Source organism: Dendrobium catenatum, unplaced genomic scaffold, assembly GCF_001605985.2.
Source record: "Dendrobium catenatum unplaced genomic scaffold, ASM160598v2 fragScaff_scaffold_726, whole genome shotgun sequence".
NCBI lineage: Eukaryota > Viridiplantae > Streptophyta > Magnoliopsida > Asparagales > Orchidaceae > Dendrobium > Dendrobium catenatum.
This window is the reverse complement of record NW_021319188.1, coordinates 339,153-461,532: the sequence shown is the minus strand read 5'-3', so window position 1 is coordinate 461,532 and position 122,380 is coordinate 339,153. Positions and strand designations below refer to the sequence as shown.

General features: G+C 35.4%; 7 protein-coding genes and 2 non-coding genes across 19 annotated transcripts in view; 6 read left to right on the top strand and 3 right to left on the bottom strand.

The window, feature by feature from the left end:
• Positions 1 to 19,119: 19,119 nt before the first annotated feature.
• On the bottom strand, positions 19,120 to 27,416 carry LOC110098023 (probable methyltransferase PMT28). Its single transcript, XM_020824719.2, has 9 exons — positions 26,522 to 27,416; positions 26,277 to 26,426; positions 24,412 to 24,682; positions 24,235 to 24,327; positions 22,104 to 22,278; positions 20,528 to 20,773; positions 20,202 to 20,396; positions 19,637 to 19,934; positions 19,120 to 19,325 (listed from the first exon to the last, which is right to left on the bottom strand). Exons 1-8 carry the CDS (start codon positions 27,218 to 27,220, stop codon positions 19,730 to 19,732), a joined length of 2,034 nt encoding a protein of 677 aa, XP_020680378.1. The 5' UTR covers positions 27,221 to 27,416; the 3' UTR covers positions 19,120 to 19,325; positions 19,637 to 19,729.
• A 2,854-nt stretch (positions 27,417 to 30,270) lies between these two features.
• LOC110098051 (putative S-adenosyl-L-methionine-dependent methyltransferase SAV_474/SAV474) lies at positions 30,271 to 32,438 on the top strand. Its single transcript, XM_020824758.2, has 2 exons — positions 30,271 to 30,755; positions 31,209 to 32,438. The coding sequence occupies exons 1-2, from the start codon at positions 30,404 to 30,406 to the stop codon at positions 31,829 to 31,831; spliced, it is 975 nt and encodes a 324-aa protein (XP_020680417.1). The 5' UTR covers positions 30,271 to 30,403; the 3' UTR covers positions 31,832 to 32,438.
• Positions 32,439 to 35,171: 2,733 nt separating this feature from the next.
• Positions 35,172 to 41,537, bottom strand: LOC110098046. The gene is made up of 7 exons (XM_020824752.2): positions 41,189 to 41,537; positions 40,999 to 41,106; positions 38,340 to 38,461; positions 37,972 to 38,072; positions 37,544 to 37,603; positions 36,003 to 36,061; positions 35,172 to 35,404 (listed from the first exon to the last, which is right to left on the bottom strand). Exons 1-7 carry the CDS (start codon positions 41,442 to 41,444, stop codon positions 35,379 to 35,381), a joined length of 732 nt encoding a protein of 243 aa, XP_020680411.1. The 5' UTR covers positions 41,445 to 41,537; the 3' UTR covers positions 35,172 to 35,378.
• Positions 41,538 to 48,207: 6,670 nt separating this feature from the next.
• LOC110098025 (cytosolic purine 5'-nucleotidase) lies at positions 48,208 to 81,777 on the top strand. 2 transcript variants are annotated; one of them, XM_020824721.1, is made up of 17 exons: positions 48,208 to 48,642; positions 48,751 to 49,022; positions 49,682 to 49,759; positions 50,830 to 51,050; positions 62,258 to 62,350; positions 65,509 to 65,592; positions 66,933 to 67,049; positions 67,971 to 68,076; positions 68,170 to 68,235; positions 73,770 to 73,823; positions 76,273 to 76,330; positions 76,918 to 76,994; positions 79,527 to 79,597; positions 80,278 to 80,338; positions 81,096 to 81,155; positions 81,256 to 81,318; positions 81,398 to 81,777. In XM_020824721.1, exons 1-17 carry the CDS (start codon positions 48,375 to 48,377, stop codon positions 81,518 to 81,520), a joined length of 1,872 nt encoding a protein of 623 aa, XP_020680380.1. In that variant the 5' UTR covers positions 48,208 to 48,374; the 3' UTR covers positions 81,521 to 81,777. The 2 variants fall into 2 exon arrangements, with proteins under 2 accessions (XP_020680380.1, XP_020680382.1); XM_020824723.2 differs by having other exon boundaries at positions 48,502 to 48,642; positions 48,758 to 49,022.
• A 1,444-nt stretch (positions 81,778 to 83,221) lies between these two features.
• On the bottom strand, positions 83,222 to 83,294 carry TRNAR-CCU. Its single transcript has one exon. It is a non-coding gene; the product is annotated as a tRNA-Arg (tRNA).
• LOC110098054 (pentatricopeptide repeat-containing protein At4g21300) lies at positions 83,238 to 87,139 on the top strand. 4 transcript variants are annotated; one of them, XM_028696271.1, is made up of 3 exons: positions 84,376 to 84,516; positions 84,632 to 84,679; positions 84,829 to 87,139. In XM_028696271.1, the coding sequence occupies exon 3, from the start codon at positions 84,835 to 84,837 to the stop codon at positions 86,860 to 86,862; it is 2,028 nt and encodes a 675-aa protein (XP_028552104.1). In that variant the 5' UTR covers positions 84,376 to 84,516; positions 84,632 to 84,679; positions 84,829 to 84,834; the 3' UTR covers positions 86,863 to 87,139. The 4 variants fall into 4 exon arrangements, with proteins under 4 accessions (XP_020680419.1, XP_028552104.1, XP_028552103.1 ...); XM_020824760.2 differs by adding an exon at positions 83,238 to 84,089 and having other exon boundaries at positions 84,265 to 87,139; XM_028696270.1 differs by having other exon boundaries at positions 84,632 to 87,139.
• Positions 87,140 to 87,931: 792 nt separating this feature from the next.
• TRNAQ-CUG lies at positions 87,932 to 88,003 on the top strand. The gene has a single exon. It is a non-coding gene; the product is annotated as a tRNA-Gln (tRNA).
• A 4,838-nt stretch (positions 88,004 to 92,841) lies between these two features.
• LOC110098057 lies at positions 92,842 to 105,866 on the top strand. Of its 5 annotated transcripts, none has more exons than XM_028696265.1 (8): positions 92,842 to 93,036; positions 93,739 to 93,852; positions 103,011 to 103,131; positions 103,805 to 103,867; positions 104,002 to 104,049; positions 104,161 to 104,217; positions 105,352 to 105,412; positions 105,546 to 105,866. In XM_028696265.1, exons 3-8 carry the CDS (start codon positions 103,057 to 103,059, stop codon positions 105,599 to 105,601), a joined length of 360 nt encoding a protein of 119 aa, XP_028552098.1. In that variant the 5' UTR covers positions 92,842 to 93,036; positions 93,739 to 93,852; positions 103,011 to 103,056; the 3' UTR covers positions 105,602 to 105,866. The 5 variants fall into 5 exon arrangements, with proteins under 5 accessions (XP_028552098.1, XP_028552101.1, XP_028552099.1 ...); XM_028696268.1 differs by having other exon boundaries at positions 93,634 to 93,852; XM_028696266.1 differs by lacking the exon at positions 93,739 to 93,852 and having other exon boundaries at positions 92,842 to 93,032.
• An 11,018-nt stretch (positions 105,867 to 116,884) lies between these two features.
• Positions 116,885 to 122,380, top strand: part of LOC110098026 (kinesin-like protein KIN-8B) — a 26,077-nt gene continuing 20,581 nt past the window's right edge. For 2 of the 3 annotated variants that reach the window (XR_002303292.2, XM_020824724.2), the window contains exons 1-4: positions 116,886 to 117,521; positions 117,594 to 117,671; positions 117,764 to 117,880; positions 119,430 to 119,515. Coding sequence is in view for 2 of the 3 variants with exons in the window: in XM_020824724.2 (XP_020680383.1) it covers positions 117,474 to 117,521; positions 117,594 to 117,671; positions 117,764 to 117,880; positions 119,430 to 119,515 (329 nt within the window). In the remaining variant the exon portion in view is untranslated. Of the gene's footprint in view, positions 117,522 to 117,593; positions 117,672 to 117,763; positions 117,881 to 119,429; positions 119,516 to 122,380 lie in introns of all 3 variants that reach the window. The other variant, XM_020824725.2, reaches the window with a different exon arrangement.

Sequence of the window (122,380 nt, the reverse complement as noted above, 5' to 3'; positions counted from 1 at the left end):
AGAGAGAGAGGTGGAGAATGATTTTTTATATTTATCTGCATGTATATAATGTGGATGCCTGCGTGGAGTCAAAAATTTTCATTAATGGGATGCAAATTGATGATTTTCAAAATACTCCCAATAATTTTTTAGTGATTTAATAAATATTAAATTATATGTTTAATATTCTTTTAATTGTATTACACATAAAACTATGATTATCTTATTTCACTTTAACTATTTATTTGTTAGTTTTGATATATCATCAAAAAATTATCTTGATTGGGCACGAATCTCGAGGCAAAATGGAGTTGAAAGCTTCTGAAATTTAATTTGGGATCATCCAAACTCTGATTTCAGCAAACGTATAGTTGAACTAATCTTATCGGAAAAGCAAACCCAACAATACCAAAATCAATCAAATCCAAGCTCAAATGAGCCCAAATCAAATGTCCAAAGAATATTTTGAAGGTTTCAAAGCATAATTTGGATTACAAAACAAATTACAAACATGACACTTATAGTCAAATCGAGCGGTTCGGCGAGACGAATCCAACGAGCCGAAATCATTAAATTTCGGTATAATTAAGGCATTGAAATGACCAGTAAATATTCAACGATCAAGGGGATCAATATCAGCCGTCCATTCAAACCCCTCCCAATAAGCTCTTTATCTTCTCCATATTTACAAGTCATGCTACTCTAAAAAAACTATAAATAGCCCCCATTCTTCTCATGAGAGGGAGGAGGAGAAAGGAGGAAGAGAAGGGAAAATTTTGGGAGATTGCTTGCTGCTGACCACCGCCGAACTTCGTCCGTCCACCGACCATCGCCTGAGTTCTTCCCAACCACCAATGGACTTCGCCAGTCCGTCCACCACCGACAGACTTCCGCCAGTCAGCCGACCACCGCCAAACTTCTGTCCGTCCACCGACCACCATCATACTTCCGCTAGTTTCCCGACCACCATCGGACTTCCGGTAGTTTCCCAACCACCATCGGATTTCCGCTTGTCCGCCAACCAATTCTTGAGTTCTTCTTAACCACAGACGGACTTCGCTAGTCCGCCGACCACCATTAGACTTCCGCCTATCCGCCGACCACCGAAAGACTTTGCCAGTCTGCCGACCACTGCCAAAGTTCTTCCCAATCATCGACAGACTTCTGCCAGTCCGCCGACCACCGCCAACCTTTCGTTAGTCGGCTGACCACTGCTGGACTTACATTTGTTTACCAACCATCGCCTGAGTTCTTCCCAACCACCAGCAGACTTTGCAAGTTTGCCGACCACCGCTGGACTTTCACCAGTCCGCTGACCACCACCGGGCTTCCACCAGTCTACCGACCATCAGAGGACTTTTGCCTGCCCGTCGAACACCACCTGACTTTTGCCCGTCCACCGACCACCACCGGCGAACTTCTGCCCGTCCACCGACCACAGTCGTTCACCGACTACGACCCTTCCGACCACCATTGCCTGACTATAATATTTTCGGCCTCCGCCACTTGACTACAGTCCTTCCAACCACCATCATCCGACTTTGATCCTTCTGACCTACACCGCTCTTCGACTATGGTTCTGCCGCCCAAACAAACATATCAACACTGATTCTTCCAACTCCTACCACATAATACATTTTATATAATGTATATTTACTAATTTGAGCCAAGACTTTCCTCTTAAGAAAGTGCCTCATTTGTAATCAATTGCAAGCACTAGTGGATTCATTCAAATTGGGCTTGACCCCGTGGTTTTTCTCCTTTTCAGGGGTTTCCACGTAAAAATTCTGGTGTCTCTTATGAGGGCTGCACCCCTACTCATTTATCTATTTTTGTGCTGGATCTTTGTACAAAGCTAAGACACTAAACTATATATCTATCTATCGCCGCGAATATTCTAGGACGTAACAAGTTTTATAAAAAAATTAAAACATGCAAATAATAATATATTTATATGATTTTAAGTCATGCAAACTTCAAATCATATAAAAAATTATGTTATTATGTGGAGAATTTTATATAAATTTCTACTTAATTATGCGTATGAAAATATAATGTCGTATTATAACTATATTCATGTAAGCTTTATTGTTTGTATTGTAGGTTTTATGTATTAAATTGCTAGTATGATACTTAGGCTTCATTTGGGTTGGCTTTTTTACTACTTTTTAAAGCAGCTTTTTAGTAAAAAATTAAAATATTGTATTAAAAATCTGCTTTAAAAAGTAGTAAGAAAACTGTCTCAAATGAAACTTTTATTGAATTAATCAAGTGCCTTATGTATTGAGTGAGTGTGTTAATCACCAAGAGGGTCACTGAGTTCACACTTAGTACTTTATTCTCCTTTTGATCATATTAACCAATTTGCTAGCCTGGTTAAGTTCACACTTAATACTTCATTGTCTAAGTCTCACCACCTAAGGAAGCCATCTCTGACTCTTTGGTTCAAGCTCTTTTAGGAAGTCATGATGTACATGATTTAATAATATTAAATGCAAATATAAACTTTCTATTTATTTATTTTTGTTCATTGACTTTGATGTTGGTTTTGCTTTGTGAATTACTTTATGATTTATGTTTTATTTGGGATAGTTTTTTACCATTATATTTTTGGTGTTTTCAGAAAATTTTGTACTAAAAAGATGTTATAGAAAGTAGGAAGAAAGCTGTCCCAAACAAAACCTTGATGTGTGGGATATGCGATGGATGAACTCCATCGGTAATTTTTACCCTTGCTAATAAATTTTTACTAATTTTGATTTCGCTTATTTTTACATTCATTTTGTATTTAAACTTAATCATTATGTTTAAGATCTTTATATTAATAAATGGCATCCCTAATATTCCTATAACCCTGAAAAAGAATTAGTAAATCTTTTGTATTTAAAAATTTTATCACATAAAAAACGAGTTCCACAATTTTAAGAAACCATTCCCTTGCTTATGAGGTGGGAGGTCAAATTGGAGATGAAGCATCACATGGAAGGTCATAATTTAATGTTCACTAATCAATCTTTAGATAGAAATGCTTTTAAGGATGAGAGTGACATTCAAAAAGTTAAGCCTTTGAATGGATTTGATTCAATTAAAGACTTCGTTTTAGGAGAAATTATTACATGCAGAGTCTGTACAGGAGAATCATTAAAATTTTGTGAGAGTACATAGTAAAAATACAGTAAATACAAAGTTTTATTTTTTGCTGAGTATCTGCTGTGTGTTTACTGTATACACTCACAGAATTCAGATGGTTTTCCCGTGCGGAGTAATAATTTCTCCCGTTATAGATTGCTTTATTACAGCTTTTTTAATCAGCTTTTTAGTTCAAAAATTTGTTGAGCGATAAAATTTTGTAAAAAAAATTGTTTTAGAAAATAATAAGATAGCTGCCCAAACGAAATCTAAATGAATATTTGATTGGGCGTTGGAAATTTGAGATAAAGTAAAATATTTAAAATTTGAAACAAGTTATGGTTAGATCAAATAATATAAAATTAAATTGATATTATCATAATTGTATGTAAAAATTAGGCATGGTGGAGCAATTTGAACTATTTCTAGTTGTTATCTTTATCATACTTTCCTTGTTAAGAAAGTAACGATCATCTTTTTCAAAATTGCAACCCCACGATGATTTTTCCTTAACGGCTTCTTTTGATTGTGGTATCTTAGGCCTCTTAGGTTATTTGGGACAATTTTTTTACTACTTCTTAAAGCAGCTTTTTAGTACAAAAATTAAAATTTTATGCTAGAAAGCTGTTTAAAAAAGCAGTAAGAAAGCCATCTCAAACGAAGCCTTAATCTTTATTTTATTGAATCATTATTGGACGATCCTATGCACAATGGGAAAAACTTATGACAAATGGTAGATTCAAATTGTTCTAAAGGGTAGTCGATGGAAGTCAATTGAAGAATGGATCGACGGGACCAACGGTGTGTGATGGAGTGTGACCGAGAATATGATTTATTGAGACTTGAGGATTTAAGTCCAATCCGCCCAAAGGGAGCTGCATGATGGATGAGTATTTACTTTAGTATTCTTAGGGGTTGTTTGGCAACACGATTTAACACTATTTGAGTAGGATTTATGTTAAACCCTACCAAATCGAATTTGGGCGCCCGATAAATTCTAAGTAGAATAAATCACCCGTTTTTCTTTTTTTTTTTTAATTTTTAATATTTAATAATTATAACTATTAAAATTTTAGTATATATTTTTTATAACTTTGAAATTTGAAAAAATTTTAACAGATATTTTATAACTTTAAAATTTGAAAAACTTCAAAAATAAGCTGTACTAAAATTTGCGCTTTAACTATGCATATTTCTGTCTGTTCTGCATCATCTTCCTATAGCCGCTGGTTTTGCTAGGGTTTCTTTTCGCCTTCTCCACTCTTTCGCCTTCGCCCTCGCCTACTGTGCGTGACCAGTAGAGTTTTGAACGAGTCGCTAAATAGCTTCTTCGCCTCCTTCGACGACTTTCCTTCCTGTCGGATTCAGAAATCACACCTCCTCGCCGTTCGTCTGTTCGATCGGAAGTAACGACGACGACGACGGGAGCTTTCTCGTTGCGAAGGTAGCCATCTTTCTTCCGTTCGCGAGCTTATTCGGTCAAATCCCGTAAATCCGCCGAATTCCCGCATTTTAAATCCGGGATTTACAGCAAAAAGAGCCTAACGGAGAATGTAATCGCTGTGAGATTTGACGGTTACCTATTTAGCATTCCTGCTCAAATTCTGCATAAATATTGTATCCAAACAGTCCCGTAGTTCGGCGAAGAAGCTTCTTTAGCGACTCTTTCAACAAATTACTTCAAGCGAAACTTCAAACTTCACGCGAAGCAGGCGAGGTCGAAGCACGCACGGAGAAAGGGCGACGAGGAAGCGTAACAGTAACAAAGAAATGGAAAGATGAATTATCAATATTTCTTTATACAGCTCATTTCGTTGCTTGAATTTGGAAAATATTCTTCTTCCAAAAATAACATAATCATTTTTATCATTATCATCACCATCTTCGTGATTATTTCTTTGATGCGGTGTGATATGCATTTCTTGTGACTATAATGATTGAAATAGGTCTAAAACCCGTGGCACAGGGATTTTTTAATTATTTTTTTAGGGTTTATGGTGTTTGAGGAGGATTATGTTGATAAGGAAAGCTCTCATGATAATGGTCAAAACTTTAGGGCCGCAGATTGTTAAGGTGTTGGTTGACAGCGATGAGGCCAAGAGTTGCATGTAGATAAAAGTTTCACATTGCATTAGTCTGAACTAATTATTGTGGGAATTGCAAAGAATTTTCTATGAACTCTTCTCTTTGAGCTCTTGATGATGATGGCTAAATGCTAATGATGATGCGGGTCACTCAAAAGGATTTTTGGAGTTTTGCTTATAGAAATTCTCTAGGAAAATCTAAGGGCCATCAATGTACAACATTCTCAAAAATAAATTTTGTGCTTATTTGTGTTGCTTCCTTCATAATATAAAGGTGCTATGTGTGGAAAGAGTTTTTCCTTACCATAATTAGTGAAATTGGGCTTATATGAATATGTTGAAGTGATCCATCAACCCATCTTATCTGGAACTTAATATAGAATTTTTGTCCATATGATCGAGTATTGTGGCTCTTTGAGTAGAGACGATGTTTGAAGAGGTGTAACATTGTAATATATTATTTATGAAAACTTGAAAAGGATAAAAAAAATGAAACTCCATTATAAGGGAAATTTTTTATTATTTACAGATGGAAATCCTTTTACTCGCTTTATCTTCAACATGAAATATAGTTAGGAGGGTATTGTCATATGAAAATTATCATGATTAATGCCATACACATTGCATGCAATAGTGTGCTGTTGATGTCTCTTTCTAGTAAGAATTTATGAGGGTGTTGATGATGATGGTTTATAATTTAGCCATCGGTTGCATATGGTTGATATGGAATATCTGTATTTCTATGGTAATGATGTGGCATGTTTGGATGGTTTGATCTTCTCAAGCAACCATATCTGCCATTACCATGGGGATTCATGTACAATCATTGGTAGAAAGTTGCTACACTTGTCCTATTTCATGATTTTCACTGTAGCTGACCTCACATAGTGATATAAAGGCTTGATGTTGTTGTTGTTGTTGTGGAGGAGGAATCTTGCCTTTTTTTAATGAGTTTGAGGATAATAATCACTTTATAAGCTTAAGGGTTGCTGATTTCATTCTAATTGTAATGCATTAAGGTGAAATTTGTAATATTTCTCTATGAAGGAGGGAAATGGAGTTGCTTTAATTGGAAAAATCTTGATGCGTGAGCTAAAAGATGAAAATTTTATAAGTTGCTTATCTTCGCCATGAAATGCGATTAGGTTGGCTTAATTATGTGACACAGTAAGAATAGCGACATTCACTTAACATACAGGAACATTTTTCTGCTTTTATGTTTATGAATAAAGAATCTTTGTTGGCGATGATTATGATCAAGGGTTAGCCATTGTCCAAGCATGGAAACCATTGAATATCAACTATTATGTACTCTCTCTTATTTTCTATGGTTGGTAACCCAATCTTGTCTGGTTTGGATGTTTATTATGTTGTTTGTTTGTGGAGGATACTGATCTATGTCACTATATGTCGATATAATAAATCAGTTTGCAAGATTGGATTCCATGCTAATGACTGCTATTGTGCTTGATAAGGACCAGAATTCACATTTTATCTTCTCTAATGATCACTTCAACTAAAGGTAATTTTTTTCCTTTATCATTCTGGGAATTATTTCTGTTACCAGATATCTTTGATCAGTTCTTAAATTGTTAAGAAAGTGTAGCTTTACCTTGTTTCATTTTCCTCTGCTCAAGTTAATTTCTATTCGGAGATGCAGGGGCTGTAATTTCCAACCATTGACATTGGGACTTATTTCTAGCTATGGACGATTCTTACATTGATGAGACGGCAAGGATGGATTGACCGGGAGGACCGGATATAATGATGCATCAATTTTCCTTATTTTGGGTCTTGTACCAGGAAGTCAGTAGTAGAGCTTTTTTTTTTTTCTTTTTGTGTTTGGTAAAAACAACTCGACTCTCTCTCTTTTTCTTTCTCTCTCTCTCTCTATCTATCTCTCTCTCTATATATATATACATAAAAAAGTTCCAAGATAGTCCCTAGAGGCCAATGTACCATTTAGTTCTAGAGTATCATGTTACTTGAATTTTTCCCATGATTATATAAAATTGATTCAAAATAGTCTCATATATTATAATTGTGATATAATATTAATCCCAATTTAATGCGTTGACCATACACTTGGCTGCTATGGAATATCTTTATGTTTCCTATGATAATGATGTGGCATGTTTGGATGGCCTGGAGCTCTCAGGCAACCGCAGCTGCAGTTACCATGGGAATTTATGTGTTGCTATTAGTAGGAATCTTTGGCACTTGTCGAATTTCATGAATTCCTCTATAATCTGAGCCATATTCTTTGAATTCTTCTTATTCGTCCCTTTTTTTTTTTCTTTCCTTTTTCATTGCAGTCCTGGGTTCTTGGTGGTACATAATGTGCAACATAATAGGCCGAGTTTCTCTGCTGGTCTTGTTTCATGTATTCCACTCTAAGATTAATATTCTCTTATTTCCTTGTTGTCACCTAGTTGTATTCCATATTCTTGTACAGTGGCCATTGTTCTTCTCTTCTGTAGCTGCTGCTCCTGCCTACTATCGGCAAGTACTAGAGTCTCTTACCCACGGTGGGTGGAAGTCCAATTCTTTTTTGTTTAGATGTTTATTATGTGCATGTTTACTTCTGTCAATCTTTGCAGCAGTATGAATGTGGAGGTATTAGGAGAGCTCCCTGTGCTTGCCTGTTGGTGGAAGATACTATGTTGATTTTCCTGCCCAACGAGTATGCTCTCACAGTCTCACTTTATATGCACATACATGTTTGCATACATAAATCAGATTTGCAAGACTTGGTTCCAAATTATTTAAATATTTCTTTCACCATTCTTTGGAAATTTTTATTGTGCTGGTCTGATGCAGGGATTTTTTTGGCAAAAGGGTATTCTCACACCACCATGTGTTTGGACACAAGTAATAGCTCCTGCATACCTCTTCTTAATGACTTGAATATAAGCATTATTGACCCCTTTCTTTTCTAGAACTCTCCATAGCACTTCTCTTGGAACTTTATCATATGCTTTCATTAAATCAATAAATATCATATGTAGATCATCCTTATTCTCTCTATACTTCTCCATCAAACATCTCAATAAATGTATAGCTTCCTTAGTAGACCTAACCGGCATGAATCCAATTTGATTTTGAGAAACTTTAGTATCACGCCGTAACCTATGCTCTATAACTCTCTCCCATAGTTTTTAAGTATGACACATTAACTTAATTCCTCTATAATTCTCACAATCTTGTGCATCACCTTTATTCTTAAAAATAGGAATCAACACACTCATTCTCCACTCATCTGACTTCTTTTTAGTCTTCAAAATAATATTAAAAAGTTTAGTTAGTCAAGAAATTCCTTCTTCTCCTAAGCATTTCCACACCTCTATTGGGATATCATCAGGTCCAACATTGATAGGAAATATTTGAGTTCGCAGGTAACCCTAATGGGAAATGCTTGAGTTCGCAAGCAAACCTAACAATATTCGGTGAAAACAGCGAGAATTATGTTGGTAGGGGAAGCTCTCATGATAATGGCCAAAACTTTAGGTCCTTAGATTGTTAAGGTGCTGTTGACAGCAATGAGGCCAAGAGTTGCATGTAGATAAAAGGTTCACAATGCATTAGTCTTAACTAATTATTGTGGGCATTGCGAAGAATTTTCTTTGCACTCTTCTCTTTGAGCTCATGATGATGATAACTAAATGCTAATGATGATGCTGGTCACTCAAAAGGATTTTTGGAGTATTGCTTATAGAAATTCTCTAAGCAAACCTAACGAACATCAATGCACAACATTCTTGCAAATAAATTTGGTGCGATGATGATGATTAAGGGTCTGCCATTCTCCAAGCATGGCAACCATGGAATATCAACTATTATGTATTTTCTCATATTTTCTATGGTGATGATGTGGCATTACAGAGTGGCCTGGAACTTTTCAGGCAAACACAACTGCCTTATCAGAAGGGGGATTCATGCATACTGATATGGAAAATGCTTCTCTTCTTTTATTTCATTGATCCGCTTCTTATCTTAGCCTACTAATTCCTGGTCTCTTCATCTTCTTCTTTGATATCAGCTTATTTCCTTTTTGAAATATAGTCTTTTGGGGTTTTGGGTGCTATACAATGTCGAATGTGCTAAGTATTACTATCTTTGAAGTTCTAATAAGGTTGTTGTAGATTTATATTTGTCGTGGATGGTGCTGTTACACCTACTTCTGATGTTGTGGTTGTCATCAAATATCTATAATAAGTGCTTATCTTGTTTTTGTAGCTACTGTATTCCAACTTTCAGTGGATCTTCTGTGGTTGAGTTTTCTATACCTCAATCTGATTGTGTTTTTTGATTAAAGGGCAAATTGAAAATCCTCAGAAATTTGTTGCTATCATTTTTTTTCTTATTTATAGCTTTAACTAAGCTTTGAATGAGAGACCTAAGATATCTAAAACGTGAATTCTTTTTAATGACTTCATCACTAAATCTCACAATCCCACCACTAGATATATCACTCTTAAAATTACACTTCATGTATTTGATTTTAGATCTACTCAAACGAATACCTTTAGACTCAAAGGTTTACATCTATAATTCAAGTTTTCCATCAACTTCCTTTCTAGCCTTATCAACAAGAATAATAGCATCAGCAAAAAACATACATCAAGGTACATTCTCTTGCAAATGTCTAGCAAGTATATCCATGACTAAAGCAAAAAGATATGGGCTTAAAGCTGGTCCTTGTTGTAATCCAGCTGAAATAGTAAAACACTTGGTGAAATCACCTTGTATTTGAGCAAGTAGCATATCCTGTATACATACTCTTAATAACTTGAATATAGCATTATTAACTCCTTTTCTTAAACTCTTCAAAGCACTTCTCTTAGAATTTTATGATATGCTTTCTCAAAATCAATAAATATCATATGTAGATCTTGCTTACTGTCTCTCTACTTCTCCATCAAACCTCTCAACAAATGGAGTGGAGTACTTCACAAGTTGGATAGTTGAAGTGAAGGAATGCATCGGGTCTATTGTGTGATAGAAATTGTGTAATAGAAATCTAACTTGAGGAAAATTTTTATAAGATGGTGTTGAGACCTACAATGCTCTGTGGCGCAGAATGTTGGCCATTAATAGAGAACATAAAATTAATCTTGCGTTTTGTTTTCCTTTGTTATTGATGCCTTAGATTCATCAAGGAAGATGATGATGTAGAAGGTAATTCAAACCATATTATATGATTGTATTTCATATTCTTGTACAGAATCCTTTGTACAAAAGTTCTGCCACACCTGCCTACTCTAGGGAAAAAAACATTATTCTTTTTAGTACGGTGGTTGGTAACCCAATATTATCTGATTTAAATGTTTATTATGCAAGCTTAATTTTTTCCGTTTTTGCGGCTGTAGAGGTATTAGGGAAGCCCCATGTTCTTGTCTTTTTGTGAAAGGATACTGATCTATGTCACTATATATAGACCTAGATGTTTGCAAGATCGGATTCCATGCATTTTAATGACTGTTATGGTGCTTGATAAGGTCCAGGATTCACAATTTCTTCTTCTTTAATGAGAACTTTAACTAGTGGTAGTTTTTTCCTTGATCCACTTCTGGGAATTATTTCTGTTACCAAATATCTATGATCAGTGCTTATATTGTTAAGAAAGTGTAGCATCACCTTGTTTCATTTTCCTCTGCTCAAAGTCAATTTCTACTGGAGATATGGCGGCATAAAATCCAACTATTGACATTGTGACTTATTTCTAGCTATGGACGGTTCTTCCATGGCTAACTTTTATTCTTATCGATCTTGCATTGGATTATATGTCTAGGATGGCTTGAAAGGCGTGTAAATGATGCATTATTTTTCCGTATCATGGACCTCCAATTTTGTACTTCGACCATACAAAATTTATCCCAAAAAAAATCCCATATGTTGTAATTGTGATCTAATATTGATCCCATATTAATCCTCCACTATGCACTTGGCTGCTATAGAATATCTTTATGTTTTCTATGATAATGATGTGGCATGTTTGGATGGTAGGTATGAAATATTAAAATTTTGGATGTTAGATTTGTAAATAGCATGAAATAAAGTGGTATGTATGTAAATCCCCCATCCTAAAAAATATTTGGCAAAACAAATTTAAATCCTGTGAAACCGTTTGATAATGTAATCTAAGATTTAAAATAGTTTGTTCAAATCCTGTAATTCCGCCAAACTCCTGGATTTAGTAAATGTGGGATGTACGGCACAATGAGCAAAATGGAGGATGTAACTCACTGTGAGATAACGGTTCCCTAAATATTGTTTGGCAGGATTTAGCTTAAATTCTGTATCCAAACAGTCCCGTAGTTTGGCGAAGAAATGGAGAATATGAATTACAAAGATTTCCTTATATGGCTCATTTTTTTGAATTTAGAAGATATCCTTTCTCCAAAGTTACACTGACTAAATGGTTTTTATTTCAGGCATAGAATAAATGAAAATAACATAATCATTTCTATCATCATCATCATCATTTCTATGATGCGGTGTGATAAGCATTTCTTATGACTATAATGATTGAACTTGGTTTAAAATCCGTGGTACAGGGATTTTTAAATTTTTATTGGGTTTTATGTTGTTTGAGGAGGATTATGTTGATAGGGGAAGTTCTCATGATAATGGCCAAAACTTTAGGACTGCAAATTGTTAATGTGCTGGTAGATAAAAGTTTCACAATGCATTAGTATTAACTCATTATTGTGGACATTGCAAATAATTTTCTTTGCACTCTTCTCTTTGAGCTCATGATGATGATGGCTAAATGCTAATGATAATGCTGGTCACTCAAAAGAATTTTTGGAGTATTGCTTATAGAAATTCTCTAAGCAAATCTAAGGGCCATCAAAGCAGAACATTCTTGCAAATAAATTTTGTGCTTATTTGTGTTGCTTCCTTGGTAATATAAAGTTGCTGTGTGGAAAGAGTTTTTCTTTACCATAATAGGTGAAATTGGGCTTATATGAACATGATGAAGTGAGCCATCAACCCATCTTAGATGGAACTTAATATAGAATTTTTGTCCATATGATCGAGTATTGTGGCTCTTTGCGTAGAGATGATGTTTGAAGAGGTGTAACATTGTAATATATCATTTATGAAAAGGAAAAAAAATAAAACTCCATTATAAGGAAATCCTTTTACTCGCTTTATCTTTGGCATGAAATATGGTTAGGAGGGTATTGTCATATGAAAATTGTCAAGATTAATGCCACACACTATTGAATGTTGATGTCTCTTTCTAGTAAGAATTTGTGAGGGTGTTGATGATGATGATTTATAATTTAGCCATCGGTTGCATATGATTGCTATCAAATATTTTTATTTTCTATGGTAATGATGTGGCATGTTTGGATGGTTTGATCTTTTCAAGCAACCATACCTGCCATTACCACGGGGATTCATGTACAACCATTGGTAGAAAGCTGCTACACTTGTCCTATTTCATGATTTTCACTTTTATCTCAGCCCTTGTCTTCTTATTGGTACTTCATTCTTCTTTCTTTTTACGAATGGGTTGACCCGAAACTCTTCAACCCGACCCGTTTTTACAAACGGGTTTGTTTTCCGAACCCGAAACTGGGTCAACCCGAACTTGATCCATTTCGGGTAAGTTTTACTAAAATTGGATTATTTAATTCAATTTTTTTAAATCTAAATCAAATTAAGATAATATTTACTTCAATCATTTTAAAATAAACCAAGCTTAATTTAATTTGGGCAACAATGTTTATAATTTTTTGAAATATCATTTACTTATTTCATAAAAATCTTGGGTTTAAAATGGGTCAAACCAGGTTGATTTTGGGTTTCCGGGTCAACTCGAACCCGACCTAGTTTTATAAACGGGTTGAAATTTCTAACCTGAACCCTAAATTTTTGGGTTGGGTTCCGGTTGGGTCAAATATTGACACCCCTAGCTTGAAGTGAAGGAATGCGTCGGGCCTGTTGTGTGTTAGAAAAGTGTCCTTGAAATTTAAGGGGAAATTTTATTAGATGGTGGTGAGGCTTATAATGCTCTACGGTGCAGAATGTTGACCATTAATAAAGAAGCATACAATTAATGTTGCTGTTTTTTTTTCCTCTGTTATTGATGTCTTTGCTTCGTTAAGGTGTTAATGGCGTAGAGGTAATTCAAACCATATCATTTGGCTGTATTCCATATTCCTGTACTGAGTCTACTGTTTTTAAGTTCTGCTGCTCCTGCCTACTATAGGAGAAATTATTCTGTACGCAGTCCGAACGCTGGGATAGGTTCGGATTACGTACAGAATAAGCTTATTTGTTGCGTATTTTTTTATACAAATTTTTTTTGTGCCAAAAAATAACAAATAAATAATACTCACTAAATACTCACTAAATACACAATAAATACGCAAAAAATACGTAGAAAAAATTAAATACACAAAAAATACGCAACAAATAAGCAGTAAATACGCAGCATCCGAACGTGTTCGGATTACGTACACAATAATTTCTCCTACTATAGGGAAGTACTTTATTCTTTTTTGCTACGGTCGCTGGTAACCCAATCTTGTCTGGTTTAGATGTTTATTTTGTATGCTTGAATCAGTTTGCAAGTTTGAATTCCATGCTAATGACTGCTATTGTGCTTGATAAGGACCAGGATTCACATTTTCTTCTTCTCTAATGATCACTTCAACTAAAGGTAATTTTTTTCCTTTATCAACTTCTGGGAATTATTTCTGTTACCAGATATGTTCGATGTTAAGAAGGTGAAGCATTACCTTTTTTCATTTTTCTCAGCTCAAGTTAATTTCTATTGGAGATGCAGTGGCTATAATATCCAGCCATTGACATTGTGACTTATTTCTAGCTATGGACGGTTCTTACATGGATGAGATGCCAAGGATGGCTTGATCGGTCGGACCGGAAATAAATGATGCATCATTTTTTCTTTTGCACGAAGAAGACAGGAGAATTGTTTTTTTTTTTTTTCTTTTTTGTGTTGGGTAACAACAACTCAACTCTCTCTCTCTCTCTCTCTATATATATATATATATATATATATATATATATATATATATATATCCTGGAATATTCACGGTGATAGATAAATATTATGTTTAACGTCTTGGCTTTGTAGGAAGATCCAACACACAATCAGGTAAAAGAGAGGTAGCATTCATTAGAGCACTTGAGTTTTATGTGGAAACCCCTCAATAGGGGAAAACCATGGGGCTTGGCCCAGTTTGAATGAATCTACTAGTGTTTGCAGTCAATTACAAATGAGGCCTTTCTTTGAGGGAAGGTCTTGGTTTAATGCAACAAATATGCATCATATAAGTGCATTATATGGTGGGAATTGGAAGAATCAGTATTGACATGTTGGTTTAGTCACTGGACTTTAGTCTGCAAGTGAAGGAGGTCGTAAAAACCGTACTTGGGTGATAGTGGTCGGAAGGACCGTAGTCGGCGGGAGATGGATGTCGGAAGGATCATAGTCGACGTGTGATGTAGGTCAGAAAGGCCGTAGTCTTGCGACAGAGGTCGGAAGGACTGTTGTCTGCTATGGATAGTCCCCAAAGGCCAATTTACCATTTAGTTGTAGAGTCTCATGTTACTTCAATTTTGTCCCTTGATTATATAAAATTGATCCAAAATAGTCCCATATATTATAATTCTGATAGAATATTAATCCCAATTTAATGCCTTGACCATTCACTTGGCGTCTATGGAATATCTTTATGTTTCTTACGGTAATGATGTGGCATATTTGGATGGCTTGGAGCTCTCAAGCAACCGCAGCTGCAGTTACCATGGGAATTCATGTGTAGCTATTAATAGGAAGCTTTGGCACTTGGTCTTGTTTCATGGATTCCACTATAATCTGAGCCATATTCTTTGAACTCTTCTTCTTATTCGTCCCTTATTTTTCCGTTGGTGGAAGATACAATGTTGATTTTCCTGCTCAACGAGTATCCTCTCACTTTATATGTGCATGCATAATTGCCTGCATAAATCAGATTTGCAAGGCTGGGTTTCATTTTATTTAAATATTTCTTTCATCATTCATTGGAAATTTTTATTGCACTGATCCGATGCAGGAATTTTGCTGGCAAATGTGGATTCTCTCGAGAAGACAGAACATATTTGAGCCTAAGTTGCAAAACAAGGAATGAGTTTTATTTGAAGACTTTTATGAACCTTTCCAGCTTCAGATCAAATTTTTGGGACATGGTCTGTCTTTTTTATGCAGCAGCGTGCAAGGCGATCGAGGTACTGTTTCTTAAGTATTTTTTTAGTACAAAAATTTTAATTTTTGTTTAAAAATATTGTTTTAAGAAGCAGTGAGAAAGGCGTCTAAAACGTAGCCTTAATTTAGTTTGTTGCACCTCAATAGTGAAATTCCCTAGTCGTCCATATTGTAAACTCTGAGGTCATCCATGTAGTAAATTCATCGTGCGGCGCTTGGCAACAGTAAAGCTAAAGGTTTTATTTGGGACGACTTTTTTATTGCTTCTTAAAACAACTTTTTTGTAAAAAAATAATTTTTTTTTACTAAAATTTCACTTTAAAAGCATTAAAAAAAGCCATTCCAAATGAATCCAAAGATGAACTAGAAACCACCATGTAGGCAACTTCAATGGCAATGACACTGAATTAGAAGCTGCAAAAGGTAAACTCTGTGGTCATCCATATATTAAGCTATGGTTGTCTCTTTTGCTTTCAGCAAAATTTAACTTAAATTTAACTAGGATTTAATTCAAGTATTATTTCTAGGTTTCTCCCTTGTGAATTAAAGCTTACTTTTGCGGCTTCGTTGATTCGCGTGGTTAGAGCTTTGAACGAACGAGTCGCTTGCCATGGCATGTTTAGGGTTTGCTTTTCCTCTACTGCATTTATTCGTTGTAGTTCTGCTTTGCACGTGAAGTAGAGTTCTGAAAGAGTCTTTCGAAACTTCTCCGCCTCGTCCTTCGATGTTGTCACTGTCGGATCGAAGGTCGCGTTGGGAGCTTGCCACGAAGGTAACGGTATTTCTACCTTTTGCACGCATCTTCGGTCGGATTTACGTATTCGTAAAATGTTGGATTTACGAAATTCGGGATTTAGGGGAAAATGTTATGAAATAGAAATTAGACTTACCGCGAGATTTAACTTCGTATTTTTTGTCATTTGGCAGGATTGAGCTCAAATCTTGCCTAAATTTGGCCTAAATCCTGCATCCAAACGGGCCCTTCAATTCTGCTCAGATGTTTCTACTAAACATCCCCTCGCTGAGGAATTTCGTCAGAAATCCTTGACTTAATATATTCGTCCCTTCAAAAACGTCCATGACTAAAATTCTTCATCAGTCTGGTTAGCGGTGAAATTGATTTTCTCTTTTGATATCTCTCTCTCTCTCTCTCCCCCTGTCTCCGTCTCTTTGTGCTACTCTGAAACCACCCCTCCAGTTATCTTGGTAATCACACAATGCAATTATGCCAGAATGATCAATTCTGCATAGTTTCTTATATGCTTTGCATCTGCATGTCAGATAAAGAAGTATTTACTTTACCATTCTTTAGTTCTATTGTTTCAGTGTTTGTTACCGATCATTAATTATCAGTGCTTATTCTGTAACTTTCTTATCCTCATTATATTAAAAGAGCAGTGCTTATCCTTATCTTGCATCTTTGAGCTTACCTTTTTAAATGATTGAGGTTTAAAGTAATTTTAACTAATAAAATTTGATATTGGGAGCTTGGTAGGGACGAAGAATTCTAAATCTCAATCATTCAAAAAAATGGATGAATGGTATTAAGATGTGTGAGGATCGAGCTACTATTATTGTAAAATGGATAACAATCTAACCGTTTCTCTTGGTGAGTGTTGTTATTCTTTTAAAAGATAATAGTCCATTGCTTATATAATTTGAGGGCTTCAGTTTCATTATGGGGTAGTTTGGTTGAGAGAAAAATGAAGGTACCATAAAAGGAAATAAGTGCTTTTTCACTTTTTGATATTTGGTTGGACAAAGTTTTAAGTAAATTAAATTCGTAAGGTATTAGGAGCTCTCGATGTAGTTCATTTTGCGCGTAAAGTAAAATTGCTTATTTTGAGCAAAAAAGGAAATCACTCGGGCGTGAGTAAAGCTCGCGAGAACCATCTTCGTTCCCTTCGATGACATTTGCTGCTTTGTGTGAGGACTAGTAGCTTCTTCGGCTCCCTTCATTGCTATACGACTTCACTCCTTTGACAATGTTCCCTTCTTGTTGGATCGAAAAACACAGCATCTTCGAACGAAGTTCGATTACATTATTGTTCGACTTTGCTGCCGTTCGATTAGGTTAGTGGGCGTCTAGATTTTGTTTTTCATCTTCTCTATTTCATCGTTGTTGTTCGACGTTGTTGCGTGGATGTTCGACTTCGTTGTTCCTTCGATGATATTTTAAAATTCATGTACAATGATCTGAAGAAAGCTACTCTATTTTTATTTTTTCATGGATCCCGTTGTCAATTGAGCTACTTGTTCTTGGTCTTTCTTCATCTGCTCTTCTTTTTGGAATATTATCTTTCTTATAATGAGCAGTGTGTAGTGTGGTCGGCTGCTGCAGATGTATAGTGCAGTGTATGGTTATCTTGAAATTGTTGCTATCATTTTTTTCTTATTTATAGCTTGAACTGAGCTAATGGGAGAAAGCATTTTCTCTTTGTATGTGATGGATTTTCTTTTTTTGAACAGGGAATTCACCCGTTTTCATTTTCAAAAGGGTGCTTGACAATGTGACTAATTTTCAGCTGACCTAGAAGAGGCACTCACCTTAAAAATCTTTTGGCCCGCACTTGATTGGGCCTTTCTTAAGAGGCGCTGCTGCTTGAAGGGAATAAAGCATGGGTTGGGGGTTCTAAACCGTTCTCGCTCATCAACCAAACTAAACAATGATGGATATGTGATTGATTTTAACAAAACTAGACATGAGGCAATAACCATGGTAATTCAATAAGATTCAAGTTCCTATCTCTATGTACGAAAAAAAAAAATGTTCATGGGTTTAATTTGCAAAATACATTCGAATATCAGATTTTATTTGCATCCAATTAAGAATTTATGTACTTTTGAAATATACATCAATTGAAGCATGCACTGCAAATTTTTTCAGAAGAAATTTTTTTCTAAATGAGTGGTATAGGTGTTGTATGAAAGAAGCACTGTATTCACATAATTTAGGCTTCATTTGTGATTAATATAAATTTTGTTTTGGAATAAGAAATGAGAAAGTTGTTTCAAATGAAGATTAAATTTTTTATTATTTTTAGAAAATTTGCTTACTATAAAATTTTTTAACTAAAAATTTGTTATAAAAAAATTATTTCAAAAAAAGTCAATTTATTTGCATTTGAAATTCAGCAAATCAAACATAACAAAAATATTTGAATATATTTTAGCTTGAATTTTTTTAAAAATAATCAGCTAAATAACATTTAGGTCCATTAAGACAAACTAAGAAGATTTGAATTAAAAATATTTTGATTGATAGTAAAAATTCTCAACGAATAGATCAAGATGGGTGGTGAGAACAATTATTAAGTCCTACGTCCGGTCGAAGCTAAAATCACGTCAAAAAACGAGAAATACCAAACAATAACAAGGAATACCATCATGTGAAAACCTAATACCGAGTTATACCGAGCTATACCGAGCAATACCAAGTTATACAAAAAAATATAGAGTAATTCGGTATATTTTTGTATAATTCGGTATAGCTCGGTATAACTCGGTATTTGTCTTAACAGAGGGGTATTCATCGTTATTACCAAATAATACCTATCAATACTGAGCAAATATCGAAATTTTTAGCGGGATTTTAGTGCCAACCAGACGTTTCTCTACGTCTGGTCGGAGGACCTAATAATTGTTCGGTGAGCTGTGTGAAGTGAAAGTAATAGAAACACTAAGAAATGACAACATATCAAAAGTATGAGAAAAAAAAATCTCCGGAACTCAATCCAAAGACAATGAATGGAGATTAACCATATGGGATACTATCCCATTTCCAATAACACACATTTCTTCATGCAATGAATCTGGCAAATCTTACAATCTTTTGAAAGCTCTACAAGGACAAACACTCGTTCCAGGAGCCTATAAATTACTAGAAGCTGGAAACACAGTACAAGTACCTGGATGAGTATGAAGAAGCTTGGTGTAAAAATGTTTATTCCATGCAAATTTCAAGCCAAACACATTGAATCAATATAAAAAATAAGGAAGATCATCCCAAAACAAAACTAAAAAAAAAAAAAATTCAGCTAGCATCTTCGTTTGAGACAGTTTTCTTACTGCTTTATAAAGCAACTTTTAACATAAAAATCTCTAGTTCAAAAAAATTTTATATTAAAAAGTTGATTTATAAAACCATAAGAAAGCTATCTCAAATGAAGCCTAAATACAATGAAAATTAATAAGAAATGGGTTGAAAATCAAAATGTACCTCTATTTTGTAATGAAGAAGAAGCTGAAATGGTGGCAAATGGTGATGTGCCTTTGATGAATGTCAGAAGAGTCTTTTTTTTCCATGCAAATTTCAAGTTAATGGTCTCCACATTGTTTTCTGCACGCAAATAATACCCTCCTTGTCCCGTGTAAATGTCATAGTAATATCCCAGTGCAAGGTTTTAAAGATTTTCTCTATAGGATTCAAGATCTCTGATTTGTCGCGGATAATGACCCATCCTCCAGGTCTTAGTATTCTATCCATCTCAACTAGAATGGCAATGGGTTCTTTACACCTGTTAAAAGAAAACCAGGAGAAACTATTCAGAGGCCACAACTTTCTTGTTGCTTCTTAAAGCAGCTTTCTAGCACAACTTTCTTGTTGCTTCTTAAAGCAGTTTTTTGTACTAGAAAGCTGCTTTAAGAAGCAACAAAAAAATCATCCCAAACAAAGTCTTAATTTTATACTAAAAAAATGCTTTAAGAAGCAGTAAGAAAACCGTTCCAAACGAAGTCTAAGTTGATAATTTAAGATAAACCTTCAAAAAAGTTATACAACACACCTGTTCTTGAGACGGGAAAACAAATGATCTGCATGCAAAAGATCATAAGATCTTGGATAGGTACTGAAAGGTTCACACCAGTCATGGAAGATACCAAGAAGACCGCGCTCAAAAATGATAGGAAGAGTGTTTGGAGCATGTACAGGAACTACATTCATAACCCAAACCTTCTGAGGTGCTAGAGCTGCCGCAAATCTGAGAGAATTACAAAAAAAAAAAGACAGTAATGGTACTAGAAAGCTGCTTTAAAAAGCTGCTTTAAGAAGCAGTAATAAAACTGTCCCAAACGAAGCCTAAGTTTAAAAGGAATGGTTAAGCCTACACACCCGCCATAGATGGCTTTCATGTCCATCACATTACGTATCTTTGACCAATCAATACCAAGACCAACAAGATATGATCTACTGATGATAGCCTTCCAATGCTCATTATCAGCAATTATTTTTTCCTGCAAATCACCAAGCCATTCAGGGAAAGTTTCAAGCCTGTTTGGCCACTCCTCAGGCCAGTCAGTACCTCGCTCCTCTATGGCAGCAGGAAGCTTATGCAGGCATGTTTTTATTGGAGCATACCTACATGACAAGTTAAAGGTGCTGATCAAGCTTAAACGCAAGCAACTGGAATAGAACAAATGCCTTGGGAAGGTAAATATCTGGTGGTGGCTGAGAAGTGAGCAAGGAAGTTGGAGCCTTTAGGGTTTGGTATAGAGAGGTGAGGTTTAGTTTAAGTTATAAGGCTTATGAAGGCCTAGTATGGGATGTTGGGAAGTAGTTTGGAAAGGTTCTGGGGTTTATGGTTGGGTGTGGTGGTGAAGAAATTATTTTGTGCGGATGCCAAACGTAGTTTACCGTTCGGAGACCAATCAGAATGTGTCACGTCAGCAATACCGAGTTGGGTACCGAGCAGGGGTGACATGGCGCATTCTGGTTGGTCTCCGGACAGCGTTCAGCGTCCGCACAGAATAATTTCTCATGTTGTGTAAAGATGAAGAAATGGAGAGTAGATGAGTTGGGCTGATTTGAGTGGGGCTTACATAGGATGGAATTCCTTTGCACAGAGGGTATTACACCACTATTACACTTGATAAAATGAAAACATAATATTGAAAACTAATAATGACATAATATGATATCATAATAATATAATGTAATATCACAGATGTAATAATTGTTGTAATTTTAATAAATTTGTAGAAGAGGCCAACCATCCAACCACACAATTTCATTCCATTATTCATTATCTTCCATTATTTTCACAGTTTTGCATTGCATCAATTCCCTCTACTTTAAAAACAATTTGATCAAGAGTTGAAGTCCTAAGAGGATGCACAAATGGAGGGAGAGGTTCAATATGCACAAAAACAATATCTTCTACTGTGAAGATGTTAGCTTAAAAATCTTCATAAATTTCATTTATGATTACTGAGTTAATAAAAACATAAGGATCTTTAATAGAAGACATACATTCACAAGATTTTTGTTCTGGAGTAGGAATAGCAAGAGGAGTTTCGAAAAATACTTTCACTGGTTCAAATGTAGGATTTTCTTCAGGTGAATCATAAGAGATTGTAAATAAAATATAAGATTCTTATGTAAAAGTTTCAATTGATTGTGATCTCTAGTGGAGGAGGTCAACCATCATGTTGTAAAAGATTGTAGGAGATTATTATGAATCATAAGGGATTGTAAATCATAAGAGATTGTAAAATTATAATAGATATTTAAATTTTAATAAACTCGTGGAGGAGGCCAACCATGTAGCCATACCATTTTATTTCATTCTTCATTGCCTTCGATTAATACCACAATCTTGTACTGCATCATTCCTACAATTAATAAATAGAACAGCATTGCTGATTAAACAGCATGGTCTTCCATGAAAAATAAACTCTTTCCCACTTACCAAGCAAAGTCTTGGTTTTCACCATCCTTGCAGAATGGCGGTTCATTTCTCCTTCTCAAGTCATATATCTCATTTGATGCTGGTCTCTGATATAACTTGACACCTAGTTCACTGATTTCATCAGTCTTATGAGCCAGCACGTTCCAACAAATCGATGCGGTCAATGATGACATGCCTGGAAGAATAACAAAAAAAAAAAAAAAAAAGGAAGAAAAAAAAAAAAAAAAAAAAAAAAAGATAAAGTGAACATTTTCTTTATTAGAATGAGTTTTTTTTCTCAAACTGAGAAGAAAACCAACAAAAAAGACACTCCAAATATTTCACTCTTAATTTGCGAGAATATTTCACTCTTAATTTACGAGAAGATGATCTGGTTCTAGGTTTCTCATGGTCACAAATCTATATGTTTAATTACCCCTCCTAGTGACGAGAAAGAACTTTAAATTAAGATGATCTCGCAATTCCTAGACGAGCGATAAGGACTTCTTCTTGCAATTCAAGGTAATAGCTAGAGAGAGGAGAATGATCGAAACCCCTTACTTGTGTGTGACCTAGGTGAACCAAGAAGAATGATCATAAGCTTCTTCTTGCAAAATTCTTTCATGTGACCAAGGATTAGAGATTCGGTTGGTTAGTGTTTTTCTTCTTCTTTCTATTTCTATAAGATATAATTAGTTGATTTTGTTCCTGACATCTTTAAATGAATAAATTTGTTTTACTTTTGAAGATTAACCTAGATCTAAAGCATGCTAGGGTTGTGTAATTTGATTATGCATCTTAATTAAAGCCTAGCCCTCTCTTTCCCCCCATGGATGTAGGCACAAACGTGCCGAAACATGTAAATATGTGTTCTTTGTCTTTGGTGGCTGATCTTATGGTTCTTGCATTTATCTTATATATTTTTAATTTTGCAAGATTCTTGATTAAAGATTTATAAACTTGATTACTGTTTTGGACAAATAAGCTTCCTCTCATTATTGCAAGACATTCTTGTCTAGTTAATCAAATACCTCGTTATTATTAGGCTTGATTGGTTGCAAGCATATATTAGTCATACGTTGTGCATAGTTTAGTGAAAAGGATGTCACTAATTAATTTGTAAAATTAATTAGTCTGTTGATTCACTATTACAATCAAATGTTTAATTAACAAAATCAAGACTTCACTAAGGCAAAATTTAACTTATTTTAATTGTAGGAAAGTTTATTTGGCAAATTTAAATCTATTCATTTCATCTAAGTGGTTTGCGGGTGCATAGTCAAGGAACTTGAAATAACATTTCTACAAAACCTAAACCCTTATCTAAAAAACTTAGTTTCAATCATGCGCCAGTGCTTTTCCACTCATAAGATCTCTTTTTTTTTTATGAGATGATAGGTAAAAGCTAATTTAGGTGTGAAATGATCCTGAGTTCGGACCCACCAAATTTTAAAATATCAAAACTAGATTTGGCCCAATTCTTATCTATGATTTTCAAGAATTTCATTTGACTCTGAGATTGATGTTGACAGACATTAGGCTTCACATCTAACAAGTAGTCCAATGGTTGAATCATGTACCACCTGAGGCAATCAAATGGCATGCTATGCAAAGCAACTCTCTGTTGGACCGGTCCAGCCAGTCCATACAGGACCGGCTTGCAAAACAGAGGCGGAATCTCCGCCTCTTGCAGATGCCGCACGATCTGAATGCCCAGACAGAGCTGTTTAGGAAAGATTTTTAAGGGATTTGGGAGGGAAATTTGAATGTATGGAGTGTTTAGAGATTTCCTTTTGAATTGTATGCACTAAATAGTTTGTTTTTCTAGTGTTAGAGCATCTTGAATTTGGCTGAAATTTTAGATCTCTTGGGTTTCTTTTGGGCTCTAGCAGCATCGAGAGATTTGGGAGAGATAGATCCTCCTCTCGAATCGAGGATCAATTGTATCTTGGTATTTTCCATTTCTATTTCATTAAATAATACAAATTATCTACTGTTTTCATGATTATGTGGGGATTCTTGCGGAGAATTTTTGCTATTTTCTCAAGATAGATAAGAAATTCTTGAGATCTTCAAGTGTTTCCTATCACTCTCAAACCCAATCTGAAAAAAATATATACAAACTAATATTGAAGGCAAACCATAAGCGTACCCACTTCACTTTCAGCATCTCCATGTGAAGATGACATGATAAAGTATCCTCCTGGACGTAGTATCCTATTCATCTCCAGAAGGAGCCTCCCACCTGCATGATAAAGCAAAAAAGCATCTAAATTAAAGAAAAAAAATGGTTGTTTTTATATTAACAAGTTTCTGTCTGGTTACCAACCATTAGAATGCCAATGTACATTGCACCCACTGCAATGAATGGCATCAAAAATGCCACCAGGAAAAGGAAGTCGCCGAATACCTAGATTTCCGACCACCGCAGGTATGCCACGTTCCAATAGAACTTGAGCCAAGTCTGTCTGATCATTCATCATACCTAAAGAAAGAGTTAAAACATCCTTCTCAAGAAGAGTGCCCACAAAGCTACCATCACTACATCCAATGTCCAATAAAATGCGGATGTTCTTCCCCCATTCAATGTCAGGTACCATCTAGTCAAGCAAGACAAGAACCAGAACACAAGGAGAGGTCTTTCAATATCCACGGAATAGATATAATATTCACTTCATGATCTAACTAAAACCACAAATAGCAATGAATTCTGAATCAGCTGACCCACAATGAAAGCTAAATAGATATACATAAAGTTGTATGTAGACGCATTTGCATTTTCAGCCATTAATAAATAATGATAACTGCTCAAAACTTCAAACCAACAAAAATAAAAAAATAAAGAAATGAATGTTTCGTTTGGGACGACTTTTTTGCTGCTTCTTAAAATAACTTTTTAATAAAAAAATTACTAGAAAGCTACTTTAAAAAGCAAGAAGAAAGCCGTCCCAAACGAAGCTAAAGTTGCATCACATAAGCTGATGTAGATGAAAATGCATTAACAGCAATAATAAACAATAATAACTGCTCAAATGTTCAAACCAACAAAAAAAAAAAATCAAAAGATGAAGTTGCATAAAAAAAAAACTAAATTCTCTGATAGTCTATCATTAGATTAATTTATTTAAGTTTATGCAAGAATGTTTAAGAAGCACGAAAGCATAAACAATTGTCAATTCATTCAATATCGAGTTAAATGTTTATACAATCTTTTATCCATAAATAGCTAAAGCAGAATCATCCCTCACATTCATGCTACCAATTAATTCTTCCAAGTTCCTCAAATTTAGGAAGCAATGGAGTTTTACTGCCCTGATAATAACATTAAACTTTGACATGTTTATGTGCCAATTTGCCCTCTTAACAATAATGTAGGACACAGAAAGTTTAGCAGAAGCTAAAAAATTATTAGATCTCAGGAAGAAAAAAAATTACTCCTGTCTCTATGATCTCAATGCATCAATCATATTACTTTAGTCTAATCCCACCCATCATTTAGCTTTAATAATCTAAACTAGAAAAGGGAATTTATGTAACATATGTAGGAAGTTAATACATCAATGCGAAACAAGCATGTTATAGTTAATTTAATATGGATTGCAATAGCTAAATAGCCTAAGCAGAATCATCCCTCACTTTATGTCACCAATTACTTTATCTCCTTCTTAGGTTTGGGAAGAAATGCAGTTTAACTGCCCCTTTTGGGGCTGTTTGGTAGCCGGATTTAGGCCGGATTGAGGCGGATTTGAGCGAAATCTAGCCAAACGGCCTAAAATGCAAAACCAAATCTCACAGAAAATGAAAGCCACCATAGAGGGAAAATTTTGCCTTTTCGTACTAAATCCCGGATTTCCGAAATCATGCTTTTTGCCGGATTTACGAAATCCATTGGTTGGAGAGGAAGAGTCTGCTCATTAAATCCGTTCTATAGACAAACAGTGACATGGGATTTAATAGGATTTATCATGAATGTTACCAAACAGTTTTTAGGATTTAGGCTCCACAGGATTTCCGAAATCCGGATTTAGCGGATTTACGAAATCCTACTTAAATCAAATCCTAGGTGATACCAAACAGCCCCTTTATATTGATAATGACATATGACTGCTAATGCCACAGAACAAATAAGAATTAATTTCTTCCAGAAACAACTAGTAAGCAATAACTCGTCAAGCAACTATGAAATATCCTCACCTCTTCAATCGAATCAAGATAGTGCTGAACTCCACCCTTAAACTCAGATTCCTGGGAAGGAAACGTCAAATATTCCCCAGACACCTTCACCCAATTCTTCGTCTTCACGAAAGCAGAAAGCTTTGGATGAGCTACATTCCCAAAAAGCACCTGCAGCGACAAACCATACCAAAAATCACAACTTTCACAAACTCAAACCCCTAAATACCAAAATCAGACTGCGAAAGTCAATAAAAACTCAACACCTTGGATTTACTCTCTGGCCATGGCACCAAAGCCGAATACCCCCTTGGTAGAGGCACCAAACACGTCACCGCGCCATTAGGGCAGCTCCTTTCATGGTGCCTCCTTCCTCCCGCTCCTTCCATATCAATGCAAGGCATGTAGTTATGCTTGTTTCTACCACCGCATAGCTTCCACTCATACCTGGCTTTCGGATCAAACAAAGGCCCCGAATTCTTCTTCTTACTCTTCTTCTTATCAGTATTGCTTTCATTCTCCTCACCAGATGTATCCCCTTGCGACGATTGATTCTCCTCTTCTGGATTCACATCCACTCCGTCTTCGACGTCGATCTCTATCTCCTCTTCACCCTCAGCATCAGCATGCGCCTCGTCGGGATTCGCCTTGGCATCAGGTTTTTGTTCGACCACTCGCTTCTTCTCCTCCTTCCGAAGCGAAGACTCGCTCTCATTCCTGCTAGAGCTCGGCTTCACCGTTACGGGAGGGGGAAGTTTGGAAGCTATGGACTGAGTTGGCGCTGAAGGGTTCCCTTGGATGTTGTCGAAGCTGTCTCGGCCAGTGGAGATTGAGGCAGAGGGTGAGGAGAAGATAGACCAGACGATGACGAATGACAGACCTAAGAAGCTCGCAAGCAATACTTTCCAGCAAAAGCTAAGTGGAGCCCGAGGTTTCGCGTTTCGGCCGAATCGAGCTCCGGCCATCGCGAGCAACCAGAGTTAGTGCCGCAGAGTGTAAAAGGAAGCGGATCCAGGCGAAGAAAAAGAGACGCGGCAGCTGAATCCAGCGAGGATGACCAAAAGTTCGATTTTTTTTTTTAATTTTTTAAGGAGGTTAGGAGGGCCATGATTTCAAAGAGTCAATGAACAACGAAGATTTTTCACAGGTCAGTCAGTCGCCACCAATAATTTTATACAAATGACTCGGTCATGAAGAACATTATGCTTGACTCCGCCACCTGGTTTGTAACTGTTGGAGTTCACACACGCGATTCGTCCGGACTCTATGTAGTAATTTTTTTTTAGAGTTATAGAGAAGAATCTCAACCAATTTCCCTTTGTTATCTGGGGGGCAATTGCCCCTCTAAAAAAAAGTCAAAATACTAATTATTTGAGGTTTATTTGGTAATTTGACCTCTCATGCGCTAAGTAATTTAGTAATATACTGAGCACGTGATATAGAATGTTTAAATAGTATGTGTACATTTTTATATAATTTTACTACATTGATTTGATTTTATAGGATTATGTAGACATAATTAATTTATAGATTTGACACTCGTATTTGTTTACTGGCTTCCTTATTGTAGTATTTTACTGTTTATAGGTTATACTATTGTTGTATGTGAATTTTTCTTTTCTGCACATGATTCAATGATCAAATGGATGCAACTACTATGATTTGACTATTGACATGAATATTGCTCTTTTGTTGTGCTTTGAATTCAGATATAAGTTTTGGTGGCCATCAATGTTTCATTACCTGCAATCACCATCGAACTGTCACCACCTAGCCAATGTCGTCAAACTTTTCATTGATTATGGTCCGTAAATCCCTGTCACCTGTTGACTATAGCCCTTTGACCCTATCTCTCGACTACGGTCCTCCAACCACAATTGTCTAACTACATTCCTTATTCCCCCATTGTACTGAAGATTACAATCCTTCATGCCACTATTACTTACCAACAATAGTCTTCATTCCACCGTCTCCTGACTACATTCCTCGAACATCATCTTCTGACTACAATCATTCTAACCTCCGTCGTCTATCGACAATGGTCCTCTAATCTCCATCATCGATTGACTATAATTCTTAAACCACCATTTCTTGACTATAATCCGAAGCCCATTGTCACTTGACTATAATCCTCTAACCACTGTCACCTGACTACAATATATCTGACCTTTGTCATCCATTGACAACGGTCACTCACCGACTACGATCTTTTTGACCTTCGTTGCTCGCTGAGCACAATCCTGTAACGTTTGTCATCTACTAGTAACAGCCCTCTGATAACTATTTCCCAACCACTTACTACCAACCCACAAGCTCTTGGCCAGAGCCACCTGACTACTCTAATACCTACCGATTTCATCACATACCATCACCGATAATGTCAATGCATACTATCACTTATAAGATCAATGGAAGACTATTAACATCAACTATGACTCCCAATTTTAGCATTGGGATTTACGCTGGATTTCTACCATAAGGCTCCTTGAACTTCAATTATGCAATATGTACTTTATTAGTTCCTTTCCTTTAGAAAAAACATCAATTGTTATCGATGGCAAATGCTAGTTTAATCATTTTAATTGGGCTAGGGCTTTTTCATTTTTGAGTTTTCAACATAAAAAAAATTAATGCCTCTTATAATTATTACATCTCATCTCTTATCTATGTATTTGTTGGGCCTTCATACAAAACTAAGACGTTAAACTTTCTATGTCTCTACCGCCACAAATAAACCGGCACACAACAATAACAATAAAAGAGATAGCCATAAAAAAATCCCTGAACTTAACACCAAAGAAACATCAAAATGCTTAAGTATTTTATTTGCACAAATGTTTTAATGCATCTGTCCAACGAATCAGTGAAAAATATATATACAAATTTCAAAAGTTTAATCAGATTCAATTGTAGAGCCAACGATAATGATGTAAATATTATTTAAATTAATAAAAATTATTTAAATGATATAATATTTATAATAATAGCTTGAAAAACGTTGCATTATAAGACCTCCACATTGTAATTTCTACCCAAATAAATTAAATCAGTCCCTATTTAAAAAAAGATTTTGTTTGGGACAATTTTTTTATTATTAAAAAAAAATAATATAAAAATTTTTTGAACTAAAAATTTGTATACTAAAATGTTGCTTTTAAAAATAATAAGAAAATTGCCCAAAGAAAACCTAAGTCTCATCCCTGATTTTCAGGAAAAATTATTCTGTGCGGACACCGGACGGCGTCTGGAGACCAACCAAAACGCGCCGCATCATCCGATACATAGCGGTACCGAGCAACGATACTGAGCAAAAAAATAATGTGGCGTGTTCTGGTTCGTATCCGTACACCATCCGAGCTCAGCGCAGAATAATTTTTCAATTTTCAGGAGTTGAATCTAACAAAAGTGAATTGAGGGCCACTTCACAATATGCCAACCTTCTTATTATTTTCTTTTTCCACCAGCTGAATCTTGCACTAAGCATGGCACCAGATTGTAGCAGTTGCATGAGCAAAATCTTTGCACTGCGAGGCCTCCTGACCATCCAAAACAGATCAGGTTTCCCAGCATCCCTCCAGCCTCACAAACTGACAACCCAATCAAAGCTTCTGTATCTGCAAAAGAACTTGGGAAAGCGACAGCCATGTAACTTGTCCCCATCTGTGAACATCTCTTCTCTCCTTTAACGAGTATCCCAAGCCCAACCTCCTATCATAGGGAAAATTATTAGGTCCGGACAACGGACGTAGAGATACGTTCAGTGTCCAATAAAATATTGACATGTGGAATGTACGTGTCCACAGAATTTTAAGTCAAGCGTCAAAAGCACTGGTAAAGTGTAGGTAAAACACAGTGAAAGCGCAGTAAAAAAGCACAATTAAAGTGCAGCACACGTGACAAATTTTAAGTGGATATCTGAACCTAATAATTTTCTCAATCATAGACCAATAAATGGGTGGATCTCCTTCATTACCACCTTCCTCAATCTATTTCTACTCTTAAATGAAAAAAAAATACCAAAAAAAACACATAAAGGGAACTGATACTCAGCTTTGTAGTTTGTGTGTGGCTCTCTTTTCTTATCCCTTCCCAACTCCACTTCTTAACTTAAGCTTTTGCAATGCCCCCAGCTAACAGAGCTCACTAACATGTCAGAAGAAGAAGAGTCAGTGTTGCCGAAGAAGATGAAGTCGCAGACCATCCAAACTCTTCATGACACAATAGATCGTGAATGGAGTGCGCTTCAGCGCACAGCGTGCCAGACCGCCGCAGGGAGAGCTCTATGGAACCATGTGATCCATGACCCGGTGGCCGACGTCCTCGCCGGCGAGAGCTTCCTCAAAAGCCTCCGAGAAAAGATTAGTAAGGATAAGCTTAACAATGCGCGTGAAGTTTCAGGGGTGATACTCGCTGTCAGGACCCTGTGGTTTGATTCAAAGCTTGAAGCTGCTATCAAATCATTTGGAGAAGGGGAAGCACAGGTTGTTCTTCTAGGTGCAGGTTTGTAAATCCATCATTCTGCCAATAATCATCAAAACCAAGTCTGCATCAAACAGAATGATAATTAAGTAAAAAAAAACTATAAAGGAGAGAAATTCATAGTTCTCTAAGTTGAATCTTCTGAGATCCTTCTAGAAAAAGAATTAAAAGGGAAATAGAACAAGAACATAATCTCAGTTACTGTATTTGGAAATTGAAGTACTAATGAAAATTTCCTAAATCTAGCTTATTTGTGAGAGAGCCTTTTCTCCTGCAGTCTAAGGCTTCGTTTGGGACGGTTTTCTTCTTACTTTCTAAAACAGTTTTCTAGTACAAAAATTTCTTGAATTTGAAATTTTTATACTAAAAAATTGTTTTATAAAGCAATACGAAAGTTGTCCCAAACGAAGCTTAATATAGAACCTAAGCAAGCATTAGTTGCACAAATGCTTAAGACAGGTAATTACTCTGCAGGTATGGATGCAAGAGCCTACAGGCTGAGCTGCCTGAAAGAAAGCAATGTCTTTGAAGTGGACTTTGCAGAGCTATTGCAGATAAAAGCCTCTCTTATGCAGGAAGCAATGGGATCTGCTGAGCAACAGAGAAAGGCGATGGTAGCAAAATCTGTGACCAGTGTGGCTGCTGATATTAGAGATGGAGATTGGCTTGAGAAGCTGCAGGTGTCTGGTTTTGCTCCAGAGAAAAGTACAGTGTGGTTGTTGGAAGGTATACTATATTACCTCCCTCACCTCAATGCAATGGAAGTGCTTCAGACCATTGCAGCCAAAACTTTGCTGACAAAGACGGTTCTTCTTGCGGACTTCATGAATGAATCCTCGGCCTCACTCTCCCTTTCCACTTACCACTTCTATAGCGATTGGCCAGACCAACTGCTGGAAGCTCTGGGCTTTCCCAATATCAAGCTTTCTCAGATCGGCGATCCTGATGCCAATTTTGGCTTGCTTCATGACCCTCAGAATTTGTTCAATAGGCTCAGAAGCTTGCCAAGATCAACAAAGACAAATCCAGAGGATGGTACACCTTGTCGTCGGCTGTATCTCGTAGAAGCTTCAGGGTCCCCTAAACAGAGTATCTAAGGAATAAACCTCCTTGCAGTCAATACGTATAGAAATTAGTAGGAATGTTTCCAAATATTCTAGTAGCAAGCAAGTCTATATAGACCAAGATAGATAACTATATGTTTGACATTGGTAATAAAAGGTTTAAGAAGAAATATCAATATCTTTAAGTGGCTAACGATTCAGCCACCGTTTGAATTTCTTCTAACCAATGTTTACAAGGCAATCAATATTTCAGTTATTCGTTTGAGACAGTTTTGATAGTGCTTTCTACAGCAACTTTTAAGCACAATTTTTTTTTTTTTTCAAATCAATGAAAAAACAGTAATAAAAGATTGCCAGATATAATAAAAGATTGCAGAGTGGATGGTGGCGCAGGTTTGGATTGTGTCCTTGCAGCATGACACCAGAGAGAGTTCAATAGCATTATACCAGAGAACAATGAAGGAATGTAGAACCAGCTCTTCTATTTCTCGTCTTCTGTTTCTTAGGGCAGGTTTGTAAGCCTTCGCGATAAGTTTCTTGCCTAATATCATGTTCAGTTCCACAACAAGGCCCACTTTCTTGTTTTCTTGTCTGTCATGTAAGTTTGAATGTTATTATCAAGTTGATTACTTGCTTATTATGTCAGCTTGCCACATTATACAAACAAAACAAGCTTAGTTGTATTTAGTAGAACAAAGGACGACCTCTTATGACTAAAAGTGATACCATTATTTGGTTTCAAGTTTTGTAGCCAACAAACTATCATTTTGGAATAAAAAATCAACATTCAAAGTTCAAACGCACACTTAAATCTAAGCCCGAGGGGTTGAAAAGGGATAAACATTCAATCTCTGAGCTTTTCAGCTTGAAAGTAGAATGTTCAAAGGGGTTGAGAACATAAATTAAAAATTTCACTCAATATAAGGGCAATAAACAAGAATTGCCATAGTAAGAAGAAAAATATAAAAGGTCAAATACATAAAGCATGACTTTAAAGGATAAACCATCGACCTACATAGGAAAGGAAAACAACAAAGGAGAACAAAGAACTCATTTGGATCACTTCGCTTGAAACTTGGTCAAAATAGAAAAGTGACGATATTTTGTAGAAAGTAGGATGAAATAGGATTTGGATGTTAGTTTGCCACAAGAATATATATCGTTAAGCATTATAGGCTTATATAACTCACATTGCTATTTAATAAATATTTATAGAAAAGCAGCCTATGGATTAAATGGGTGCAAAAGAGACTGTGTATTGCCAAGTAATAGGCATTTATATTATATAGTTGTACACACTATGGTGTGTCTATTGTCATTTTTAAACAAGCAAAACTGATGTCTGGTGGCTCTTGTAAAGGATTGGAATTTAGTTATGAATGAATGATTTTGGTAAATTGTGTTGGGCATGTTTATGTATGTGGAAGTTTTAAAAAAAAATTCTCCTTCTATTTCGGCATTAGTATTCTAAGCTCTCAGGGTTGGTCGAAATAAAATCTGACGAAACACACTTTTACTCTCAAATAATAGCAAAATAAGTAGAAAAACATATAGAAAAGTTGAAGAAGTTGTTGTGCAAATAATCATAGCAAAATTAAATCACACAACACAAACACAATAAACAAGAAATTTACGTGATTTGGCGAAGATGCCTACGCCCATGGAGAGAGGATGATGATTTCACTATATTAGAGAATAATATGGAATTACAATAGCTCTCAAGCTTTCTCTTTTCCTCTCTCACATTCAACAGCAGCCCCGGGGGCTCTATTTATATATTTAATCCAAAGTAAACTAGGAAAAAGCTTTCTAATCTAATCCTAATCAAATCTCAATCAAATTTTTAATTAATGCAATAATTAGATTCCCTAATTAATACATTAATCAAATCTCCAATTAAATCTCAAATAATTCCTTAAAAAGGTAAATGATGAATAAAACTTAAAATAAATATTAATAAGTTCCCACGAAGTCTTCCTCTAATAAGTCTCGAATTGTATAGATAGATATTATGCAACTAAAATTTATATGTCACATGCATGAACCATTTTTAAAAAGGGATCCAAATGATTTTTTAATTAAAACATTATGAATTAACATCTTTAGAGTGGGTTCAACCATACATTATTTTTAATTTAAGGTCTTCTTGAAATGTATTATAACAAATGAATCAATAAGTATGATGATACAATAATAACTTCTTTTAATGATGAGCAATAAATGAAAAACTTGCAGCTCAAACTCATGCCTAAAGACATGTCCAACAATTAGACCGTGGATCCCTTCAGTCCACTACAGGAAATTCATTGAATGCCGATGGAACTTCCGGCGGTCATTTGACAGCTGGAAATACTGGCAGTTCAACCGGCGTTAATTCCAGTGGTCAATTGACCTTCGGAATTTACGCCGTTCTTTGTTTTCATGTCGGCGTTTACCGGCGGTTTAGCCTCCGTTTTAAAGTGAAAATTTTCCGGTAGTGGTCGCAATATTGACTTTCTCAGTAAGATTCTTTTTATAGAATTTTATTTGACACTCGAACATTATTTTCTTTCATTTTTAAGAAAATTTGCCAAATCCCTTAATTTAAATTCATCGATCATGTACCCGACATTATTGGTAGTTTTGCCAAATAAGACTCATATAGATGTTAACTGAATATGTCAAACAAACATAGAGAGATGCAAGAGGCAAATTTGATTCTCTTGCCACTATATACATTTGATACAAACTTAATGATGGATCAGTTATCTAGTCATTTCATCACTATAGGTTGTTGCAAGAAGGTGGTCAAATTCAATCATCTTGGTAAAGAAGACTTCAAATTTATTAGAGATTGAGGGGTATCTCTGTTACGCCTGGACCGGTCCCAGCTGGACCGGTCCGGTTCTACACCCGACGGCCCACGGTCGGGCGGAACCAGGCGGAACGCGCAGGCGGAACGCGCGCGGAGCGGGGCCCAAACAGCGGCTAAAACGCACGGGGGAGGGAAATTTTTTGAATGAGAGGCTGTTTTAGGAAGTCCATTACTGTCCTTTATGATTAATTTGTATAATTAGGAGTTTTGGGGGGATTAGCTGCTCATCTGGAATTTGAATTGTTTTGAGATCTAGGTTTTGGTGTCTTGGGCTCTTGGCTTCGCCGGAGATCTTTTGGAGAGTTTTTCCTTCCTCTCGAATTGAAGGAAAGTTGTATCTTGCAAGTGCTTTTCGTCCGTCATCGAAATAAAAGTGTTTGCAGTGTTTTTTTTTCCTACGTTTTCTCTCAGGTTTTTGTGCAGTTGGCTGTTTTTCTGCTGTGGACAGCAGTTTTTCCTTTGGATCCTCTTGGTTTTGGTGTGAAACACTTGGAAATCCAAGTGTTTCCTATCAATCTCTCATGATAAACAAAACGGTAACATCAAACAATAATGAAAATAGTGCAGAAGCAAAACTCCGGGGATCTCATTAGTTCTGGCATCCTCCACAAAGCTTCCACATGAGTGATGCCCCAACTGTTATGGAAAATGACTAATTCTATGCCCAGCAAGAATATGTCCATTAAATTTTTGAACCATGTACCACATTAGAGGTGCACAAACTTCTCAAAGGAACAATAGAATGGCTTTTCCTGCAATTTGGGACAATTTTCTGGTTACTTTCTAAAACAATTTTTTTAAGTATAAAGTAAAAAAAAATTGCTTTAGAAAGAAGTAAAAAGACTGCCCTGAACAAAGCCTTGACCTGTTAACTCACTAAAATACATCATATTAGAATAATAACTTCACCATTCAGAATACCAAGTGACCTTCAACTGAGTACATAAACAGAATTGAAAGGCTTAGCATGGAACCCCAGGATCGAACCCTTTCATGAATTTATGTACATACTTTTTTTTTTATTTATAATTTATTATTAATTATTATGTACATACATGATTCTATTGAGCCAAGCCACTATAATCAATGTTCTACTTGATCACGTAACTAAAATAAAAGTATGATTATCATTAAAAAATGCAGCACAAAGAAGCAGAGGAGCTGAGACATTACTGGACTTTACCAACTTCCCTCAATCAGGGAAAGCAATCTCTAAAGTGGTAGTTTTACATGAAGAAAACATCAAATCCTAAGCTTCAATACTTGGATGCAAAATCTAAGAAGAAAAAGGATACTGGAGAATGTAGTAAAAAGATTTAAGCATTCAGACGCCTAAACAATCTTTAATACCCTGTTCAAATTTGTCAAGAGCGGAGATTGATTGCATCAGGCCAATTTTCAGCTTTTCCCTGCATTCAGGAAGAAATTCAATGTAAGTGGATTCATCCAATGTCGGTAATCACTATTTCCCATACCAAGGAGCGCGCTCTCTTCAAGAAGAACAAAGTCCACTTGTACAACACAAAATACAAATTAAGAATTTCTATGAAGGAATATCCATTTCATATAAACAACCCAAGGGCTTCAGGTACGCAAAAATATTTCCTATAATCTTGAAGAATTATGAACAATAACATGGCTACATTAACATTCCTCACTCAAAACAACTTTAAATCCAATTGAGATGTTTTTTTCGTACAAGGACTCTAAACTTCTTGACCAGCAATAATTTAATTGGAACAATGTAGCAAATGATCAACATCAATTTATAGGATTGAAAGAATTTATACCTTTTGTCATATGAGTAAACATTATCTCAATTAGAGTAGACTTACATCATGTATCAATATTAAGTCTACATAATTTTATATTATATTGACCAGGGAGGCGCATGTAACAGTTTTTCAAAGTGCAGTATCCTTGCTATCTGCATGTGACATAATTTGGATAGAAGATATCACTTATGTATTAAAATTAACATGGAGAGAATTTTTAAATGATATGAGGTATAAGATTAACAGAAAAAATTAGGAACAAATGTATAATAATAGTAGATGTGAGATAGATAATTATCAGTCATTATTTTTAGATGATCAATTGACATTAATTGTTATAGACTAGTAACTTTGAGCTATCATTCAAATTAATCGAAACACATTGTGGACATTATTATTAGAGTTTAGTTAAGTACTTGTTGAAGATAAAGTACTATAAAATAGACTAATTGTGTTTATAGATGTATGTTGGATAATGTGAAAAGAATATAGAAGAAAAAAAAGTAGAGTAAAAGTTATATAGCTAAAAGTTGTGCAAGCGAATTTATATAGAGTTAGCATATTATGTAGCATTCAACAAGACTAAAATATGAGGACTTGTAAATCTGATTCCAAATAGTTGGTTTAAGTAGTAATGAAAACAAGTCCACTTGAGCTCAAATTGCCCCTTCTTGAGCTTGAGTTGACTCAACTAATTGCGCTGGAGTTGACTTCAACAAATTTGTTTTGTCTCAACTTCTTGTTCAAGAAAAGAAGAAGAGGATAAATCCTAGAGGTTGCCACGATGTAATCATGTAAACAAGAAGAAACTCAAGGACATAATTATAAGAGAGAAAAAGAAGAATAATAATTTTTGGTTCTTTTTTTTTGTAAATTTGTAATTAAAACCTTAAATTAGAATAGTTTTAAGAACATATTATTTAAAATTTCTTTTAAACGAGCTATTTCACAAGCCAACAAGGATATTTTAGGTTGGCTCGGCTTACTTTTTCATTAGATTTGGCTAATGAAACATTTATCAAGTCAAGTTTGTGCCGAATAAACTCAGTTACATCCCTAGGGATAAGGGTAATGATGTTAATTTTGTGAAAGAACTTTTCTTAAACAAAACCATACCTATCCGAAGTGACACTGAGATCACTTGCATCAATGGTACCACCAAGAAATGAAAATGATCTGCATGTACAAAACATTATGAAGATAAATTTAACTATACATTTTCTGATATAAGGAGTTTGAACATGATATAAGGCTATCAAGTGCCAACAAAAAGTACGTGATATAAGGAGTTTGAACATGATGAAATCATTAGTTATTCCTGTAGAACCATTGTCAGCTTTACGTAATAATATATGCGCCTTTCTCACCTCTTCACCTCCACATCTTCAATATTTCAACCAACATTCTTCCAACGATGACCAACATACTACTAAAGTTGTGGTTTTCCTAATTGGCTTGGAACGGTTCCAACGTTAAAAAATTCACTATAAGAATTTGAAATGCAAAGGAAAAAAAATATGATATCAAATGACCATTCTGTGAACCTTATGAGATTGTCAAGTCTAGTCTCTGCCTCTAACTTCAACGGATCCCCATCATCAAGTAGCGATGCAGCATTCTTTACAATCAATGTAAAGGTACAAACCTACAAGACCATGAAACTTTCAGATTTTAACCTTCCTTCTTGAACTTTTTTTTTTTTTTTTTAAAGTTAAATGAGAATTTGACTCTTATAGGGCACAATGGAGAAAAAGTATTCATGTAGCCAACCCCACTTAGTGGGATAAAGGCTTGTTTTTGTCGTCATCTTGAAAGCTGACAGGTTTCTAACACCAGTAATGTGGAAAAAACACTGTTTTCAGCTAAAGTTATAGTTCAATCTATCTGACGGTCTTCCCGAGAGAAAGCCAACCTCCACTCCCGTACTGGCTTGAAATGCTACAAAAGAATTCCTATACTGAGGGACACAATCCCTAGCGACAGAATTCAGCAGCTTCCGGAGCTCCCCAGCATCCTCTACCGGTGATTTCAAATCTGCCATGCATAATAAATTCATGAAATTCAAGGCAGTAAGTCTACGCGTGGTTTGAAGGAATTACAAGAAATGAACTGAAAATTTAATAATAATTAAAATGATGAAGAGATTGAATTGAAACTTTTTTTCCCACACCTGCTTGGCTGAAAAGAATACGAGTGAATGACATATTTTCTTTCTTTTTTTGGGTTTTTTGTTTTTTCTTTTGAGGGATCGTACAAGTTATGCGATTGCCTAATAATTTTTTCTTCTCATTTTTCATTAGGAAGAGACATGAAATTGTAACTGGAAAAATGTATTTGTTTGCATTTCATAAGTAAATGCCATTTCCTATAAGACCTCATTTGGTTCATTGGTTGCCTAAAGTTACAAAACATATTTTTGAAAATAATAAAATTTGCTCAATCGATTATTTGGTTGAGTTTAGTTAGATATCATCATTGAAGCTATATGCTTCACAAAACCCTCTAAAAAACTCTTCAAATGCAATGATTCAATTTCATCATAAAATGAGTACAAATGAATTCATCATTTTCTGAAGATTGTTTTAAATCCACAAGCAACAAACAAATCTTGTTAGGATTGTAAAAATAATAATAATAAATAAATAATAATCTTGTTAGGATTGTAAAAATCTCTATATATCTTATAAAGCACAACACTTGGTGTAAAGCGCACATCTCAAAGCAACTCAAATAAGCTAAACTAGCACCCAATTTTGCTTATATATATATATATATATATATATATATGAGATCAAATAAGCTAAAAAGATGGAAAACTACTGCCAACATGACCACCTCATAGCAATAATTCCAACAAATCCAAAAACATCCAAATCCACGCACAAAAAAAATGCATGAAGTAGTTGGTCCAAGCCTCTTCCTCCACCATAGAAGGAGGAGTTCGAGCAGCAGCAGCCAATGGTCGGCCTACAAAAATGCTCTTACAACTAGATACATAATGGTGGTGTCTAACCGTGACAACGAGTGCAAATTATATTGCAGTTCTTCCAAAGATGTTTTTACCGCCTGTAGTTCTTGCTACTTCCACATACCTCCATTTTGAGATTCATTTATGGCTAACTATAGCTATAGAGGATGAACATTTTGACCAAAAAAAAGGCTAGATATCACCAACAATCTACAATGACTACTAAATTTGTTCCACAGACATTCTCAAATGTATTCTAATCAATCTGATGGTCAGAATTTCAATTCTTCAACTATGTTGGAATTATGGTGCCAATATATTCAAAATGATTAGTTTGGTTCAATGATCAGAGACATCATCAATGATAAATGTTTTAGGACCACTGATGCCAACCCCTAACTCAGGTTGGTCGATCAGGCTAACTCAAGGAAAGGTTTAATCAAATCAATTCTCATTGAAGAGAGGGATCAATAGAGATCCCGATCAAGTATGCTCGTTGTTAATAAGAATAAGGAATATTCTTATATATTTTGAATAAGGATCGTTACATCTCTTTCAAATTTTATAAATAGATCCCATAAATGCTTTTTTCAAACATTCTAAACTCTTAGATCATAAGAGAATTTTGGAACTTTAACGGTGACCTTATGTTCCTTTTTATCACCTCTTCTATTCAGAATATGAACTTTCTCCACCTCTAGAAGGAGAACCGCGTTCCGTTTCAAATGATGACTACCCTAATTGCCCTCAACCACCTCTGCCATCACCTTTAGGTGTTGGCATATATACTAACACAAGAACAATCATCCTACTTTCCCTCAATTACCATCACCCCACCAGCTTTAAGTCTTGTCTCTCTATCTCCAAAAAGGAGATTTATCATGACTGCCCTCAATGAGCTCATTGGTTTACTTGTTTTACCTTCAATTCATGTTGTCTCCTCCTCAAAAGAAAAATTGCCTTAACTACAACCCTCAATCACCTCAATAATTTTGTTTTAACACCTTCAGGACGTACCCCCTTCACATCCTAGAAGAGGGCGAATTATTGCGTCCGGTCACCTAACATGTGGACAGCCAATCCAGAGACGCCACCTCACCCAGATGCACTGGGCCCCGGTATTTTTGAGTGAGGTGGCGTGTTTTTATTGGTGTCCGGACGAATCCAAACACCGGACACAATAATTTGCCAAGAGGGAGAATTATTGCGTCCGGTCACCTTCACCTCCTAGAAGAGAGCCTCCCCACCTATCCTCCGTAGTTTTCCGACCTAATCTCTTGGCGCCATCTCATCTATTGCCCTAAAGTTGTTTTGCCTCCGCCTCCAGGAGGAGAACCATTACAGGCATCCTTAGTGATTTAGGATAGTAGCCACAGTCAACTTTCACTTGGTTCTCGCTTAAAAAAGATTGTCCCACCCTGCATCCCTCCCTCTCCCGACTACATATTTAGCAAGCAACAAGTCTTATTTACATTGGAATCAAGCAGCCAATTAGGTACATAATTGTTAATTGAAAAGCATTTGCATACTTCAAATTCCTTCAACGTAAACAGCCTCTAAAATTAACGACGCACAAGAGAGGCAAAGAAAGAGCGCTAGGTACCAAACACCCGATATGCATTGCGGAGACTCTCGCGAGAGGCGTCGATGGGAGCCAGGACGAACCTTGCCGCCTTCTTCTTCTGATCTCGGAGCCATTCCTTCGGTCCAGCTACAAATAATTCCAAAAATCCATGAGCACAACTGCCTGAATCGAAGCAAGTAAGAGCATAACAGAGACAAAAAAGACTCACTAATGCCAATTGAGAAAGCGGCTGCCCGGACGGGTATAGAGAGCAATGCTGCGACGGCCGGAAGGGAGAGGAAAAGAAGTGCGGTTCGGCGAGACCCTTCCAGGCAATTATGGTTTGGATCGGGTAGCTCCGGTGGTCGGCGACTAGCGATACGGTTTTGCTGCGGCGGCCGCGGCCGCGTCCGCGAAGGGTGGGTGGATGTGGGCGGATGGGTGCAGGCGCTTCGAACAGTGATGGATCCCAGCAGTACTCCCATGGAGGTCTTGACCGTGTTGTGGGTGAGTGGTGGAGCGCGCGAGCCAACGGACAAGGTTGGGAATTTTTACTTTACAACCCACAAAACAGTGTAAATTAGATACTGCACTTTTTCTATATAAAAAAAAAAAGTAGCATTACTTCTTAGAATCTAAAACCCATGCAATGAGAGTTCAACTTCAATTTACCACTCAAAAAATATATATTTTTAAATCATCTTTCAATAACATTTATTTTCATCTAAATAATCTATAATTGAATATTATTTGAATTATCTTCAAGCAAGAATTGAGCAATATTCAAATCATCTTTGCACAAGATCAAAACTTCTTCAACCTTCATCGATCATAACCAAATCATCTTTGAAAAAAAGGGTTGAAGGTCCATTCATGAATAAAAAATGGTCTACTCAAGCATTGAAGTTGATTAGCTGATCATATCCAACATGATTAAAACATCGTCGAACATGATTTGGCAGTGATATAATATGGCTCAATCATTATCAAAGGTGGTTTGAAGAAAAAAAAAAGGTGGTTTGAAGATATTTTTCATGTATCACTTATGTTAAGATCAACTCATTTGAATTATCATATATGTATATAGATGTATGTTATAATTTGAGAGGTATTGGAATTTGGGCTACATATAAAATGGAGTTGTTATAAATTATTTGGATAAAAAATTTGAGACTAATCATTACTTTGGTTGTGAGATTAAATAGTCCTCATCTCCATTAGATTAATGACATGTAATGTCTATATGAAATTTATTACATGCATGAAAAATTATGTGAGAGCGCTGTTGAGCTGTGCTTATGAGCACAATAATGCTATCCTCTCTGTGAAACCCCAAAATTTTTATAAGAAAATTTAGGGGTTTCATAATATGAAAAAATTAGGGAAGCTATAACACAACATTATAAATGTTATGGCGAAGATGGGTTATGATTTGGACTTACTATTATTGCAGAAATAAATATTGAATGTTATAAGTCAAAATTTCTTATAAGAAAATTTAGGGGTTTCACAATCTACCAACCTTAAAAAAAAAAATGTCGTCCTCAACATTCTCAAAGCAGAATGAGTCATAATAAACCTGGATATGACTGCCTCAAAGTCTCTAAGACACTCCTTAGATGTCTGGCATGATTTTCCTCGGAAGTAGAATATACCAAAATTTCATCTATGAAAATAATCACAAACTGATCCAGATAATTTTTGAATACTCTATTCATCAGATCCATAAAGACAATTGGTGCATTAGTCACCCTAAATGGCATGACCAAAAAATCATAGTGTCCATAACGAGTACTGAAAGCTGCTTTCATCACATCAGCCTCCCACCCTACATAAGACAATGAGCAGCTTAGGATCTGCTTTAGATATCGGCCCCAATTCATTAAAATAACTACAGATAACAGAGCTATTAAAATATCAAAATATTGAAAATAAACTCATCCACCAAGTTTCATTTATTTCATCAAAATAAAATTCTACACTACATTACATGACTATATGCAAGACTACCAAATTTAAAATTTAACTAGTCATAACTATATAAAAATCAAAATAATAAAATATCTATGACCTCAGATCTGAGTCTGAGCTGCTAGTTCATAACCTCTTTCTCCTTCCCATATCCTGAAAATTAGAAGCAAAACCACAGTGAGTTATAACAGTTAAGCAAGCCACACAAATCAATCTAAATTTTTAAATATTTTTTTATCAAATATTTTACTGAATATTTAAAAGCAATTAAATACAATTTAAATAAATCACTAAGCTGAGAATCATTAAACTAGAAAATATAATAAATGCATAACAGTTATTCTCTGATTTAAATAACAATATGAAAAAATAAATAATTTAAAATTCATATCACATAATAGTTCATATCACATGTCCCGGACCCAAATAACATCTCAAAGGATTTTGGCCCCTTATGACTTTATTTATTTTTTTTGTTTATAGCACAAGAATTATCACATATATTTGTCTCAAATAAAATCTTAAAGGATTCTGACTCCTTATAACTCCCAATAATTCTCTAACACAAAATTCATATCACATAATAGTTCATATCACATGTCCCGGACCCAAATAACATCTCAAAGGATTTTGGCCCCTTATGACTTTATTTATTTTTTTTGTTTATAGCACAAGAATTATCACATATATTTGTCTCAAATAAAATCTTAAAGGATTCTGACTCCTTATAACTCCCAATAATTCTCTAACACAAGATTCTAGCCTCTAATGGCTACATATATATATATATATATAAAATCTAATACCTCTACTCTCCTAACCGGGTCATCGAAAGGCCGTCGTTTTATGTGGCCAAACCATCTAAGGTGACTCTCTTTAATGTTATCTTCTACTGGAGCTACTCCAACCTTTTCACGTATATGCTCATTTTGTATCCTATCTCTAAGGGTAAAGCCACTCATCCACCTGAGCATCCTCATCTCTGTCACACTTAACTTAGTATTATGCTTCTCTTTTAATGGCCAACATTCGGCACCATAAAGCATTGCAGGCCTCACTATCATCTTATAGAATTTTCCCTTAAGTTTGAGGGGTACATTTCTATCACATAACAAGTCCGATGCATTCCTCCACTTCAACCATCCAACTTGAATTCTGTTGATAATATCCCCATCTATTTCACCATCACTCTGAACAATAGATCCAAGATATCTAAAACGTGTACTCTTATTAATGACTTGATCGCCCAAAGTCACAATCCCCTCACTAGGTCTATTACTACTAAAATTACACTCCATATATTCCGTTTTTGATCTACTCAAGTGAAAACCTTTAGACTCTAAGGTTGACCTCCATAATTCAAGTTTACTTTCAACTCCCTCTCTAGTCTTATCAACAAGAAGAATATCATCAGCAAAAAGCATACACCAAGGTACATCCTCTTGCAAATGTCTAGTGAGAACATCCATGACTAAAGTAAAAAGATATGGGCTTAAGGCTGATCCTTGATGTAACCCAACCGAAATAGGGAAATACTTGGTCAATCCACCTTGTGTTTGAACACAAGTAATAGCTCCTGCATACATATCTTTAATGATTTGAATATAAGCATTATTGACTCCTTTCTTTTCAAGAACTCTCCATAGCACTTCTCTTGGAACTTTATCATATGCTTTTTCTAAATCAATAAATATCATATGTAGATCCTCCTTATTTTCTCTATATTTCTCCATCAAACCTCTTAATAAATGTATGGCTTCCATAGTCGACCTACCCGGCATGAATCCAAATTGATTTTGAGAAACATTAGTATCACGCCGCAACCTATGCTCCAAAACTCGCTCCCATAGTTTTAAAGTATGACACATTAACTTAATACCTCTATAATTCGCACAATCTTGTACATCACCTTTATTCTTAAAAATATGAATTAACACACTCATTCTCCACTCATCTAGCATCTTCTTAGTCTTCAAAATAGTATTAAAAAGTTTTGTAAGCCATGAAATTCCTTCATCTCCTAAGCATTTCCACACCTCTATTGGAATATCATCAGGTCCAACAGCTTTTCCACCCTTCATTTTTTTTAAAGCCTATCTAACTTCAATTTTACTAATACGCCGATAAAAACATAAATCTTTATTTTCATCTAGGATGCTAAGGTCACTATAGTCAATCTTATTTTCACAATCTTCATTAAAAAGTTTAGCAAAATATCTCATCCATCTTTGTTGAATATCATCTTCTAAGAAAAGTATTTTTTGATCTTCATCTTTAATACACTTCACTTGAACTAAATCCTTACTACTCCTATCTCTTTGTTTGGCTAACTTATACATATATCTTTCTCCCTCTTTAATATATAATCTATTATATAAATCACTAAAAGCTAATGTCTTTGCATCGCATATTGCTTTCTTAGCATCCTTACGAGCCACTTTACATATTTCCCATTTACGAGCATCCTTACTATTTTTCAACATCAAGATAAATTTCTATTAAATAAAACTCCTACAAATTTCAAAACCCCCATAGTAAAATTTCCAACAAATATTCAAAATGTGCATAATCGTAGTAGTCTCTATAATATACAAAAAGTTAAGCGATGAAAGTTTTACCTATGCAAAATTATCCAAGTTTTTTGCTAACGAATATAAAAATTTAATTAAAAAAATTGCTAAGACTTATGCATTTTTGAAAACTGAGATGGACATAATGTGTCTTACCTGAAGACGAATAAGTTTCATAACTGGATTGATGGGCGAAAATGGCCCGAACTTGTCCAAAATCAAATTTTGATTTTCTCTCTCCTCTCTTTTCTTCCCTAATTCCTCCCCAAGCTCTCTGTTATGCATCCCTCGTGTTAAATGACTTTTTATTTTATAATAATGCATTAGTTGATTAGGATATTATTAAAGTAATTTAGTAATTTTTAGGGATTTCATACTTTCTATATTTTGAGTTTTGACTATGAGAGCAATACGACGTTGGAGTAAGGTCAATGTCTTTGACGAACAAATTTGAATCCAACAAAGATATCATTATACAAAAAATTATATTAAGATATTAATAAACCAAACAATCATATTGTTTGCTCATAACCAATAAGAAATAAGCATAAAGAAAGTACAAAAAAGTGTAGCATGAAAATATATAATGTTAAGAATTCAATCAGCATGTGTGTAGTTGCATACCTCACCAAAATCTACATGGAATATATATGGTATACCTTTCTCCAAAGAGCAAAAAGCATTTATAAAAAAAAAATTCATTGCAAAAAAAAAAATAAAGCTCTTTATAAATTTTACATGTTTTGATAGGCGTGAAACTTGAATCTAATATTAAGAATAATTATAAAATATAAATAATATAATTAAGTTCATGAAAAAAAGCAATAGTACATGAAAATTTTGACACTGTTGCGTCCTAGAATATTCGCGGCGGTAGAGAAATATAAAATGTAACGTCATAGCTTTGTATGAAGATCCAGAACACAAGCAGAAAAGAGAGGGTGTAGCGTTCATAAGAGACACTAGAGTTTTTATGTGAAAACCCCTGAAAAAGGGAAAAAATCACGGGGCCTTAACCAATTTGAATGAATCCACTAGTATTTACGGTTGATTACAAATGAGGCTCTTCCTTGGGAGAAGGTCTTGGCTTGAATGCACAAATATACATAATATAGACTATAGTCGGTAGGAGATCGGGGTCAGAAAGACCGTTGTCTTGCGAGGAAGGTCGGAAGGACCGTGTAGGAGGACGGTACTCCAACAAAACTCTGGGCGTCAGGGGGTAGTTCGGGAGAAGTTTGGGCCTCAATTGGTGGTCCGACCACACTCCGGTGTCAAGTGGTGGTCTGCCAGTGGCAATTCAGCGTCAAAGGGGAACTCCGGCTTCGGGTGACACTTTGACTCCTTGGATGGTCTGGTGGTGGTTTGATAGAAACTGGCGATGTTGTATTAGAGCTCCGATGTCCCTTGGTGGTGCGGCAGAACTTTGACGGTGGTGTGACAGAACCCCGACGTCCCTTGGTGGTGCGACGGCGGTGCGGTAGAACTCCGGTGTCCCTTGGTGGTCCGACGGTGGTGTGGCAGAACCCTGACGTCCCTTGGTGGTCTGGCGGTGGTGCGGGAGAACTTCGACAGTGGTGCGACAGAACCCCAATATCCCTTGGTGGTCCGGTGGTGGTGTGGCAGAACCCCCGTATCCCTTGGTGGTCTGGCGGTGGTACGGCAGAACTTCGACGGTGGTGCGGCAGAACCCCGACGTCCCTTGGTGGTCCGGCGGTGGTGCGATAGAACCCCGGCATCCCTTGGTGGTCCAGCGGTGGTCGAGGAGGAGCTAGGTGGCTGGAGCTTTCCTCCTTCTTCTCTCTTGCCTTCCTCCTTTTCATGTGGAAATGGGGTTCTATTTATAGAATTATTGAGTGGCATGGCTTGTAAATAAGTGGAAGATCAAGGGTAAATTTGGAGTGGTTCGGATGGACGGCCAATCTTGATTCCTACGATCATGAACCGTTCAATGGATATTTGACTGTCTTAATGATATTAGAATTTGATGATATTGGGCTCGTTGGATTCGTCTCGTTGAGCCGCTTGATTCGACTATAAGCATGTCATGATTGGAGATCGTTTGGTAACCCAAATTGTGGTTAGATTCTTCCAAAAGTGCTTCGAGTCTTTGATTTGGACTCAATTGGGCTCGGATTGGGTTGATTTTGGCGTCGTTGGGTTCGTGTTTCTGAGACGCTCAGTTTGACTGTAAGTTTGCTGAAATTGATATGATTTTGCTTTGAGATTCGTGCCAGATCAAGATAAATTTTTGATGATGTATCAGACATCAACTAATATACTTCATATTCATTAATTGCATCAGAACAACATTCAGCTATTTCAATGGTAAAAGGTTATCATTCTTTATATAGAGATTGAAAAGTAAATTACTTTTTGAAATGAGAAAAAATAAAGAATACTCATAACAATTTCAAAAAAAATTATTTTTCTCACAACAACTTTCTAATCATTTTTGCTGATAGGTATTATTGAATATACATGATTTTAATTTTTTAATATATTTAAAAAAGATAGAACTATTATGAAATATTAAAAACATATATATATATATATATCAATTGATAGAATAAATATTTTAAAAAATACGTATTAAAATTATAAATTCATAATGACGAAAATACCCAATCCAAAGGTAAGCATGAAATCACTGTATTTTTTTTTTTCCGCTATAAATGTCCACACGCCCATCGGTACCATCCCCCCGCGCCTAAATGGAACCCCTAAAGCCGTTATTCCGTTTATCGTTCACTTCTTCAGCCATCCCGCGCTCGCTCCACTGCTGTGGCGCACTCTAGCACTCCACCAGAATTCCAATCAGAGGCTGCCACGTGGAAGAGCACATGGGACTGCGGAACATTCGCATCGAGCCGGATGCCATCTTACCCACTGCAGCCTCCGTTTTGCTGTCCGCTTCGTGCTCTGATAACGAGGGAGATACGAAGAGCAAGTGAAGCCACTGGCGGCCGCGGACCCGATTCCTATTCTTCTTCTTCTTCTTCTTCGGCGCCCTTCGGATGCCTATTTAAACCCCCGACGATGCGGATTCAGAGGAAACCCTTCGTTGCCTTTCGTCTCTCAGCTTTCTCAATTCTCGCCGATTCTCGCGTTTCGGTCGGGGGAAATCTCTTCTCTCGAAGAGGTTTACAGTTCGTGATTTATTTTTTACTCCGTTTTCTCGGTTTTGGTTCTTGATTTAGCTGTTGGGGAGTTTTGGGTTTCGGGGTTTTGAATCGCCGGTTTTTGGTAGGATACAGAGGGTCGGCTTGCCAGAAGGAGATGGAGGAGTGCGGAATGGAGGGGAATAAGAAGGCGAAAATCTGGTCGTTACCTGGAAAGGACAAGGAGTTTAAGATGGGAAGGATGATATTCTGCAACCGATCGCTGAATATGAAGAATATTGTGGCCGTGGGGTTTGACATGGACTATACACTGGCGCAGTACAAGCCGGAAACATTCGAGGCGTTGGCGTATGAAGGGACCGTGAGGAATCTGGTGACGAATTTGCAGTATCCCGTTGAGGTCTGTGTACGACTAATTCTTTTAATACTTTTTGTTTTGTTTGTTTTGTGTTTTGGTGCGGAAGTTGCGTTTTCCACAATGGAGCTGGTTATTCTAGTGATTGTAAGATGTTTCGGCATGATTTTGGAAGGAATCAGGTGGAGTACCGGTGTCCAGTAATTTCCAACTGTAAGGATTTCGATGGTTCGTTTGCTTTTGACTTTGTTTGACTAATTCTGTCGCCCCGAGACTTTAGGACCTTACTGGTTTAAAATTTAGGGTTCACAATGCTGCTGTTTTATTTCTTTATTTTAAGGTTGTTTCATTTAAAATTAATGCTTCTCATACCACGCTCCCTCAACCCACTCAATCCCGTGTTCGACTGTGATTGTATTAAAATTCGAGGTTGGTCAACAATCTTAGTCGATGAAAACTGAAAGTGACTGGACTGTTTTAGTCTTGATCACTAAGGTTCTTGGTTGACTAAGATTTTCAGTACAATCATGGTGGGCCACATGCTTATGTGGGCTTTGGGCATGCAGGTCTGATGGGCATCGCTCTTTATTTAAACATGTGATGACGAACAAGAGTATACTCTTGAATTTTTAATTTCTACTGATTACCTTAATCTGGCTGGTAGAATTTCAAATTTTATTGTCATATGCTTCTCCACTTTGCAGATAAAGAAATGGAAATTCGATTGTAAGTACATGGTTAGGGGTTTGGTCCTTGATAAGAGGCGAGGCAACATACTGAAGGTAAGTAATTGCCACTTTTCCTAGTTCTTTTGCTGATGCTGGTGTATTGGTTTTATAAAGTATGCATCATCTAGAGAACATTGACAGTTCATTTCCGTTGTTTGTAATATTTTTTGAAATTAATATTTTAATCCACTCTATTTCTGTTTCAATTCTCACTTAACTGATATAAAAAGAGCTTGTGAACATCTATTGTTTAAAAAGGGTAAAAAATGAAGGGTTGGGGTGACGGTGGGTTGGGTTGTCAGTTAGTGTCAATTGATGGTTTTGTCTTTGTATCCTTGGCTTAAGGTTGGTTGACATAGCTTTGGCATAACTACAGATGCATAGTATGATGTCAAGCTATCAATTTTTTAATATGAACTCAGTAGAATCATGCAATGTGATTATGGGATTAACATTACAAACAAATCTTAGCGAGTTATATGCATTCTTTGCAACTGGTGGAATCCTGGATAAGATAATTGTACTGTTGTGGAGAAAATGAATTTAAGAAGCATGTAGATTGGCACAGAAGTGGTCATCAGGCCATATCAAATCAACCCATAGCTGGGTCAACATATAATAGAGAGATGTACAATATTATGCTGTCATTATACTTATGAACGCAGAATTATCATGTAAATTTTGTGGGGAAGCAAACAATCTATGACAAAAATAAAATTCTATAAATGATGGATGGTACGAAAATAAATGAAATTCAATCATCAATTGGTCATCAATAAGATTTTGATGTCAAAGTTGTAACAAATCACAATTAGAGTTAAAAGAAACATGGATGATTAAATTTTATGAACTTAAACGAAATCAGGAATATAAATCTGAATCAGTCACAAGTCAAATCAATCTCTAAAGAAAGTATTGGAGAGGAGAAGAAGAACTAAGAGGAAATCAGCATAAACATTTGTATTTCGAATGTCATGTATAATTTGGATTAACAGGTTTTCTACCTGTTTTCCTAATGGTATGTAACTTGTTTGTGTATTGATTACTTCCATAGCATAATAATGTTTCACTAGTGCTTCTAACTTTTTGAATGACTGAAGCATAAAAATTTTTTTATTCTCCAGATGGATCGACATAAATATGTTAAAGTAGCATATCATGGTTTCAAGGAAATGTCCAAGGAAGAGAAGATTAAAGCTTATGGAAAAACATTGATACGAGATGCATTTGATGAACCTGAATATGCTTTGATAGATACACTTTTCTCTCTTGCTGAAGCGTATCTTTTTGCACAGCTTGTTGACTTTAAAGATAAATATCCAGGAAAATTTCCTCCCGAAACTGAGTATGCGCTTCTGATTTAGAATGTCTACACTTTCTACTGATTATTGATTGAGACATGATTTAGTTTTTACACATTTAAATGCTGCATCATTCGCCTTCTTAAATAATTTTACCATTCTTTTAAAGTATAACCGTTGATTATTTTCCTGAAGTATTTTTGAAAGAGTTGCGGTTAGGTTTCCCCTGCACAATTCATGTTTATTTATTCATCTCTCTGTAATATTGTGATTCAAAAGCCTTGCATGCTGAACAAATAACTGTCATCTTTTTATAAATACAAGCAAAGATGATTGCGACTTGTGAGTTATGACCTAGTAAATATAATCATATTGTAGTTATGGATATGATGATAAAATAAATCATAAATGAGTATAACACATTGATAATACTCTATTTATAAAATATAGGGCATTCCTAATATAAATATATCTTTGTATGTATGCTAATATATAAATCTATCTTTAAATGTGCATGTAGAGTGTTGCTTGGATGTATGCTCACGTAGGAGCATTAAGTTGGTTGCAAACCTTGCGAGATTATACTTTTTGCGGTTTTTCATTTTTTGTGTAGGTATTTTGTGACATCTATGTAGTGGATCTATATTAATTCATTTGTATCCAAACATTTACAATTTACTGGCTTGCATACATGTTAATCATTGGGTTTATCAAGATGCTAAGCTTGTGAAAAATGGAATGGTTAATGATAACCTTTTTGGCATTCTGTTTTTTCCTTTGCCATATTTTGGAGTTTCAACATCAAAATTTTCTGTCATTTACATCATAATAATTTTAAAATGTGGAGAAAATTGAGTGCTACCTCTGTAACAGGCAGTGTTTGTGAAGGCTGCGACACTATTCATATATATTATCTCATCATTATTCTGAAAAAAAATAGGTTTTTAAAATTGAGTTAATGTGGGATGGTTAATATCATATTCCAATTTGATATGTCATAAAAAATCGTCTTGATCAAGCACGAATCTTGAGGCAAAATTGAATTGTAAGCTTCCAAAATTAAAAATGGGATAATTTGAACTCCGATTTAAGCAAACTTATAGTCGAATTGATCATCTCAAAAATACGAACCCAACGACACCAAGTTCGACTAAATCTAAGCTCAAATGAGTCCAAATCAAAGACATGAAGCGCTTTTGGAAGGTTCAAACTACAATTTGGATTACCAATCAGCTTTCAAATGTGACATGCTTATAGTCGAATCGAGCGGATCGACGAGACGAATCCAAAGAGCCTAAGATCATCAAATTCTGACCTTCGTCGGACCACCGCCCGGCCGCCGATCCGCCGTCGACGACCACGGCCAGACTTCAGCCCGACCTTCGTCAGACCACCGCCCGGCCACCGATTCGTCGCCTGACCTTCTCTCGACTGACAATCACCGCCGGACTTTAGCCCGACCTTCGTTGGACCACCGCCCGGCCGCCGATCCGCCGTCGGACCTTCTCTTGGCCAACGACCACCGCTGGACTTCAGCCCGACCTTCGTCGAACCACCGCCCGGCCGCCGATTCACCTCCGGACCTTCTCCGGTCTGACGACCACCGCCGGACTTCAGCCCGACCTTCGTCGAACCATCGCTCAGCTGCTGACCGCCACCGAACTTCTGCCCAACCTTCGTCGGATCTCCATGGATCGCCTCTGAACTTCCACCTAGCAGCTGAGTGACGTTGTACATTCACCCAACATTTCTCAGATCATTCCTACTCGACTGAACTTTTGCCTGGACGCCGTCGGACTGCTACCCGACAGTTGTCAGACCTTGGTCTAACTCTCCAAACTAATGTAATTTGATTGCTCCTAAATCAAGAGACGGGTCAATATTTATAATTCACTCAAATTTAGTGGAATATTTTCACCTCGGCGAGGCCTCATGGTTTCTTCCTCTTTGGGCTTTCCACGTAAAAAATATTGGATGTTTTACATCTATTTTTCTGTTTGTATGCTGGATATCTGTGCATTACTAAGACGAGAAATTTACTCACTCTACCGCCACGAATATCCTAGCCCGCAACAATACCCAATCAGGTCATTCTTCCATACCAAAAAATGACCCTGTACAAAACAAGAGCAAATCTCCAAAATCCTGCAAAAAAAGGCTTGCAAGGATAATGGTAATAACAAATAATAGAAACATAATAGTAACAATTTATATTGGAAAACAAATTAAAAAGAAATACAACCCACTGATGAAATTATAATAATGCAGATGAACATCTTGAAGGGGCATAAGGATACAGAATGCATTTCAACCATGCTTATACATAGCCTTGATAAACCACCTTAAGCCATAGAAACTAGAACAATATAAGCCCACCAAACCTGAATACATCAACCCACACAACCAAGTAATGACAAAGTTCATACCCAAATTAAATATTACTTCAAATTATAACTTCTCATATTTATTGAATTATTTATCTTGGAATTTGATTTTAATTTAATATTTAAAATGGTTCATGATTATTATGATTATTTATTTTATTATGGCAATTGTCCATGCATCAACATGGAAAATATTGTGTCCACTTTCATGCCACCCAACAACATACCATAAAGTCAGTCATTGCTAGTCCTCAAGAAGGGTCAGAGCTATCATAACACTAGCATAAGTATTTGGTCTTGATTATTTTAAGTAAATAAAATTATCTGGAGATGAAATCTTATTTATATCATCATGATGACGAATTAATAACTTATAGGCTCAAGTAGTTTCCCTTATCATGTGCAAGCCAAAAGAAGGGTACATTTTCATACTACTTGAGAACATTCATTTACTTTGGTCGCTAATGGTCCTAAAGGAGGACCAAAGCTATCATAGCACTAGCAAAAGAATCCAATATTGATTACCACGGATAAACAAAAGTACCGAGAGATTGTCTTATTTTTATTTTCAATCATGATGCATGTGGTTGTATTGGATCCATAACCATACTGATGGCTAATTGATGTGAAAGAAAGTCGAACAATGTTAGTCAAGTTCTAGAATTGAAATAAAATCTATTGTCCATGGGGATGCTTGATGATGGATGTTATGTATTCAAAGGTGAAAATAATGTGCTGAAGGTTTTCTGAGGTTCAATTGCTTACATAAAGGTGATCAAAGTAAATGATATGTATGTACTTAAGGGAGTGATAGTGGTAGAGAAAGCAACTATTGTTCAAAATCACAGTACTAAATAAAAAAGGGTTTGATATAATTGATTGGCACATGTGGGTTAAAGTGGCCTATAAGAATTAATTAAACAATGGCTCTTGAATGACGATCGACTATAGATTTTGGAATTCTTATGAGTATTGTGTTTTCAAGAAGGCTTGTAGATCAAGTTTCAAAATTAGAGAGCATAACACCAAAAGAATTCTAGAATACTTACATTCAAATATTTAGAAACCATCTAGAGTGGCTTCCACAAGTGGCAATAGGGATTTTCTTCCCGTTATTGATCATTACCTAGATAAGGTCTAGATTTTTATCTTGAATGCAAAAGCAAGACATTAAAAAAATTTATGAAATGGGTTGCGTTAATGGAAAACCAAATTAGAAAGAAGATTAAGAAACTATGAACATATAATGGTCAATAGTTTTGTGATGGTAATTTTCATAGTTCTTGTGCTTGCAAAGTGTCATCCCACACTTCCTTAATTATGCACATTTGACTTCTAGCTTGGCACAATTCGCGTCGTGGAACAGAAATAATTACCTCTCAAGCTTCGAATGCTTCAGGAAAATAACCCACCTGAACTATGGTTGATAAAATTTTAGTAGCTTCACTTTGCTATTCGACATCTCCTCCATCTTCCTTAGCTAAGAGTTTTAGCTCTTTATACTGCTTTCTTTCCCTGAAGCCTTTGAATGCTGACTGAATAACCATTGCAGCTTTCTCTTGGCTTGATAAGTTGAGTTTCATCTTCTCTTCTTCTTTGGTGATTTGATTTAACCATCCTTCAGTTTGGCTTAGCATGGAGACTTCTTCATTTCTTGATACTTTTGCTATTGACTGCATAATAGCTGCTTTAGTACTTCTAAGAGAAGAAAAGTCATCTTTTGTAAGTAATTTCAAGCTTGAATGCTGCTTTAACTCTTATAGAAATAGAAAGATTTGGAGGAAACGGTCCCGTAGAAACAAGAAATAGACTATTTAGTGATTGCATGTGTTGAGTGTAGTGATGGAATCGGAGGGTTTAGGAAATATGAAGCAGTGAACGGGACTTTGAAGGAGGAAGATTGGAAGTTCATGGCTGGAGTGAAGGTTTGAACGGATGGGAGTTTAAGATGTGGAGCTCAAGGCTAGGAGGTGGTGTGGAGATCTCAGCTTGTAGAGGTGGATCAGCATGGAGCAGGGGATCGGCTTCAACTCTATGGAATCAGAAGCAGGTGTCATGGGAGAAAGAGGAAGGACCTGCTGTAGTCGGCATCGAACAGAGCTTGAGGGAGAGCCAGACATTCGTTTGCTTGTTGCTGTGGAGTTCCGGCAAGGGTAGAGGCGCAACTGCAGGTGGTAAGGTCGGAACAGAGGAGTCATCGTAGGAGGATTTGAATAAGGGGCTGTTCGGCCAGGGTTTTGGCTCAAGTGGATGGAGGGTTGGGTGTTTCGTCAGACTCAGCAACCTGGGTTGAAGAGGGAAGCCGTGAGGTTGATCTGAAGGATGGGTGTGAGGCTACATGCAGTTTAGAGAACTTCTGATCATGACGAACTGCAGGAGGCGGACAAGGACTCCTTTGCTGTTATGCGTTTGACGGGAGGGAGCCAAGCATAACGTAGTGTGGAGGTTCGGTTTTGATATAGAAGCAGTTAGGAGATCGGTTGGAAGGGGCTGTTGCTTCGGCTGAGCTCATCCGTCCGGGAGAAGATTCAGAGAGCAGCACTTGAACGAACGAGCTCTCCTTTTTTTCATTCGTTATAAGAGGTTTAATTCATTATTCAAGGTAATAGCAGCATCTGAGGTTTTCACTCAACGGGATTTATGGGATTCTGCAGAGATTCAATTCAGAGGGAAGTAATCACATTTAATGTGATTTTACATTTCATTTGACTTCTCTTTTTCTTTTATAAATTAATATTAATATTAATAATAGTTTATTATTATTATTAATATTATTATCAATTCTAAACTATATTCATGTGCTAAATTCGAAAAGAGATGCCTCGTTTTGCGTGTAAATCTCTTTGATATATGTGTCGGAAGCCTCGTTTTACACTCCGATTTCGTCAATAATCATAATTGGACAAATTGATAGTGTATTTAGAGTATTGTCGGCGTTCCGGTAGCAACAGCGCAGTCCGTTTCAGGATCGGACTTCGTTTGGGCAACCTCGAGGCTTTTTTCCTCGGCATGCATGTTTTGCCTCGAGATTCGTGCCACCACATCGAACAATCCAAATTGATTTAAAAAAATATATAATTTCTTAATTTTGACGATGTTCTGGACACAATGGCACTGTCCATTTTGCGATCGGATGTCATTTCGTCAACGACGAGGTTAATTTACCTCATAATGCGTGCCTCTGCATCATATTTGGATAGCCTTTAAAATTTGTGGCACCACATCAAACGATCTGATTTGATCAAATGAAATGCAGACTCTTCATGCCGACGACGTTCCAGACACAATGGCGCCATCTGTTTGGCAATCGGACGTCATGTCGTCTCCGTAGAGGCGAATTTCCGTGATACGCCTGCCTTCGCGTCCTATTTAGATCACATTTGAAATTTACGACACCATCTCAAATGATCCAATTTAAACAAATAAAATATATATTCCTAATGTCAACGACGTTCCGGACGCAATGTCACTGTCCGTTTGTCGATCGGACATCGTCCGAGCATCTTCGAGGCCTCATTTCCATCGTAACGCAAGCCTTTATATCATATTTGCATCGCCTAGAAATTAACCTCTATCTCGGATGATCCAAAATTATTAAATAAAATGTGAATTCTGAATGTTGACGACGTTTCAGATACAATGACGCTGTCCGTTTGTCGATCGGACGTCGTCCGAGCATCTTCGAGGCCTCGTTTTCATCGTAACGCAGGCCTTTATATCATATTTGCATCGCCTAGAAATTCACCACAATCTCGGATGAGCCAAATTTATTAAATAAAATGTATATTCTGAATGTCGACAATGTTCCGGATGCAATGACGCTGACCGTTTGTCGATCGGACCTCGTCCGAGCATCTTCGAGGCCACGTTTCCATCGTAACGCAAGCCTTTATATCATATTTGCATTGCCTAGAAATTCGTCACCATCTCAAACGATCCAAATTCATTAAATAAAATATATATTTCAAATGTAGACGACGTTCCAGATGCAATGACACTGTCCATTTGTCTATCTAAAATCATTTGGGTGACATCGAGGTCCAAATTCCTCGATATGCGTGTTATTATCTTGGGGTCTGTGTCACCATTACGATTGATCCCAATTAATCACAAAAGATATATATTTTGAATGTCGAGCATGTTCCGGACGCAATGGCATAGTCTGTTTCATGATCGGACATCATCTAAGCGACGTCGAGGCCTGATTTTCTCGAAATACGCATTGTCTCGAAATTCATATCACTCGTTAGGATGATCCAAATTGAACAAATAAAATATAGTTTTTGAGTATTTGCAATGTTTTGAACACAATGGCGAAGTCCGTTTGTTAATCCTACATCGTTTGATCAGCCTCACACTTTAATTTCGGGTGTCGGTCGTCTCTTTTGACCAATCTCATCTGATTCAATTACGAGGGGCTCCAACCTAGCAGAATTCAGTGTCCTGATTGCAAAGATACCATCCATTTGGCATTCAGAGGGTATTTGGCCCTTAAGTGATGAATTTTGTCAATGCACGCATTGCGTAAATGATCATTTTTGCCTCTTTTCACATGGTTTATATGTAGGGGTCAACACTGGCTTGCATACATGTTAATCATTGGGTTTATCAAGATGCTAAGCTTGTGAAAAATGGAATGGTTAATGATAACCTTTTTGGCATTCTGTTTTTTCCTTTGCCATATTTTGGAGTTTCAACATCAAAATTGTCCTTTGCCATATTTTGGACCTTCTCCTGGCCGACGACCACCGCCAGACTTCAGCCCGACCTTCGTCTGACCACCGCCCGGTCGTTGACCGCCGCAGAACTTCAGCTCGACCTTCGTCGGATCACCACCGATCGCCTCCGAACTTCTACCTAGTAGCCGAGCGACGTCGTACATTCAACCGACTTTTCTAGGATCTTTCCTAGTCAATTGAACTTCTACCCGGACGCCATCGGACTGTTGCCCGACAGCTGCCAGACCTTGGCCTAACTCTCCAAACTAATGTAATTTGAACACTCCTAAGTCAAGGGACGAGTCAATATTTGTAATTCACTCAAATTTAGTGGAATCTTTTCATCTGGGCGAGGCCCCGTGGTTTTTTTCCTCTTTGATCTTTCCACATAAAAAAAGATTGAGTGTTTTACTTCTCTTTTTCTGTTTGTGTGTTGGATATCTGGGCTTTGTGTGTTGGATATCTGTGCATTGCTAAGACGAGAAATTTATTCACTATACTGCCGCGAATATCCTATCCCGCAATAGTTTGGCGTCGTCTGTAGGAACCGACAGTCCCATAATATTAACCATTACTTCAATGGCCAACAGGCGTAGCAATCGCCACCAGAGAGCCTCTCGCTCCAACTCTCACATGTCCAGGAATCAGTCCCTGAATCAAGGACGTCAGGCATCTACTTCTTTTCACCCTGGTGGTCAGAACCCTGCTGGAGAAGGGACATCACGACCATCTATGGAAGACTGCATCCGAAAAATGGAGGAATCTCAGAAGGAGATCCTTCAACTCCTGCGAGGGGCCCGACAACTAATGCTAGCAGAGCAGGAGGAGGTTTGTCTTCCTCAAGATCCATCACTAGCCAGGGGTGTTCAACCCGAACATGTTCAGGCAAACATCACTATCCCTCAATCAAGGGGTCGTCCTAAAACACAACAAAATGTTGACCTTGCCGACACCGCTAGCTCTACCCATCCTTTTTGCCCCAGTCAGTTAGTCCGCATTTCGTCGGACATCCCTGAGGACATGGTCCAGCCTCGCATTGCTGACCTCTCGCATAATGTCTTACGCCATGAACTAAGGCACTTGGTCCAAGAAGAGTTCCCCAGAAGGGTGGAAATAATCTCTCAATAAGTGGGACTTCCAGGAGACCTCACCACTAACAGAAGGCATCCTTCAACATCCCATTCCTGCAGGGTTCAAACTACCGAGCATTGATTCTTATGACGGGACGTCTGACCCCTATGAGCACATCGATCACTATAGAACTATTATGCATATTCAGAGAGTCTCAGATGCGCTCCTCTGTCAAGTATTTCTTGCTACCCTCAAAGGGCAAGCTCGTACGTGGTTCTAGTCACTCCCGGCTAGGACTATTCCTTCATTTGTCAAGTTAGTCAAATTGTTTGTCGAACAATTTGTCACTAATCGAAGAATTATTAAGGACTCTTTCCATCTCTTTGGGATCCGCCAGAATGAAGGAGAATCACTCAAATAATACTTCCAAAGGTTCTCTGTCGAAGCTCGACAAATTGCAGGGGTGGATCCTGAGTTGCTAAGAGGAGTTTTCCTTGGAGGGCTTCGTCCTGACCCTTTTTACTCAGCACTCATGGGAGATACGATATATTCATATGATGACCTAATTCATCGTGTGGAGGCTCAAATCTTAGCAGATGAAGCCATCAATGCTCATAAGAAATAATTTGAGCAAACAATTGGAAAGCGTAAGAATGCACCAGGGATGGGTGATTCATCATCACAGCGGAAGAAGCGAGGAGGTAATAACTTGCCCCCTCGACCTTCACAGTCTCGACGGGAGCCTCGAACAGAGAAAGAGTATACGCCTCTTAATAAATCTCGAGCAAATGTCTTAATGGCCATCCGAGATGAAGAGAGTGTTAAGTGGCCAAATCCCTTAAAGACAAACTTGAAAAATCAAGAGCAACAACTGCCACTTACACCGTAGTCGTGGACACACAACTGAAGCATGCAAACAACTTAAAGAGGAAATCGAGAGACTAATCCGACAAGGCTACCTTAGTCGGTTCAAAGAAAACCCACCTGGTCGTAAGGAGACTCCTGCTGGGGGGCAACTGTCACAAAGACAGCTACAAAACAATCGCCAAATGGTTGGAGAGATCGAGACCATCGCTGGGGGTCCGTTATTATCCAACCAAGTTTTACTTGCAGTGAACGAGGAGCCAGCACAAAAGAAGGTTCGTGCTGACCATTGTATTACATTTGATGATGTCGATCTAGAGGGCATTCATACCCCTCATCAAGATCCACTTGTAATTAACGCGGGGATTGACGATCCATGCTTCAATATCAAAAGAATCTTAGTTGATAATGGGAGCTTAGTGGATGTCTTATTCTACTCCACCTTTCTTAGTATGGGCCTGGTTAGGGAAAAGCTTCAGCCAGCTGCAGGACCATTATATGGGTTTGATAACTGACCTATACAGATAGAAGGGACGATTAGCCTCCCAGTGACACTTGGGGAATTTCCTCGGCAGGCTACTCATCCAATGCAATTCATTATAGTAAAATCAGAATCAGCTTATAACGCTATCTTCGGGAGACCACTACAATCAATTTTTGGAGCTATTCCCTCCATTCCATATCTCAAGATGAAGTTTTTAACCCCACATGGGATTGGTATGGTGCGTGGAAATCAACAAATAACACAATCATGTTATTTGAGGCAGGCTCAACCACGCCCATCAGTTTCTCTAAGTATTGAAAATTTTGACCTTCGAAATGAGGACGTCCCTCAAAGGGCTTCCCCTGTCGAAGACCTTATATATATCTCCATATCAGACGAGCACCCATCCAAAATAGTGCAGGTCAGATCCATGCTCTCAGAGGAAGAGAAGAGAGAATACGTGGATTTACAAATAATGATCTACAAATAGTACATGTCACAAACAATATAAAGAAGAACATAAGAAGTTATGACTATCAAAATCTAATCAGGCATATCTATACAAACTCAAATCTTGGAAATCGATAACTTTTCTTTATTCAGATTGCCCCTTCCCGTTATCTTGACTTGAACAGTTATAAAAAGCAGGTATGAGCATACATAGCTCTGTAGGTCACATTAAACCTACCCAAGTCTTTAGTAATAAAATTTATATTAATGAAGTAAAACATGTTAAAAAACATTAATCCGCACAGAAGGTCAATCAGGTTGATCTTAATAAATAGACATTTATAGAATAACACACAATAACTCCAATGCACTAATGACATCCATTTCTCAAATTAGAACATTTTCCTCAGGTCCTTATATCTCCCAATAAATATCAAATTTTAAAATTTATGTCTTTATAACTCTTTATACTAGCATATCAGATAATAGACCTTTATAACTCATAATGTTTAACACCACAGACATTTAGAGATTTCAGGTCCTTAGGAAATTTACCCTATAGGAAACCAAAACTCAGATAAAAAAGTCCTCGCAAAATGAGGGCGAAATCTTTTGATAGTGTCTTATTTGAAACCCAATCTGACTTCTAAAAATCTACCCCATAACTTAATATTTTAAAACTCCTACCGAAAGCAGGGGAGTTCGGGGTGCGAATTTTTGGTGCCCACAGCACTCTAGATGGAGATAAGAAGTGCTGGTAATTTGGAGCTGATCTTTTGTTTGTGTTTTTTGTATCCCCTTCCTAAATCTTCATCAGGGATGACCTAAAGACCCTAAGACGCTTCCGTGATTAAGTAATTGAGTGGCTGGATATGTATCTTTTGATTACTGGATGCTTATTCATAGTAGTCTATTTACATTTCAGTAAGAATAATGTAGATCGGTGGATGCACATGTATTTGCTATTTATGGATTTCATGCAATTATGCATGTCAGAAGTGCTTTATACATCATGCCTTTCTATACCGTAAGGCTAGTTTTATTGTCTCATGTCCTTGCTTCGTAGCTTCTCTTTTAATTGACGCTCATAGAACCGCGTATTTTGCTAATTTTTGTTGTAGAGCTATTTTTGGCAGATAAATATTTCAATTAGAGTCATCTAAAGATTTGGTTTTCTATATCGTTCATTGTCCCTATTCTGTCAGCAGCATTTGAATTATTTTCTATATTCAATTGTATAGAAGATGTTTGTTTAATGAGGGGTTCCTATTTCTTTGCAGTTATATCCGTATGTATAAAGATGTTAGAGCTGCAGTAGACATGTGCCATCGTGATGGAACTTTAAAACGAATGGTTGCACAAAATCCTGGGAAGTAAGCAATAAATAGTTTCAACGCTTTACCCATTAAATACATTTGGATTGAATAAATCTACCACCCATGTATGATTTTTTTGGTTTTATTTAGCTAATTTTTATCTTATAATCTATTTAAAATTTGTTTCAGAACTGTCAACCTCAATTGACGAAATTTGCATATTCTTCTACTTATTATGTCACAATTGCTGCAACTTATGATCTCAATCAGACATTTCTTACTACATTTATCATTGTTAACTAATTTGATGCGGATTTTCTTTAGCTAAAACTTTTTCTTAGCATTTACACTACAGATACCTGACTATGCAAACCTTATAATAGTGTTACATTATTGGCACAAGGAACTGGTTGGTTTGGTCAATGAGTTAAGTGATAGGAAGTGGATGCAATTTCCTCGAAATCAGCGAACGATAATAAAAAATTAGAAAAAAACACACCAAAATTATTTTTATTAGAAGGTATATGAAAGAAAATAGCAAGATACAGTTGGATCTTCAATTGGAGAGGAAGATCCGGCTCTCCCAAATCCCTAGCCGCCGGCTAGAGTCCAAATAACTTAAGAATAAACTATATTCAACAAACTCCCAAAACCTTTGAAATCACCTTATTGTAAGCCTTAAATAGGCTCCATAATTCCATCTCAAATCAGCCCCCTTTTCCTAAATAATTCCCTTTAAAATTTGAATTCAAATTAGATTTTTTTCCCTAATTAATTCCCTCCCAATTGTAATTAAAACTTTCCTAAATAATCCCCCCCTTAATTCCTTCTCCTTTTTCCTAAATAATTCTCTCTTAGATTTTGAATTCAAATTAGATCTCTTGCTTAAATAATTCACTCCCAATTGTAATTTAAATATTCATAAATAATTTCCCTTTGATTAAGAACATTCCTAAAAAGCTCCCTCTTGATTAGGAAACTTCTTGATTCCCTCTCAATCAAATCGGCCGTCCATTAATACTCCCCTTCCAAAGTGCCACCTTATCCTCAAGGTGAAACGAAGGGAACTGCTATTGAAACACTGGACTGAAAAATGGATTGACTCTGGGTCGAATGATCCCTTTCTCTAGCATCTCCCTAATCAATCTCTCGATCTCATCCTTCTGGATTTGGGGATGACGGTACAGACGTACACTGATAGGTCAGACTCCTTCCTTCAAGATGATAGCATGCTCACATTCCTATGGAGGTTGCAACCTCTGAACTAGCTGGAACACCTCTCGATACTACTGTAGGAGTGGCTAAACCATTTTTGGTGCTTCTATCTTCTCCCAATCTTCTTCTCCTTCCAAACTTTTCAGCTCCATAAAAAAATCTCACTCATTCACCCATTCCCCTCCTTTGGAAGTGGCTCCAAAGATGACATCTCTCTTCTTCCCCCCAAAACTTCTACTTCCTGATCCTCCCTCATCATCCCTATATTAGGGTTTTCCCCACTTCCCAGTCCAATCAACGGTGCTCTCGTCTCCGATATTGTTAGTTGGGTTTGAAGCTCTAATAATTTCCTTATCATTCATTCTAGGTTGGAAAAATTTTCCTCCATTGATGTCATTCTATTCTCAAACGCCAATTTGAATTGGCCAACTTTTCCTTTAAGACGCTTTTCCAAGCCATCAACTTTCTTTGCAGTCATAGGTCCCATAAAAGTGCTCTGATACTTTGATTCGAAGTGGATGCCATTTCCTTGAAATCAGCAAATGATAATAAGAAATTAGGAAGAGAAACACACCAAAACTATAATATAATATTAAACTTATTTTTTATATAATATTAGTTAAATATTATTTTAAATATTAGTAATTTAATTTATTAAATAATTTAACTAATTTAATAAATATGATAACTATTATCAAAATTTATGATTAATTTTATCAAAGTTTTTTTTTGGAAAATATTATAACTATGATCAAATTTTTATCAAAATTTTTATAAAATTAATAGTTATAAGATTTTCCCAAAAAATTTAATGTTTCTCTCTCCCGTCTCTCTCTCTCCCTCCCTCCCCATTTCTCTCTCTCTCTCTCTCTCTCTTTCTCTCCTCTATCCCTTCCCATCTCTCTCTCCCCGTTTCACTCTCTCGCTCCCGGTTTCTCGCTCTCTTCCTCTCTTTCAATCTCTCTCTATCTCCCCATAAGTTGAATACGCCAAATGATTTGGGGCATTCAAAATGCTCCAAATCATTTGACGATTCTGCTCCTTTTTAAACTCATATAAAGCTTCTTGCTTGCTTTCCCATAAATCCACTTTTAAATCAATTTAATGGCAATTTAAAATAAATGATGTAGTGTTACGTTTAAGTTTACCTTCTTGAGCACCTCAAGATGAAGAGGTTGGAGGAAGATCAAGCCTTATATCTTCTTCTTCCTCGCATGGCCTTTATCATAGCAGTGGTTTGCCTTCCCCCTCTCTATAGTTTAATCCGACTAACCTCTAGCTGCTTGTAATCCCTTTTAATCCCTTTCTCTCCCTCTTACTCATTTTTCTTCTATGATTTGATCTCTCAATGTCAATTACCCTCTTGTCCTTTCAGTCTATCTCTCTCAAGTCTTGGACAAACTGTGCTTGAATCCTCTCTGCTGCTTTATTTGGTTCTCCCCTTCTCGTCTATATCTAATTATATGTATAAATAGTATTATAAATTATTTTATATATTATTTATATGATATATTTTTTGTAGAAAATTTAGGTCATAAACGTGATGGAATTTCTACCAAAATTTTATCACATTCGAAATAATTATGTTGTTCATCATTATTCATTTATTAGCAATCAATTTTCAGAAAATGTTCATTGAAGTTCAATTTATTCAAATGAATTTGATCATTAACCTTAAATATCTGTTACTGCTTCTTAGGTATTTTAATGACATAAAAAAAAGAAAAAAAAAATACAAGTCTTTAAAAAAAAATTAAAAAAAATAATAAAAAAAAATGACATAAGGGCTCTCAATTATCTTTACAGACATTTTAAAAATTACGAAAATTAGTTTGATTAATTGAGCTTATTTAGCTTAATCATATTTAGTCATTATATACCTTCATTCATATCATTCTTTGTAGAATTTTGAGCATTCTACATTCATTTAAGTACCAACCACTCAAAATTACATCCTTAGCAATGTCAATTAATTATTTTTTCTTGAATTATTCAACAAGGTATATTAATGAAGATCTATCAATTGTGCCTATGATTAAAATGCTTCGAGAATCTGGGCGTTCTGTATTCTTGGTAACCAACAGGTACATTCTTCTCTTGCTATGGTTCATTTCATTCAATTTATCTCTATTAGGTCTTTTTCTCATTCTATTTGTAAGCCGTTCTAGGTAAACCCTGAAGAAAACAAGTTTTGTTCAGCTGGGCTTAGCTGGTTATTATATTTTTGATGAGTGCAACGTTTACATAATCGTATACTGAAATCAATAGACAGAATTGCAATATTTCTTTGCAAGCATATATATCCGGACATGTAAATAAATTGGGTGCATTTTAAAATGCTCATGGGTGCTTATGTAAATATAGAAGCACGCCTCTGAATTGATTCGCTTGTAATTATGGGCATATTTTCAGGTGCACCTCTGCAAGAACTGATAAATTGCTTGCAAGAAATAACATGAAGAAACGATAATCATAAGTATCCTAAGAATGTAAGAGCATCCTGACAAAGTCCTACTCGTAGTAGGTTTCTAGGACATCCATCTTAGGTGTATTTCTTCATATGCCAAGTGCATCCTAGCCTTGCTATATACTTACTGAGAAGTATCTACCTATTCTTGGTAAGATTTTCGAAACATAAAAAAAATATTGCATGCCCTGACAAGTATTCTTACATTTCAAAGCATCCAAGTGTCTCTTCGTACCAAAATTCTTTTGATAGAACTCATAAATCACTAAAACTAATTGTGCAGTAGTTTTGCCTGGATGGATAATAACCAAGCATATCTCGAGGAAATGCTTCATATTAATATTTGAAAGTGATATACATATGTATGAGCAACATTACTTTGATAAAATTGCGTACAACTTTCTGTTGTAGTTAACATGGACAGGGGATGGGGTATTTTGTATAGATATTTATACTTACTTCCAAGAGTTTTAGCTCATCATCATTAGCCCATTCCAACTATTTGGGTTCAGTTCCAACAGGATTAACATGAATCTATTAATGGTGCAAAACTTTTTGGTAGGAATGTTGCAGGTGTATTCAGTATCAATTTTCCCTTTTGATTCGTAGTCTAATTACATGTTTATAGAGAGCGAGGTGCTACTTTGATTCAAAGCATGAACTTCATATTCATATGCACTAATTTTTTTCCTGAAACTTACGCACTAATTTTTATCAGCAAAATGTGCTTTGCACCTAGTTTTGCTTTAACGTATTCCAGTTGCAGCACGTTTTTGTGGGAACGTTGCAGTTGAATTCAGTGATAAGTTTTCTTTGTCCTTTATAATTTGCATATTTGTATTGAATGAAATATCTCTTTGATCCAAACCATGGACTGAGTGCTAAATAAATTGAATACTTCTTCTTTCAATGGTTTCTTTGATTTTGTTGCTCCATCTCCTAGTTTGCAAATTGCAGCTTGTGGGACTATACAAATGTTGTCATGAATTTTCTCTGTGGGACCTACAACATGGAAGTTGGCTTGCCTTGCAAATTTGACTGGATAGAAAAATTTGATCTGGTTATCACGGGCAGGTGCGTCTCTTTCTTGACAATTTTGATACCAGCATGCATGCGTTAATATTTATGACGCACAAAGCACTTTTAGATGACCATTTGTCATGCCAAAGATGCTCGGACATCATAGGACGCCATACTGGACTCACCATGTGGTCTTATCCTGTTTCTTCTTGTTCCTTAAAAAATCCAGCTATTTTCAATCAAATATGGAGACAACATGAATATATGTTGGAGACAGTAACAAAACTTTGTCAATCTTACTTTATTCTATGCAAAACAAAACTTATTTAGATTCCTAGTCTCATTCTTCCTTTTTTAATGCTCTATTAATATCGTTGCCACCTGATATTTCTAAATTTTGTGATTTACAAGATTGGTCACAATTTTTTTTTGGAGATTATAATACTGATTTTTTTTTATTCACACACACATAATTCTTTTCTCTATTCCTGTTGTGTCCTGAACTTTCTCAAGGCTATCCATGCTTAAATCTTTTTATTGTAGATGAGTTTTGTCTTCATATTTGATTTGTTTCATCTAAACTTAACACTAGCTATGGCGTTTTTCTTTATGTCATGTTCGTATCATTGGCTCGGGATTTTTATGTTTATCTGCAGTTTTATATTTGGATAGGATAAGTTTGAAACATAAGAGGTGGGGCAATTGTGCAAATTGTTTTACATGTATTTTCATGTTTCCCGTATCTCAGAGTTTACAAGATCTCCTAAAAACAGAAATATTAATATTTTTAGTCTCTTTAAGCATGGCTTTACTCTCATTTAAGCCTGCACCTTATTTGTTCATTTATTGTTAGTTGCGTAGTATCTTTGATTAGAGCCTTGCAGATATCATTTCATTTCTTCTATAATGTTTTTTTCCACCAGAAGTAGTCTTAAATTATCATGATGGAGCTTATTCAATATTTTAGCTGCACAGTTCAAAACCTGGATTTTTCCATGAAGAAAATCGGGCAAACCTATTTCAAGTTGATCCAGAATCTGGCATGCTACAAAATACTGAACTTGGCGTCCCTATCCCTCAGGTCAGTGAAACTCATGCCATATGCTTGCATAAACTTTCTTTTTTGATAATTTAACACATCTGTCTCCGTGCTACTCTTTTCGCGTGCAAAAAGATTGGAACTACCTTGCAAGGCCAAGGATCTTCATCCAAGGAGTTAAAAAGGAATAAAGTTTTTCAGGTATTCATTTTTTATTGCATGTTATCATAAACTGAACTATTCCTAGAGATTATCTCAGTTTTATGAGAGCATTTTCAACTCATTTGCTTGGTTTTGAGCATGGATTTGTTTACTTTGTTAACACCCACTAAAATGCTTACCTTAAAGTCAATGCTCTTGGATCCAAATCTTTCTGTGGATGATGCAGACACAAGTTGCTAAGGTAAGCAGATGGGTAGAAACTTGGGTGAAGATGGAGAGTAAAGAATGAAATGGGAGAATGAAAAGGAAACTAGAAAATGCTTAAAAGATTAGAGCTTTCAGACAGAATTTTCCAGAAGGAAAAGTATCTCCTCTATTGTTTTTCATGATCCCTTATTTATAAGGTCACGGGGCTATAGAAAATACGACAAAGAAAAAGTAAAATGGTACAATGCTATACAATCCACATATGTAGTGCCACAGTACATTCTAGGCACGGGTCGTACCCTTATCGAGTAAGGGATTGCTGAGTTCGAGGAGGTGAATTCATAAGAGGATGAGCCCCATGGTGTCGGTTGGTCTTGTTAGCCAGTGGCCCAGTACAAAACAAGATGGATATAGTGACATGAAACTGACTTGGAGTCGCTAGATAACTACGGCGAATCCTGAGTCATTGTGAGGGAACATGCAAGTGGGATGAGCTAGTTGAGGGATTGAGTGGTAGTTGGTGCTGATAGGGTGAGTCAAGAACCCCAGATAGACACTTTTGTCACACTCTATTTTCATCTTTTTTTGACCATCTTGAGTGTAATAGAAGTGGACAATCTGACTAGATTGAATTTTCTCATACTTATTATGATTAATTCCTCGTGATAGAATGAGTGAAATCAGTCTGACTCGATCATCCCAAAACATACCTAACATTTAATACTCATCTAATACTTTCATCATATACATTGAAATGGAAGCTTATATAACTAAAATCCTTGAGTCGATTACGGAGATACTAATATAATTTCTAAAATAACTATGTATATATGCTAAAGGTCTTTTATTTACATCATCATCATACATAATTGTTACACAATCTGAAATTTATACATCCTAAGGACAAAACACTTTGCCTGCCTCCTATTCATCGTGCCCTTTCCTTTTTCATGATATCATAGAATAGTATCAAATGAGCCATGGGCTCAATGAGATAATCATTTCTAACCTAAAGTCAAATATAAAATGAATGTAAAGAAAATGCTATATTGATCATATGATGTAAAAGAAATAATTATATTTAATTTCGTACAGTATATGTCAATTCATTACATGAATTATGATTCATCAATGCAAATGAGCGCATCAAAAGGAACAATTATAATTGTTATCTAAGTATGAAGTTAACCATGAATTACTCATTTTCATTCTTTTACTTATTCTTGATCATATCATGTTTATGGGCTTCAGCCCTTTATATCATCATTCCTTTTATAATAGTTGGGCTAACCAAATCTTCATTATTAAGGATAACAAATTTTCTTTTTATACTCTTCATAAAGGTTGGGCTAACCAACTCTCAAGTATCAAGAGCTAAAAATTCCCTTTTTATTCATCTTTTCTTGGTAATGGTTGGGCCAACCAACTCTTCGATAAATCAACCCACCTAACTAATATTATATGACCTTCCGTAGGATCCTTAAATTCATTCTCATTGGTTTATTTCTTGACATTGACATATATTTATTTATCATTTCATGATGTGTACATACGTGATGATAAAATATGATATATGCAAAAATGTCATTTGTCATTTAATATTTTTATATTTGAAATCTAATGAAGATTAACTTGGAATCATATAAATTAATGATCATATGACATGCATAAATGCATCTTATGTATTAGATGTTTTAATATACTCGCCAAATGCACATATCCGCAAACAGGACTCTGAACCTCTCGAATAGATGAATCCTGTGGCTACTTTAGTGAAGCTGACTATAACTGACGGTAACTCAACAATCTGGACTACCCTGTCTGCTTAATAGTATCAGCTGCAGGTTATAAGATGTCGCATATATCGTAACTGATACGATCCATGGTGCTATCCAGTGGATTATACTCCCTACATTTCAACATGATGTTACTGGCCCATTCATTAGAATTAAAGGTAATGGAATCTGAAGAGCATATTGGAAGCATAGGAGAGTAGGTGAAAAAACTTTGAAAGACATCATGCCCCCTCAACATGTCTTCATGTTGCTCGAGTCTGTCCCTAATATCAGCCTCCCTCCGGGGATCATGTCTGTCAATAACATCCCCAATATCATTCTCGCTAGGCTCATCAGGAGGCAAATCATCAGATCTATGCCAGTGGAAGATTCTCCTGGATAAAGGATGATGAAAATGCATTAGAGGAAATATAATAAATCTAAATGCATGAAAGAAAAGCTACAAACAAGTCCATCAAATGATGGTTAACCACGTTACAACACATGTGGTATGGTCTAGACGCATACCACATTTGTTGGAGGACATTTGTTGACCCATACACTAACAAGCACAAAAATGACTAAAATTGATGATGAGAGCAATATGATGCGTCACTAAAATGCTCAAATGATCTCTGATCGTCAAACTGATTGCGTCGATGCAATCAGAATGTTGAACTTACCTAAGAGGGAGCCCCTCGTAGTCGAATCAATCGAAGATGTTTAAAATTGATGTTCTGCGCACGAAATGTTACGCGAAACTATCCAAACGACGTCCGATTACAAATCTTTGTTGTGTCTGGAGCATGGAAACTATATAAAAATGATTGTGATATCGCCTAGGGACCTTGCACGAGAAAATTGGCATAAATTTCCAAGGCGACAACACAGAAAATGAAAGGTGCACAAAAATAAAAAAAAAAATAAAAAAGAATATATATATATATATATATTAGCTCTTTGGTTTTGATCTTCCTCACGCGGATCCGTCCTGCATCATGCAAATACAGCTTGGTCCGAAGTCCCTTCATTTCCTCTCACTCCCTGTTCGTGATCCCTAAGCTGCAAACACCCCCAGTCCGCCCCTTTTCACACCATCAAGTTCTCATGCTCTGTTCGTTGCTCCCTTCTTGCACTTTTGATCCCGACCGAGCCGTACGACTAAGCACGCTAATGATAACCCACCCAGCCTCCCGATTATGATCCCCCCTGCACCGTGTCCGACTTCTCGTAGCCGCGAGTTTTTCGTCTCCTGAAGCCAAACCCTAGCCCCGTCGAGCAGCTCCCATCCACGTATGAACTAACCCATGCCCAATTTACCACAGCCGCATGAATCGATCACACACTGATTGACCCCAACTCCTCTCGATTTCCCTAGATTGCATGTAATCTCACGCACAAGCTACTCCTGTTTACGTCCAGACCCACGCGAAACCCAGCCACGGGCTACCTTCAATCCTGATTAACACCAACCTACTCTAATTCTCCCTATTTGAATGAATCACCCACTTCAACTGCCCGTATATCCTTTTGTTCACGCAAGAGGGCACAGGACACGAACCCCATCCAACCTCAAATAATCAAATCCTAGCTCCATGTTGCACAATCTGTCAACCACCCCCCTCACTTCACTACTGAATTGAACCAAATCCCGAACTCGTGCTTCACCCTGCCTACAGTTTAACTCCAACTCTCTTCACCGTATCGAACTCACCAGCTGAATCACCAACAAACTGTCATTTCCTCCTGCTTATTATTATTATTATTATTATTATTATTATTATTATTATCATTATTACTATTATTATTGTTAAACAAAAAAAAGAAGAAAATAATAATTTTAAAAAAAAGGAGCAATCAAAAGATCTGCGCATTTTCTCCATCGTCGTCGCCCCGACATTGTCACTGTCATCGCTCGCGCAAGGTATAACTACCCTAAACTCAAAAAGCTCCCAAAATCCCATTTTCGACGCTCTTGGCAAAATGTTTCATGTGAAGATTATTGCCCCCATAAATTTAAAGTAAAATTCATCTGCCGTTCATAATCATTTGATGAGGGTGATAAATTTGAGAATAATCTTAGGTTATGAAGAGCTAATGTTTTGATGAGTGTATCATTAAGATTCACTCTCAAATTATCTCTCACTAGTAAGGATATGATATGTGTCTTCTAACTAATGATTTCATATCAAAACAATAACATATATAAATGGTTATGATTAGAGCCACATTGCGAGATAGTTTTGCCATAAAATGATACTATTAAATTATGGTCACACCCAGAGCCTGCAAATTTTCTAATGGCAAAAAAACTCTCAAGTAATGAATAATTAGGGTGCACTAGATACGGCACAAAGTCCTATGTTGAATAAGGTTGATCTTAATTTGTCTCCTTGGATAAACATCCACTCTATGCCTATCATGTTTTTTTGGACGAAGTAACACATAGATGCCGACAAGGATTATTCTTTCAAGTTGGGTTTACTATATCCTTTAACTAAGTAGATCAGAAACTTTAACAATCCGGGACAGTAGAACCATGAGATTTTGATCTAGTTCGCCACATTCCCCCCACCATTTATTTTAAATTCATGGTGGTAAATTTTGAACCCATACTAAAATTGTTAAAATTGTTGGTATTAAATACTTAGAATTCAATTTTTGAGGACTAGAATTAATCAAAAGTTCTCTTTCATCATTAGGAGGGGTGGTAATTAACCATAAGTGTTTGTTTATATGGGAAATATGAAACTAGATCATAAAGTACTTGCTAAATGAGATCGAAATCTTTGTACAATATCTTAATTTCATTATAGTCTACCTTTCAAAAGTTAAAATTTTTAGAATTTGTTTTAAGATAATTATATTATAAGTTGAAAAAGTTTTTTTTGTTATGACTATTATAAAAAATTGACTACGAAATAAAATTGAAGATTAATTGATAAATAATATTTTAGCCACTTATATTAAGAAAGAAATATTTGATCGTATTGATGATGAAGTAACTATTAAACTTTTAAAAATATAAGGAGTAGGCATTATAAATTATAAGCTTCTTTCATCTTATATTTTACCTTTTTAAAATAATAATTACAAACAAAAAAAAAATTTTTTTAAGTGCCAATGTTTGCCTCAAGCTTGTATGAAAAAAGTTGAGAGAATATTTGAAAAATAAATTTATGTTTCTGCTAAAAAAATTCATGGTTTTGCCTTTGTGTACTTATATATTAAAGCATCTTTTGCAAATAAATTTTAATGACTATAAGTAGCATATTCACTTACAAAAGCAATTTGCTTTGTGCAAGTAATTGAGTACATTTATTTACTTTTGGTTTAATTTACTTATGTTTTTCGTGAAGCTACTTAATTTTCTTTTAAATTTATTATTTATAATGAAAGAAAATTGCTGCAAGGGAAAATAAAGCTGATTCAAATAAATATATAATGTATAGTAACGGGCAGATGATCAATAATGGGTTGTGACCATGATTCTTGTTAAAAAAAAAAAAACTACAAAAAAAAATCATTTCATTTTTCTTTTTTCCAACCTATACACTGATTTAGAAAGCATTTGTTATTCAACTGTTTCAGGGTGGGAATGTTGCTCATCTTCATAAACTACTCGGGATAGAAGCAAGTTATCAGGTAATTAATGATTTGTTCATAACCTTGCTATTAACTAGATTTTACCTCTACGAAATATGTTGAAGATTTCTATGGCTAGGTTTTAGATTGATGATTTTAGTCATTAGGTATTTAAGCTTTTCTTTCGTAAGCTAGTTTATCACAGTTTAGGGGGCTGATTTTTATTTATTAATTAGCAATGGTTTCTGTAACCTTTTGCATACTTGGTGAATTGAGGCTCCCTCAATGCAGAGTCAGGATTGGGGTTTATGCATGCAACCTTGCCTTCGCAGTGTAGTGATGCTATTTCTATGTTTTGAAACCGTGACTTTGGTAACAATGGAAGCAAGCTAACTATGGCCTCTTCTTTTCTGTTAGAGTTGCATAATCATTTTTTGTAATTTGTCTGAGCCACCCTCTTAAGAAATAAGAATATAGAAGAAATTAACAAAGTTCTGCTCTGAATTTTATTAACTTCCATTGACGCTCTCATGAAATTCCTTCTGTTGGAAATTGTGCAAATATATATGTTTGTACAGTTCCAACAACTGACAAGGTATGCACACGTCATGTTATGTTAGTGCTATGCATGTCCGTTAAGGGTATGCCATATCGTGAAACTGAAAACACAAGAGTGGAAGAGCAGAATCCGTGATTAAAAAAAAAAAAATAGTTAACTTCTGCTGGGCATTGCTTTTTTGAAACCAGTGATATTTCCGACGCTTTGCCTCCTTGATGTAAATGTTTGTCTGTTAAGGGTATGCCATTTTGCAAAACTGAAAACGCAGGAAGAGTGGAAGAGCAAAATTCGTGATAAAAAAATTCAGTTAGCTTCTGCTGGACATTACTTGGTTGAAACCAGTGATATGATTCCTCCACCTTGCTTTCGTTTATTTTAGTTTCTTTGATCCATCAACTTTTGGGCTTAGTTTTTAGTTTGAAGGATAACCAAAGGCACGGTTCAATTTTTTTGGTTAGCCCTGCCCTGCTTGAGTTCAAGTTAAGAAACTCTAGAATGTTTTTGACCGAGGTGTTGAGTTTTTCTTTACGGTCTACTGAACTTGAAGAAGGTTTGGGGTGCAAAGGTGGAAGTATGCCCCTTTTGTCCATATTTGCTCAATACGGTATAATTTAGTAGGTTCTCTGAAGATTACACTAAAACAGTAGCAGTTCTTATCACATAAACTGAATTCATGAGTCTTGTATGAAAATAGTACGTATAATTTGCCATCAACGATTTAAGGATTTCATGAGATAATATGGTGTAATTATTTCATTACTATATTCTTTTAGCGTTACCTAAAAATCTTTCTTTTTGTTCCTGTTTTTCTTTTCTTGGAATTGATTTCCATGGTGTACGATATTGCTTTGACAGAATTGCCCATGCTAAAGACTTCCTTTCGAAATCTTCGAGATTATATGCTATAGTTTTTCCCTGATGCTTGTTGTACTTTGTCTGGATGTTTTTCCTATCCATATGCTTCCTTCTGGTAAGTATATTTTCTTCTATTTTTGTTTGACTTTATGCTTGTTAGGTTTTGAAAGATGTCAAAAATATGGTATTGGGCTCTTGCTGAACATAAAAATGTTTAAATAATGCATTGTGAGGGTTGATTAGCTCTCAGTGGGTTCTGTTTCGGCCTCTTTTACATTCCTTTTTTTTTTCAACCAGACATCCTACGATGAAATAACCCTCCACAACCAAGAAGTTACTATCTCATGAATTATGATGTGGGGACTTGAGTTAGATGATTCTCTGCCCTGAGTTAAGCAAATTAATTTGATGCTAAAAAAGTGGAGTGCCCATTTCCTGCAGGTACAAGATAGCAATCTAATCTATTGTAACCACTATATAAAGGGTACTTCAAGATGATAACTTTTTGTTGAAAAGTCTTAAATGCCACCTCTATCATCATTCTTTTAACTTGTCTCAGATGGACCCAACAAACAAAATCTCCGAACTCTGAAGCCAACAAAATCTTTTTATATTTTGTTAATTGAAAGTGGAGGATCAACTTCTATACTGAGAATGCCAAACAGGAAGAAAAGATAGTAAATAAGATAAGGGATCCACTTATTCATTTCTCCATCATTTGTTACAACTTATGGAGGGAGAAACCTGTTTCATATGTAAGAGCATATCATCTAATTTAGGTATTAAAAATGAGATTACGGTAATCTTATTAATCACTCGACTATCATCCATTAAGTGTAAGCAATAAAGGAATTGCAGAAGGACTCATAGCTTTTCAAATGAATCCTTTCTTAAGTAGTTCGTCTACTTTTCCTTCTAAGTTTAGCCTATTAAATAGCTTTGATCCTGTAATGTATTAGATTATGATGATCTAAGATACAAATCAATGTCCTATAACGTAGGCATATTGCTTGACAGTGCGTATATTTAATGCTCCTTAACAATACAATGTTCACCTTGCAAAATGTCGTTACGGTGCTTCTTTCATGCTTACAGGTCCTTTACGTTGGAGACCACATTTATGGAGACATTTTGCGCAGCAAGAAAGTACTAGGTAATATTTTTGTTGAATTTTCTTGTTGTAATCTTCGTTATTCAAAGCTCTGATGTACATTGTGAATAAATTTTTTAGCTTCACATTTTCTCAAGATGCCAAGTAATATGTCAACTCCTCCATTATCATACTTTGAAACAGAGTATGTTCAAGTAAAAGATACTTCAAAATTTTAACTTCTTAAGACCACTAACCCAAAATGATAATTATGAACTTTTATTTGTCAATAAAACAAATAATATTCGATTATTACAAACTTAATGAGTTAGGTATTTGCAATACTTCTATTATTCCTTAACAAAAAAATCATGAAAAAAACTCTGTAGTGCATAAGTAGCATTCAAATATCCAAACTGTAACAGGGATAGTTCTTTGAAGAAATTATGAGTATAAGTAGCATTCAACTTAATGTGGAGGAGTTAATAATATTTTTTATTTCATCGGTTAATCAATTAAACAAGATGAGTTGGATCTAACGTCATAAAGTTTTGGTTTTAATATTTCCAAAATTGGCTTTCTTCTCATAAACTTCTTATGCAAATTTTCTTTTGTCATGATTAATTCAATTGATTTATTCACCAAGTTAGGTTGGAGGACAATGCTTGTTGTTCCGGAGCTTGAGAAAGAGGTGGAACTCCTTTGGGACTCGAGGAAAACCCGAAAGGTTTGTTAAAAGAAATTGCCCTCCTCTGTTGTATGTATGCTTCTATGGTCTAATTTGTTTGCGCTCAAAATATAGTTTTAGAGATATCATAGCCAATTATATTGTATAACTAATATATCTTTTCTACTATCTCCACAGCTAATGAGTTGAGGTTTTGTTTGACTTGCTTAAATCTTATTATTTAGAATTTGAATAAAAACTAAGTTTAGTATTGGTCCATAAAGTATGATATATGGAGCTAGGGATGAAAATGAGCCGAGTCTTTAACAAGCTACTTATTGCTCGTCTCGACAAGTGCTCATTCATGTTCATTTGCTTAACTATTCAAACAAATTTGAACAATTTTATAAATAATATGTTGTTAAATGAATAAACAATTTATTGCTCAATTTATTTATGATCATGAACAATATCATTTAAGTGTCTTGAACAAACTTGTTAAGAAGCTCGATATAAAGCTTGATTGAGGCTCAATGTAAAGCTCAATTATGGCTTGATGTGAATGCTACTGCACACCACACATTTAACACTTAATAAATTAACTTGATTAAAATATTAAAATGAAATAATTTCTCTTATTTAAAGTGAAATACAAGAGCAACAACAAGCTTTTATCCTATTATGTGCGTTTGGCTACATGAATCTTTTTTCCCCATATGTTCTACTAAGAGTCAAATTTTTATTTAAATCTAATAAAATGTCATTTTTAATATTTTCTAATCAAGTCTTTTTAGTTCTATCTCTATCTTTCTTAATACAGGCCAAATTTAAAACATTTATTCACCTAACAAGGTCATCGAAAGGACGATGTTTTCTGTGACCAAACCATCTAAGGCGACTCTCTCTAATGTTATCTTCCACTATAGATACTCCAACCTTTTAACGTATATGCTCGTTTCACATTCTGTCTCTAAGTGTAAAACCACTCATCCACCTGAGCATCCATGTCTCTGTAACATTTAATTTTATGCTTAAACAAATATTATTTTACTAATTGGCCTAATTTCTTAATAAATACTTATTCTTACTTCAGTTTTTAAAATTAGACTCAACGTTTTAACAGGTGTTATATATATATATAAGCAATAATTAGAAACTATTTGCACGTTTCCAAGGCCTTTTAATTAAAAAATTCCCAAGGGTCTAAAGCTACTATATGTATAGTCGTACATATGTTGGAAGTATAAAGTAGTATTATTTATATGCTTTAAAGGGCAAAGTGTTAGCACTCAGCCTTGTTGCATGAGCTTGTGGCCTCTAGAGTTCTCCACCTATGTCTTCTTAAAGGATTTAACAAAATTTTAAGAATTTTTAACAACAACAACGACAATAATATCAAGCTTTTATCCCATTACATGGGGTCAGCTACATGAATCATTTTTCTCCATTGTGTCATATTAAGAGTCAAATTCTCTTATAAATTTAATTAAGAGAGGTCATTTCTAGTACTTTCTAGCCAAATTTTTTAGGTTTACACATCTTTTTTAACATAGGGCTGTTCTTGCATTGTCTCTAGAATTGTCAACTATTTATATTTTCCACTAGCACCAATATCATTATATTTCAATCCAAGAATGAATGTTGAAGATTGCTTGTCTTTATATTTTGGTTTTGCTTTTCTTTTGTTACCCCTTCTTTCCCTACAAAATATTAGTTAGACGGATTCCACTCCCGATTTTTTTCCTTAGATATTCATTATTTAGTAATAATTTTCCATAAGCTATCCTATCCCACTCATGATACTATGTCTGCAGATTTTGTTAGGTCCTTTTTTATGTTCTTATTAATATTTGTCTGATGCTCATTTTCTCCACTTGTTGAGAGGTTTTCTTTTCCTCCTTTTATTTAATTAGAAAGGCTTTTTTTTTTGCTTTGGGCTTGTTCTACTTATACTTCAATTTGGTTTTTATAGGTAGCTTGTGCTTGTAGCTGGGAATTTTGTTTCTAGGTTTACTAGAATATATTCATGCTTGACCGTGGTTTGTTTAGTTCTCTGCTATTCCTAGTTGCTTTGACCAAAATACAAAGCTGCTAATCAATTTTGAATTACATGATTGAGCTTTCAATTAGGTATTGTTTCTACACTCTGTAATTTGGTCAACATTAAATGGATAGCACACCAAACGTACAAACAGAGGGAACACCCATCTTCAATGAGCTCTCTAAAAATAATCACAACTTGCCAAAGTTCACTTGATTTTATGTTAAGCTGGTTTTAGTGCAAAGCTATGACTAAATTAGCAATACTCTTTCCTCGAGCATTATGTGAAAAGAAGATGATTTTAAGGTTCACCATCGAATATTGGAAAGCTTTTTGGCTTCCGTTGTAGATGAAGAAGACAGCGGATAGCATATTCCATTCATTCTGTAATGGAACATGCTACGCAAGCATTAGAAGGAAACTATATTTGTCATTTAACTAGGATCATGCCATCATTTTTTTCTTCTGTCATGCTTTGTCATTATCTCTATCTATTTTGGACAATTGAAGGGCTGTTCAATGCTTATATGTTTCTCAACATATTATCTCAGGAACTTCGAAGTTTGAGGAGAGAGAGAGATCTTATTGAAGATCAGATTCATCATTTGAATTGGTCTCTTAAGTAAGTTTCGTAATTGAAGTATTGTTTGCTAAAACGAGCATGTCTGTGCCTCTTCAATTCATATTTTGTTATCATTGTTCTTTGACATGGACATCAGAAATTCATGCCATTAGACAATGAGTAGACTTCTAGAGATTTTTTTCTTGAAGCATTAGATTGGCGCATCCTTGAAAAATCTACATGTTTTATTAGATAACAGGGGTTTCTGTTTCAAGTTGATCTAAATTTGAGTACATAATATAATCAAATTTTCCTGAAATAATATTTGATAATAAATTTTGCTAAAATAATAAATTTTTTTCTGATTATATGTTCCGCCAAACCAGTTCCAAAGAATTTAATTTGTAATAGTTAATTTGCTTTCTAAGTTTATACTTTTGTATAAATGAAATCTGGACTAGTTCTGGATGTTTCAGATTTCTTGTCTGTTGTGCTGGTTCTGTAGAATGGCTCTCCAAATTGTTCTGGACGATTGATCCACAGAAAATGCTCATCCTGTCCATTTAAAGTAATCAATAACTACCAAACACGAGATCCTGTAATGGAGAAAAAAAATATATATATACCATTTATGTATGTGTGTATAGTTCTTCCTGCTTGATTTTCTTGCAAATACTCTTGCATTATTGTTTAAGTAATATATGTTTTTTATCCTGAACAATCAATCATATCTTGACCAGGTTCGATGCCCTTGATGATCATGCACGTAATCAGCTTTCTTTTCAGAGAGAAAATCTCGAGGCAAGTAGAGGCTTACAGTTTAATAGCATAGGCTTTTGGTGACCGTATGACTAATTTTCTTTAGCTTAATTTGCTGCATTGACGTTCTGATCCTTATAAAGAAGGTCAAATAGGCTGCTAAGGAAACATGTGTAATGTTTGAACATAATTTTCAAAAATTTTCTGGTGTTATTCAACATGGACTTTGTGCTTTATATGAGATTGCCTAGAAATCTTTGATGGGTGCCTTCTGCGGCTTAAATTTCAGTTGTATTTGTTGATAGCCGTTTCATTATTATGCGAAAAACTATTTTGTTCTTAATTTTTATTGTATAGCTCCTTGTGCTTATACTTTATGCCTAAAACTACGTCTGCAGGAACTAGTAGGATTTACTAAATCCTGTAAATCCGGATTTAATTTACCTAGGCTCATAAATCCTAAAAGTGTTTGATATGAAAAATTTTAAATCCTGTTAAATCTCTAAAGTTGTTTGGCAACAGATTGTGACTGAGCGTTAAATCTAAATAGGAATGGGATTAGGATTTAGACGGATTTACCGGATTTATGCTGCAGATTTACGAATTTGCCGATTTACAATGGCGCTGATTGCGTTTGATTGGATTTACGCTAAATACTACTAAAAACGACGGACAAATCCGATACCAAACACCCCCTAAAACTTAACTGCATGTTCTTATAGATAGTTCCTGCTCTTGATTTGACTAATGACATAATCATGTTTTCACTTTAAGGTGTTTCTATGTTTATTAATTGCAGTCAGAAAGGGATCGTGTAAGGCATCAACATCAGAAAATCCAGAGAGAACGTCACCAGAATGTAAGTACAAATCTTACTCAATTTTGTTCTATCAAACTAGAGTTTATGAGAAGGGCTTAATGTTTAATCTGAGTAATAAGGCCTCTTTATCCTCATTCAGTTTCATCAGGTGTGGGGACAACTCATGAAGACAGGATACCAGAACTCTCGATTCGCGCATCAGGTTTATTATGCTCTCTACTATTGAATCATGCAAATTATTTTTCGGTTCATGTAGTTATATATATATATATCATCTGCAGGTTGAGAGGTTTGCGTGCTTGTATACGAGCCAAGTGACGAACTTGGGCTTGTATTCTCCTGACAAATACTACAGGCCAACTGAAGATTTCATGCCTCATGAGTTTGATATCCTTGAAGATTAATCACTTTTTTTTGCAGCAGTTGATAGTGATTGCCGTATCAGAAACTACAAAGTAAGCCTTCTTTTTCTGCCCCTACTTTCAGTGCATGGAAGCAGCTTCATCCCAATGCCCTGTTTTTTTTTTCCCCCTAAATGTAAACCTATCAGCTAAATAAATGTTGTCATGAAAATTTTGAATGGCAATTTCAAATTGCTTGAAATTGCTGGCATTACCATTGCTCGTAAGAAAATGCCTTGGGTGATTACTGGTTCTCTGTCTCATTCGACCCATTTGGCCTGATCAATCAATCACGACCAAAATCCTTTGAGCTACCATCCTTGCTTTGGCCCAAAGCTTTTGTTCTGTCAAGTAATGCCATTTTAGGTGTTAACGGAGGGGGAAATTATCAAATTATTGGGTTCGGACACCGGACATCATCCAGAGCCCAATAAAAATGCGCCACATCACCCTCTACTCCGCACTGTGAAGTATTGAACTCAGTGCCGAGCTTAGTATTACTCGGTATTGGATGACATGGCTATGCACCTGATTGGTCTCCAAACGGTAAGCTATGTCTGATGTCCGAACCCAATAATTCCTCCAACGGAGGCTTCATTTAAGCAGCAGTCTTTGATTTCGTTTGATACGACTTTCTTATTATTTTTTAAAATAGTTATTTAGTATAAAAAATTTTAGTTCAAAAAATTTCTTATTAAAAAGTTTGATTTAGAAAATAATTGTGCTGACATTGAATTTCAATTGAAGAGAATTATGTTTTTAAAATGACCTCAAAGTTCTAAATAAACCATTGTGGGCCCAACTCTCTACAAAAATATAAAAATCTTAAGCAAACAGATTATAAAAGTACTCTAGCAAAATTACCATCGTAACAACCTATTCAGCATATGCAATACTTTGTTGAAGGTGATAAATTTAAGTTAATTTTAAGTCACCAAGAGTTAATTTCATATCAAGCATATGAATTTATTCATTCACTAATGATCTCTTGCTATGATATATATATATATATATCATCTAACCAGATGATTTTATGCTAATTTATGATTACAATTGAAGTCCTTTAATCGAGTTTATATCATTTATTGTAATCATACTCATAGCCCAAAAAATCCCAATATCTTCTACTTTTTTGAAATATGTAATTTATAGGATACCAAATCCTCTATTAGCTTTCTTCACCTTCTAAATGAAGGATTACAATATCTGAAATTCATGTTAAATGAATCTTACCATCATTGAACTAAAGAATAAGAACATAAACATAGCATTCTTACTCGATTTTAATTATTCGTAGGGCTTCCTCTCATTAAAAAAAAATCTTAATCCACTAAAAAATAAACAGATAATACTTTTTATATATTCAAGCAAAATCTCTAAAGCATGTTGTAAATTTATCTTCTATTTATTCCCCTTTTTTAAGAAATAGAAAAAAAAAAAAATTTACCCATGAACTAAAACATAGAAGAGAAAATTAATCATAAAAAATTTTACTTACCGGACAAAAGTTTTAATTATTTTATTTGAATTTAATAATAATTTACAAAAGAGTTATTTTTAATATATATACCTAAAATATTCAATATAATAATTTTGATTATATATATTCCTAAAAGATTTATTTGTTTTTTTAATTCGTGAGCCATGACATAATAATATTTTTATAAGATTTATGAAAACATTATTTAGATTTATGAAAAATAGCGCGCCAGGTAGGGGTCGAACCTACGACTTTCTGCTTAGGAAACAGACGCTCTATCCACTGAGCTACAGGCGCCCAACTTGTCTTTCTTTTGCCTTAAAGTTTATTCATAAAATTTATTTGAAATTTATTTTATTTACAATATTAATAATAAATGCATATATTTGCTCTTGGATGGGAATTTAATGAACGAAATTAAAAGGATGTTAATATTTTAATACTTTATTATATTACATGTTATTAACGTATTGTTGTATTTCAATTAACAAATTGAGTATGATCAACTCAATAACCTGATGAGTGAAATTTTGGTTCAAAATTTCTGACCCATTTATAAAATGGTGTCTTAAATGGTGTCGAACTCGAATTAGCTGTATTAGGGCATCTCCAACCTAGAACTCTATTATTCACGACAAAATACAACAAAACTTCAAAATGTCGTAATTCTGCTCCAATCGAACTCAATTTTAAGTGCTTCTGCGAAGATAACTATACTTCTCCCCTTTCGCTCGTTTCTTCGGCAAATCCAATTGAGAGAGCGAAATTGCGTAGGTGAACAATGCAACGTTAATATTGACGTCACACTGTTCACCCACAGATAAATAGCTAAAAATTTGATGTTTGGCTGGAGCGACCAAACGAAGCCATACGCACTTTTGGCATTGGGTTGGAAATGCTCTAATTAGACCCGCGTCACTTCTGATTTCTGAATTGGACCCTCACCCAACCTGAATGCTCATTTTGACATCCTTCTACGTGGGCTGATCCTTCCTTAGCTCCCTGCCTCCGGCGCCGAACCCTCGCCTCACCGCCGCGTCTCCTTACAGCTTGTTTCCTCGAGCCTCTTCTTCCTCCTCCAAAACAACGAAGGTTAGATCTGCCGGCCGGAATCCTTAAAAAATAAATAAATGATCTGTACTAATTGGCACTTCTAATTCGAACTTTAATGAAATTATAGTAAACGTGTTGCTTAGAGTATTTACTGGTCATATGATCATTTTTTTTAATAAATTTTTTTGTTTTGATTTGCTATTTCTACTTACAGGACGCCTGTTACTCCAACTGAAGTGTAATGAATGGGTGCTCCTTAAATTTTATCCGCAAACGAGTCTCAGTATTAGCACCCAGTGCCCATAACTTGATCCTCAAAAACTCCTCACTATCAGCTTTTAACGTCGTAGATACCCCTGAAGCTCACAAAATTTCTTCTGGGCATTTGGCGAGCCGGTTTCTTCTAATTCTGAGGTCTCTTCGCGACCCGTCCGATCTGCAAAAAGGTCGCCAGGTTCATGCCCAGGTTGTCTCAAACGGACTTTTTGATGATAATCTCCTTGGAAGCACTGTTCTAGGTATGTATGTACTGTGCAGAAGCATTTCTGACGCGAAGTCTTTGTTTTTCTGCATGGAAAAAGATTCAACTTTGCTCTGGAATTGGATGATTCGTGGATTCTCCATGATGTGTATGTTTGAGTTCAGTTTATTGTTCTATTTCAAGATGCTTTGTGCCGGAATCTTCCCGGATAAATATACATTTCCTTACGTGATTAAGTCCTGTTGTGGCTTATCGGCCATTGGTTTGGGTAATCACATTCATAAGATGATTTGTCAGGTGGGAATGGAGAAGGATGTTTTCGTGGGAAGCTCTTTGATAAAGATGCATGCGGATAACGGCTATATTGAAGAGGCAAGGAAGGTGTTTGATCGAATGCCTGAAAGAGATTGTGTATTGTGGAATGTGATGATGGATGGATATGTTAGAGTTGGGGATGCTAACAATGCTTTGGAGATCTTCGAATGGATGATGAGCTCGGGAAGTAGGCCTAATTATGTAACATTTTCTTGTGTTTTGTCTCTTTGTGCTTCACAAGCAATATTGAGTTATGGTACTCTGATTCATGGCCTCGCATTGAAATATGGCCTGGATTTAGAGATTTCAGTAGCAAACACATTGTTAGCAATGTACTCCAAATTTAGATGTTTGAGTGATGTGAATATGTTGTTCAATATGATGCCAAAAGCTGATTTAGTGACTTGGAATGGAATGATTTCTGGATTTGTTCAGAATGGTTTAAGGGATGAGGCCTTAGAATTGTTCTATAAGATGCAAGATGCCGGTATTAAACCGGATTCAATCACACTTGCAAGTTTTCTTCCATCCTTCTCGGATTCCGCCAATCTAAAGCAAGGCAAGGAGATCCATGCTTATATTCTAAGGAATAATGTGTGCTTGGACTTGTTCTTGAAGAGTGCACTGATAGATATATATTGCAAGTGCAAAGAAGTTGGGCTGGCAAACAAGGTTTTTAACATGACTGGAACAATGGATGTAGCTATATGTAGTGCAATGATATCTGGCTATATTCTTAATGGGTTGAGTAGCGATGCTTTACTAATGTTCAGGAGGTTGCTGAAGGCTGAAATTAAGCCCAATGCCATCACTTTGGCTAGTATTTTACCTGCTTGTGCATGCCTTACTGCTTTAACTTTAGGGAAAGAATTACATGGTTATGTTCTTAAGAATTCATTTGAAGGAAGATGTTATGTGGCAAGTTCTCTGATCGATATGTATGCAAAATGCGGCAGATTAGATATTGCCCATCAAATTTTCAGAAAGATTTCTGAGAAAGATACTGTGGCATGGAACTCCATGATTGCCAACTTCAATCAAAATGGGCAACCAGAGGAGGTATTCAATCTTTTCTGTCAGATGAGTTCTGAAGGAATCAAATATGATGCAGTAACCATATCCTCCATGCTATCTGCTTGTGCAAGTTTACCTGCACTGAATTATGGGAAGGAGATCCATGGCTTCATGATCAGAGGTGCTTTCACTACAGATTTGTATGCTGAGAGTTGCTTGATAGATATGTATGCCAAATGTGGGGAGCTAAATATTGCCCGTTGTGTTTTCGATTCGATGATCGAGAAGAACGAGGTATCATGGAACAGCATCATTGCAGCTTATGGTGCTCATGGCTTACTTAACGATGCAGTGAGCTTGTTCCAAGAGATGGAGAAAGGAGGATATCTGCCAGACCATATTACTTTCCTCACTTTGATATCTGCTTGCAGTCACACTGGTCAGATTGAAGAGGGGTTCCAGTTCTTCAGCCGCATGAAGGACTATGGAATTGTTGCAAGAAATGAACATTATTCCTGCATGGTAGATCTGTATGCCCGGGCTGGGAAATTACATGAGGCTTTCCAGTTCATATCAAACATGCCATGGAAGCCCGATGCGGGGATTTGGGGGGCATTGCTTGGAGCTTGTCAAGTGCATCGCAATCCCGAGCTCGCTGAGCTTGCTTCCAAGCACCTTTTTGAGCTGGATCCTCAAAATTCTGGGTACTATATTTTGATGTCAAATGTTCATGCAGTGACTGGGCAATGGGCAGGGGTTGTTAAAGTTCGGAGCTTGATGAAGGAGAGGAATGTGCAGAAGTTGCCAGGTTGTAGCTGGTTTGAAATTAACAACACCACTCATATGTTTGTTTCAGGAGGAGGTAAATCTCACCCAGACTTTCAGAGCATTCATTTTTTGCTCAAGTTGTTGATTTTTGAGCTAAAAGAGGCTGGCTATGTTCCCAATCCTGACTGCATGTATCAACTGGATACTTACTCCAGGAAACAGTTGAGCATTTGAGTGTTTAGGAAATAGAGAGAGAAAAAGAGAGAGAGAAGATTTATTTATAGATTTAAGAAGAAACACAACCTATTTTATTAGAATATATGAAGAATGCACTTGCAACATCAACTATATTTTCACGTAGGTTTCATTTGGGACGGTTTTCTTACTGCTTCGTAAAGCAGTTTTCTGGTGCAAAAATTATTGTACTAAAAAGCTGTTTTACGAAGCAGTAAGAAAACCATCCCAAACGAAATCTTAGTTAATGAAATATATAATTTTGAAGTATTAAAAGTTACGAACGAGTCTAAAAGAGTTGATAGATCTTTACCTGTGCTTTGGTCATGCCCTACATGCAAGTTGAGTATTATGTACGATGATGGGGAGGTTTGGTTGGCTATCGCTAAGTCAAATAAGGCTATCGTGCTTAATTCAAATTCTTCAATTTAGAGCTCAAATATGCATACAACAACAACAATATCAAACTTTTTGGCCCAGAGTTGGCAACACCATCGTTACCAGGTTCCAATACTTGCATGAAAAAAGTGAAGGATTGCATTAGGTAATCAACAACTAATGTAAAATTTGTTGAGCAATCATGATATGGCCCAAATGTGCATGAATTTTATAAATTTTTATATCATAATCACCTTAGTAATATGCCCATTTTTAGGGGCGAATCTGCTATATGCCCAGGGAGGACAATTGTATATTATATATTTATATACACATATATATATTAACATAGGTGTATGCAATATAGATATATTTGTATATTATATATTTATAATGGACATATATGACTGAAATGGTTTATGGGTAATCCAATTCATAAGTTCAATAAAAAAAATTGCCTATACATTATATAATTTATATATATAGCATTTAAAATTTTCTAGTTATTTATATAATATATTTTAGCGTCTAAATCATGCATGAAAAAATATATTTTATTTCAAGTTAGTCAATATTAATGATATTTTTATGCATTTTAAATATTTAATTCTTTTATAACAAAATATAATGATTTAGATAATCTGCATATTTTATTCTATAAAAATTTTTAAAGAGGAGAAAAGATCAAAACGGTCCCATGGTCTAGTGGTTAGGACATTGGACTCTGAATCCAGTAACCCGAGTTCAAATCTCGGTGGGACCTTTTTTTTATTTTGCCTTTTTTTTTTAACGCCCCCACTTAATTTTATCTTTTTTTTGTATTTATTAAAATAAAGTTATGAAGAATAATTAAGGAGGGCTCAATTTTTCTAATAAAATTATATATAATATGCTTTATGCGTAATTTAAAATCATAATTAAATTTAAATATGAAAAGAAATCTTATATCTTAATTAACTTTTTATAATAATTCCGAGTTCAAATCTCGGTGGGATTTTTTTTTTTTTTTTTTTTTTTTTTTTTTTACTACATTGGTTTACATTAGGGCTGCAAGTGAACCAAACGTTCGATGAACTACTCGTTGTTCGGTTCGATTAAAGCTCGTTCGTGATCGTTTAATTAACTAACAAACACACTTGAACAATATTTTAAATACTCGATTCTTAAATAAACAAGCTTGAACACTAATGCGTTCAGCTCGTTTATGTTCGCGAACAACATCAGTTGATGTTCATGAACAAGCTCGATAAAAAGCTCGATTCGAGTTCGATTAAATATAAAAACTTTAATTATACCATAATATAATATAATTATTTTTTATTAATAAATTTTAAAGTAATAAAATATTATAACATATGTTCATATAAATTAATCATATTTTCATTTTAAATATACAACTGCTTTTATTTTAGAAATTTCATTTCATGAACAAGAAATATTTCATATTTTTCCATGTTTGTTAGATTGTTTGTTTAGAATGTTCATGAACAAATTTAATATTTGCTTGTTCAATAGATTGTTTGCGAGATATGTTCACGAACATAGCTCGTTTAAAGCTCGATAAGCACTAAACAAACGAACATGAACCAAACATGAACACCCTTAAATTAAATGAACCAAACATGAACACAAATAATAAAGTTCGAATCAAACACGAACCAAACATGAACAAGCTAATGTTAAACAAACACAAACATGAACACTCACATACTCGGCTCGGCTCGGTTCGTTTGCAGCCCTAGACCCAATATGTCTACTAGTTGCATCATTGGTGTGCTTGACGCCAGTCATGAGGAGCTAGTATATAAATATCCACCTTACCATTGATGAATCAATGCCAACTCATGATTTCCCCTTAGCTAGCCACATGGACTAGCAATAACCTTTCAATTTGGTCTTGACTATGTTAGGCCTCTATAACACCATTGGTGATCAACCCCTTTTTCTATAGCTATCATTATATTAGCAAGCGTATGGCTTCCTTGGCATTTATAAGTCTCATTCCTTCTTTTGTCAATATGGAGAATGCATAAAGAGGGAAACAAAATAGTCAATCAACTTATTGGTTGAGGTATAAAAGATAGATAGATAGTTAGGTAGAGAGAGAGAGAGTGAAAGAGAGTGAGAGATTAAACCTCCCAACTAGCTAGCTCTTTTTTTTAAACCAATCTCACCATTTGAGTGACTCAGCCTCCCACATAGGATGCATCTTTATAAATAGTATAATATTGTATAATGTACTTTCATTCTTTCAATGTTATGGATGTAGGCTCTAATATTGAACCATGTATTATGTGTTCCCTGTGTGGAATGTCATCACATAAGAAACATCTTGCTCCTTCATTACTCTCATGGAAAATAGGGCATCACAACCTGATTGATTGATAATCAAAGTGATCTTTTCACCTCTCAGATGATTGATTGATGACCGACGAAAGTCAAAAACCTGATAGCGGACATAATCCGGCGTCGGGTAGAAATATGGCGACGAGCGAAGGTCCGTCGTTGGGTAGAAGTCAGAATTCAGACGGCGGCCGGGGAGAACTCCGGCATTATTTGGAGATCTGGCAGAGTTTCGGCGTCACTTGGAAGTCAGGCGGAACTCCGACCTCACTTGGGCAAAATTCTGGCGCCGGACATAACTTCGGCGGTGGTCGAGGAGGAGTTTCTTCCCTCCAATCATTTTCTTCTTCTTTTATTCTTCTTGTTTCTTTCCCCTCTCAAGAGAAATAAGGGGTCTATTTATAGTTTTTTGAGGATGACATGACTCGTAAATAGGAAGAGGATCAAGGACAAATGTGGAGTGGTTTGGACGGACGACCAATATTGAATCCCTTTATCGCGGACCGTTCGTCGGACATTTGAAGGTCTTAATGATATTGGAATTCAGCGATCTTGGGCTCGTTTAATTCAGACTCATTTGGGCTGAGATTGAGTTGAATTTGGTGTCATTGGGTTTGTATTTTCGAGACGCTCGGTTTGACTGTAAGTTTCCTGAAATTGGAGTTCAGGAGATCCCTGATTTAATTTTTGAAGTTTCTGGCTTGATTTTTGCCTTGAGATTCGTGCCCGATCTAGATAATTTTTTTTATGATATATCAATATATAAATTTGATCTACGTGAAATTTGGTCATAAAATTTAATTTTAAACTTTTTATAAACTAATCTAAGGCTTCGTTTGAGATAAATTTGTTACTTCGTAAAATAAATTTCTAGTATACAAATTTCTTGAATTAGAAATTTTTTTACTAAAAACTAGTTTTAGAAAGAATTAAGAAAATTGTCCAAAATGAAGTCTAATACTCCTATATAAAAAAAGTGTCCAACACAAAAATAAAAAAAATAATTTAGTGGGCCAATAATTAGCATCTTAATGAAAAAAAAGAAGAAGAATTGATCATATTTTGTTCTTTATTTTTTATCATAACTTTTTTTTTGGCCCGTATAAAATTGATCTAAATGAAATTCAAAAATAAAAGTTGAGCAAAAACTTCAAATTAATTATGAACTAAACTAACACACTCCTATTTCTCATCATAGCTTCAAAACAAAAATACATATATAGTTTTTTTTTTTTGAATTTTATTAAAAAAAAAGAGATTACAAAATACAAGGATTGTAAGATAAACAAGAAAAATTTACAATACTTCAAAAGAAAAATAAAAAAGAACTAGACTTCAACTAAAATCCATTAATCAGGACCCAAAAAATAATTATGACAAATGTCAAAGCCAAAATACAATTAAAAAAAAAAACTTGAAGTAAATTGGGCCTAAGCAAAAACTGGTTTAAATTAGGAATAAAAAACAAAAGATTGGAAAAAGAAAAATCACATTCAAAGAACAAGTGAGAATGGGACACTAAATAAGAATTACATAAAACACAATTTAAGGAATATTAATATTCCTTTTAAAAAGGATATCCACCGTCTTAAGACCGTTTAAAACGGCCATCCAACTATAACAAAAATATCTCAAAGCATAGTGAAGAGCATCACGAATAGGGATCCCGAGACCCCCAAAATATTTAGGCGTACAAACCTTCTTCCAAGCAATAACATGTAACTTCTTAGAGTTAATATTGCCATAAAAAAGAAGGTTAGAGCAAACTTTTCTAATTAATTTAAAACAAAATTTAGGAATAATCATACTTATAATCCAATAAGCAATGTAATTAGAAATAGAGAATTTTAGAAACTACACTCTACCAGCAAAGAAAAAAAGTTTAGCCTTTCATCCATATCAGTAATCTTATTTAGTAAAGGTTGAAAGTAAGAACCATAAAGCCTTTTGATAGAAATAAGAATAATCCCCAAATATTTCAAATTTGACAAAGCTCTTCTATATCAAGAGAATTAGTAGAGAATAAAGCAAGACTTTTACAAAAATACAGGGGTGTCAATTCGGGTCAACAGGTCGGGTTCGGGTCGAATCTAGAACTCACCCGACACTGTTCGGGTGAACCAAAACCCTACCCATTTTTTAAAAACGGGTCAGGTTTTCGGACCCGAACTCGACCCGATTAGGGTACGGGTCAACCCGACCATACACGAATGACCCGAAGTTGACCTAAAATTGCTAGCTTTCGGGTAAAAAATCAGATCAATCTTCAATTTTCGGGTCAAAATCGGGTGAAACCGGGTCAATCTCGGGTTTCTGAGTCAAATAGGAATTTTCATGTCAATTTCGGGTCATTTTTTAGTCAATTTCAGGTTGCTGGGTCAACCCGAATATGACCCGATTTTTAAAACGGGTTCATTTGTTGAACTCGAACCCGACCCATTTTGGGTCCGATTGACCCTAACCCGAATTTTTCCAGGTCGAATTCGGGTTGTGTTTTGGGTCGTGTCAAAAATTGACACCCCTAAAAATGAACAATTATTACGTCATATGACCGGACGTAGAGCTACGTTCGGCCGCCAATAACATGTCGCCACATGCTCTTACTCTTTACCGCGTGGCCCGACGACTTGACCTGGAGCGGAAACCAGGAATGCTATGTTCGTGATTTTCTCGGTATTGCTCGGTATTTGCTAGGTATTGCTTTGCAAAAATGAGAAATACCGCTCTGTGAAGACCAATACCATGCAAATACCGAGTTGTACCGATTTTTTTTACAACTCGGTACAACTCAGTATTTGCTCGATATTGCTAGGGATTTGCTCGATTTTGCTAGAAAAAACTCGGTACAACTCGGTATTTGCTCGGTATTGCTAGGTATTTGCTCGGTATTGGTTATTGCCGAGCAAAATCGGCCAATACCCAGCAATACCGAGCAATCTTGGGTCTGTTCCGGGTCGGGTTGTCGGGTGCGCGATAAATAATGAAAACGCGTGGCGCGATTCTACTGGCGGCCGAACGTAGAGTTGCGTACGTTCACCGGACCAAATAAAAGTTCCCTAAAAATACATACATAGTTTTTTTTTTTTGGGAAAAAAATACATACATAGTGACCCGGCTAGTCCGGCCCGCCCGTACGAGTTCCTTGGCGGCTTGGCCTCATTTTGATCAACGTGCGAGGCCGATCCAAACCCACGAGTCGGGTAGTGTTGCACGTGCAATGCCCGCGATTTCCGGCTCTGTCACCCGCAACTAAGCGACCAACCGGATTTTACCAATAAAGCGGCTCAGGCCTGCAACCCCAAAATCTTCCTCACGCGGATTCGATCGCAATCGGAACCCTACTCTCCGATCTACTGAATTGCTCTTCCTTCTCTTCATACATCGAACGTAATCGGGTCAGATCTACGGGTGATCATTGCCGGAATCCTTGTCGCGTCATCTTGCCTGGAGTAGGTAGATCTCTTTGTTCGATTGTTTTCCAGACTTCTTGCTATAGATCGGTTGTTTAGACCGAGGCCTTTGGGCAATTGAACTACGATTCGAAAGTTTTTTTGCCGTTGTGCTTGAAGGTCGTTTGGTTGATGGAGGCTAACGTCTAGATTGATCTATGAATAAGTTGGTTTATAAAGCATTTAACCATTAAGTTAATAGAGTTTTGATTAATTGTTGCTGAGAAATGTGTTCGATGCATGCTTGTGCTTGTGTTAGATTTACCGGTTTACTGGCTGGGAATTCTCGTGTAAATTTTTTGTTTGTTGTTCGTGGTTACAGAGATTTGTGAGATCAGTTTTCTTACTTATCTTAAAACTTAGGGAGAAAGTCTACTGCATTTTATTTTTTAATAATTTTCAGACCTAGTTCATTGCAAGTATGTGGAGGAGTTACTGCCGATCAATAGATAAAATCGTATAATTGCGGTTACTTTAAATTGAAGAAAGATTTTATTTTTTTCTTACAAGTTGATGGATCTGGTAAGGATTCTTCTTGCATATTTAACATTTTCGACTTTTTGTATGTTTTGTTTTGCATTACTCGGGGAAATATACGCAGGGTATATTTGGTCAGAGGTACTCCAGAATTGCCACAACAGTCGCTGTCGTGTTGTGGGCATGAATTTTCTGGGTGCTTACAGTAGGGATACTTTTCCTCTTGCAGCCACCCAAAGGCATCTTTTCAGTGGCATTCTTGTTGGAGCTTGTGGAAAAGTCCCTTTGGAAGTCAACAAGAGACCATAGCCTTCTTATCTTGGCGAGTTTTCTGTTTGAATTGGTATTTTAAGTTTCATCCAAACTGAAATTGCTTACAACCTGCATCCCTCATGCTTGGACATTCAAGTAATTTAGATAGTTTTCTGTCCAAAACAGATCTGATCAAATTAGATCATGTTGAGTGCTTATTCATATCAATCCATTCATGTCTCCTTTGCTACATTTGGAAGCTAGCACAAGAGCTACTGGGACCTTTTTTCATGAGTTTGTTATTTGAATGGCTCTTTTTGGCTCCATCCATATTGAAACTGTTGCAACCTATATCACTAACATTTTATCATTCATAATGATTTAGATAGATGTGGCCATTCATGATTGTTCTAATCAAATGGGATCATATATGTAGTGTACACGTTGGCGACTTGGCGCTTAACTTAACAAGAATTGAACCTTCTAGTGCTCCACAAACCATCAAAACTGGTAACAATAAATTTGGAGCCTGGTGTTGATGAATGTAAGCTGGCATTAGGTTTATTGAATTCTAGCAAACCATGGAAATATTTTCCCATGTCAAGGATGTATTAATGGTGTTTATACGTCTTATTTAAATCTATAGCATATTTCAACACTTTTGGCTATCATGTGGCTCTAGTTAATTCTAGTGCTCCACAAACCATCAAAACTACTAACGCTAAATTAGGAGTCAGGTGTTGATGAAGCTAAGCAAACATTAGGCTTATTGAATTCTAACAAATTATAGAAGTCTTTTCCCGCGTCAATGACTAATGTCCTAGTTGAATCTATAGTTTATTTGAATACTTGTGGCTATCTTTTGGGCCTAGTTGGATTTGACTTTTGTGAACTATTGTCATTTATTTTTAAAATATTTGTCTATGTTAAGCCATTGTTGTGGCTTGCACATCATAAGTTTTAATTTGGAGCTGTAAATTTTTAGCCTTATGTGTTTCCAAAATTAAAAAAAAAGAAAAAAAGCTGCGGACTTTGGTTTTGAGTTGATGGTGGCATGCAGTTATTAGGAAAACTTTTTGCCATGGTTTTTGTGTGGGCATGTGGTGGATCCTTAGGATAGGATGTTTGCAATTCAGTTGCTTGAAAATTTTATATTCAATTTGGTACTACTTGGCTATTTTGGGGGAATTTAAAATTAAATTGGGATTAATTTAAATTTAAATTGGATATGATTCTGTACCAACCTGGTCTATTAATCTAGGTTATGAAGAGTTTATAAAAGTGATCTATGGCATGTAATTAAAAACCTTTGGCTTAAATATTATTTTTGTTTAAAATCTTATGAATGTAAGTTGGATATTTGATTTCTTTTGAATGCAATCGAAGTGTGACTGTTTAATTCCCATTGAATTCATCTTTTTACACAGCATGAAACCTATTTTTTAAAATTTAGTAAGTTCATTCATTGTTTACTTTCATATATATAGTTCACCGTTGTCTTGTTTAATGCTCTTAATTATAATTAAAAATTGACATATTAATAATTAAATTTGTTGAAATTATTTCGATTTGCTTAATGATTTTATTTATTTCCAATTTCATAATGATTTTTTTAATATTTTCAATCATTTCAGCAATAACTAGTATTAAATTCTAGTATCATATACTTTTATTTAAAGAAGGTCATATACTTTAATTTATATTTGCATGTGAGCATAATACCTTTCATGTTTGTTGCGCATTAGGAAAACTCTAACCCTGAGACATGTTTTGCATGAAGTTGGTATCAAAACTTTAGGTTGTGTTAACATGCTACTCAAAGTAGGGCTAATTATTAGGGTAACTTAATGTTGGAATTTTAACAAATATGTGCAATCAGTTGGTTAAATTGTTGAAAAAGTGAAATCAATTCATTTGAATGTTTATGATATTAATTGGATGAACAAATGATCTTCAAGCCTGCATGCTTATAGTCAAATCGAGCACTTAAAAAGGCAAATCTAATAAGCTTAAGATTACTTAATTTTGACATCATTAAGGTACCTAAATGTTGAATGAACGATCTATTATCAAAGGAATCAATACATGCTATATGAAGGAGTGGTTTGGGCACATAAAACGGCGGCCTTCCGATGACCTGCTTAGGAAAGTAAATGCATTAGATTTGACTTATGTTAAGAAAGGTAGAGGTAGGCCTAAAAAGACTTGGTTATAAAATATTAGAAATGACCTTTCTTTAATAGATTTAAATGAGAATTTGACTTTTCAGAGGATACAATAGAGAAAAATGATTCATGTAGCGGATCCCACATGGTGGGATAAATGCTTGATGTTGTTGTTATTGTTTTGTATACAGGGCATGCTATTCTAAAAAGTCTGTAAATATTTTCCCACTCTCTACATGAGAATGGACGAGAATTTGGAGTTTGGCTTGAGATTCAAAAGAGCTCAGAGGCTCTAAAAATTATGGTGCTCCACTTGAGCATCATTATTGGACTATCGTTGGGCCATTATCATCGGAGCAGCACTTGGCTGTCGTCATTGGACCATCACCTAACAGTCTCCTTTGGGCCACACCCAATTATTGCTCTCAAACCAACCCCCCCCCCCCCCCCCCCCCCCCCCCCCCCCCCAAAATCACTGTCGATGAAGCACTACCCAACCACTGCCATCTGACTACCCCCCAAATGTCAACGGGAGAACACCATCCAACCTTCGACCACCGTCACCCAACTACAATCATCTGACCAATGCCACTTGATGCAGGATTAGGTATGATTTAAATGAATGTGTTAAGAACTTGCACGTTTTTTAATAAAAGCAATAAGAGTTAAAACATTAGCTACTTAGCGATAATAGAAAACCAAAAGAGAGGTGACTCCGCTTAGGCCAAATCACACGCTAAAAGCTAAGATCACCAAAACATTTAGAATTTTAACATATGCAAATTAAGTAGATTTTTAATAACATCCCTAGGTTAACAATGAGATTAGAAAGCATAGAAAATCAAACTCATGTCCTACGTTTACTAAGCATTGGCAGATAGTTTTGCACGACTCTTGTGCTTGAATCACAACCTACAAGAGAATAATATTAGGAGAAAATTGAAGAGGAAAAGTTCAGCCTCGTCGTGGGATGGTGGTGATTTGCCATTGAACGGTGGAAAGCTGTTCTTCGATGGCTTCGGACAAGGTGAAGATGATAAGATCCAGGTACTCGACAGAATTGTCTCTTTCCGGGTTGACGTTGAAGAAAGGCGACCGGGGGATGTCGACAAGTTCTTGTTCGTTGTAGACGAAACCAGAGTCAAGATCGGGATCGGCCATGCATCGATTTCATAGGGTTGAAGTGTTGTAGATAATGTCCTTTGCTCTCCTTAAAGATTCCCCTTGAGAGAAAGAAATTTCTCTCAAGAATTCAAGAGGGAAAGAAGGGTGAGAGGTGGCCGGCCAAAGGTGGGAGCTTGGGAAAGGAATTGGTTCATATTTTGGAGAGCAAGGATGGAGGGAAATTTGGGAATTTGTTTCCTTATTTAATTTTTAAGTTTGGAAAGAATTAAAAGGGCAAGAGGTGAGAGGGAGGGGCGGGTAAGAGAGAGGGAGGAGTTTTGAATTCTTCCCAAAAATAGAGGTTTGCAATTTGGAAAGAAATCAAATGGGGTAATGAAGGGGGGCCGGCGGCATAGAGAGAGAGAGGGGCCGGCGGTTTCAATAGGGGAGAGGAAATTGGGGAAAGGCAATCAAGAGTTGCTTGTTTTGGAATTAGGAATTTGGAAAGCTTTAATTAAACCCAATTGAATTTAAATTTAAATAGAATTTAATTTTAGAAACTTTCATAAAATAGAATTTGTATTTTATGTAACAAATTCAAATTCAAATAGATTTGAATTGTGAATTTAATTGGGTTACCTAAAATATAAAGACCTAGTTATGAAGGGTTTAATTGCAACCATTAATGGGGAAATTCCAAGGGGGGGTCGGCGGCTAGGGTTGGTTGGCCGCCGGCTTGTTGAGAGGGAGATGGGGGTTGGTTGGGAGATGGGGAGTCAAGAGGAGAAAAATACATGTTCTGCATGAAGTTGGTATCAAAACTTTAGGTTGTGTTAACATGCTACTCAAAGTTGAAGGCTTATGGTTGGCCGGCGATGGGGGTTTGTGGAGGTTGCCGACGGTTTAGGGCTTTAGGTGGGTCGTGGGGATGGAGGGGAAGGGAGGGAGAAAGAGGAAAATAAATAAGATGAAAATAGGCACGAACTCGGACTCTTCCAAGGTTGGTGGGTGATCCGCTTCCCTCTCCAAGGGATTTCTCTTCAAAATCTCTCAAGCTCTCACAAGAACTCAATATGCAGAAATTTGATTATAATTCATTCATTAAACTCAAAAGAAACATAAGGGGGCTATATACAATAAACGGGAAAATAAAAGACGACTTCGCCCTTAGGGCTTACACATGACAAACCCTTAAGTAAGGGGTAAAAAAAGAAATACAACTAAAACAAATACATAAAGCAAAGAAATAAAACAAATACATATGAGGACTCAAAAATAGATCGATGCGATCGTGGCCGTAGATCGACGACCACGCCTATGATATACTTTCCATGATCTGATGTCCCCATCACCACTAGACTACAGTCATCCAACCGGTGTCGCCTAACTACGGTCATCAGACCAACGTCACCTAATTATGGTCATCCTACTAACGTCACCTGACTATAGTCCTCTGACCTCCATCATCTGACTACAGTCTTTCAACCACATTTAGTAAATTGCAATCCCCCAATCATTGTCTTTCAACTACGTCCCTTGACCACATTCGCCTAGCTACGATCCCCAACCACCATCGCCCGTCTATAATCTTTCAACCTTGTTGCTTGACTACAGTCCCCCGACTTTCTATCATCATTACCTAATTGCGATCCTTCCACCATCCCCCAATTACAATCCTTTGACAATCGTCTCCCGATTACAATCCTCTGACCACCATCACCTGCCTATAATTCTCCTCCTATTGTCATCGTCCGACTACAGTCCTTCGATCACTGTTGCCCGACTATGACCCTCCCTTCGACCTCTGTTATCCGACTATCATCCTTTATTGCCCGACCACCATCTTCTGACCTCCATTGATGATGTAGGCAAGGCTTGATAATTTTATAATTACTTTTGCTTCCTTGTTAGCAATATGAGTATTTAATTTTAGATGGCTGTTGGAGTCCTCTAGGCTATTTTGAAGTGTGTTCCTTATACAATATTTGGATTCTTTTTGCTGGCATTTGGTTTCCCAAGGATTTCGATTGGTTGTTCATGCTCTCTATGCAAATTTTGTTGACTGTTCATGTTCCCCATGCAGATTTTGGTGGGCTGTTCATGTTCTCCATACAATTTTTGTTTTCTTATGCTGGCTGTTTTTTCCAAGTTGCTGCCCCCTTTTTTCCTGATGTTGTTTTGATATTTTAGGTGTATTAACTCAATAAAAGGGCTAACTTGTGAGGCATATATTGGTTATTTTGGATGACACATTTATGTTTTTGTTGGGTCATTTTCCTCCTATATAAGGAGCTATTTTTTTTTCTGCAATAGAGTATTATGTGATGATTTTTGGAATGTAACCTGCGGGTTTTATTCTAGCTTGCGAGCTAGCCTCCTTTCTTATTTCCCTCTACTATTTCGTCTCGATTTTTTACCTCTTATTCTCTATCAACGGTTCCCGTCTCATCTATATCTTTTTTCTCTTAAATTATTGTAAGTCTTAAGTTGTGTCGTTTCTTATTCTAATATAATTTGTAAGTGGTTTCTATTAGAAGTTGAAATCTTTATTGTGTTTTATTTGTCATATTGAAAGGAAGGTCTTTTTTATTGCAATTCTAGTTGGTGTTTTTTCTTTTGCATACCGAGTGTTCTCTTACTTGGCTTAGGATTCCTAGGTTGCACCAATTTGATATCAGAGCTTTGATTTTCTGTGAGTCTTCATTTCTTTTTCTTTAGAAAAAAAGGACAATCATCTACAAGCCGAAGTTTTAAGTTATGATGAAAAGGAGTCTCAAGATAAATATGATCATGTAAATTTGGCGTGTCTGTCTTCCCTCAAGGGGGTCAGCTTCCCTCCTTCTTGCTTTCCTCCCTTCGGAAAACCCCGATCCGCCCACCAACGAGGCCCCATGTGGCAATCCTTGTGGAAAACACTCTTCAATTCATCGCCATCTTCCTGAATATCCTTTCCTTGTGGTTACACCCTAGGAATTGTCGGTGATGCTTTCAATTGGATCTCAAGCATTTTCTTCACCATCTCTTCAAAGTTCCCAAAGCAGTTCTCGATGGTTGAGAGTCTTCCCTCCACCTCAGAATATTTTCCCCTACTCAGGCCTTTAGTTGCTCCATCTCGTCCTCCAATGCCTCCATCTTCTTTACTGCCATTAATTGGATCTAGGCTCCAATTCCAAAAACAACGAAGTTAACTTGTTTTTTCGTCCGAGAAAGCACTCTAATACTAATTTGATAGGAAATACTTGCAGAAATTGAAAGAATATTGACTAAAATTTTGAATTTCAGCAAGATAAAATATAAATCAAGAGAAATTTGGTAGCAAAACACTAGGAAAACTTGATAATTGATGAAAGAGGGAAGAAAACAAATAAGATACAATGTATCTTTAATTTGAGAGGAAGATCCGGCTCTCCTATTCCTTAGCAGGCGGCTAGAGCCCAAACAAACTCTAAGAGAAATACCCTAACCCTTACCCTTTCCCTCATATTTAGAGAATACAAGTATAATGATAATTACTAAACAGCTCATCCCAAAATTTATTCCCTCCTAAAACGCCCCCTCATTTTTAAATTTGCATTCAAATCATGGGCCCCACAAGGGGGCCGGTGGCTTGCTTGTTTCGCCTTGAATACACCAAGGGCCGGCCTTGGTGTTGGACTGGCTAGACCGATTAATGGAGTGCATCACTCGTCAAAGCAATTTAGCTTGGTTTGTTGCGCTTACTGCACCTAAGACTAATAATATTACAAACAATAAGGATAATAAAAGGAAGTTGAATGTATTTGCATTTGGGTCTAAGATTTCTTTCAAAGCATGTTTTAAGTGTTATCAAATTAATCATTATGCTAGTGAGTGTCTAAGTAAAATCTTTGAATAAATTTTGGGGAACAAGATAAGATAAATGATTTTGATGATGTTTATTAGTTTGATGAGAAAATAATGAGGATGTTTTGATAGTTCTTGAATATCATGTGTTGCATCATTGGAAGATAACTACAAATTTTTAAACCTATTTGAGACTTGAGAAGAAGCTTTCCAAGAAGTTTATAATTGATAGTGTTTGATAGATTTTGTGTCTAGATTGTCTTAAATCACATGAATTTAAAGCTTAAACCACATCCACAACCATATAAGATAGTTTAGTTTGATAAATTTTCTATTTCTGTGTTATAGGTGTGTTTTTTTTTTTTCAATTAGCTACCAATAGTGATAGAATAGGATGTGGCGTGTTACACATGAACATTGCTCATTTTATTTTGTGTAAACTTTGATTGTATGATTTAGATGTTACTCATATAGGGAGTTCTAACAAATATACTTTTGAAACTAATGGGAGAATGTTATTTTTGACATCTGCAAAGCTTAAGAGTAAATCTTAATTTATATAAGTTCCTAGTACTTCCAATGAAACGAAAAAGTCTACAGATTTTTAGTAAACATGCATTTGAAAAAAAGAATAGGTAGGAAAGTGTGATACACGCATTGATATCTGCTGAGTTGAATAATTTAGTGCCTAAAATTGTGGCTTTACTCGATAATGTTAATCAAATGTTGATTGATCAAAAAAAATATTTGCCTGGTAAGGTTCCCAATGAATTATCACTAATGTGGAATAGACATCATATTATTGATTTAATTCCTTCGTCAATATTGTCTAATTTATCTCATTATAAGATGAATCCCATAGCATGTGCTAAACTTAAGTGATAGGTTAATAAACTATTTAACCAGAGAGTTATTGGGAAAAACATGAGTCATTGCGTGTTTTATTCATACCTAAAAAAGATGATAGTTGAAGAATTTGTATAGATAATAGAGTCACCAATAGGAGTTGCAGTCACCCATGATCGCACCAGTTGCCAGCATGATAATGTTTGAGATCATTGGCGGTGATGGATGTTGGCTGCAACATCTGTTGATACTTGCCCATGCGATGACGGGTGGTGTTAGTTGTTTTTAAAAAACATTTATAAATCTTAAAAGTTATTTTGAGTTTTTTTTTTTTTAAATAATAGGGATTATTTTTAAAAATAAATATAATTAAGCAACACAATAAACATACATGTTTTTTTAAGAAACAAAACAAATTGTATGCGAAATAGGCCCTAAGTTTTGCAGTCTAGCTTCTTTTTCTCTCTTTTGATATTATGCGGGAACAGCTTGACCTTAAAGGCTTAATGATTAAGGAGTAATTCTTGATTTTTAGATTTTTCATGCCATCTGAAAAGAATATTTCAGATTTTGAAAAATTTTCTCAGGTGTGCCACATTAAAATGAAAGGCATGCTGTGCTCTTAATGAAAATTTTAAGTAGTTTAATTCATCGCGAGAAAGTGTTTAATTTTAAGTACTGAGGAAGATTAGATCTTGGGTTCTCCTTTCTATGTGAAATATACCTCTTAATCTTTCTTATTTAATACCCTATCTTTATCTTTCTTTTCTTGACAACCATGTTTTAAATTCCTTTTGTTTTCTATTATTTTGTTACTTCGGAGTGACATGAATATTCCTTAAACCGCCTAAATGAAAATTTATGGTAGTTTGCTTTCCTGGTAAGCTCTGATTCTACAGTATTGAGTGGCACTTCCAAATTCTGTCAAATATACTAGTGAGTCTGCCTTCCTAAGGAATTGCTTTGGTTATAAGAATCTTAAATAAGGATGAAATGGTGACAACCACATTCATCACCTGCAGAAAATTTTTGATTTATAGATAGATTGGAGCTCTTGTTTTATTGCCTCATTTTTCTTAAGGTCTCACTTCTATGGTTGATGTAACACAATGAAGTTTCTAAATGAACTATTTTAAAGTGTCTGCATCATTTATTTTTTAAGATATTTATATGATTTTCTGTTTTCTTGCAATAAATGTAATCATTCATGCAGTTCGCATGCCTGTCATATGCTAGCTATTCTTCTGAAACTTGTGAGTGATATTTTGAATCCTGTTTAGCATTTCATGTCAATTGTTGTGTGAAAGCGCAGATCCTTATACCTGCTGCATTGTGGGACTTATACCTTGGACTATAAGATGTCAGGCTTGAGGGATGCTGATGCTGATGTGGTTGAAAATCAGGATATTTCCATGCCATCAGCTCAGGATGAGGTAATTTTCTACTGAACGAACTGTTTGTTTTGTCACTTGAAAGCTGTTATTAATAGTTTTTTGGGATATTGACATTAGGCAAGGAGCAATTTCTGTTTCTCATTTTTTTGTTTTAATTTTTTTATGTTAGATTTTAAGTAAAACCTAACACTATTGGTAAAAGTAGCAAAAACAGTCCACAACTCCAATAGAAAACAGCCAAAATAGTAATTTTATTACAAGAAATCAAATAGAACGGAAAGTAAATACCAAGATACAATTGATCCTCTATTCGAGAGGAGGATCTATCTCTCCCAAATCTCTAGACGCCGCTAGAGCCCAAAATCCTATACCTAAGAGATCTCAAATTCAGCCAAATTCAAGATGTCCTAATCCTAGGAAAACCACCTATTTAAAGAAAACAATAAACATTAAATGCCCAAACAGCCCTCCCCCAATTCCCTCTTTCCTTGATTATTTCCCTCTAAATCAGCCCCCAAATCTTCAATTAGGAAACATATGTTAATTAATTTCCTTTGATTAAGAATCTTTCTAAATAGTTTCTTCTTGATTAGGAACTTCTTAATTCCCTCACAATCAAATCAGCTGATCCATCAGATACATAGGAGCTAGTTTAAATAGAAATGGATTTTTAAAGCATTGGAACTGATCTCATTATTTTAATCTTTTGTAGGAAGAGGCAGTTAAAAAGAAGTATGGAGGAATTGTGCCCAAAAAGCCTCCGCTCATCTCAAAGGTGGTTAACTTTTTCAGTCATTGATAACGATTTATTTCATTTTACTTCCCTGTTGTGATAGCTTTTTGAGCCGTAAAGATGTTACAGAAGTTTTGATTGTCATTTCTATTCCTCAAAATAATTATTTCCTGCAGGACCATGAGCGGGCTTTCTTTGATTCTGCTGACTGGGCGTTAGGAAAGGTTCTGGATGAATCTAGATTGATTTTGTCTCTAATTCTTGGCATGGCTGTTTAATGATTCATATCAGAGAAAAATATATACTAATTATAGTTTTCACTTGGTACCTCACAGCAAGGAGGGGTAAGCAAACCAAAAGGACCGCTTGAGGCACTGAGGCCAAAACTGCAGGTATTTGTAGTATCCCTTACATCTTATTTTAAATGCTTCTGTGATAATAATATTATTTTTTATTGCCTCTCCGTCTTGTATTTATGTAGTGTGAAACTTTCTTTATCATTATCTTTTTATGTTTGAATCACTTTGGTACTTGGATGCATTAATGCTAATTACAGAATTTTCCCAAAAAAAAAAGCTAATTACAGAAGACTACACTGAAGTTTTATATAGCAAAGATAAGATGACGTTGGGGATTCTTTGTTTTGTCTTTGCTCTCTTGTTTATGGTGTGTGTGTGAAACATACACCATAAAATATATGCTATAAAGATGTTATGATACAAACCCATTGTAGGGATACAAACATCATATTTAAGTTCATCTGCAACTACAGAAATGTGGTGGGGGAAAGAAGGTTCTATTTCCTTCTACTGGAGACTGTTTATAGAAATGCAAGACACCTGATCCACCCATTATATTTTATTGACTTGAAAATGTTCCATAAGAAATTTATGCTGGAAAAGAAAAAAGGAAAATTGCAATGGAAATCTTTATGCTCCTTGCTGTTCTATGTTTCTCATTGGCGTTGGAGGGAAAATTTAAAATAGGAGTTGTTTAGGGATTAATGATTTATCTTTTTGGGGGCAGGGCGGAAGCAGGGATGGGGCCCACGCACTAATGAAACTTTGGGTTGGAGGGAAAATTCAAATTAGGAGTTGTTTAGGGATTAATGATTTTGTCCTTATGGGGGCGGGGCAGAAGCAGGGATGGGGCCCACGCACTAATTAAACTTTGGGTTGGAGAGAAAATTCAAATTAGGGACTGTTTATGGATTAATGATTTGTCCTTTTGCTTTAATTAATTTCTTCTTGTTAGGGTTAGGGTTAGGGTTATCTTGAATTTGAAATCTCAATTTGAGATCTTTGCTTGGGTTTTGAGCTCTAGACTTTGACAAGAGAATTGGAGAGCTAAATCTTGCTCTCAAATTAAAGATTCATTGTATCGGTTGTTCTTTTTCTTCTATTACTGAATTTCAAGTGCTTTTCTTCCGAGAAATTCAGCAGTTTTCTCTGATTTCGGTGACTATTTTCTATCATTGTCACATGAAGATCAAACATTCATGTTTCCATTTTCTTTTGGTTTTGCAGCCCACACCTCACCAGCAATCACGCTCAAGGAAATCTGTTTATGCATCCACTGATAGTGAAGGTATCAATTTTGTCATCTAATTTTCAATGATCAAATTTATGTCCTTATATCCATTTATATCAATTTTGTGACATAAATGAATGAATTGTTCCTCTTTTCTTTTACATATTTGGTTTCTTTATTTTTGTTTTAGATGGGGGGAATGCTACTGCTGTTGCAGAGGAGGACACCAACAGCAGCAGCCAATAAACATTCTGAGAGCTATTTATTTTTGGTAGCTTTCATATATTTTCCCAGTCATGGCGATTGTGCTGATTTTGAATCTTCCCTGAATAATTGTTGAACCTTCTTCAGCTTTATTTTTACTGCGACTGTACCTCTTCCCGGCATGCCCATTTGTTCTGTGCTTGGAAACTTTCTTCATTGGGGTTTTGTTGTTCTAAAGAAAATTTCTGCTCCACTTGGAATATATATGAATTGGTTATCAATCGTATGAAGGAATTACTTATTACCATTATTTCATTTATATAGTGAAACTTAGGAAGGGAATAAATATGAGAAATTATTTATTCAAATTTCTTTATAGAATAAAATTTCGCATGCAGCATTTCTATCCATGTGTGTTATGTAAGCATGCTAAATGATTATTTTATTAAATTTCAAGAAAATTAACACACATAACGTATCTGTAAGACCTCTTGGTTAGAAGCTTAGGTTTCGTTTGGGATAAGAAACTCAAACTGTAATTATAGCTTTTGTTTGGTAAATTTCAAAGAAATTATGCTAGGAAGCTGCTTCCCACAATAAATTTATAACCGTTTTTATGAAAGGTGTAACTGTTCCAAACAGACCTTTAGGCTCCCAAGCACCATTCAACATGGGCCTATAGAACAACAACAACAACAACATCAAACATTTATCCTACTACGTGGGGTTGACCACATGAATTTTTTTTATCTATTGTGTTAGGTTAAAAGTCAATCTTATTTAAATCTAATAAAAAAAAATATTTCTAATATTCTTAACAAATTCTTTTTAGGTCTATCTCTATCTTTCTTAACATAATTCAAATATAATACCTTTACTTTCTTAATCGGGTCATTTGATGGTCACCATTTTATGTGACCAAACAAATTAAGATGACTCTCTATAATCTTATCTTCCATTGGAGCTACTCAAACATTTTCATGCATATGCTCATTTCGTATCCTATATCTAAGGGTAAAGCCACTCATCCACCTGAGCATCCTCATCTCTGCAACACTCAACTTAGTATTATGCTTCTCTTTTAATGTTCAATATTCGGCACCATAAATCATTGCAGGTCTCACTACCATCTTATAGAATTTTTTATTAAGCTTGAGGGGGATTTTTCTATAACACAACAAGCCCCATTCAGCATGGACCTATGATATCTCTCAAGTCATGTGACATTCACCATTTAGAACAAGACAATTGTCGTCGCCTCCATCTACATCCTCGATTGTCTTGCATTGTTATCACCAATAATTCAATAAAAAGTTGTAGTCAGCTCAAATAGACCTTTGGTCTAATCGAATGACAATGAAATTGAAATGCCTAAAATTTTTAAATTGATAGTTGATTGCACTGAAAAGTGTGATTTTTTCTAGTACAATAACCCTAAGATTCATATCCCTTAAAATTTAGATTTTTATAGTTTTCAAAATAAATTTAATGATTTTTAATATGAAGATGCAATCGTAAATTAAAATTATTTTAATTGCTAAGAAGCTGTTATATAAATTATCAATTTATTATTTATATGCTTCTCATTAAAAAAAAAATAATGCAGGTTAACTCATTTATTTAATAAATGGATCAAATATAATACTATAGAAATATTATAATACTAAAAATGTATAACGGAGAAATTATTCCGTGCGGAGTGCGGATGGGAATAAATATATACTGTGTGTATACATATATTTAGACGGTTGTTCATGTCTGAACTCCGTACGAAATAATTTTTCCTATAATGATAGTGTTATAAGTTAGAGAGGAATTAATAATAATTTTTTCTCATATAAAACGGTGGAGTCATATAAAATGCTTAGCGATGGTTTTTGGGTAAATATTTATAATAAAAAAGTTATTATAATATAAAGTAAATAATTAAATAAAAAAAATTCTCAATCTGTTTGTCGGCACATCGGGTGGGCCCCGCGCCCAAACCCGGCCGGGAAAGAAGCACCGTTACTGGTGGGCCCGGACTCGTCGACAGCCAATAAGAGGCCGACCCATTCATGCCTTGGAGGCGCAAGCAGCCACGAAAGGAACATGTGGGTCGTTAAGTTGAGCCCACGAAAGTCCCACCAACTATCTACTTTACTTTTGGGCCTTTCTTGTGATGGACAATAAAAGCCTAATTACATTAGTGGGCCCCATTGGCCAACTGGGCTGGGCAGCGAGGTCCCCCACCACTCGTTGGCTTCCCTCTTTTATAGGGAGCGAATTTGCACAGTTCGTATATAGAGAAATGATGGCAAAGCTCAAAAGACATAATCATATTGTTTTAGAGAACAAATAGTATAAGCATATGCGTTTCTTCAACTTCCTAACAGATTGTCTCTGATGAAATCTCCTAAAGCTATAACATTTGAACTTTTTTATTAAAATTTGTAAGTAATAATGTTAGTGTCTATTGTATATCTATACTACTATATAAGTGTTTAGGGTTTAGTGTTAGTGTCAATACATGGAGAGAGAGAGAGAGAGAGTTTATATCTTCACCATGATCTCTCTCTCTCTCTCTCTCGTGCATCCATCTGTCAGGTGAGTGCCGGATTGGTACTTATTTATTTGAGCAGCCGCAACAGCCCTTTTTTTAATATATCTTACTATGACTATCACTGCTTCTTGATTAAATTAATGCATGTTATGTCTTAGCATTTTTTTTGGTTAAAACTCACTGTGGGGCCTACGCATTAATATCAAAAATAATGTTACAAGGTCCTTAAAAGGAACCTCCAGCTTTCTAATGCTCAAAAGAGCTACAAAATAAAACAAAATAAAACCTAAAAGCCGGTGGTTCCTTGTACTAATCATTACAAAATTACCTAAAAACATACTAGGGCTGCAAGAGCACATCACACAAAAAAGGAATCTCAAGGGATAACAATTCATCATGTAATTCCTGCAAAAAGAGATAAGCGAACCGTAGAGAGCAAAATTGTCCTGAGTGTCCGAAGAAAGATAATCGATGAGCTTCCACCCAAGAAACTTACAAACTAAAAGAGTTAGATACCATTTAAAAAAGACCAAGATAATACCAAAAACCCAAACCAAAATAGTAAACCAACCGCCACCATAACTCTTAATTTTAGACAAGGTTTGGACATGCAGCCACCATAGAATCTCACTGACTAGATTATACCCAACGAAAATCCCCCACTGAATCTGGATCAGACGGTGATAAATGCCCAGACTATCAAAATTCTCCAGCAGATAAGGTAAATAGCCTCTTGGAAAATAACCCCAATAACCAGATGAAATACCCATCCCGTATTGATCCCAACAAGCAAAGCAATTATAAGCAATACCCATCCAATTTAATAAAAGAACCCCCTCCGTCTCAGTAGATAGCTGAAAGGAAAGACCCCAAACCAAAATAGCATCCCAGAATTTAGGATACCACATGTGGCCCCAAACAAAAGACCAAAACATCTTAACCTGAATGGTTGAATAAAAAAAAAACAGAGATACTACCCAAAATCTGCCAGCACAGACAGGAAAAAACATAAATCATTATCGGCTCCATATACATAACAAGAAAGTGATGAAGCAGAATACTAAAGAAATTCTGCCACTTAAACAAATGCCAGCTAATTTTTATTAACCTCACATCAGGGATACGCCAACCAGCCAAAAGAAAAGAAGTGTCAAACATTACGAAAGTAAGGTAAACCAGCTTTATCCAAATTTATCATACCTTTCAAGATAGGGTTTAATCTCCAAATATCCAACTCTTCATAATTTTGCATAGAACAACCCTTTTTAGCTAACAAATTCGCATAGACATTATCTTCCCGGTAAATGTGAGTTATATAAAAATTGACAGATGTAAGAGAACTCTTAATTTTCCTAATAAGATAAAAGTTTTGAGGATTACCAAGGACAACATTGTTAATGATTTGAATAAGAAGCATAGCATCCACCTCAATCCACACAAAGGTAATACCCATTTTGATATATATATCCAAGCCATAATGTAAAGCCATCAGCACAGCCAAAATCGCATTAGAAACCTGTAAAAGGGCAGTGTACGCAGCAAGTACACACCCCAATTGATCCCTAATAATACCCCCAGCACCAGCACAATTAGGTCCAACATACCCATCCGAATTGAGTTTCACATAAGGTGGTTTGGGTTTAATCCACTTAACAATTTTATCAATTGAATTGATAGTCCCATCGTTCACAGGAATACCAAAAGCAATGACCATATTCGTACATTTTTTAAAATTCTTCACAGTAATAAGATTATAAGAATAAAGTTACAAAATTTTGTGTATAACATTTGAAATAATTTGGGAAGCATCAATATTGATATCATTGTGCTTAGCATCACAAATATACCAAATAATAAGAGTATGGATCATATTAAAAATATGACCTTTAGAAACATTCATCCAAAGCTCAAGAATTGAAATAACATTATTATGTTGAGAGTTAAAAATTTTATTGGCAAGACTACTAAAATAAGACCACACTTTCTGGGCAATGAAACCATTCACAAAAAGATGATCAATACTATCCACATTTGAGCAACAGAAGCATTTGGAAGGGATATAGAAACCTTTTTTTTTTAGCATTAAATCAACCGGAAGATAACCTTTAATACTTCTCCAAACAAGAATAGAATAAGAGAGAAAAATTTTTATGCCAAAAAGCTGAAAAATATGCGATTTTTCCTTTTTGATCCTAAACATCTTTCAACTGAAATTTACCATATGAAGAAAAAGTGAAAAGCATTTTATCTTTGCATTGACCCTATAACGGAATTTTCAAAACAGTCTCCACAATATCAGGAGGAATCACCTCCCTAAGCTTTGTGACATTCCAGTAATTATTAGTAATAAAACTAAAGACTTTAACATTATCAATAGAATGTGTATTAAGTAAAACATCAATAGAAGAAGATCCCAACCAGTTATCTTGCTAGAAAAAAACATCACCTTTTCCCAACCCCCATTGAATAAACTGTTCTGCTTCCCATTTTATGTTGCAAAGTCTTTTCCATACCATAGAATCAGCATTTTTGTAAAAACATAAAGTCGGATGCATGTTAATGCAGTACTTAGCATTCATATAGCGAGCCCATAAACTGATATTAATTCTAAAAGAAAACCACAATTTATGAGAGAAAGCTTTAGCAATATCACTTAAAGTTTTGCAACCAAAACCACCTTCGTTCAAAACACCACAGATCTTCTCCTAAGTACACCAACGAATACCATTGCTATTGAACTTAGAACCCTAAAAGAATTTGTTTATCATCCTCTCTAATCTAGAGCACGTAGAAGCAGATGGAAATAAAGTATGAAACAGATAAATAGGAATAGAATTTAAAACCGATTTGATCATAACCAATCTGCCACCATAAGACAAAAAGTTAGAAGACCAGTTAGTCAATTTTTTCTGAAACTTAGTAAAGATATCTTCAAAAAGAATTTTTTTTTTCCTTTATAGATGGGAGTGCCCAAATAGGATATGGGAAGGTTCTTAGACTGAAAACCACAAACTCTTTGGATAGCATTAATTTTGTTATGGTTTATAGATTTACCCACAATAAAATTGCTTTTGTCTTTGTTAATAGAAAGACCACTTTGATTATCAAAACTGATAAGAAAATTGATTAATTCCTTAATATTATTAATAGAGCCATTAGAGAACAAGATAAAATCACCAGCAAAGCTAAGATGCGATATAGGAATACCCTTAATGGTATGTAAATAAAGATTAGGGTTTCTCACAAATAAATTATCCAAACCCCTAGAAAGATATTCCATCGCAATAATGAAAAGAGCAGGAGAAATAGTATCACCTTGTCTTAAGCCTTTGGAAGATTTGAAAAAACCATGATTCCTACCATTAATGATAACAGAAAAATAGCAATTTTCAATACTATTCTTAATAAGCGAAATGAAATTGTCATTAAAGCCAAATAAAGATAAAACAGCATAAAGAAAATTCCAATTAAGATTATCATAGGCTTTAGTAATATCAAGTTTAAAAATAACGTTGCCCCCTTTAACCTTAACATTGATAACATGAGTAATTTCTTGAGCTAAAAGAACATTGTCAAAAATACTTCTACCTTTGACAAAACAGTTTAATTATAAAAAATAATTTTAGGGAGAATATTTATCATCCTATTGGCAATAATCTTAGAGTTAAGTTTGTTAAGAAATGTACAAAGGCTAATCAGTCTAAAATCATTCCAATGATTGGGGCCATATTTTCGGAATAAGGACAATATTAGTGGAGGAAAAAAATTTGGGATAAGAGTTTCTCTTAAAAAAATCCTTCACAGCTTCAATCACATCCACCTTAATAATATCCAAATTATGTTGAAAAATTTTGATAGAAAAACCATCAGGGCCAGCCACCGCATCACCATTAAGGTCATTAATCACATTGAAAATCTCTTCACCATAGGGGATTTGACAAAGTAAATTGTTATCAACCTCATTAATAATTTTAGGAATAATATTAGGATTACTTATAGGAGCACACATACAGTGACTATTAAAAATCTTCATGAGATGATCAACGCCAGACTTACAAATTAAATCATCCGAGACAATAGAGTTGCCATCATCATCAACAATTTTATGAATCTGACTCTTAGTTCTCTTCATATTAGCTAACATATGGAAGAATTTAGGGTTCCTATCTCCTTCTGTTATGTCTTAGCATTGATTGTTCGTCTTATTCATTTTTTTGAAGGTTTAAATAAATTCATTTTTTATGAATAACTGAATAATTTTTCATCCTTTTTTTAATTCCTATTTTGCTCTTCATGGTTTTCAGATTCTCATCATGTGACCATCGAACCTATCTCTTGCGAAACACCGAAATCATCCATATTCTTCTTGCCTAACCCATCAACCCAATACTCGCCTCCAAGGCTCCCTCGGTGGACTTCGCATTTCATGTATAGGTGATTAATATTATTAAAAAAAATTGCATGTACGAATTACTTTGTCATGTGTAGATTTAAGCTGCTTGAGACCAACAAACTTATAATCTTATTCTCTTACATGTATAGGTGATTAACGTGATTAATATTAAAAAAAAATTGCATGTACGAATTACTTTGTCCATATGTAGATTTAAGCTTATTGAGACCAACAAATTTATATTCTTATTCTTTTTGCTTAATAGTTTCTTATTATCATTATTATTTTGATTCAAATATTCTCTCTCTATATATTCTCTTAATATATTAAATAATATATCCTAATTGTAAACTACACCTGAACGGCTACAATTCAAGATCTTGCCATGTCATCAAACGACATCCTTTGCTATGCCGTCCTCTGGCTGTAACTCTGTATTTTGTCTATATAAAGGATACTGTACTCTCTCTTTAATATATGAAAAATTACTTTTATCTTTCTAGCTTTGGTTGCGTATGCTCTCTTACTTTCTACACTAATATGTTAAATAAATTGTTTTATTTGATTAATATTACATGAATTTTGTTTATTTTTTTACTAATGCTTGCATTATTGGTACATATTGTATATATCTGTGTTTGAATAATGTGAACGATCATTAGTGTCAGAGAATTTATCATCTATTCCGATAAGTTAACTTCTAAAAAAATTGCATAACTAAGATTCCTTTTTGAAGTCAATCTACATACTCATATATCCACTGAGGAATACCTTTCTAAATGATCAAGGTGATGGTGACATTTTTATCATGCACCTTATTTCTATCATCATGTGAGTTTTTTTTTTTTTGGCTTAAAATATTTTGGAGCTTTTTTTTTTTGGCTATCTAAATATTGAAATAAGCTTATTAAACAGTATAAATTTAAAGCTTTCAAATGTTAGTATAGATATAAAATTGCATATTATTCATCTGATTTTTATAATTTACATTTTTTTTTTAAGATTTTAACTCACATTGCGAGCTATATTTATGTATTTAATATTCTTGTGGAGATTTTGACCAAATTTGATCAATGAATTGAAACATAATATTACTACTATTCTTTTTTTTCATCCTATGTTTAGGATTAATAAAAAATATCTAAATAATAATATAATAATTAATAAATTAATTATTTTCACTTTTTTGTTTTCCAAATGCCCTGTATTATTGAAAAATAAATGTCAATTAATAATAATGTAATAATTAATTAATTACTTTAAATTTTTTATTTTCAAAATATCAGTTTTGAAATTTACAAAGTTTAATATTTTTTAAAAAATAAATGTGAATTAATGAATTATAATTCTAGCTTCATATTAATTATTAAGATTAATAATTTTGTATTCATTAATAAAAATAACTTCACATCATTATCATAATCTAAAATATTATATACATTAATTATATTTCTATGCTACCATTATAAAAATGATTTGAGCTTTTTTAAATAAAATATTGATCATTCCTTTAATTCTTTTTATTTTAAATCTCAATCATTTAAGTTTATTCATTTCAATTTAATTAGGTTTTAAATAAAAAAAATAAATTAATAATGTGATAATTATTAGTTAATTAATTTAATTTTTTTAGTTTTTAAAATACCAAATATGAAACTTGCAGAAGCTTGATAGTTATTTAGGAATAAATATTAATTAATAAATTATAATTGCAGTTTGACAACAATTATCAAGATTTTGAAAGTCTTTAAATATTTTTTGAGATTGATGCAATATACAGTATTTATATATTATATGGGTTCGGGTTCGGGTTGATCCGAATAGTGTCGGGTCAGTTTCGGGTTCGACCCGAACCCAACTCGTGACCCGAAATTGACACCTCTAATTAGGAGTATAATTGTTGTTACAATTACTTGTAATGATAATTTTATTTATTACATCTCTTTCTAAAATTTTTTAATTAATTAAATAATATTCACAATTTTATAATATTACTTAATTATTTAAATTTTATTCACGTGCATTTAATGCACGTGCAATTACACTAGCTATCTTAAATTATAAGGCATCATTAACTTAACTTTTTTTTTATCATTAACTTAACTTAATATTACAAATTCTTCTAGAAAGTGTTTGATATCCATTTCTAACAACAATCTAGTAATAGTTCAAATCAGCCTCCAATTGATGGTGAAATTATTCTGTGCGGATATGGATGCCATCCGGAGGCGAATGAGAACGTGCCACATCACCTGTTTGTTTTGTATCACGGTTGTGTACCGGGTGATGTGGCACGTTCTGATTTGCCTCAGGACAGTCCGGTGTCCGCACATAATATTTTCTCCCAATTGATAGTATAACACACCAATTAAAAGTATAGGAAAATATACTTTAATGGACAAAAATCATTTCAATCAGATTTATATGAAAGAAAAAAAAAATGCAAGAAATCGAACAAATAAATGATTCTGTCAATCAACATACATTATATAATTTATTATAAATTGCTTAAGTTTAGAACTACTCTATTTACCTTATTTGACCAATTCAAAATTTCATAACACTTTAAATTTTATTTCATTTCTTATATTTTATTTTTTAATATTATGGTAAGTTATCGATCTATATAATAGTATTTTATTAATTCCTAAAATTTTTAAAAGCTATTTAATCTTATTAAAAGATCTATAATATGATATTGTTTTATTATTTTTTATTCATTGAATAAAAATTATGTTTGTATATTGAAGCTTAGAAAAGGCCAATATATGATATCACGTTATGCTTTTTGATTCATTGAATATAAATTATGTTTGTTTGCGTAAATTTTATGTGAAAAGTCTTTGTGGCATAATTCTGCTTTGATTTTCTGCTCTGTTCACCGTGCTGTTTCGGTGGAGGCTGGACTGGTTTCTGACCCTGCTGCTTCTTGGACAAATCCTGGATGGTCCTCTTGGGCAACCAGGTCTTACTATTTTGAAGGGCGATGATGTACGCAATCTTTTTAGCCATCCCCTTGGACGATCTCTTGGCAACCAGGGGACCCACACATCCTTTTGGATGAATTTTGCTGCATGGAAGATCGAATTGAGCATTGCTATTCTGAGTCCTTCCAATTTTGTCTTATTTTTTCTTTGTTTTAGATTTCCTTTTATTAAGCAGTTGTTTTTGTGCTGATAGGGTTTTGAGGTCTGCCGCCGACTTGTGGTGATTGCAGATCTTATTTTTATGTAATTTCTTCATTTATTAATGAATTGGGCTTAGGCCCCAAATTTTCCAAAAAAAAAAATAAGTCTTTGTGGCTATGTACTTCAAGATGCCTACAACAAATAATAAGATTCTTCTTAATTTTGATTATAAAAAAAAAAAAAGAAACTTTGGACAAATTGTGCATATCTAACATTATTTTTTAGCTTAATTTTGCAAACTCATTGCTTGGTGAGGGTCAAATAATGTTTTACTTTTTTTTGCTGCTTCTGAAAAAATTTTCATATTAAAAATTATTTTTATAACAATTTAAAAAGTTATTTTATCTACAATAACTTTATAAAACAACAACAAAATTATTCCAATTGTAGCCTAAGTTCAAACCTATAGAAAAATAAAATTACTAAAAAACCAATAACAAATTATTAAGGCTTAATATGAGACAACTTTCTTACTGCTTTAAAAAGCTAAAAGTAAAATTTTAAAAGTGTTGTTGAAAGTTGATTTTTGATATAAATTTTTTTTTGAAAACAGTGAAAATATAATGGTTAAATAAAAATTCTAATTATGATCTAAAAAGTAGAATAGTACCACGAAATTATTTTGCTGTCACAGAACGGTCAAGTGGCGAATCAAAACACGCCACGTCATTCGGTACCGAGAGTTACATAATAGAGGTACATAGAAAAAAATAACGTGGCACATTCTCATTCGTCTTTAGACGCGATTTGGTGACCGCACAAAATAAATTTTCCTTTATTTGATAAGCTTTCTTATTACTATTTAAAGCAACTTTTTAGCATAAATATTTTGTTTGAAAAAAATTAGACTAAAAATTGTTTCAAGAAAAAAAAATAAAAAAGCCGGCAAACGAAGCCTAAAAAAGCTATCCAAAATAAGCCTAAATTACTAAATAAATTTACAAGTAGCCTAAATGCCTAAAATAAATTTACAACTAATCCGCCTGCAGTAATTCTTAAAAAAATTAATTGCTTAATTAAATAGGATGACTGCATGCACAGCAGGGCAGGGATCTGAACCACCGACCACTGATACAGAAATTAAGAATGGCATCCCCCGTAATTTAAGTAAATAGCAGTGGCATTTTCCTCCTCGTCACCAACCCCCTTCAAATCACGCACAATCACGTTCGTGTACAAACGTCCAGAAAGGAAGTATTAATCATCTCTTTTATTATTTTCTTATATATATCTTTTTTAATTTTTTAAAGCAACGGATAGCGTCGCCTCGTCGAGTGGATCGCCGGGAGGCGAATCTTGTCGACTGCCGGAACTGCGGCATACATCGCCGGAGACAGCTGAGGTTGTCTCCTCGGCCGCCGTGAAGCCTCCGCACTCATGCATTCCGTTGTTAGATGCCTCATCAGCTCATTGCTGAGTTAATAGCTTCTTGGAATGTAGAAATCAAGAAGACCTGTTGTGGTTGGAAGCCGCGGGATCTTCTGTAAGTGGTAAGAAGTGATAGGCAGGAGTTTCCGATTGTGAGAGGTTTGGAAGTGGGCCAGTGGCGGCGTTGGAGATTTGATGAGTTGCTGGGTTTGAGGTTTGTGGATTCGGAGCTTGATGAGATATTTAGGGTTTGGCGCTTTCTTTGGGTTCTACTCCGATGGATTCTAAATGTAGACGGGGAGATACAAGATGCAGCTGAAAGGAGCAGAGTTTTGGGAGTAGAAATGTAGTGGATTCTTTGTTTGTGCTTTTTGTTTGTTGTGATACGGAGTTTGGTAGCTGGGATTTGTTATTTGATTAGGGATGCCGAGTATTAGAGCTCCTGCTTCGAAGAAAACTGCAACCTTGCTGGTTAGTTCTTGGATGTTTATGTAGGATGTTGAGGTTGGGAGCTTTTTGGCTGATAGTTTTTGTTGGTGATAGGTGGCTGTCAAATGCAGGCCATTGACTGAAGCAGAACGACGCAGAAATAGGAATATTATTCAAGTTATTGATGATAAGGTAGGATGAGCACTTTGCTGTCAAAAAGTTTCACTGATTTTATGCAGTTTCATATGGAATGTGCTGATTGATTCTTTTTCTACTTGTGGCAGAATGTAGTTGTTTTGGATCCGGACTTGTCCAAGGATTACCTTGACAGAATTCAAAACAGAACTAAAGAGAAAAGATACTGTTTTGACCATGTTTTTGGGCATGCATGTACAAATTCGGTATGCAGATTCATGTAATTGTTTGATTTTATTGTCATGGTTTATGTTTTCAATATATTTATTTAACGTCAACATATTGTTTCTTATTATTTGTTTGTATTTCCTTTTCTCCATGTATAATTTTTCTCATAATAAAGAAAGAAATCTTGGTAGGTCGTTTTGTGCTGCCTGTTATTATTGTGTGTGAGAAATTAAGTTGGTAGAGTGATCTCGATCTCGATTGTCTTAGGGTCTAATTGTTTTTGTGTACTAAATGTATGGATTTTGGTTTTTCAAGTTTGGTTTGAAGTAAAACAAATGATAGGTATTTAGGAAATTCAACGTTATATGCCTCATAATGCCTAAAATTAGATAAATATACTAACTATTTTATTTCTTGAAAAATATGTCAGAAAGTTCTATTTGGACCAAAATACCCTTGGAGTTCGAATAGATGCTTGATCCTTATATAAACAACCTTTTGAGAAAGTAGTTGCTTGACCCTTCTTATTCTCCATGCCTTCTTTAAGTTCGACAATTGTCGCTTTTGAGGATTTTATGTTCTATCATGTACACCCTATGATTTACAACTTAAGGGGTTGGAGCCCTTAGGAAATATTCAGGATTTTGCTGTATTCGTAATATAACGATATCATTTTATGAAGAAACCATTTGATCATAGGGCCCCAATCATAACTGCTAGTGCCACCATTTGCTGGTAAAACCTCCTTGTTAGAGGACTTTTTTGAGAACTTGGGCCCAAAATAATTTGCTTTAAATTTTTGTGAATTTTGAAAATAGAGTCCCGTCCAATTAAGATCTTTTATCGGGGGTCTGGGTATGATGTTTGCATTTTGTTACTTGGAATCTTATTGACTTTACCCATTTTTTGATAGAGGATTATGTTCAATGCTTGCATTATTTAAGTTTGTTTAAACATTACTTGCATTACAAATCTTGTCGACTATACCCTTGTATGTAGAGGATTGGTTTGTGCTTGAGATTTATAATTACCCTTTGTAAATACAGTCTCAAGAGTTTGCATTTTCAAAAATAGATTTTTTTTTAATTAAAGACTTTGAAGGTTGTATGCAAACACAAAATAACATATTTTTAGTGAATTTTTCAACTGAGCATTCGGTTATCAGTCTACAATGATGGGAGTGCATTATGTTAGATCACAAGAGTAAAGTTAAAATCATTAGTGATGAATATTGCAGGAAATTACTTGACAGATAAATACGAAAGGTCGTCTCATAAAAATAGACCAAGTATACAGGCGAAGAAGCATTTTGGGTGTCCATCATTGAAAATTTCATATAGAATGCATACATTATTGAATAAAATTTGTCACAAGATACCGGCTTATAAAGTTTTTCATTGAAACTTTTTATCCATGAAAGTTTTCTTGTGTTAAGATTTCTTGTAGAATAAGAAGGCTTTTCAACTTAATTATGCGGACGATGTAATGAAACATTAACTTTCTTCTAAACAAAAAATTTCCATTTATATATCTATACCATTTTTTATTACTAATTTATGTTAACATCATGCTGCCTGGTATTTACAGGATGTGTATAAAGGTGTGCGTTCAACAATTGCTGGGGTCATCCAAGGCCTAAATGCAACTGTTTTTGCATATGGTTCAACTGGAAGGTACCTTTATTTTCCTTAGGTCTTCAAATACAGGATGTGTGGAAGACTGAAAATGACACTTCTTCCATAGTAATGATAAAAAAATTATCTATCGAAGTTTCATAAAAATTCTTATTCTCAATCTCATATAAATGCTGAATGATTTATTATATCCCTATTATGTCTTCCAGTCATAACTCTTTGGGTTGGATATCCTCTGGCTAATTTTTTAAGATGATTTTTATTATACTTACATTCTTTAAGCAATGAATCAACTTCCATTCTTTAAGCAATGAATCATCAACTTTTTCTTCTAAATTTATCTTCTTAAACCCATACAAATAATCTTCAATAACATCATTTTTAATAGATACAACTAAGTTATCACCATAGATAATATGAACTAATTCTTCTGCAATCAACTTCCTCTTATTGAAAACTCAATATACTCTTCCATAAATTGATTAACCAAAGAAGATTTCATCATCAAATTTCTATCAAATTTTCCTAGAAATTATTTTCCATTATTTAGAATGAAACACTTACATCCAAAAATATGAATATGACTACTCTTAGATTTTTTCCCAAAAAATAATTCATATGGGATATTATTTAAAATTGGTCTAAAATAGACTCTATTCATCACATAGCATGTAGTATTAGAAGCTTCTATCTAAAAGTATTTTAGTACTTATATTTGTCCATTATATATCTACTCAATTCAATCAAATTCCTATTTTTTTCTTTTAACAACTCCATTCTATTGGGGAGTTTTAGGAGCTGAAAAAGTGCATCTTATTCCATTTTCATATAAAAAATTAATAAACGTATGGGGTCATTTTTTTCTATGCCTTTGGGCTCCGAAAATTCCCATTTTATCTTGTGTATTCCCGGCCTCTCCGTACCATTCGTCAATTTTATTTTGAGTGTTTGTGTGACGATAACAGCAGAGGGTTTTAACTAAATTAGTTTCGGAGGAATTTTCAGAAGGCAGATTGGGTTTTAGATAAGACACTACCCAGAGATTTCGCCCTAATTTTGTGAGGACTTTTTGATATGAGTTCTGGTTTCCTAGAGGCGCAAGCCCCTAAAGTTAATTACCCCTCCCGATAATAGGAGAGAACTTTCGATTAAGGCTAGTTGTTAAGGATGTCACATAGGTTATGAACCTATCGTATAATAGCAATAATTTTAGGGTTTAAATCTTAGATTTGAATTTTGAAGTTTAGAATTTAGAATTATCACCATAAACTTAAAATTGGTGGTGGGGGGAATGAGGACGAGCCCGATCAAGATCCCATGGTTCCGTCGTCCCGGGTTGTCATGATCCCTGGTCTACTTAGTCAGAGGAGGTAGTCGACCCAACCTGACAGAAGGCACCTTGTCGGCAGCCATGGGTTGCTTTGTCCAAGAATACCTTGTAGAACTGGGTTGGTGTTTGTCTAAGGGGATATATTTGAATCTACCTTAGCTGACAGAGGGCTTGATACCTATCGAATATACCCTATGATTCATCGCTCAAGGGTTTGACGCCTTTAGGGAACATACGGGCTTTGGCCGTGATCATAATATAATGGTGTCATTTTGCAGCAAAACCACCCGATCAGAGGGCACATGCCACGTCCCTGTTGGCAAGAGACTATTTGAGGATGAATCGAAGTGATACACCCAATACGCATTCGCTCTTTGTGAGCTGAGATTAATTTCAAATTTATCACCCCCGGCAAACGGTTGCAGGAAGGGAACAATTTATAGTTTTAAGTTTTTAGATGATAAATTTTATTTCAGAGATTTGATTGTATTTGAGATTTGAGATTTGACCCCTCCGGTTGAGATTTCCGATCAACACGGCCATCATCGTGGTGATTTCAAAGTCACTTGTATTTTCGTAGGATATTGGGATGTATTTTATATTTCAAGTCATGTCGACTCCAATCCTTTTAAAGAGGAGGATGAAACTTGAATATTAGACCCGCACAGTTCTCGAATCGTTGGATTTGGAACTTAAATGTGACGATTGGAGCACATGCGGGTTATTTTTAGTTTAAGTATAAAATATACATTTGACCCTGCGCAGCATTCTCGGTCATTGGTGTTTATACTTTTAACATGTTGACCGGAGCACATGCAGGGTGTAGCATTTGAGTTTAGGGGATCATATTTAATATAAAATGGGCATTTTAAAATTTTTAAATATGATCCATTTAGGCAAATAATTTTATTTCAGAAAAATGCCCAAGATTTCATTTAAGCGCCTACGAACGCCTTCTGTCTGCTTATAAGTAGCTCTAGGAGGCCCGTTGTGCCTACAACTGCTCACTCGCAAGTTAAAACAGTAAGGATATGGCAGAGCATATAAACTTAAAATGTATGCAACAATTCCGCCTATGAGCATCACTAGAGGACTTGTGATGCACACAATAGCTCGCCTGTAGGAAGGGGCAAGTGTCTGTAGTAACAATTGCAAACGATAACAGGTGATCCATCATGCATAGAACAACCTGCATACAAATTGAAATGGCAAATGCGTGAAGAATGCATCATGCACACATATGACCTCTGAGGATGCTGCGCTGGTTAAAAAATGAACTTAAGATTGAGCCCGATCCTATGTGAATAAATAAGAGTCGACACGACTCGAACTGTCAAACAAATATACGGTCTCAATGCTGATTGGGATATTTATTTTATATGTTCATATTAGGCCTTCAAGGTCTAGTCAAATAAAGATTTGCTAATAAAAACATAAAGCTGACGACGAACCCGATCCTTTATCGGCAAGTTGACAGAGTTGACAAGGTTTAACCAATAAAATGAAATTGCACATACGTCACCCCGATGATGGCCTCATTGACAGATAATCTTAATCAGAGGGGTCAAATCTTA

Bases quoted from the DNA above. Each gene is read 5' to 3' on its own strand.
- LOC110098057 (XM_028696266.1), top strand. From the start codon at position 103,057: ATGTCAGGCTTGAGGGATGCTGATGCTGATGTGGTTGAAAATCAGGAT. The intron at 104,218-105,351 runs GTATTTGTAGTA...TTGGTTTTGCAG, and splicing joins CACTGAGGCCAAAACTGCAG to CCCACACCTCACCAGCAATC. The intron at 105,413-105,545 runs GTATCAATTTTG...TTTTTGTTTTAG, and splicing joins TGCATCCACTGATAGTGAAG to ATGGGGGGAATGCTACTGCT.
- LOC110098025 (XM_020824721.1), top strand. From the start codon at position 48,375: ATGCCATCTTACCCACTGCAGCCTCCGTTTTGCTGTCCGCTTCGTGCT. The intron at 76,995-79,526 runs GTTTGTTAAAAG...ATATTATCTCAG, and splicing joins ACTCGAGGAAAACCCGAAAG to GAACTTCGAAGTTTGAGGAG. The intron at 81,156-81,255 runs GTAAGTACAAAT...ATCCTCATTCAG, and splicing joins AGAGAGAACGTCACCAGAAT to TTTCATCAGGTGTGGGGACA.
- LOC110098046 (XM_020824752.2), bottom strand. From the start codon at position 41,444: ATGGGAGTACTGCTGGGATCCATCACTGTTCGAAGCGCCTGCACCCAT. The intron at 38,073-38,339 runs GTTGGCTTTCTC...ATGGTCTTGTAG, and splicing joins AAGCCAGTACGGGAGTGGAG to GTTTGTACCTTTACATTGAT. The intron at 36,062-37,543 runs GTATGGTTTTGT...TCCTGAATGCAG, and splicing joins CTCAGTGTCACTTCGGATAG to GGAAAAGCTGAAAATTGGCC.
- LOC110098051 (XM_020824758.2), top strand. From the start codon at position 30,404: ATGTCAGAAGAAGAAGAGTCAGTGTTGCCGAAGAAGATGAAGTCGCAG. The intron at 30,756-31,208 runs GTTTGTAAATCC...ATTACTCTGCAG, and splicing joins GGTTGTTCTTCTAGGTGCAG to GTATGGATGCAAGAGCCTAC.
- LOC110098054 (XM_020824760.2), top strand. From the start codon at position 84,292: ATGAATGGGTGCTCCTTAAATTTTATCCGCAAACGAGTCTCAGTATTA.
- LOC110098023 (XM_020824719.2), bottom strand. From the start codon at position 27,220: ATGGCCGGAGCTCGATTCGGCCGAAACGCGAAACCTCGGGCTCCACTT. The intron at 24,328-24,411 runs GTTGGTAACCAG...TTTATCATGCAG, and splicing joins TGTACATTGGCATTCTAATG to GTGGGAGGCTCCTTCTGGAG. The intron at 22,279-24,234 runs GTACGCTTATGG...TTATTCTTCCAG, and splicing joins AGATGCTGAAAGTGAAGTGG to GCATGTCATCATTGACCGCA.